Source organism: Arvicanthis niloticus, chromosome X (assembly GCF_011762505.2).
Source record: "Arvicanthis niloticus isolate mArvNil1 chromosome X, mArvNil1.pat.X, whole genome shotgun sequence".
Taxonomy (NCBI): domain Eukaryota; kingdom Metazoa; phylum Chordata; class Mammalia; order Rodentia; family Muridae; genus Arvicanthis; species Arvicanthis niloticus.
The window spans coordinates 57,454,916-57,576,811 of NC_047679.1; the positions used below are offsets into that span (position 1 = coordinate 57,454,916).

The window sequence follows — 121,896 nt, forward strand, 5'->3', positions numbered from 1 at the left end:
AAACGATAACAAAACTCAGCTAGGTAACATTATGACAGTTTCACCATACATTCAGTCACAAATATTTAAAACTTTTTTCAACAAGAACAACAAAACCAGAGGTGTTACAAGAATAATTTACAAGAAATTCTATAAAACAGCAAGAAGCTCACAAATGTTCATTTTCTTTTCACAAGATCACTACACTCTTTCACAACATAGTTTCTGTTACAAAATTCCCAACAAAAGTGTTTTTTTCTTTGTATTGTGGTTTCTAAAACCAGAAACTTTGAAGTAAATATCCTTTTATTAGCACATAGTGGTGCAGAAAAAGGAAAACTCTCACATACAGACACTTCACAGCACTTTTCTAAGAAAAATATACACTTACAAAATATGTTACAAATTGGCACACTTAAAAATATACAAGATTTTGTAGGCGTCTTCAGAGTGATCCTTAAGCTTTATACTTCAATTGACTCTACAGATTATTTATAAAGCTTAATTCTAAAAGAAAAAGGCAAATAATTTTCTAACTTTAAAGTTGCAGTGTCATGTGTCAAACAGAAACAGGTTACATTCATAAAAAGGGTCTCTAAATGTTTTTACTTTAAATTTTCTTAAATGCTTAAGGGGCTTGGCGAAGAAGAAAAATGGGGATAATCATTTTCTTTAGCACCATAAAGCATTTCACTTACTGAAGAGGTGCATTCAGTTCTATGGAAACTAAAGACTAGTAAGTACATTCAAAACTCTGTAGGCAGCAAACTCCAGTCAGTGCTACAGCTATCCCAGTGGAGACTCTGAAGCTCTCTACCTCCCTGGGAGTGAAAAACAAAAGGCCCCTTTTAGTTTTCATTCAAGCCTTTGTCCTTTGTGCTGTAAAACTAGGCATCTCTCAAAGAGGCAGAATGATTTTAGTATCTCCTTCCTCCCTTCATTCCTTCCTTCTTTTCCTTCCTCTGTCCATTCCTTTCTTCCTTCCTTTCCTCCCTTCCTTCCTTGGTTATTTCATTAGTTTATTTGTTCTTTCATTCGTTCCTTCCTCCCTTCCTTGGTTCTTTCGTTTCTTTGTTCATTCATTCATTTATTCCGTTCTTCCTTCCTCATCCTCCTTCTTTCTTTTATATTTTTATTTTCAGACTGGGCCTCACACTATAGACCAGACTGGTCTAGAACTCTCAACAATCCTGCCTAGGATTACAGGCATGAGCCACCATGCCTGGTTACCTTTCTTCATTTTCAGTGGGTTGTTCTTGAAACTCAGAGAGCCCTGAGCTTGTTGGATACACAGACATCCTTTTCATATCGTGTGGGTGAGTGTTTCTTTAGTGTATTTAGTATTGATTTACCCAAACACGGATTTTAAAAAGCCTCATTCATTCTCTAAAACTTTGTACTAAGCCACTCTCTTATGGTGTCCTTCCCCAGTGTTTTATCGTTTAGCTATGATTCTCGAACCAAGAGTGCACCTCAAGTATCATATAGCTGCAATGGGATCTCTGCATCATGACTGTAGCTACTGTTCAATGTTGAGTGAAAACTGTGTCTTAAAGGGTAGCCTGCATAGTCATCAAAATAATCCCATGCTGGCTGAGGACTCTCAAGCTGTGTTTCCCAAACTAAACATCCCAACCAATTTCTTTCCTTTACTTGGGTCTTTGAGAAATCTCTATAAAATCTCTGGCCTACATTATGTTGACAAGATCTCTATTTGTCATGAAAATGTTTGATTTTGGTACTAAGCCTTCTAAACATAATATTGGCTTAGTGAATTTTATGATTAGAAAACAAAACTTGCATTAGTTTTATTTTACAAAAGGAGATATTTCTGTTATGATTGGCAGCATTAAAAAACCCTAAATGAAAATGAAAACTCTTTAAATTTGACAGACTTTCAGTCAAACAGGAGAAAACAAACATTTCTAGTTCTAGCAACAGCTAGGACTAGCTAGTGTTCCATTTACCTCTTCTGCACAGAAGTGCAACTCTAACTCTCCTCATTTCTCAGAACTGTTCTGAGTGCATCTGTAAATTGTAGATCTCCAAAACACTAGTTCAGTTTGGTAAGAGCAAGGCAAAGAGGTCCTTGGATATGCTTTTCTCCTTCATACAGTAAACACTAATTCAAACCCACTAAAATGGAAATTTACTAGAACTGCAAGACCTCACGTGAAATAACACAGGATGAGCGCTGATTACAGCATTTGAAGCATCCTTTATGCTTCTCTCCTACACACACACACACACCCTCCGTTGTGGTCCCCACCCCCCAACGATTCTTCCCAGCAAAGAAAAGAGTCAGAGAAGGTGAAAATTTTTGTCACAAAAGCCCACCTAGCACCAAGGACTTCAGAGAGATGGCTAAAGAAGTGATGAACGAAGTAGTGCAGAAAGTTTGAAAAGATTTAGGAAAAGATAAGGCCTTAACACATAATTGCACAGAGCAGCAAGAACTCAGTAGGGAAAGCTGTGAGGGAGCAGCATATGTGAAGCAGCTGATATCTGAGACACTGGAGAGGCATCAAGGATGGCCACAGGCTCAAGCTAATTACTCTAGTCCCAACACAACCCTCAAAGTCTTGAAGACCCTTGGCTGGGGCCATTGTATCTGCACCCTGCTCCATGTAGTACAGCACCTGACCACATAAGAGATTGGACCTGTTATTACACATCTTCAAGAGAAAGCAGTTTCCATCTTTTCTCAATGGTGTGTTTGTGTGTGCATGTGCTCGTGCGTTTGTATTTTGAGTGAATAAGACTGGGAAGGTAGTCCTCTAAACTTCCAAAAGAGAGCCTCTAGCTGAAGTGTTTAGACTTTGACAGTTTGAGATATTGAATATAATACTATACAAGAAGAAAAATTCTAAGACTGATAAAAGTCAAGAAAGAAGAACAAGGGAGGCTAGAATTTCCAGGAAAGTAAAGATTAAATGAGATTCCAATGAGGAGGCATTGATAGGATGCAGCTTCTCAGAAAGGAGAGCTTAGAAGGGAGTAGTCAGAAATTTCAGACCAAGGAAAATCCAGGGTTTTTGAGTTGAAGAAATCAGTGATAGGGCAAAACACTATTTTCATACATTGGTCCTCATTCCACTAAGGCAGCTGGTTAAGTAAAAGATCTCCAGTAAGTTTGGCCTACTATGTTGTGACATAAAGAAAACTAATTCTGAGAGCAGAGGCAGGACCAACAGAATGCAAAGGGCTCAACAATGCAGAGCATAGTGTGCTAAGACAATAAGCATCTCTGCCTTGGTCTATTGCTCACTTCTCAAATCCACTTTCTTGTTATGTTTTAGTACAAAATGACTGGTTACAAGTCACTAGTTTATATGTTAAAAACATACAATGCATGGCAGGCCTATAAGAAGGTGCTTTAAAATGGCAGTTCTCTTTGGAGAAAGATATGAACCATGCCCTAAAATTGGCCCCTAGTGGGCTCCATAGGAGCAACTGAAAGAGTATTCACTCCAAAGGACTGATGATAAAGTTCTGACAATGAAACTGTTGGAAACAGTTTCAAGCTATCCTACCCCATTCTTACCCTATTCTCCAAAGCTGAACATCATGATGCTTTAAAAAAATCTGGGACAACTGCCCCCATATTTACTTTTATAAAAACACATCGTTATACTCATAGAACATTTTCTTTATTTCTTCTTTAATTTCCACTTTTTTGGTTACATAGAAAGCACTCCATTCCTAAAACCAAACAAGATGACTTTGAGGTCTGGAGTCTTGGGGATCACAGTACAGGCTGAGTTGGTGATTCTAAGCAAAAATTCAGCTGCAAAACAAGACAAACAAAATCCAAAACTGAACAAAGACCAGTTCCTAGGAAGTAACCTTCACATTTAAAACAAACAGCTAGCTATCAGAGTATCAAGAAAGAAAAGAAAGTGTTCTAGTTTGATTATTTTCTCTTTTGGATGGCCACTGTAGGGCAAGAGACTTGTTTCAGCTGGTGTCTTTCCACTAAAGAATTTTCCAGGGCTCACTGAACATAGTGTCAAAGCCTAGGAATATGCCCAAACTCTCCTCACAGACTTCTCCTCACCCATTCATTCCCACAGACAAAAGAGACTGATGCTGAGAACACACACAATCTAGATCATGGGCTTGTTCATTTTACTACCTAGCTGTAAGTAGTAGAGTAAGCTGGTGAAAGGAATCATGGACTGGGAAATGTGTATATTTATATACATGATAAGCTCCCTTCCATTTCTCTCTGACTACTTGAAAACATTGCATCTCTGTGAATATATTTAGGTGTCAATGACTAGGTAGGTTGCTCATATTTTATTCAAAAATGTCTTTTGAAACATCTTCCCTGTTTTGTTAAGTCCCCCTTTCTCCCACCCCCCTTATCCTCCTCCCTCCCACCCCAGCCTCTATATTCACAAGTTAATAGATTAGTAACAATATTAGTAAGAATAGTAACAACAACAACAACCAACAACATTAATAATATTAGTCCCCTATATTGGTATAGCACTTTATGATCTACAAAAGCGCTTTCACATCCACTATCTCATCTGTGCCACAATGCATCAGTCAGCAGGCACATAGGCCTTAACTGTGCAAGGAAAAGAGATCAAATGGTATAAGTGGTGAAGAAAGGGGAAGAAAAGGCTAGGAGTGAGGAATGCTGGAACTGTGAAGTTTTTTTTTTTGTTGTTTTTTTTTTGTTGTTTTTGTTTTTTTTTTTAAGTAGTGGAAGGGAAGGCTGAACCAAAAAATGAATTTAAAAAGTAATTAAAAATTGAGATTTATGTTTAGTGTGTGATATCAAAGAATGGCTATCTTCAGATTATATGTAGATAGCCTAAATTAGTTGTTTCTACACATTGGTTCAGTTTTACCTGGTATTATATATATTTAATCATTGGAAAAAAATTTCGTCAATCTGAGATACCATTTTTTAAAAACTGACATTGGCATTGCAAGTTCAACATTTAAAGAACACTAAAGCCATGTTGTGAGTGCACTTTTGACAAAACTGGAATAAAACATTTAGGAAACTACTTAAATAAAAGCAATCTATGTATTTCATTTATTATTAGTGTCAATTTTATAGCTATTTTATAATTTATCCCAGGCTATTATAAAATATATAAAACTGAGATATAAAGTATCAGCAATATAACTTTGCACTTTAAATTCTTTTCCGCTACAGATTTTGCTTTGGAAAACAAACTTTCAAAGCAGCTGTTTATTTCCTTGTACAAGGTTCTGTAAATGTGTATACTCTGTCCCTGATGGACTTAGCTGTTGTGACCTTCAAGCTTTTCCAACATTTTAATCCTTAGATGATGGAACAAACACATCTTTATTGTGCCTTGTTTAACTGTTCATATTTCCACACAGGATAGTAGAATTTAAAACATTAAAAGAATGTATGTATGGATGTGTGTATGTGTATATATATATTTAATAATCATGAATGAGCTTTAAACTGTGGGGTGAATCTGTGAGATGAAGTAAGAAAATTTGGCACAATTCAAACATTATCCTTTGTTTTGGTAAACTGTATAACACAACATATTTTTCCACTGTGATCTATAGGTGCTATCCACAAAAGTGGGGGTGGTTAATAGCAAGAATCACTGGAATGTTTCTAGTAAATTAACAGGGAAAAGTCCCCCAAATACTCACAACCAAATGTTGATATAGAAGTAAAACTATATACAGTACAGTTACGTATTTGTAGTTTGGCACAATGTTTGCCATTTTCTTCCTTGTGAGCAAACAGTGCATAAACTACCCGTGCAACTGTATGACTTTTAAAGTCTTTTACACAGAACATCAGATTAAAGTTTGATTTCAAAGACTTATTCCCACAATTTAAAATTCCTTTCCTCAAGCACTTACAGGTCAACATACATACCACAAAGCTTATTTTGAAAGAAAGAAAACACAAACATCAAATGTCTTTCTGGAAAATGTGAGTCTCTTCTTCAAATACAGGTAAAACCCCAAATGCTGTTTCTGCTTTTAGGAGATTGTAGTTGGAATCCCTGCAGAAAAATCAAAGAATTTATGCCATCATAGTAAGTTTTAGTGTATGTCCCACGAAGGGATCATACCCTGTAAATATAGTAACACCATACTAGATGTTGTATGATGCAGAAAGGTCGAGAAAGCACTCCTAATTGTCATGTGCTGACAACCAATGCTCTTTTGTTTAAATGATCTTGGCTTTTTGTCTACATGACTTTTTGAATATGTTGTTCAGAATCTGTCTTTATTGCAAAGCCCTTCCATTCCAAAAATCATTTAAGAGCATGTTTTAGTTCTATTTTCTTAATAAGCAAAAATTAACGCAGGATAGAAGAAAAATGTAGCCTTTGTTAGACCTTATCCCTTGCTAAGCCACAATAAAATTGACCAATATTTTGGGTGGCTTAAAGGTACAGGGATTTCCATGCATTTTTTCTTTTCTTTTTAATTTGAAAAAAGAGGAGAATGGGAAAGAGTCTCTCATGCAAAACTTCTGCTTTCAAGAGGGAAAAATGAGGACCTCTAGGCTCAGCAGGTAGTGGGAAAGCCAAGGGCGCATCTCAGCTCAGCCGTTTGGTGCAGTATTACCTCAGTTTTTCAAAAGTTGTCCCAGCCTCATCCTTGTGGACTTGTTCTCGTTCCACGCGCTTCCCCTTATATTTCTCATCTCGCAAGCCCTTGGAGCTGGATTTGTGACGATATAATTTTTTGTGTGTTGGTCCATTATTGCCTAAAGTGTTCATGTTACTGTACTTTTTATCGAAGAAGGCAGATCGGGAGTCCTCACTGGAACCAGGCATATCTGCATGACCAGGATCACCAACTGTTGCTTTCCCATTGCTTTTGCTCACAGCTTTGACTGACCTGTGATTCTTAGTAGCTCCTGAAGACCCATTATTAATCTTTTTCTTAGATTCTTGTGGTGTCCCAGCCAGTATTTTGAGGGTTTTTAATTTTAGGCTATTGGACTCAGGGGAGTAGAATGTGTTGGACTCCCCTTGGTGCTCCATGGGTTCCCAAAGGGGCTCCATGGAGGCCATCATGAATCTCTGCACATCTGCCATACCAGAGGCAATATTGGACAAGATATATGAAGGCTCTTGAAATTCTCGTTGGTCATCATCCAGAAGGTTGTTAGTATTAGTGACTACACTCATGTCATTCCAGCCTGGCTTGCTGTCTTTTCCCAAAGCCCAATCTCCAGAAAGTCCCTTCTGACACGGTATCTTCATAGGGGCAACAGGACCACCATGTTGAATACATTCAGTCAGTGTCTTTGCATTGGAGGATGTATTATTGGGCTGGCCCCCACTAAGGCTGATCCCAATTTGCATTTTCTCTCCATTGACAGCAGCCACATATTTCCCTTTCTTTGTTGATTTAGGAACCTGGCGGGAGGTTTTGCTAGGTGGCTTTTCAACCCCTTTGTTGCTGGCTTTTGGCGATTTTTTCCTGCTATTTTTCTGAGAACTTTGGCTTACAGCCCCACTCTTGCCAGGTGAAGTTTTCTTTCTTGATTTTGACACTTTGTTGTTGGTACTAATTTGCCCAGCTGACTCATCAAATGTTGACAGGCAAGGGTTTTTTTGGAGCAGGCCAACAGAGTCCTCATCATTGAACATATGGAACTGAAACTGATGGTTATTTAATGTAAAGCCATCATCTGCTTGAACCTGTTGTGCAAGGGTACTACAGTCCCACTTGATTTTTTCCATGCTGCTCAACGATCCCAGGACACCTTCTTGGAATCCTTTCATTGCTCCTAGTGTTTTGATACTCTCACATCTGGTACTCTGAGGAGAAAGACTGGGGGTGTCCGGTGGAGACATTTCTGAGAGGGAAGAGTGGCGAAACTTGTCAGGGGTGAAGTTGGATATGTCGAGGAGGTCAGTGGACTCCTTTAGTGGTGCTATCTCATCGATGCTCTGCTGGATCACCAGTTTGGGGCTGCAGTGGGCCAGGAAGTCATCATTGATATCATCATCACCATCCTTTTCACAGGATTTCAAGCTTAAGGAACAATAATTGCTTGAACTAACAGAAAGAGGAGTCATCGAATCAAAGGTAAAGAGCCGGCCATCATCATCTGTACTGAATGGGCACTGCTGGAAAGGAAAGCAGATCTCTCCATTATTAAAGTGACACAATTGATACAAATCATCAGGTGGGAGATGTGAGTCCTGCACAGAGGCATACAGAACCTTGTTGCAACCACTGCCACCACTATTGAGGCAGACAGGACTATATGTTATAGCTGTGAGGTTATTCTCCATGGAGACAACTGGGGAAGCGTCAAAGTCACTAGATTGGTTTGTGGCTATCTCCCTTGAGACTTCAGTCATGAACTCCTGGGAGCCAGATGTATCCTTTTCAGGCCACAAACTTCCATAGTTGCTTGTTTCCATTTTGAAGTTTTGAGATGATTGTTGCAGCTGAGAATCAGAAGACGAGGATAGCACACAGTCCTGAGCAGACTGGAGAGGTACAAATGCTTTTTCCGTTTGAGCGAGGCTGCCTTCATTTTGTTCTGCAGAATGGTTGGTGAAATATGAGATACTAGTATTATTTGACAAGTCAGAAGCATCTAACAGTGTTTGCAGATACCCTCCAGGAATAACAGGTATATTAGTGGCAACATTAGCAGATGATAGAGGCATTTCAGAAGAGCAGGTGGTTGGTAAGAAAGTGGAATTCTTAACAACTTTTGTCTCGTGAAATTCAGACATATGGGAACTGTTTGAGGTTCCAGGAGTGACTTCATTTTTTAAATTAGCCTTGGAGGATGGGTCTTCTGAGACAGGGCTCATTTGAACAATTGGTTTGTTTTCTTGTCCAGTTTTGATTTTTTTGGATTTTAACCTAGCTTCACTTTTAAATTTAATTTTGTTAAGCACTTTCCTCTCTGGCCCCTTGAACTCTGTATCTTGAGCTTTGACTTTCACTGAGTCGGGGACTATGAGGCTACGTAAATGTGATCCATTGGCACAGCTTGGAGCAGCAAGAGGTGCTGATTTCGGTGTACCTTTTAAACCTCCTTCTTCTTTGCGATTACTAGCTTGTTTCTGATCACTGCAGAATGAAGCCTGCTTACTATTTGCTGAAGTTTCCATGGATTGGATCCTTTGAATCCTGTGTCTATTGCCAAGCTTAGATTTTCGTTTACGCGCAGGAGGCAGGAATGACACCTCAAAGCTACCTGGTTCAAAGCTTTGCTTTTGGCATAAGGGTGTTTTGACGGAGTCTGTGTTGCTGTTTTTCTGCTTTTTCTTCTTTTGCCAGAATCCCTTCAAAGGTGATAACTTGGCATACTTATTGAGCTGATTCTCACTCAGATTTACTGTTGTCTCACTGGCATCTACCTTACTTAGCTTCACCAACATGTTCTTCTCACCTTTAAAGCGATTGATAATGATATATTTAATAATAACAGGGGGCTCCTTACGTGTTACCTTTCTTCTCTTTTTGGGACACCATTCATCATCATCTTCTTCTTTGGAACCACCTGGAGACCATTCCTTTCTCTCATTTACTTTTTCCCCCTCTAGTGAGTCAACATCATATAGATAATCTTCACTGTATCTGACTTTTCTCTTGGCTCGCAGCCCATAGTTCTGCTGGGAGGATGAGCTTCCAGAGTTAGTGTCCCGAGCCATATAGCGGCTACAGTCTTTGATCTCCCCCATGGCATCATAGGAGACCTCAATGAAGGAACTGTCATCACTGAAATTCCCTGATGTCTCCAGGGAATTAGTAAGATGGTCGGGCTTTAGGTTCTTAAATTGCTCTACCTCAAGACTACTACATGGTTTATTGTTCAATGCAGGCTTTTCTCCATTATCTTTTTCATCTTTTTTTCTCTATACTTTTGTCTTCATGTACTTCCTCTTTGTCTTTCTTCTTGTCCAAGTTTTTATCTTCTTCTCCCCAGATGATGCTCACATCAGGAACTTTGAATTGAGAAAGATCACTGCTCTGCTTGAGGAGTCCACTCTTAGATTCCCGCTTGGGACACGTAGTAAAGACACTGGGAAAAAAATTGAATTGGGCATCTTCCTGCATCAGAAGAGTGGTCTTGTCTCGAACGTTGTCCTGAAAGGACTCATATCGAATTTTGAGGGAGCAGACATCACTTCCCAGGGTTGACTCATCGTCATCAAACATATAGTTCTCCACATCTTCTTCAGAGAAAAGGTTAACTGATAGTTCATTCTTGGAACAGAGGTCAAGTAGCTCAATCTTACTCTCACTAATAAAAGTCTCAAAGTAACCCCAATCCTGATTGGAATTTGCCAGCAAAGCTTCTTCTGTATTGCACTTATCTAATAGTAATGCCTCATAATAACTTTTCTGAGTTGGATCTTCCAAGTCGATGTCAGGTTTCTCAGATTCTCGTCTATCTCCTGCCCTTGATTTATGCAGGGGGAAGCCTAACAGCTGGTCTGAAAGCAGCTGCTCTCCATATTTGATGTTTTCCCCAGCATTAATGCATTGAATCCCTATGTCAGAGACTGCACAGGTTTCATAATCTCGATTTAGATCACTGACTTTCAGACTGATCCCTGGTTCAGGATCTACTGCTTCTTTTGATTCCATAAAGCAACCTAAGCAAGTCCGGCTTGGTTGCATGAGGCAGTCTCCATTCAGTGCTGACATGCCTGCAGGTTCCATTATGGCAAATGGAGCTTTCTCACACTCATTGGGCAGTGACCATGTGTTCAGGCCCTTTGCAGCTCCAGATGTGAGGGAGATGGCATTCACAGAAGCACTATTAGCAGAATGATCAGGTGCTTCAATCAGGGCCAAAGGAGATGGAGGGCTCTGCATACACGGCTTCTTAGATGGCAGAGGAAGAAGACCCCTGGGAAACATTGGGGGGTCTTTTTGTACCACTGGTATAGGCTGGATTGGAGTAGTAGCTTCTAGAGCTATGAATGACTTCATTGCCACATCCTGGTCCTCTGAGTCTAGAGAAAAAGGGGTAAAAAGGCAAGAATAAGGTTAAGGCTCTTAGATGATATTCAAGTCTCTTTTCCTTGATTAGTTTCTAATATGTGGGCATCATAAATAAACTAAGCCTCTGTCTCTCTAGCTTTATGAATTACCAACTAAACATTAGAAAAATAATTACAATTTAATACTGAACATTTATATATGTGAAAAATAATAATTATTTTTTCAGCCCAGGAAAAGGTAGAGCAGAGCCCCCATCAGAAATGAGGAAAGAACTGGACTGATTGGTCAATTGTTAGTCAGAGTTTTCAGAGGGGAAAATGCACAGGGGGCCATTCATGATCTGCACTATGAGACACATACCCATACTTGAAAACTTATATTAGAGAAGTTCCTAGTGAAACTACAAATGTCTCACATCAGAACATACTTATAATTGACTAGTAATTTTGATGAATTTCATTTAACAAATGAATATGACAGAGCAAGGGACTTTATCTGAGATCTTTCAGAGATTCTTCTAGTTCGGTTTAAAGATCTGGTAGAATAAAGTTTAGATTTACATCAACTTCAGATACATTTTGGATTCAACCTGTCTCAGGCTTCTGTATACTCAAAATCTACATTAATAAGAAAAGACTACCAGAAAAGAGAATGTATATTATCATTAAACTCTCTTACCATTTTCTTTGACCCCATTAATCAGACTGTTTTCTCCATTGGCTGAGGCAGCAATAACTTTATCTTGTTGGTTATCCATGAATGTAGCCTCTTACTGTTTCATTCCAATTCAAATGTTGTCCAACCTGTACATTTCAAATATATAGTGTCAGTCATTCAGTTTGTCTTATTTTGTATTTTACATGTTATTTCAGCTATAGGGTTTGTAAAATGCTCACTGGGATCTGGTTTCTAGTCTGGCTCCATTACTTCTGTTTTTGTTTAATATTTTATACCTACTACATAAGGGACTTATTTCCTATTAACATCCATATTATACAAAACTGAAGCAGGATAAAGCAAAAAATGTACAAAATTAGCCTAATTATAGTTGCTCAATTAGGAAAAATGCAAATAAAGTCTAGGATAATTTTAAATAATGTGTGTATATGTGGAAATTAATTTTGTTTACTTTGTTTCTACTTTACATGTCCAGATGTTTTTTTTAAGACAAAGCAATTCATCATGCCCCACCCTGCTTTACTGCCTCTCTAATTCCCAGCCTCATTTAAAATATATGTGTATCTATATTTGTATCTGTACCTATATCCATATCTATAATTATATATCACATTTATTTTCTCTTTGTCTTAAATTTTGATTTCTAAAGTTGAAAGAGGTAGAAGACACCTTAATTTCTTGACTTACATGACTTCAATAGAATTTTAACAAACATTTCTCTTAAAACACATCAAGATTTTTAAAATGTGACCATAAGTAAGATCTAGGTTTTATAAAAAGAAACGCTTAATTTTTTCCCACTTGCTTAGATATTAGGTATATTGAAAATGATGGATGAGTCCATTTGAATGACTACCATGTGCCACTATCACATCCAGAAATCCCTATTAATTTTAGCTAACTTCTATCCCTAACCACTAGTCCTAGTCAAGTTTGTATCCTTTGTTTAAAAGCACACACTAAGGCTATGTGCCATCACATATCTGTAATCTCAGCACTCAGGAAGCAGAGGTTAAGTGCAAGGTTAGTCTGGTCTACATAGTAAGACCCTGACTCAAAAGCAAAGCAAAAGAAAATGGCCTGTACCACTTCTCTGGGACATTCCTTTCATGAGATACCAGGTATACCCATTACTTCCAATCTCACAGGCCTGCCTGGCTGACTCTGGGACTTCCTTTTCTGGTGCCCACCAGGTAGAACCACCCATTCCCATCCTATATACCTGTCTTGTTCCTCCAGGACTTCTTTTACCCTTGTAGTTAGGTAGGCCTATTCTTCCCCACTTCATAAGATATATGGCTTCTCTGGGAGCACCCTTTTCTGTATCATCAGTTGAATCTGCTTCTTTCAATCCTATAGCTTCAACTAGCTCATCTGGAATATTCTTTCCCTGTCTTGCTAGGTGGTACCTGCTCCTTTGTGAGCTGCCCAACATGATTGCAGGAAATGGAATTCTGGTACTCTGTAGGAGCAGCTAGTGCTCTTAACTACTGTGCTAGCTATCTAGTCCATACATAATAGTTTAAGTACAATAAATATACTTAAATTATCAATCATACAATCTTTAAAATATTAATAATGAAAGCATAAAAATGATCAGAAAGAGACTTGAAAGCAGTGGTTCCCAAATTGTAGATTGCTACCCTTTTATGGGGGATCCAATGACCCTTGCACAGGGTTCACCTAAGACCATCAGAATATACAGATATTTATAATTCATAACAGTAGAATTATATTATGAAGTAGCAACAAAAATAATTTTATGGTTGGCGGGTGTCACCAGAACATGAGGTATTAAGGGTTGCAGCATTATGAGGGTTGAGAACCACCAAATCTCCTTTTTAAAAAATCCACTTATTTTTACTTTTTTCTTTTAGTTTGAGATTCTAATGTAATTACATCATTTTCCCCTTCCATTTCCTCCTTCCAAACACTTCCATACTCCCTTCCTTGTTCTTTTTTAAAATTCATGGTCTCTTTTTTTTCATTAATTGTTATATGTGTATATATATATTCCTAAATATGCTCAGTCTGTATAATGTTATTTATTTATATATGTTTTCAGGGCTGAATATTTAGTATTGGCATGAAAGCAGAAGGGAGTATGGGGGTCGGTGTTGAGACCCTCATGGGAGCTTTCAGGTGTGCAGACAGAGCACCAGATCTGTTCAAATCCCTGGAAGAAGAGCTGGTTGTTGGTGAGATCCAGTGTAGGTGGTGTCTGCTTAGCTTCATTCTTCTTCACCTAGTTCTGGTAAGTCTTTTATGCTGCCTTGAGGCCCCATTGTGGGCAATATTCTCCTTGAAAGTGTGCCGTGCATTCATGGGTACCCAATTCATAATGTATTGCTGCACCATGTATACTTGGTCTAATACTCGAAGGCTTTCATGAATGAATTCTTTCACCAGGAAGAAATCTTCCACCACTGGAGATTCCCATCCTTGTTACATTCTTGGCTTTGATTGTCAAAACCATGAGTCAGCTTGTGGCCCAGGATGATACCAATGCCAACAAAGTGCAAGGCATTGGGTGAAGAGTGGGTACAGAATAGTGCCTACAGAATTCTGACTGAAAACACAATCTTGTTTTTTTGTGGGTGGAGTCATACTCCACTGTTGGGGACTTTACTGAGGTGGTTGGCTGTGACTCTTCTTAAGAAGTTATAAAAGCACAGTATTCTCAAAGTGTAGCCATGGAACTATGGTGCAATCACCAAACACTTTGTCAAGCTCCTTAGGGTCCATGATGAAGTTGGGATAGTCTATAATGTAGTAGATGGCATTTGCCTTCTTCTTGGCCAAATTATAGATGTCTTTATCCATTTATTTTAGGGTGCTCAGGCTCTCTTCAAATGCTTTTTTGATCTCTAAGATCACCTCACTGGCTACGTATTTGCTGTCTTCAGTGAAGTTCACTTTCACAAACATGGAGCCCAGGGCAAAGCCCAAGTCGTTTTCTGTGTCACAGAAAGCTTCTATCGAGGGAGGTAGGTCTTCTCTGACCTATATGTGACCTCCATGAACTCATCATCATCCTGAGAGCACCAATCCAAGAAGGAGCTTGTTTTCTGTACCAGCTTCCACATCACGTAGTTGTTCAGCAGGCATCTGTTGGTGTTGTTGATAAGGGTAGAGACTTGTCCCAGGTATTCTTTGCTGTTGACTACTATGGGCTCAGATTCATTGATCTCTACCAGGTTAAAAATTGGTGTTGAGAAAGGGTAACCAGTTGACAGGAGGTGCCAACATCTGCAGCTCAGCTGCTGTGACTTTCCTGGCATGTCTCCTGGGGGATATCGTTATTGGCTAGCACTTGTTTCAAAGTCTAGGATCTGCTGCATCTGGGTTTACATGCAGTCCTCATTCCCACTGCTCAGCAGCTTTCCTGATGGACCATATAGTTCAGATATATTATCAGCATCTTCTTATTTTCCATTTGTTCAGGCCTGTAAGAGGACAAGGCCAGGCTGGACTGGTTTACTTGGATTTGCTGTTGGATTTCTTGGAGTTCACACTGACATAGATAGAAAAGAGTGAAGTTTGGTAGTGGTGTGTGATCACCTGCAGCATGTCCTTGAAATTGTTCCAAGCCTAGGGCCTGGTATTCCATCTCCAAGCTTTTTAATAAGTTCCATTGAACTTGGCCTGGAGTAACTCAATTCTCATTTTATTCTTATGTCTATGGTAGTACACTTGAGCCTTTCTCTCTGCCTCCCTCATGCTGGCAGTGGAACATTTGAGCAGGTGCTTTATGATGATTTGGTTGTATTTGCAGAGGTTGCTAAAGGTCCTCCAATGTGAGTGGTCATCAGGTACAGGATTGGCTTTAATGCAGGACCCACAGACATAGCTGAAGAAGTCCTAGCAGGGATTTACAGTAGGATCCATGGAGTTTAAGATGGAACTGATCACTGAGATGTAGGCCTTGCTCAGACATACTGGCATCATTTGTCCAGCACTGGATGTCTAGGGCTGGCAGTCAGGCCATTAGCTCTGCTGCCAGGAAGGACATCAGAATCACCAGCTGTTTCTCCACTGGGATCTGTGCCACCTAGCACTTCTGGTTGCACTGGGAACTGTGGAAGTTCACCTGCAAGGCATGTCACCCTTAGAAAGTGAGTCCATCAGGTCCTCCTTGTCCAGTGTGGACTGCTTGTCAGTTAACACCATAGCTTATAGGCTCTGCACCAAGACTCTGGCTGTACATCTCTTTGAGCCCAGGCTCTGACTACATTACACTGCTGGAGCCTGGGCTCCCAACTCAGAGCAGATGCTGCCACAGCATTCCTACTGCTTTTTTCCTTCCATTTGTCTGTAAAATCCCCTGTGGTAGTATGGGTACTGGACTCATTTAAATGGGTAGGCACCATCTTATGATTGTATCAACAAAAAAAAGAAACCTTTTCTTTCTTTGAGGCATCACAAGGTAATTTAAGAGCTGACAGGCTCCCTCAAGCTCAAGGCCTTTTATCTTTATATTTAACTTTCCTCTTCCTACTCCTCCTCTTCCTCCTCCCCCTTCTCCAATCTTCTACCTTCTCTGTCTGTTTTGGAGTATACTGTCCAGGTTTATGAGAATGTTGAATTACATATTCACGTTGTAGGTCTAAGCAATCTCGTATATCAAATTTCATAGTGCAGACCCATGAATGGGAAACTGACTTGGCCCTTGTAGGTGACATTTTATCTTTAAACCGTTACCTATACCCTCCCAGGTCTTTAAACTTAAAGTCTTCTAGTCTGACTCTTTTTTTTACACTTTTAAAATATTTATCACAGAAGTACTTGCTCTTGGTGATTTCTCCCATTGCCCCACAGTTGGGCACCACTTGACCTGAACAAGGGTCTCATCATTCCTTAGTTGCCTGTAATTCTTTGTGTAAGGTCTAGGCCTCATGGGTTTTCCCAGTCCAATTTGGCATATTTATTGTTATTTTTTTTATTCAGCTCATGTTTAGCCAGTCATGTAAGTGAGATTTTTATGGGTATAGATTGTGACATTCCTAGGAGACACAATCTCACAGAAAATTTCCTGATCCTCTGGCTATTACAATCTTTCCACACCCTATTCTCCAATAATCCATGAGCCTTAGATGTGGGAGTGTTTTTAGATATATGTATTGGGCTTGGGGGTCCACAACTCTGAATTTTGATTGGTTGTAGTTTTCTGTAATGTTCTCCCTCTGTTGAAATAATTTTTCTTGACAAGAGGTGAAGACTACCCTTCTCTGTGAATATAAGGACAAATGTTTATAGATTGTTGTTAAGAATTTTATGCTGCTTTAGTAAAGTAATGGTTGTAGGTCCTCTTCTTAGGTATTCCTCCAAGATTCATGATTTCACTATCACTGAGCAGTTGGCTAGGATTCCAGTACCAGGCTTTGAGTTAAATTAGAGAGTGGTTGGTTACCGTCAATATATGTGTGCCACTAATATACCTGTAGGTATATTAGTTATCATGCCATGCTGATTGTTGTAATTCAGAGGCTGGTAGGACTGCTGGTTGCTTCCCTTCTTTGGATGCTTACATTGTGCCTTCTGATACCATGCAAACCATAAAAAGGGGACATTCAAGTCAATTCCAGATCAGGGGCTCCTGGGCCCAGTTTCTGATATATATGGTATCTTCAGCAATAGGATTTACCTTCCATGTATGGGGTTGACCAATGGCAACAGCCATAGGGTATTTTTTTGTGAGTCTCTTGGACAGTCCTGTCCAAAAACTCAAAAGAAGGCTTTTTACCTTTGGTATTGGGGTTTTTGTTAGGTGGTCTTTGGCTCTTAGAGAGAGTCTGTCAGCCCAGATGAGAAATGTTTATTTAAACTATATGCTATATATGTATATTTTATATAGAATTACATGAATTATAGGTTTTTAGATGCATAGTAAATAGCATGATGCCTTATGACTTTTTCAGACATCCTTGGTGTTTATTTAATCCTCCCTCCTCTCCTTCTTTTGCATTTACTTCCATTTTCCCCTCCTGGTTTCTATATATCTCAAAAAATCAAGCAGTAGCATGTTATCTCACAATAAATATTTCAAAATTTTAAGATGCAACCAAAGCCTATATAAAAGAAGTGATACTCTATGATAAATGGAATACAATTTATGATTATCTAAGTAACATTAGACAAGCTCCTTCCGCTCTCTGGTCTTATGAGCTACAAAAAAGAGAAAATGAGTTAAAGTATATCTAAGAGTTGATCTAGCTCTAAATAATTCACATTCACTTTTAAAAATGGGTGCATGTGAAGAAATTTTCATTTGTACTTGGTGTGATATTGAGATGAGACAGGTATATATACCTCAGGGAATTCTTTATTCTCTTCCATTGTATGTCTTTGTCTACATCCCTTTAATTTTTATAATTCACACATTCATTCTGCTAAATATAGCATGTAGAGTGCTATTCCTGGTAACAGGGCTTAGAATATTCTACCCACCTCCATTTTGGGCAACTATCAGTCAAGTTGGGCTGGAGAGGCTCTTTGAAGAGGATCCTGATAAAAAATGATGGTGCTTACATTTTGTCCTAGCTCAACATGTGAGCCTTCTTCTTCTTTTTTTTTTTTTGGCTTTTCGAGACAGGGTTTCTCTGTGTAGCCCTGGCTGTCCTGGAACTCACTCTGTAGACCAGGCTGGCCTCGAACTCAGAAATCCACCTGCCTCTGCCTTCCAAGTGCTGGGATTAAAGGCATGCGCCACCACTGCCCGGCAACATGTGAGCCTTCTAACTTTATCATGTCCTTTCTCCTCTAGACCTATCTGCACCATCTTTGTGACATTAAAAAGTAGACCACATTTGTAAGACCAGAAATCAATATGAAAGTAGATAAAAATGAATTGCCTATGTTAAAAGGCTATACAAAGGCTAGAGAGTAAAATATTCACTAAGATCTGAATAAGAAATAGAAGGAACAGGAGAACTTATGGGAATCAGTATAGGAAGTAGTTTTTACTTCTAGATGTTTATATTGTATGTAGCTAAACTTTACTGGGATAGCCTAGAGTTTTATTTTCTCTCAGGTTCAAAAAATGATATGGTCCAATCATGGTTTGTCAGATGGTTCTTTCTGAAAAGAATCCCTTCTTGACTGTAGACCCACCCATACAGGTAGTATAATAGCACATTGAAACAAACCAACGTGTGTGTGTGTGTGTGTGTGTGTGTAAGTTGGTGTGTCCCTGGAAGGACCTCATCATTGAGTATGGTACTTTATGGGAATGAGTTTATATAAGATACAATCAGAGTGACTCTGTTGCCAGGCAGCACTAAGGTACATTTAAAGCCTGAGTTCAATACCTTTAGGGTGAATTTTTTAAAAAACTCTTTTTTTTTTCTCCATATGGTTTCTAATCTCTTTTTATAATACTGATATTTCTTGTTAATAACATTTTTAAATTCTTTTCAGAAGGATCTTGAAAGATAATTTAATCCCAAATTACCCACTTTACAGTTGGAAGCTGACTGGAGCCAGGGATTCATTTAATCTCAAAGTGCTAAAATGAAGCCAACTATTTAGTAAAACCAAGTTGAAACATCATTGGAAAAATTTTGGAGTGAGAAGAAGGACTAAAGACAACATTACAAGTACAAAATGTTGTGGGTTTTCAGTGATTGTTGGAACACAGTCCAAGAATGAAGTTGTGTGAGATTTCTAAGTGCTTGTGAGACAACTCCAAGAACTTAAGACAAGAGATTTGTGACCTCAGTTTCTTTTAACACAGGGTGTTTTGGTGTGTGCACGGCTTGCCTGCCACATGAGGCAACAGTTAGTTATGTAAGACTCTACCCAGTTCTATCATCCAAGTTCATAGTAAGGTAGAATAATGAGGGACCAGGCTTGTAGAAGGTCACTTATTAATGAGAAAAATAGCTTTGGAGGAATATAAAGGCAATCACATTCTCCCTGGTTTTCTTATATTCCTTTACTATCTTCTCATCTATCAATAGAGCCAAGTATTTTAATGATCTCATATTTTTTTTTAAAAAATCTGTAACATCCATTTACTTTTTTGGAACATCTAGATTTTACCTTTTGATATTGTGGCTAGTAGTCAGCTGTAAATTTAAATTTAAATATGATTAGATTAAAACTAGTTCAGCAACCTTTCTAGTCGCATTTCAGATGTTCAGTAATGACATGTGGCCAGTGTAGCCAATATTGAACATTTTCATTATCATAGAAATGTAAACAACTCAGCACCGTTGTTCTTACTTGTTAATCACCTAGTCATTTTCTCTGTTTGTACATGCTTACATGATTTTGATTATTTTGTTGGTCTCAATAAACCAAGCAAAAATTTCCTCTTGTATACCACTCAGTTGGTCTTGCTTATTCCTATTCTCTTTTACAGGTAACCCTTCTAATGTGCTAAATGTGAATGTCTACATACCCATTTAAAGGAGTACTGTTTTACGTTCATACTTCAAATTCACATGTGAATGGTGTCATGTTATAGATCTTATCATTTAAGTTTTTTTTTCCTCCTCAAGATAAGGTTTCACTACTTAGTGCTGGCCAGCCTGGAACTCACTAAGTAGGCCAGGCTGGCCTCAAAGTTGCAGTGGTTCTTCTACAAGTGCTGTATTACAGGACTGCATCACCTCATTATTTTAATTGTTATATAACACATTTGTAAGATTTGTTCACACTTCTGTACAAATATTTCACGTTTAAAATTTTTATCTGCTATAGAATGCTCTATGGTATATACTTACCTCACTTTGTACTTCTACTTTCATTTTTGATAGATATTCAGAATACACAGCCTAGCATTGTATGGAAACTCTTGGTTTCACACACACACACACACACACACACACACACACACACACAAAGTCTTTAAGAGACTCATAAGTGAAAGCATTTGGCTATGTGATCTCAATTTTAACTGAAGGTATTCTAACACCTGCCCTGTCCTTTATTATTTTAATTTACTAGTATTATTTATTGACTGTTGCTGTCATTGTCAATTTTTGTTTGTCTCAAATGGGGTTTATTCCCCAATCTTAATTTCAAATAATGGGTTTTCATTGGTCTTTGCCTCTGAGTCCTGGGACTCAGATTATAAACTTATGAAGTATCTCATATCTTTTGTTTATTTTAGACTTTTCTATGTCTTGTTTCCTTGGTCTTGCTGCCATTCAGCATTCACTCTGACAGGTAGCTTACCGGCTAAGGTTTTTATGGAACAGCAGGGGTTAGGAACCTAATGGAGACAGGGTTACTACACTGACAGCCAGAGATGTCCAAAGCCTAATGGGAAGTTTCATGTTGTCTGTTAACTTGATGCACTAGGGAAATAACCTTTTAATCCAGCGCAGCATATTTTATTTATTGTAGCATTATCCAGTTCAAAGATGTTATGAAAAACATCCCCAGAGAGATTTAAGATTTCAAAAACATCCTGAGTTTGAACTTAATTCAACCACTCTGGAAGGCTAAAACAGTGGAAGATGACCTTTCAGGTACTTCATATGCCAGGCACTGTTAGGCCAGATAATGTCATGCCAAATTAGAATGTTTGTCTCTTGAGGGAGGGAGGATGGGTAGGAAGAAGGTGTTGATGGCAAGTGTTTTAACTAAAATCATTTGTCAGTGCTGATGATCTAACATTAAAAATATTAACAATCTTAAATAATACATCAGAAATTAGGACAGGAGTAGTGACGCATGCCTTTAATTCTGTCTCTCAGGAGAAAGAGGCAGATGGGTCACTATGAGTTCAAGGTCAGCCTGATCAATATAGAAAGTTCCAGGCAAATCAAGGTTATGTACTAAGATTCTGTCACAAACAAACAAAAATTAATAAATACATTTACATAAATATAAATAAGTAATTGAACAAGGAACACAGGTTGTCATTAAGTTGGCAGAAAGGAAATGAATGTATGTTCTAATTAGCTTTGATGAGCAATGCAGGCAAAGTAAAAACAATTAAGAAGGTAAAGTCTGGAACAAGAACACTCAAAATTATAATTTAGTTTAGGGGTAAATTCAAGAAATGTGATTTCTATCTTTAAATATATCTATCACACAGGTTGACGTTGTTAGACCTTTGTTAAAAGGAATTAACTCAAGGGAGAAAGATTAGCTCAGAATACTAAGAGAACCGTCTAAAGATGAAATGAATGCTAAGGGAGAAGTATGAGGAAAAAGTGAGCTTTCTGTCACTAGCTGGGTAACAATTTGACAACATTAAAGAACAGATTTAAGTAATGGATGGAGAAAACAGACTGGAAGGCTTTATGTAACATCAAGAGAATCAGTTGCACAAATCTAAAATAAATGTGGTCAATTTCTAAGAAGATATACAAGAAAACACAGCAAATCCAATCAAATTAAGCCCTACTCAAGTTGCTCAGCCATGCATGAGAAAGGGAATAACAGAAGCTATTTCCATATTATGCCATATTTGTGTTACATTATTATAAAGGACAGGGAGATTCTGTCAAAGACAAGAAATTGGGCAGTGGAAGAGTGTGGTAGGTTACAAACCTCTTAAACACCCAATCCATAGGTTTTTTTTTTTTTTCTCTGCTGAAGTCATGGAGACTTTTCATTTAAAAGATGTGTAAACTGGCCAAGGTAGATGAGCATTCTCTGTGTTTGGCATCTTGGTTCTATATTTTCTCCATCTTAAAAAAGGCATGTCTTTTCAAAAATGCATGGCCACATTATTCCAAGTGTCTGCACAGAGTTTGAAAGCCAAATGAAATGACACTTCACTCCACATGGCTGGATATTATTGCCTGTGGCACTCTACAATTTCCCTTCTAACCTAGGCTAGAGTACAATCAAGGCTTGTGGAAAGCAAACAACATGCAGTCAACCTGCCACAGCACTAATTAAGTGCAAACATACCATTAAAATGAAAATGAAAATCAAATGCCAACTCTATGAAAAGAAACTACGAGCTTCTTCAGATATGAAAAAATAATTAAAAAATAAAGGCAGAAAAAAACAGAACCTTCTTTTATACTTAGCGATGTACCCTTAACTTTGTAAGATTCTATCATCTGCCACATCTGCATATGCTATACTTTTAGCACACTGTTTATGTTTCAACACATTTATAATAAAGATGTCTTAACAGGGATTTCACAAATTTTATTTGGTGGCACATGACTTTTAGGTTTCCAAGACAACAAATATATTTTGCCATACCTATCCAGAAAATTATGTCCAGAAGCTTCAGATCTTGTGTTGACAGGACTAGAGGCACTTCATGGCCCAGGGAATGGCTCCAACATAAAGGATACCTAATTAGAATTGACTGGTTTTTAATTCTTGATTTCACAACCCTATTAAGTCTGGGCTGTAGAAACAAAGATTCCCAAATCAACCTTAGGGGGCTATGGTCCAACAACAGCTACTTGTTACTGTTATATATCCCTTTAGTGCTAAGCATAGAACTTAGTAAATACATCTAGTTTTTTTTTCTTCCTGACCCAACTAGTTCATAAAGCTAGTGATACATGATATAACAATGGTGATACATGATATAAAAATACTGATGGTAATAGATAATACTTAAGTAGTATTTTTTATATGTAGATAAAAGCAAGAGTATGGCTTCTGAGTCTTAGTAACACAGGTGAATGGGTTATATATACAATGACTCCTCTTTTACCTCTGTACATGTTTGTGTATTGAGTGTGTGTGTGTATGGGCATGCGCATGATACAGCTTCTATTTGGAGGTCAGAGAAAAACATTGGACAAGAGTCTTCAGTTTCCACTTTGTTTGAGACAGTCTTGTTTGCTTCTGTGTACACCAAGCTAGGTTGCCTGAGAGCTGGGAATATTCTTGTCTCTGCTTCCCTGTGAGAGCACTGGTATTACAGACCTGCCTATCGCTAAGCAGCAGTAATGGAAGCGAAGCTGTAGATTGTGGAGGGGCATGGTTTAGGAGAAATTGAAAACCTTTGCCCTCTCAGTGGAGCTTCTTCATGAATGTAGCCTTAATGCTTTCACATAGTCCTATCTGATCCCCAGAGCTACCCCAAAGACCACATTTGGTCCCTGTCCTCAGAGCTTTATAACCCTATGCTATCAAATTTCAAATCCTAAGGTAGAATCTAGAATCGAAAGTTTTTAGGTGGAACCAATAGTTTCTGTCCCAGGAATCTGCCTTGTTCTCCGGCTCCTCCTTGAGAAAAGAGAAATGCTTCTAACTCCACGGACACTCCTATCATCCTCTTGTACTCAATCATAGCTTCTTTCTGGGCTATTAACTCACCCAGCTATGCAAACATGGAAAAAATAAAGTTTTAATGTGCTGTCTCTACAGTTATCTGTTCCTCATGGGCATTAAAGAAACAGAACTTTTCAGGAAAGAAGGCATTAGTCATTAAAGTTTTTACTCTCAAGTCCTCTTCAGGTATCCACTTATTGTCATGTCTTTCAAATATTTACACATTGTCCTATTTAGGCTTTTGAAAAGGGAGCTTTTCTTTGGAGGATGGCTGAAATATGTGTATAGGGAGGGAAAAAAATCAAGCAACAATTACACTTTTTATCCAGAAAAAAGTAAATCAGATGGTGATGAAATCCAAAGAGAAAACACAGATTAAAGTCTGCACTTTCTAAATCTGTTACTTAACTAAACACAGCTGCTAAAGATGGAGTATTTACTTGCTTGTATATCTATAATAATGCTGCCATTAGTATTCAGATAGGATGCTAGAAACCCTCTCCATTCTTAAGATATGTTCTCAGAAGGTCTTTCTATAAGAGTGGGGATGTATTCTACAGTGATAGATCCACAAACTCACCTGGTTATACTTTACATTCACAGCGCAGTAAAGGAAGATTAACATGTATTGAGTGACTTTACTAAGCACTTTAAATATATTTATTACTTTATGCAAACAGCAGCCTTGTGAAACAGATGTTATTTCTTTTAATAAATATGGGGAAAATCTCAGAAAAAGTTAACTCATTGAAATCCATCTAACTAACAGGAAAGAAATCAGGTTTTAGATCCAGCACTAAATTATTCCTGGTAAAGCTCATGGTCCTATCTCATATTAAGATACCAGGGCTGAGGGCAAAGGCTCTTTGAAGGTGCCATACACAGATTCAGTGGATCATTTATTCTACTACCATTTATGATACACTAATGCATTGCCACATCAATGTGAAACATTCTCAGTAAGAAAATAAAACAATTCTTTCTATCTCTCCCCCTCTCTCTGAAAATAGAAAGGGTACTTCAAGAGGTGAGGAAGAAAAGGGGTAGGAAGAACAAGATTAGGTATGTGCCATGAAATAGAAAGTGGTACTATTTGAGTGGAGAGAGAATCAGCAAGGACAGGGAAAGAAAGTGGTAGGCAAAAATAACAAAATATACTGGATATTTCCCAACAAAACTCATTTCTTTGTGTGATAACCTAAAGATTAGTAGCAAACATATGGACTGACTATAAGAACTAAATGCCAATCTTGAATTCATTAACATGCTGCTGTAGTAAAACAATCCCATTGAACTCTTCATATATAAAATATCTACTTACGGGAAACTAATAGAAAAGTAGAAGAGACTGAAGTCAGTTCTCAGCTTGCAGAACACCTGAAATCAAGAGTTAGCATTATAATCAATATATTTTTGTCATATAAAACGTAATCAAAAGAAATACAGTAAGAAGGATCCCCCCAAACATTCTGGTGTGTTTTGTTTGTTTTGTTAGTTTTGAGGGAGGGCCTCAGTCTGCTTTTCCAGTGTCACTCTCAGTTAAATTTAAGGAATAAATAAATAAATAATTACAGATGGCTTTACAATTTAACAAAATGGTCATATGCATTCTTACACTTGAATATCACCATACCATGAATCAGTAACATAGCTGTCATCTTGGTTTGTTGATGAGAAAAAGCAAGGGCCATGGAAACAATAGCATGAAGTTGTTGCCATGGGGCTGCTTGGGCCCTGAGGACTTTGAATTTTATAGTTTATCCAATACAGTTTTTGGTAGAAAAGAAAAGTGTTCAAAGTGGCACATTAGGTTAGTCAACTTACTATGAATCACAAGAGTTTATAGTGAGAGACAAGAGGAATGCTGGACTAGCAGCCAGGGCTCAAGTTTAAATATTGGCTTTATTTTATTATTGGTATGCAGTTTTGTAAAATGAAGACAATTATTTCTTTTTATACTTAAAAGGTTGGCTGTCACCTCCTGAACCGACCAGCAGACAGAAGACAACGGACACAGGATCTTCTTCTCAACACAGTTTATTCAGGAACCTTGAAGTACCGTAAAAAGCCCCACCCCCCGAGCTCTCGCTCCCAGCCCTTAAATCTCTGTGTCCTCTCCAATCAGAACCTGCCACAAAGTCATTCTCGATTGGTGCTGAGCACATACGTCACATGGCCCGATCTTACGTAATGATGAACAAGCAGAATGCATGCACAGTAAAGCCTAGCCTACGTGCTACCCAGGCTTCCTGAAATGGTGAACCAACACGCCAGGGACATCTGGCACCCAGCCAGGTGCCATCTTGAGTTCCGCTCCCCACAGTTGGCAACTCAGATAAGACAAACAATGGATTCATGAATGCATAGGTTCAATTCCCAGCACCTCAAGAAAATAAATAAATTAAAGATACTTTGGCCTGAGAGTATAGTCATTTTGACTAACATGCATGACATGCTTGGTTTAATCCCCAATTAAACACACACACACACACACACACACACACACACACACACACCCCATGATTGGCTTTCTTAAAAATAAACTTTTATTATGTAGTTATGAATTTAAAAAAAATAGTCAATGGATCATCCATTCTATTGTCATTTATGATAATAAGTATATTGACCTGTAACATTCTCAATGAAAATATAAAATAGTTGTTCACCATACAATCATACAATATGCTTTGTAACTAAGGTAGGTTCTATGCTTAAATTAGAAGGGAAGATGAATGTGGTGACATTAGACTTTTCTTATTACATAACCCATTTCCTTTGTACTCCTGAGACCATTAGGGCCCAATGATTCAGCCTCATTTAAAACTAAGATACCAGTAAGATAGCAGGAATATAGGTTATGAGTCATAGCAGAGAGAGCTGTAGCAAAATGTCTCCCAACATCTTCCATTATGGATTAAAAAAAAAATCTACATTTTGGCCTTTTTTTTCAGTGTAGAAGACAGCCTAATTAGCTCTTATTATATACCTAGATAAAAATTTTACTAGATCAAATGAATCTACTATATGAGACAACCTGTGGATTACAGACAAGTTATTTTGACACATTTTAAAAGATATTATTCTGGCTCAAGTTATTTTTTTATTGGATATTATATTTACATTTCAGATTTTATCCCCTTACCCCATTCCCCCCACCACCCAGGAACCCCATCCTATCCCTCCTCCTCCTGCTTCTATGAGGATGTGGCCCCACCTACCCCCACTCCCACCTCCCCACCCTCGAATTCCCCCACACTAGGTGTTCAGCCTTCATGGGACCAAGGATCTCCTCTCCCACCTATGCCCAACAAGGCCATTCTCCCCTACATATACAGATGGAGTCATGGGTCCATCCCTATGTGCTCCTAGGCTGGTGGTTTAGACCCTAGGGAGCTCTGGCTGGTTGGTATTGTTGCTCTCCTCATGGGGCCACCAACCCTTTCTGCTCCTTCAGTCTTCTCTCTAACTTCTCCATTGGGAACCCCTTGATCAGATCAATGGTTATCTGTGAGCATTGGCCTCTGAATATGTCAGACTCTGGCAGACCTCTAAGGAGACAGCTATATCAGGCTCCTGTCAGCATGCACTTCCTAACATCCACATCAGTGTCTACCTTTGGTGACTGCACATGGGATGGATACCCAGGTGGAATGGTCTCCAGATGGCCCCTCCTTCAGTTTCTGTCCCACACTTTGTCTCCATATTTGCTCCCTTGAGTATTTTGTTACTTCTAAATAGGACCGAGGCATCCACACTTGGTCTTCCTTTTCATGAGCTTCATGTGGCCAAGTTAGTTTTGTTCACTCTTCCTTCTCCATCTTTTATTGCCCTCTTTTCATTTTTGCTTCAATTTTTCTAGTTTTCTCAATTAGTTTTGTGCTATCACTCACCTCTTTTGTTCCAGTATATTTAAACAGTTCTGGAGAAATTGTACCATATTCAGGCAAGGTATTCCTATCTCTATCCTAACCACAATATGTATAATTGGTATGCTTTTTTTTCAAGATGCTAGATCTTGAAAAGGTAAAAAGCTAGTATTATAAAGATAGTGCTGTAAATAGGAGCCTGTAATTAAAGATCCATAGCCCCCTACAGAGACTATTTAATAAAAGGTACCTTGTTATTTGCAAACGCATCACAAAACCAGTTGGTAATTTTGCTAATGCTGGCAAGTACTGAACTTACTTGCCAGAGAAACAATCTTATGGCTTATTTTTTATATGAAGAAATGAGACCAAGGAGCTGGTTTTTCTCATAAATAGGTACAGAGTGCAGAAATCTATAAAATTTTTAGGTGAGTTAACATAACAAAATTGACTGATAAGTTTTGCTCACAATATTAGCCGGAATATAAGGAAGGGTTCAGTCCTGCCATGCCAGGTCACAGCTATAGCTGCTGACACTAAAATCTTTGTGGTCATTCAAATAGTTGTCACCAAGATGCTATGGAATGACAAGGAAATGCAAGGTACCATAGAAATTTGATACCGTTATAGTGGAATAGCCAAGATAGGCTAATTTTACTAGATCAAATGAATCTACTATATGAGACAACCTGTGGATTATAGACAAGTTATTTTGACACATATTAAAAGATATTATTATTACATTTTATCACTTGCTAAATTACTGTAGAGAATATTGTGGCATCTTAAATCCAATGATCCAAAAATACCTAATAGTAGCTATAGTCTTAATTATTTTTGTATAATTTATTTTGCTTAAAAAGAATTATTTGTCTACATAGCCATAAAAGTGAGCAAAGGTAAAGGAACATGATGTACACATAACCTAACCTGGAAAAGTCCCAATAGTATTTGTATTTCTTTAGATTAAATCCAAGTCTTGCTGAACAAAGAAAGTAATTCATCCAAGAACCCAAGCATAACCAAAATTATAAGCATGGCATCACATGTACTGTACATCAATGGACAGTATCCTCATGCCTGGTATGTACCAACAGGCTCCACAGACAGCATATGCAGGCGAATGGCAAGAAATAGCTCTTATTTTCAGTGATTCCCATATGGTAGCTTTCATTATTTCTTACGTTCTCTCAAATGAAGCTGCATCATAATCAAACTCTATGAGAAAATGCATATTTTGTACCAGTTAGATTAAAGTCACATTACCCTTAGGAATAGGCTTATTTTATTCACAGAAAATATGATTACAAAAAGTAAGGGTAAAGATATAGTATTTCACCAAGACAAGTTACATACTGGATTTATTAGCTGACCACTCATCCGACATAACCTCTACTCAACTGTAGCTGGTTAAATATACTAAAAGCCAGTTTCTATTTAAGCAGCTGCTATCAAACTAGGTTAAATTCTACCCATTAGCCACCACTTAAACAGCAAGCTGAGAGAAATGTTTGCTCTTTACAAATGAATTTAAGTTTAAGAATCGATAATAAGCTGACCAGTCTTCTCTTAATGTCTAATAATTATACTAAGTTTACCAAATTCATGCTATGTTCTAGAAGTTTTATATTGAATTGTTATTTAACCTTTATGCAAAATCCTCTGAAGTAGAAAAGAATTAGCATTACTATTTCACAAATGAGAAACCCAAGGTTTCTTAGAGGTTTTAGAAACCTTCTCAAAGTCACACAGCCTTATTATTTTAGTTCAGTATGTTCAGGTTGCATATAAGTATTTTAGGGGAGGGAAGAGATGCATATGCTTGTGTATGTTTATGTGTGTCAAAGTGAACATTTTCCCAAGTAACTAAAAACAGCTTGCTACTTAAATGACTTTTCTCTTGTTTTCCATTTAACTTCTTTGTTTATAGTCTTTTGGTGCTGGGTTTGTTCAATTTTTCTTTGGAATTTCTTTCTTTTCAGACAATAGAGGTCATTTTGACCCAGTCACACACATTAACACAAATGTTGAGTCCATATGCTTTGAGAAAGTCTGAAGAGGAAAGACTGTCGCACATTTTGGCTCCTGGAAGTTGGTGAGATCCAGAAGCCATTCACTGATTTAGCTCTGGGAAGGTATTGAATTTCAGGCTCATCTATAACATATCTAAAACTCCTATTATACCAGACTTCTGACTGATTCATAAGAATTTTCTATAGGTTGGGGATTTAGCTCAGTGGTAGAGTGCTTGTCTAGCAAATGCAAGGCCCCGGGTTTGGTCCTCAGCTCTGGAAAAAAAAAAAAAAGACAAAGGAATTTTCTGATTCCCAATGTTCTTATTGTTCTCTATTTTTGATCTTGCTTTCATTAAATACAATCTTCTTCACACCTACTACTTCATCACACAATGAAAGCTAACAAGTGAGTTTTGAAAGTAAGTGATTATGTCTACAATAATATGCTCTGTGCACTTCTTAACACATTATTTTCTCTTCAGCTTTATGACTAAGGAATTCACAAAGGGTCACCACTGCCTACCATATACAATTTAGTCTCCTCTGTCAGAATTTCAAGAACTGTCTGTCAATAGTCTGTCTCTGACATATCTCAAGAGCCTTATCTGGAATCATGCACAGTACTTGACATAATCCTTTTATTTGGAAGACATTCTTACTCTTTCTGTTCGAACATACACAAAAATCTCCTTGCTGTCTTTCTGTTAGTCTTTTGAAATCTATTCTGGCCTACACAGATATTCACCTTTCCAGAATGCCTTCTGTTTCACACCATTTAATACCTGATGCTACATTACCTTAGACTTTTACATATACTATCACACTAAGCCCCTACATAGTGATCTGAATATATGTTGTAGAATGTGGTACTCCAAAGAAAACAGCTTCTATGTTCATTGGATGAGCTGTACATGCTTGCAGGAGACCATAAATACATCAAGATTGGCTTTTTGACTGTTGGTGTTCTCTCAGAGAAGGTGGGAATAGGGACAGTCACTGAACTCTCATTGAAAATCCCAGTTATGAGTGTTCATGTGATTGGGTTTAATGCCTTGCTTTTTCTTTGACTATTTGTATTTATTGTCTGGCTTGTTCCTTGACTATTTGCATCTATTGCTAGACCCTCAACCTAGAACTGACCTTAATATATGCATGTAATCAAAATGGTATAAAAGCATAAAGGAGGAGGGGGTATAGGATAGGGGGTTCTAGGGAGGGGAAATGGGGAAAGGGGATGACATCTGTATTGTAAATAAATAAATATCCAATAAAAAAGAGAAAATTCCAGTTCTTTCCTTCACTTACCAGTCATTTGTGTGAAATTCTACCTTAACTGTATGTGCCCTTAGGGTTTGGGATTATACAGACTGGGAGTAAATGAAGTATAATGTGAGGGTCCTCCATCTATGTATCTCTGAAGAGTTCATCATCTCTGTTGGGTGAGATGCTGAAGTCACCTATTCTCTGTAAGTAAGCCCAATATCCTCAGTGGTTGGTCTAAGTTAGACTTTGATGCAATAATACTTTGGTTTGTCCTGGGACTGTTAAGAGGAAGGTAATCCTTTGCTTACATCTCCCCAGGGAAGGAATTCTAACAATGGTATGCAGTGAAGGATTATGTAATACTTTCTTGTCACCTCCTTAAAGATATTTCTACATATTGGGAGATTTAGAACATAGATTTATGTTTCATACTTTGAAGTAGCTAGGGGAATGTAAATTCAGTTTTCATCTAATTTTCTTACATTTTACTAATTACCTATAAAATATTTCCTCTGTTAAAGGAAGACTGTTTTAATCATTCTTGAGCATTCATTGGGGATTTCACTAAGATACCAACTGAAAAATATCAAACTATATCTGTGTGATACAATTGCTACTGGCCTTTGTATTAATCAGAAAAAGATTAGATTGTTTTCTTTAATGTTAAATTTACTCAAGGTATCCAAGTGAAATGAACTTAAGCAAATCTGGGTCTATAAATAGGCTTGGAACAATATACCACATAATCTAGTGAAAAATCATGGTTCACAGATGTGATAAAAATTTGTGCCTTTTGGCATTTCTTGACTAACATGATAAAACTACCTTATATTTTCACAGTATTTTATAGGCTATAAAGATGTCACATCTGTTATTTTATTTGGTCTGTGCAATAGAATTATAAATTGGACACTATGTTTCATGGAAGGAGAAATTATCTTAAGAGCCATTTCTTAGTGACAAATCCTAAAAGCTAGGAAGTCATAGAAATAAGATCTGATTCCAGTATGGAAGGAGGGAAAGAGGGAGAGATGACTGAGATAGGGGGTATTTAGTGGGTGCAAGCCTAGTGCAGTGGAAAATTTCTGAAACCTATGAGGGTGACCCTAATGAGAACTCATAGTAATAGAGGATATACAGAGTCTTAACTGATCATCTTCTGTTAGCTAAGCAAGGCTTTTTTTTAAATTTATTTTTTATATTTAAAGAATATCTTTAATTTTAATTATAGGTAGAACATCATGTCTTATTACTAGAACGAATCTAAAATAATTTACCTAAATATATATACAAAATTATATATTTATTTATTTGCATGGATATGAGAATAATTTAGTTAGCATTATTATTGGTGACATATTTCTTTAATTTCATATTTTTAACTGACCTTAATACATGCATGTAATTAAAATGGTATAAAAGCAAAAAGGAGGAGGGGGATGGGATAGGGGGTTCTAGGGAGGGGAAATGGGGAAAGGGGATGGCATTTGTATTATAAATAAATAAAATACTTAATTAAAAAAATAAGCATGCTGATGAGGATATGGAGAAAGAGGAACACTCCTCCATTGTTAGTGGGATTGTAAGCTGGTACAACCACTGTGGAAATCAGTCTGGTGGTTCCTCAGAAAATTGGACATAGCATTACCTAAGGACCCAGCTACACCACTCCTGGGTATATACTCAGAAGATGCTCTAACATATAACAAGGACCTATGCTCCACTATGTTCATAGCAGCCTTATTTATAATAGCCAGAAGCTGAAAAAAAACCCAGATGTCCTTCAACAGAGGAATGGATACAAAAAATGTGGTACATTTACACAATGGAGTATTACTCAGCTATTAAAAACAATTAATTCAAGAAATTCTTAGGTAAATGGATGGAACTAGAAAATATTATTCTGAGTGAGGTAACCCAATCACAAAAGAACACACATACTATTTACTCACTGATAGGTGGATATTAGCCCAGAAGCTTGAAATACCCAAGATTCAACTCACAAACCACATGAAGCTCATGAAGAAGGAAGACCAAGTGTGGGTGCTTTGGTCCTTCTCAGAAGGAGTAACAAAATACTCAAGGGAGCAAATATGGAGACAAAGTGTAGGACAGAAACTGAAGGAAGGGCTGTCTGGAGACCATTCCACCTGGGTATCCATCCCATGTGCAGTCACCAAAGTAGACACTGATGTGGATGTTAGGAAGTGCATGCTGACAAGAGCCTGATATAGCTGTCTCCTTAGAGGTCTGCCAGAGTCTGACATATTCAGAGGCAGATGCTCACAGCTAACCATTGATTTGATCAAGGGGTTCCCAATGGAAGAGTTAGAGAGAAGACTGAAGGAGCAGAAAGGGTTGGTGGCCCCATGAGGAGAGCAACAATACCAACCAACCAGAGCTCCCTAGGGTCTAAACCACCAGCCTAGGAGCACATAGGGATGGACCCATGACTCCAGGTGTATATGTAGGGGAGGATGGCCTTGTTGGGCATAGGTGGGAGAGGAGATCCTTGGTCCCATGAAGGCTGAACACCTAGTGTGGGGGAATTCAAGGGTGGGGAGGTGGGAGTGTGGAGGTAGGTGGGAACACATCCTCATAGAAGCAGAAGGAGTGGGTATGGGATAGGGGTTTCCTGGGCAGGGGGGATATGGGGTAAGGGGATAAAATCTGAAATGTAAATATAATATCCAATAAAAAAAACAAGCAAGGCTTTCAATAGTGGGACTGGCACATCAATCTAGTCACAAAATCTTCAACCTACACCTGTCCTGCCTGCAAGATGTGCTGGCTCAAAGCTTGTGAGAATGGTCCACAAATGGCTGCTCTAACTTGAGGCTGAAGCCACAAGAAGGAGCCCATGGCGGGCACTGCCTGGATGGCCGGGAACTAAAAGCTGGATGGTGTAGAGACCTAGGGTAGAACTAAACAGGACTCACCAAAAAAAAAAAAAAATCAATAGAATGACTCCTGATATTCTGATACACTCATAGATTGGTGCCTAGCTCAGTCATCATCAGAGAAGCTTCCTTTGGCAGCTGATAGGAGCAGATGCTGAGACTTACACCCAAACATTAGCCTGAGCTCAGGGAATTCTGTTTAATAAGACATACTTCATATTCTGAGTTGATCAAGGCAGAAGGCAGGAGACTCAGCAACTGAGTACAAGAGCAGCCAGTGCACTTGCTGAGCTATCTCTCTAGCCCCTTCCCTCACTCCCTCTTAGAAGGTCTTTAACACGGGCCTTATTTCCTACCACTAACTGTTCCCAGACTTCTGCATGATTTTCCAAGATATGCTCCAAATGTCTCTGGTTGTTAGACATGGCCTTGTCACTCTACAAACCATGTCCTCTTACCTTCCTTATGAGTGTTCCCTGGTTGGTTTGTTCAGAACATCATGCTCTATACATTTCGTTTTGTTTTGAGACAAAGTCTCTTAGAACAGGTAGTCCCCAGACCTGTATGTAGCCAAGGATGACCCTGGGCTTTGATCTTCTTCCCTCCACTTCTCCAGTGTTGGGTTACAGGTGTATACTAGGTTTATGTAAAGTTAGGATCAAACCTAGAGCCTCAGCCTGCTAGGAAAGCACTTTACCAATTAAGCTGCATACCTTACAACAATCCTACACACTTTAGTCAATTTATACCAATCTCTCATGGTCTACCACTTCTTTAAATCATCTCTATTTTTGTGATGAGTAAGTGTATTATAGGAAACAGCGTGTTGGAAGATTTTAAATTTTATGTCTGTCAGTAATTAAATGATTATCAATGTTATCTAAGCTTTAAATATTTGTTTTCTACTCTATTTCTTTTCCATTATTCATTATTTGCTCACTATGTCTGTTGTGAGTAAATCTTATCTAGATCACACCACTGACCATTTTTAATCTAATGAATGAAATATATACATATATGAATAACTATAATTTAAAATAGAAAAAATGTGACTAAATAAGAGAAAGCATTCCATACAATTCTTCAAGATATCACAGGAAGTTAAATTCAATGTTTGTACAGATAATACATTTGAGTTTGGTCTTGGTGCATCAACAAAAATGGTGCAAGGATCCAATAGTATATAAGAAAGCATTAGTATAAAAATTATGCAAATGCTATTTTAACTGCTAGAAAGGGGTAAAAGAAGCAGTTCTAAGGCAAGATGCAGTAAAGACAAAGAATGAGTCAGTTCCTTATTTCTTTATCCACACACTCCAAATACTTAACTTCAAACGAAGTTATTAGTTCTCTAGATTTCAGGGTCTCCATACCTTATCTCTGTCTTCTTCTTCCAGCACTTGAAAGAGACCATATTATATTATATATGAAAACTTTACAGGGCTACTAAGGTCTGGCAGCATAAGGCCAGTCAAAGGAGAATCACTGACATTGCTGTGAAATTAATGTATCAGCTAAACAAATGAGCCAATTCAAGCTCATATACAAACTAAAGAGAACTGTCTCAGGACCCACTTTTGGAATGGGGCTTAAAGCAGAGGAAGAGCTTGAAGGGAGATAAAATATATTTGACACACTTTCCTAACAAAGTTCCATTAGGATGCTAGTGATCCCTTTGGGAGTGGTTTAACAATCTTGTTTGTCATTACTACTTGGGTTCAGACAGAAAACAGACTATCCTTTGGCATGTCTTGGGTAAGGATACAGGCATTATAATCTTCACTTGTATTCATGGATCTTCTTTTTATGCTCATTTTCTTCATCCTTAGAGCACACTCTACCTTCACTCCCCGCCCCCTCACACTTCTGCCCTTTGGAAGAAGCATTAAGGCTGGGCTGGAAATAAAGTCCAGTACTTAGCTCAAAAACAGTACACTTCAGTCATATTCAGGGTCACATGAATTCATTTCCATTCTTCTTCAAATTTACTACAGGTACTAGTCACTGAAGTAAAAGTCTTCACAGAGACTTTCCTAAGATTTGCTGGGAAGAATTTGGCTATGATCTTCTCCAGTGTTTCAGTTCTGTATTTTCTTTGAGAGGTCTAGATCTTTGCCAACCCCCCTGGGTTGTTGATCAATGTAGCTTGTATAAAACATAATTGGAACAAACAAAACAACAACCCTACAATACAATCCACCAGGAAATATACAGCTACTGTTAAGAAAGTGCAATGTGAAACTGCTAAGGAACATAATAGTGCTGTTGATGAAATTATTTCTAATCACAGAGAAAGTCCTCATTAGAATTTTTAAAACAGTTTTTCAATTGTCTAGGCAACTTCCCATGCAATTTTATATTCCTGCTATACTTAATAACATCCTAGACCATTTCTAGCTCTTATTAAAGTTATAATAATTTCTCACATTTTATACACTGCATTATTAACACACACAATACACACACACATTTTTTTAAACATCTTCAAACCTATCTGTAAGAAAAAACATTGGCCAAGCAGACCTGATTTTTCTCAAATTGTGTATATTCCCCAAAGTGCTCACCTATGTGAGTAGACCTCAGCTGGCTCTTAGAAACTGGGGGCTTAGGTTGACATCTGTGCTACAAACTGACAAGAACATTGTGAATGCCTAAAGTTTTGAACTATTCAATAAAAACTTATTTAAATGGGGTTTATAAAAATGTAATTTATTGCCCTTTCTTTCTGTGGGATCTGAGTTTTGGGTAATTACACTCACTTACTAAAGTCTAGGCTTCCATTTTATAGTATTCTTGAAAAAATATTTTACCTGTTTCTGTAGTTCATTGCTTAGGGATTAAGCATATCCTATGTGAGTCTATTACTGAGAAGACTTTGGAAATGTATACCTAGAACATGTTTCCAAAGGCTTTTTCTAATGCACACTTTTTTCTATTATAAGTCTGGATTTCTATCTTTTTTTGTTATAACAAATAAGTGTTCTAGTTATAATGACTTCTGGGTCCTTTTAGCAAACTGTCAAAAGTGGGACTGGAATTGGGTTTACTATATTACAATGTCATTATGGATTATCACCTCTACTTTATGCTAAAGGAAACCAAGTTTCAAGAAAATCAAATGACTTGAGTTGAAAGTAGAATTAAATTCTTTACAAATCTTATGTTTTTTTCTACTGCACTAAAATACTCATCATATGGTCTTGAACTCACTGGCACAGGAGACAACTTTTTGAACAGAACACCAACAGCTCAAGCAGTAATATTAACAATTAATAAATGGTACCTTATGAAACTGAAAAGCTTCTGTAAGGCAAAAGACATTATCAAAAAGACACAACAGCAGTCTACAGACTCGGAAAAGATCTTTGCTAACCCTACATCTGACAGAAAGATGATATCCAAAATATATAAAGAACTCAAACCAGACATCAACAAACCAAATAACTCAATTAAAAATTGGGTACAGACCAAAACAGAGAATTCTCAACAGAGGAATATGAGAAGCACTTAAAAAGAAATGTTCAGTGGTCTTAGTCATCAGGGAAATGCAAATCAAAATGACTCTGAGATTCTATCTTACACCCATCAGAATGGTGGAGCTAGGGGAACACTGATCCATTGCTTGTAGGAGTGCAAACTTGTATACCTGCTTTAGAACTCAATCTGGCAGTTCCTCAGAAAATTGGGAATAGTTCTACCTCAAGACTCAGCTATGGTGTTCCTAGCCACATTCCCAAAAGATGCCACACTTGCATCTTACCACAGGGACACTTGCGTGACTATTTTCACAGCAGATTTATTTGTAATAGCTAGAAACTGGAAACAACCTAAATGTCCTTCAGTTGAAGAATGGATAAAGAAAATGTGGGACATTTACATAATGGAATACTGATCAGCCATTAAAAACTAAGACATCATGAAAATGGATGGAACTAAAAAATATCGCCCTGAGTAAGGTACACCAGACCCAGAAAATACTCACTTTTTAGTGGACAGTAGCCATAAAGTACAGAATAACTATGCTACAATCCACAGATCCAAAGAAGCTAAGTAACAAGGAGGGTCTAAGGGAGGTTTCTTGAATCTCACTTAGAAGGGGAAATAAAATAGACATTGGAGATGGATAGAGGGAGGGAAGTTGATGGAGGTGGGTGAATGGGAGAGGGGGTAAGAAGGGAAAGTGGGGTAGGATCAGGTGTGGGGAGAGGAGAGGGTATAGAGAGGACAGGGGAGGCCCCCAGAAGTCTATGGGGATGACCCTAGCTGAGACTCCAAGCAGTGGGAGACATGGAACCTGAAGTGGCCACCTCTTGTAGCCAGGTGAGAGGGAGGAGGACACCAAACCATCCCCAAAACCTTTGACTCCAAATTTGTCCTGTCTACAAGATATGCAGCAAGAAAGGTGGTGTAGAGATTAAGGGAATGGCCAATGACTGGCCCAACTTGAGACCCATATCATGCACAAGAACCAATTCCTAACACTATTAATGATACTCTGTTATGCTTGCAGACAGGAGCCTAGCATAAAGGTCTTCTGAGAGGCTTCATCCAGTAGTCGATGGAAACAGGTACCCAAAGCCAAACATTAGGAGGAGCTGAGGGAGTCTTGTTGAAGAGTGGGGAAAAGGATTGAGGGAACCAGAGGGGTCAAGGACACCACAGGAAGAGCCATAGAGTCAACTAACCTGAGCCCGCAGAGAATGAACCACCAACCAAAGAGCATGCGTGGACTGGCTCTAGGCCCTCTACACATTTGTAGCAGATGTGCAGGCTGGCCTTAATGTGGGTCTCATAACAATTGGAGCAGAGACTGTCTCTGCTTTTAGACCCCTTTCCTCTAGCTTGGCTGCCTTGTCTAGCCTCAGTGGGAGAGGACAGACCTAGTTCTGTTATGACTTGATGTGCTATGGTGGGTTGATACCCATAGGGGGTCTCTCCTCTGAGGAAGAGGGAAGAGGGAAGGAGGAATAGGAGTTTTGAGGCTGGAACCAGGAGAAGAGAAAGAGGTAGGTAGGGGAAACTGCAGTAGGAATGCAATAAATGAGAGAATAATAAAAGAAAATCTTGCTGGGCATGGTGGCTTACACCTCTAATCTCAGCACTTAGGAGGCTTAGGAAGGATTCTAAGATCAGTCTGGGATACAAACTGAGGTAAATGCCAACCTGGGCTACAAAGTGAGACTTTGTTTCATTAACCAACCAACCAACCAACCAACCAACCAACCAACCAAACAGGCAAACCACTCCAGTTTTAGAGCTGAGGGGTAGTGTTACACACCTATAATCTCAGCACTTGGGAGGTAGAGACAGGTAGGTCTCTGAGTTCAAAGCAGGTGTTCAAAGTTAGCACGAGCTTTAAAGCAAGTTTGAGGATAACCTACAATATATGAAACTCTGTTTTAAACATACATACACACAGATGACTACACACACAAACAAATAAAAGTTCTAGTTTTGATAAATTAGTATTCTGAGTTTAGCACATGCCCTCCACCAACATCCATACATACCTAGACATATGAATATATAACATTCCCAAACTAAGGGCATTCTTCAATCCAATCTCTATTTACCAACTCACAAAAAAGAAAGAACAAGAATTTACTAATTTTTTCAGGAAAAGGAGAAAGAGTACTCAGAATTTAGAAGAAAAGCAAAAGTAGGTAATCTAAGACTATGTTGTACATATACTCACACACCCTTCCAATTCTGAACAGTGAATCATCAGTAGTTTTCAGTTCAGATAGATCTTTTTCACTGGATGATGATAAAGATTAAAGCCACAAGGATTACAGAAGTGATTCCTTTTCTATTTGACTAACAACAATACTGGCTTCTGTTAAAATTCATGTAACGTGATCAGTCACAAAGAGAAATTTAGCTTTATCGTTACCCTCAAGAGGTGAAAGGTAAGTCACTATTTCTGAAGACACCATCCACTTCATTAACAGGGCACAGAGGCCCCTGAGCTAGAACTGAACTAAATGACTACTCCCTAAGGACAAACCTTCTATGTACCAGGAAGCAGCTGCAAACTTCCAAAGGAGGGAGATGACCAACTGTCCCACCAGGCTATGACACTTTTCAACCACATCAATGACTAGCATACCATGATAACCCTATGGGGTTAATAGTGACATACTTACCTTGTCAGTAACCAACAGCTCACTAGCTGGATTTAATGTGCTCTCAACAAGAGGGAGACCATGCCTGGTACTGGAAACCTAGCCAACTACTCAGTGCTAATGAAATCATGGATCTTGGAGGGGAACCTATAAACACTAATTTACTAAACCAGCATAACTTAATAACAATCTATAAACATTTGCCCTTATAATCATAGACAAATGTAATCCTCACACTTCATCAAGGAAACAACTCATTGCAAGAGATACAGAGCACTACAGAAAATCACAACCAATCAGAATGCAGAATTGTGGAGCTCTTTCCCAATGGATAGATCTACAAAATATTTCCACACTTAAGGCTCAGAAAATATTGTGCAAGAGGGGACAGAAGTATTGTAAGAGTCAGAGGATCAGGGATTCGGGTGTGGGATTTTTGTCTCCTAGTAACATCAGAAGCTATACCCATAAATTACACTCCACCAACATGACCACCAAATGTGAGCTGAACAAGGATGAAATCAACGAATTTGCCAAACTGGATGGGAAAAGCCCAGGAGGCTTCAACCCTACACAAAGATCTACACAGGCAACTTAGTAAAGCTGGGAGTGTGCGAGGTGGTTCTTCCGAAGCAAGAGCATACCAATTGGTTGTCCAGTGCCAATCAGCCCTGAAAACATATATATATATATGCTATATATATATATATATATATATATATATATATATATATATATGCTTTATATATATAACATTATATGAACTCAATAGGTTATATTTAGGAATATATATGTATATACTAATTCATCTATGCATGCAATAACAATTACTTTTAAAAAGAGCCCATGGATTGGAAGAAGAGAGGGGAAGGTATATGGGAGATTTTGAAAGGAGGAAGGAGAAGGGAGAAATGTTGTAATTAAGTTATTATCTCCAAAACAAACAAGAAATCTTATCTACCTTCTAACTTAGTTTTGGGTTAGATACATTTATATAGCAGGATACTTACAAACACAAAACCCAAGCCTACCTTCCAGTTTCAGTAGCAAGGGGCATGCTAGGAGCCTGAAGTTCTGTTTTCTATTTCCAGGTTTTGGCTAAAATGACCAAGATTTTGTGATTAGAGGCGAGGGGGGGAGAGGATTGGAGGTTTTCTGAGGGGAAACTGGGAGGGGGATAACAATTGAAATATAAATAATAAAATAACCAATAAAAAACCTGTATTGGATATTTAAACTTTGCAGGACATATTATTACATGTTATTTTTTTGGTGTATGTGTTGGAACACATGTTCATGTGGGTGCACATGTGTGGGGGGATGTGCATGTGTGTGGAGGCCTGTCAGTCCTCAGTAGTCCTCCATATCACTTTGTGAGACAAACTCTCATTGGCCTAGGACTCACTGATTAGGATGGGCCAACTGGTCAGCATGCCCTAAGGATCTGCCAGTTTCTGCCTCTCTGGCACGAGGATTGCAAGCATTTTACCAACTAAAATACCTCTCCAGACACTTGTTTTATTATTTTTATTTGTAATTACCTCACAAATTAGCAGGTTTCCTTATAGCATTTTGGTACACAGTTAGTTTTGGTTGGCCCTATATACTCCTTTCCCCGATCTCCTTATCTTTCACATGCCCTGCTGCCCATATCACTCCTTACACTTTCATATTACATGTATTCTGATACTCTCCTCATCCTTCTCCCTTATAGCTCCCTCTTCCAGTTTCATGGGCCCCTTTCTAGGTTTCTGGTGTTTATACACACTCATTCTCACATAGCTAGGAATCTACCAAAATAAATTAGAAATGAATATTTAACACAAACCCCTACAAGTACATGTTTACAGTAATTTCCCAAAGTTAGAAACACTAAAAATGACTTTTAACAAAATATTGGATAATTATTCCTACAATGGATTACTACTCAGTAATAAAACAAATTATTTGGTGAGATTGGGCATATTTGAAATCATATGGACAAAGAGAAAAGGGACCATTTAAAATGCAGTACCAATTCACACAATATGAATTGTACCTTAAATTAAACTTTGCTGAGAAACTGTACCAAATAGGTTACATATTATATTGTTATATTAATATGCCATTCTGTAAAATAGATTGGAATATAGTGATGGAAACCCATCAGTAATTTCTGGATGTTAGGAGGAGTCCTGGTTGGTAACAAAGGGAATTCACAGAACTTTAAAAATGATAGAACACTTCTCGATGATGCTGGGGGTAAAGAGTATATAACACTCTGTCAAAAAAATTATGCACCTCCTATTCACAAAGAGTTAGCCTTGATATATGTAAATTTAAAAATCAACCAAGATGTTAGCAGATCATAAGATGGAATGAAAACTGTGATAATGAATTTAAATATATTAAACATATATGATATAAGTGTACTGAGGGATATGAAGCATATTTAAGTTGAGAAAATTGAGTTTTGACAAAAATTGTAAGGATAAATAACTGACCATAAACATTATTCTTGTCAATCAATTTGGTTCTCATAGGGAAAATAGGTCAGTTCTGAAACTAGTTTATATGTGTTGGGATTGAAGAAATAAGCAAATGGATAGTGGGTAGTAGAACACAGTTTTCTCACTGTTAGAGAAAAAAATTTATAGGTAAACAGGAACAGAAGACTAGATAGTACTGGATTCGTTCTTGGCATTGATATGAGCTTATATTTAGTTAATATATATAAAATGGATTGATATATAATTGTAGATGCATATGTGTGTATAGATTAGTTCATGGTTGTTTGTATATTACTTAAGGTGTCCATTGAGAAAGTATAGAAACAATGATACTTTGGTAAGAATGGCTACTCTCAGATCTTGGTTTCCAAAATATAGTCCCCAACAAAAATGATTAAGATTCCTTGGAGAAACTGCTGGTTCTAGGTCTAGGGAAGGTAAAATACAATGTGAGTCTGGAGTATTTCAAAGATATATTACCAGAAAATTATCAATCTAAGAAGATAACATTTGAGCTGCATGTCAAAAGGATACAGAAGCTAATCTGAAAGAATCACTAATGGTAAAAGAAAGAACATTTTGAGCATCAAAACAGAAAAGGTAGTACTGGCTTACACTAAAGCACTTACACTAAAGCACTTCTAAGTTCATGCACATTTAAGTAAATTATCAAACAAGCAGTTAACAAAAGATGATATTCTTAAAAAGAACTCCAAATTATGTATCTATTTTTATAAATTGCATTAGATGAAGGTGGGTGTAGTGGTGCACACTTTTAATCCCAGCACTTGGGATGGAGAGGCAGGTGGATCTCTGTGAGTTTGGGGCCACCCTGGTCTACACAGTGAGTTCCAGGACAGTCACAACTATACAGTTTGTCTTAGAAAAATGAATTATATTTCTACATATGTAAATATATACAAGTATTCTTTGTTACGAGGAGGTTGAACTTAGGTGTGGGAGAATGCTGAAGCATAGAGAACAGAAAAAAGAAAAGTCCTGTAACTTTCTATTGTGTGAACATGGCAAATCAAATTATCAAAGTTAACTATTGATAATTCTTATTAACATTGTATAACACTTTATAGATACTGTGATGGTAATGACAATCTCTGTGGTATGTTTTTCCCCCAAAACTCATAACCCTTGGGCAACCACAAGAAAACTACCAGACTCACAAATTGAGGGACATTGTACAAAATATCTTACAGGTAAACCTAAGAAACTGTCACAGACTGGAGAAGACTAAGGAAATATGAAGATCAAATGTTTTGAGTTATCATGATTCTGATTTTCTAGATGCTAGTATAGAAAATTGATTAAATCTGGGGTTTTATTTTGAAACTATACCACAGCAATATAAGAGAAAAAAGTACATGATTATGAATTTTTGTATATTACAAATTTTGTAAATATAAAACTATCCCAATCATTAAAAATTAATACTATAATGGCTACATGAAAAACTTATACTCACAGAGTTCATAGTTTAAACAGCATCTGTTAGATTCCTCCTTTGCATAGTAGGGAAGAATAGTCTCGCCTGAAGCCAAAAATTCATTATGTGACTGTGACCTTGAACAAGTTTCTTTATTCAGTTCTAGGCTTGAATTTTCAATATGAACCATGAGGGATTGAGCAAAAATGTCTCAAAGGCCCATTCAGCTCTATCCAGTCTGGGATTCTTTTTGGCTGTGTTGGAAGCCGGAACAGAGACTCAAATCTTCCCTAGGGCGTTGTTTAACAAAACCATCTGCTTTACTAATATAAGATCAAAGTAGAATGTTCAATTTGCCTTCCAGCCACCAGGAATCCTATAGAAATGATTTCAGTTAAGAAACAGAATGAAACTATATATGGTGTAAGTCTCCTATCTGGGTAGTGTTTTGTGTTCTCTAGGAAATGAGGGCAAAGTGAAAGCCAATATATAAGTGTGGTTTAAGAAAGGAAAATGGGCCTAATCTAAATTTGTATCTTGATGTTTAAGATGTATATTGTTTTATGCCAAAGAATGGTTGCCCAACCATGCTAATAAAATAAAATGGTCTTAAAATGCCATTCCTTTTACTTATTAGATACAAGGAGGTAATATTTGAGAACAAGTAATGTGTATGCTCTAGAAGAGAGTTGAACTCAGTCAAAGAAACTGCATTATTAATACTTCTTACTCTTGCAGGCTTTTGGTCAAGGCTGGAGAGATGGCTCAGTAAGTGCGTGCTGCACAGGCATGAGGACCTAAGCTTGGGCCTTCAGCATGTATATAAGCAAAAAGTCAGGCATGGCTGTGAGAAAGTCAGAAACCATAGTTGGGTAGAGACAGGAGGATCATGGGGTTTTCTGACTCTCATCCTGACTCTATGGTTCTGTAAGAGACCTTACAAAAAGGGAACAAGGCAGAGAGTGATAGGATAGGCCATTTGATGCTCTCCTTTGGCCTCTGTACACAAATACACATACATAAATACACATACACAAACACACACTAACAACAACAACAACAATAATAACAATTTAAAAAATGAAGGTCTTTCTCTGCTCAAGCTAAACTCAGTTTACCCCAAGGAAAAACTCTTGACCTTCTAGAACCAGAATGTTCTAGCTCCAGATGTTGGCATTACTTTAATGACTTAATAAAAGATGGCTGAGAAAGATGTGCACCCTTACTTTCGAAGATGGTGACTGTGTGTGATAAACATGTACACTCACACACAGTACACCAACCTCAAAACTAAAGGGCTAGATCACCATCTTGAACATTTAAAACACTGTAAGTTTTCTAGTACACTCTAGCTGCCTATAGATTAAAGAAGGAAATAAACCTAAAATTCAGCAGAGATGTCCAAATCTTAGCCTGCAAGAGAATTAAAGAGGCTTTTATATAGAGTGGCATGGAGAACTACTGTAATTCTAGCACTCAGGATGGAGGAAGTGAGTTGAAGATAGAGTGGGCAACACAATGAGTTACAGGCCAGCATAGGCTGCATGGTGAGGGATGGGAAAGGAAGGGGAGGGAAGGGGAAGGAGGGGAGGGGAGGGGAGGGGAGGGGAGGGGAGGAGAGGGGAGGGGAGGGAGTGGAAAGCCAGAAAAGGGACATAAATATTACTAACACATTAAACTTAGTAACGCTTAGACTAAATAGGTACAGTTATATTTAATCTTATCCTCATTCAGAACTTTTAACAGTTCTCTAAGTGTGACAGTCAACCACAGACACTCTGAATTTCACCTAGACTTCATGAATTTGAAACTAAAGAGTCTTTCTGCAAAGGTTGCTTAAAATGTAAATATAATATCCAATAAAAAATTATGAAAATAAAGGTTTCTTATACCGAGGGAGAAAAGACACTCTTGTGTACATCTTTTTAAAAAGATTTATTTATTTATTTATTTCATTTATATGAGTATACTGTAGCTGTCTTCAGACACACCAGAAAAGGGCATCAGATCCCATTACAGATGGTTGTGAGCCATTATGTGGGTGCTGGGAACTGAACTCAGGACCTCTGGTAGAGAAGTCAGTGCTCCTAACCTCTGAGCCATCTCTCCAGCCCTGTGTACATCTTTATATTTATATAACTGTAATAAAGAGCAAGGAGAACATTTAGGTCCAGTTACTATAATTTCTTTCACAATATATTTTTGTTTACTTTCTTCCAATATATCTTCTTTCAGCACAGAAGCTTCAATTATATAATATGCTGGTTAATTCTTGTGAACTTAACACAAATTAGAGTTATCTCAAAGAGGGAACCTCAACTGAGAAATGCCTCCTTCAGAATGGCCTTTAGGTAAGTCTGTGGGGGCATTTTCTTGATTAATGATTGATATAGGAGGGCCCGGGACATGGTCATTGGTGCTATCCCTGGGTAAGTGGTTCTGGGTTGTATAAGAAAGCAGGCTGAATAAGCCAGTAAATTATACCCCTCCATGGCCTCTGCTTTAGTTTTTGCCCTGATTTTCTTAGATGATTGACTACAAGCTATAAGCCAAAAAGTAGCTTGGTCATGCTACTTAAAAATAAAATGTGATTGTTTATTTTACTAATAAATTCATAATTATAATAACAAAATATTTAGTTTCAATGTTAGTTTGCAACAATCACAGGCCCATGTAAAAGGAGAAATCAGGGAAAGATGCATGGAAGGAAAGTATAAAGAAAAGGGGAGAGAAAATGGGGAAAAGGAAAACTGGTCAGAAAAAGGAAAATAAAATAGAAATAAAACAGTAGAAAATGAGGTAAAAATTACCAAGATACATTATGTTTATATATGAACTTGCCAAATAATAATAATTTCAAACGAGGGGTGTGAAGAGATGGCTATACTGGGAAATTTTTTGCCACGTAAGTATGTGGACCAGATTTCAGATTTTTAGAACTCCTGGAAATACTTAGTGTGTGGTCATAATCGCTAGCAAACTGGCTAGTGAGGGTAGCCATATCCTTGACCTTTGGATTTGATTCAGAGACCTTGACTTGAGTTATGGTGAAAAAACATTGAAGATAGCTCCTTACATTGAGCTTGGATCTCCATATACATGTGTGCACATGTGGACCTGTACCTATACTCACACATGCATGTATACTCACACAAGCTGCATGCAGATACACATGCATACAATGTACACACATGAAAATGGAAAATAAAAAAGAAACAAAAAAGAAAGACAATAATAAACTAAGAAGGGGCAGTGAAGAGACTGGTGGTACATGTAGTTTTGAGTTGCCTGATGTGAGTGCTTGGGACCCAACTTCAGCTTTTGCAGCAGCAGCAGCAAGTTTTCTATTCTTAATCTCAGAGCCATCTCTCTAGGATCTCTAAATTCCTTCTTTCACTTATTTATTTATTCATTGTTTTGAGACAGAATCTTCCTATGTAGCCCTGGCTGTCCTGGAACTCATAGAGATCTGCCTGTGTCTGCCTCCCAGGTGCTGGGATTAAAGGTGTGAGCTACTATGTCAGGGATTTTATATGTTAAAACATTTGTAATTCTTTGAGAATTTTATATATTTATACAATATATTTTGATCATATTCATTCCCACTTGTTCCCCTAAAGTCTTCCAGATCCACCAGCCCATCCCCTCCCAACTTCATATAATGTTAAAAAAACACTCTAAATTCAATTTGTAAGGCTCTCTGAAGTACGCACACTCCTAAATTCTACAGTTTAATGTTAGCTTAATCTAACAGCTTTGACACAAGGATCCACTTTTGTACAACTTCACTGTCCTAAAATTTCCCTGTGCACTATTTATTTCTTCCCCACAAACCCTGCAATTACGATAATTTTTATTGACACCACAGTTTCAGTTTTCAAGCATATTGTATTAGTTGTAATTATACAGTATAAAGACTTTTCAGACTAAATTATTTTACGCAGCAATATGTATTTAAGATTTCTTTGTGTCATTTTGGCTTGAAAGTTGATTTCTTTTAAAGGCTGAATATTCCATTATGTGTATCCAACACATTATGTTTGCTTATCCACTGACCCACTGAAGGACATCTTAATGAACTGAATAGGATAAGAATTAATGTGTAGATTTAAGTTTTCAAAAACTCATTTGGATAAGTACAAATAGCATGATAACTGGGTCATTTAGTGTGAGCACACACAATGTTATGAAGAAACTCTCTTCTAAAATGGCTATACTGATTTTTCATCTCCAGCAACGAACAAGAATTCCTATTATTTGATAACTTCATCCGAATTTGGTCCTGTCATTGTTTTTGGATTTTGCTCTTCTAATAGATGTACAATATTTTTATGAAGCTTTAACAAAATACCTTGGGTAATTTGTGAATAACAGTTTATTTCTCATAGACCCGGGGGTTAAAAACAATCAAGGTACTAAAGTAGACTTATTGTGTGGTGAAGGCTATCTTTTGTTCAATAGATGATAGCTTGTTCTTTCTTTCTGACATGATAGAACAAAAGGGATCAAAGGATGAACTCACTGTTTAAAGTCATTTTAATAATTAGTTTTTTATTACAATATATTAATTATACACAATAATGGGTTTCAGTATGTCATTCTATACATGTATAAATATATTTTGTTGCTGGGTGGTATAGTCCTTAAGTGGCCCAGGGCACTACAAAAGTAGTCAAAGCGATTGCTGGCCCCTCCTTCCCAGTCAGCTTAAGGCTGTGGTGAGATGCCCCCACAGGAGCTGTCAAAATGGTGACACCAGGACATCTCAGCCTGCAGGAGTCACAGGAGCTGTTTTTAGTGATGCGCCTAAGCAGGAGATGTCCCCCAGGAACTGTTCACAGTGGCAACACCTTTCCTGCCTCAGCCTACTGCAGTCATGAAAAGCTGTCTGTGCAACAATACCTTTTTTCCTGCTTCACCCCTACAGTCTTAGTGAAACTGCAGGAGCTGTCCCACAGGAGCTATCCACAGTGGCAGCACCTCCTCTCCAACCTCCCTGGAGCAGCCCCACATAGATGGCACCTCAGCAAAAGCTGGTTGCAGCAGAGGAGGACTTCCCATTCTAACCCATGAGCCCGATGCAGGGAAAAGGGGGTGAAAAAGCCACAATCCATGAACAGGAAAATCCTCCAATCTGCAAGCTCCCCAAGCTTAGAACTTGAAATTCCACCAGTCCTTAATCTGGAAATCTCTTCCCTGAGAAGCTCTGCTCCCTCAGAAATCCTGTATAGCCAGTGCCCCTTTGTCCAATTCCCTGCCCTCTGCATAGGGCATCCATCCCTGGATTTGTTCTTCCATACTCTGGACCCTTCATCTCTTTCATGAGATTATTTTGCCTGGTGTGACTCTCATTGGAAGAAGCTGAAAGAAAAGGAGCGAGGAAGAGAAGAAGCTGGGCTGAGGGTCTCCTCTCAAAGCTGTGTGGTTCCTGAGCTCCCATGTCTCAGGATGCCCTTCCATTGGGGCACTGTCCCACTTCAGAGCTGTATGGTTCCTGGGCTTCCAAGACCCAGGATAACCATTCATCTGAGCCGAAACACAGGTGATGTGGCACATACACACTTAATCCTAGCACTCAGGAGGCAGGCGCAGGTGATCTCTGCGAGCCCAGCCTGGTGTACAATGAGTTCCAGGACATCTAGGGATACAGAAAAACCCTGTCTTAAAAACCAAATATATGTATGTGTGTGTGTGTGTGTGTGTGTGTGTGTGTGTGTGTGTGTGTGTATGTGTGTGTGTATCATGTGACTGGATCCCCCTTTTGAAGCTGCATACTAGTTCATTACTGCATACACTACGTTTTATTTATCTACCACACAACAATGAACATTTGGGTTGCTTATACCTCCTTTAAAATACATGTTTTTATTGCTAATCACTGATGTTTATATGATATATGATATATATCAAGATTTTATATTAGAAGCAGACCAAATTTTTAAACTTTTCCCTGCTACAAATCAGAACAGTCAGAAAATAGCTTCTTCAGAAAGTGAGGGAGGGAAAGTACTAAAGTTCATTATGAGACAGACACAGACTTGGAGAAATCCAGAGCCTCTGGCTATTGGAACAGAAGGTGAAAAGGTTGCATCCTCACTGAGCCTGTAGTGACTTGGCAGCATGTCAGAGGTACTATCAGAAAAGGAGAAAGATTTAGTGGGCAAAACTTGCACAGAAACAGATGCAGAGGAGAAAGTCTGAACTTAGCTGCTGGGAGATACATAGCATGCTGGTGCTTGGGAAATGCTCCACATTTCACATCTTTAAAAGGTCATGTTCAAGCTGCTTGCTTTGAGAAATATGTCCCAGCAGTTTCCTTCCCTATAGAACTCATGGTGAAATTTTCTACTCTGTCCCTGGCAGCATCTAGTGTAGCCCAAGCAGAATGCTGCTAAGGAAAGCTCATTGAAAAATATATGTAGCACATTCAAGTGGGTGATGTGGAAAGGACTATAGCTCCCTTTCCCTTTCAGATAGGCAGTGAAGTAGTCAGATGAAGATGCTCAGTGACCGAGAAAGCACATATGATTGAATGTAGACTGGGACTCAAAAAACTATAGCTGTGAGTAAGGAAAACATGAGATTCGCTATATGACTCTACCTTGTATAGTTTGTTGCTCCATCCTTTATGTGGGCTTCCTTGGGAAGCCAATGATCCAAACATACAGTGGATTTCAGGGTCAGGCAGGCCCTGGCTGAGGGTGCAGAAAGTACGTTTAACTAATATATTTGGAGTAAAGCCTGACTGAGGGAACTTTGGTTCATACCACCTTATACTAGAAAGCATGGAACAAAGATATTCCAACATTTGTAGTCCTAAAACACTCACACTTTCAGATTGGCTGACAACAGAAAAGGAAAGTTGAAAGTTGACTATCACCTGCATTTGCTTTCACCAATAAGCTTATAGTTCTAGACATATGGACATAGAAGTGTCAATTGGTAAACATAATGAATACCCACTATTGTTCACATGACTACCCAGAGGACATAACATTTTAATTTCTAAAACTTTTTTTTTTGAGACAAAGTCTTAACTAGATAGCTCAAGTTGGCTTAGAAATCACTTTGTAGGCCACACTGGTCCTCAAACTGGTGATCCTCTTAGTTCTACCTTTACAGTTCTGGTTTTACAATGGTGTGCTACTGTGACCTTTCCCCCTAATAATGATGAATAGCTTATAATACTCACATATGTGCATGTCTATAAATACATACATTCATTTTGTATTTGTAATAATTTTCTTTTATTATTTTGTGCTGTTATGATTTCTCTCCCTTCATTCTCTAATAGTCTTTTTTTTTTATTCTCTCTCTTAACGATGTCCATCACTTTTCTCCTTTGCCCATTTTGACTTTTAGACTATTTTTTGGTCTTTTGTAGAGTAACTACGAAAATCACAGACTCCAATTTAAAATACACTCCTAACAGATCAATTGGTTATGAAAAAATTTTTAATATTCATAGAATCAAATTAAAATAAAACTATAATTTATCAGAACCTTTGTGATACTGCAAAGGCAGTTCCTATAGGGAAATTTGTAAGTATGAGTGTCTACTCTAAGAATTCAGAGAGAACTCATAATTTCATGATATACATCAAGGTCAGAAAAATAAGAACAAGCTAAACCAAACTTGGTAGGAAGCAAGAAATGAAGATCATTACAGAAATGTAGAGTAAATGAATAATAAAGTCAACAAAGTAAAGAGTTTTTTAAAAGACAAGTAAGAGTTATAAATTTTTAACCAGTTAAATAACAACCAAAGGAAAAAAGGGAGAGGGAGGAAGAGGGAGATGGGGAAGGAAGGAAGGAGGAGGGAGAAAAAGGAAGCCCCAAATTAGAAATGAAAATGAGAATATTATAAGAGATAATCAACGAAATCCAGGGGGATTGTTATAGAGTACAAGGGAAATTTGTATTCCAATATATTGGAAAATCTGGAAGAAATGAATACATTTCTAGAAACATATGGCCTTCCAAAATTATACCAAGAGGATATAAACAACTTAAACAGATCTATATAAGCAATACGTATGGAGCACTGAGCAAACAGAAGCCTAGAACCAGATGGATACTCTGCTGAATACTATCAGTCTTATAAAAAAAAAAAAGAATGAACACAAATACTCATCCAAATATTGCATTAAATAGAAGAAATGGGCTAGAATTTTGTGGTGCCTGCTTGTGATCCCAGGACTTCAAATCCTAGGGAAAAGAATTATCATATCAGTTTGAGACCAATTTTGAGCTAGATAGTGAATTTGAGGCTAGCCTCAGCTATAGAGTTACACTCAATACTCAAATCTTAAAACACTAAAAAAGAAGTTTTAGGTAAGATGGTAGACTAGATGCTATCTCAGGGAGAAAAGAACATTCAGACTATGAAAAAAATGTACTTTCAGGTAAGATGGTAGACTAAGAGGTTTCAGAGCAATGACAGCTGTTAAGTAGAGTCACAAAAGGAATAAAAGAGAATATTCCAAAGTGAAAGACTGAGGAAGAGCTTCACTAAAGGCATATACATAAGAGGCCTTGTGATTTTGGAAAGGCTATAAAGGAGGGGTGGGGAGTATGAGGCAAAAGACAGGTGGCAAATAATGTAATTATATTTTAATTAAAAATTAAAATAAACATATTATTTTATAAACACTGAATAAACCAGTTGTATTTATGTATTTATATGTATATACTTATAATAGTAATAATTAAAGAAAGGGGAGATAGGGGATTGATCTGGAAGTTAAGGGGAGGAGTAGGTTACAAGGTGGATATGATCAAAATACATTGTATGAAATTATCAAAGAATTAATATAAATATTACATTTCTTTAAAAGTGAAAGAATATCTAAACAAAGAAAGACAAACACACACAACCCACAAGGTTGCACTAATCCTTCTGACCAAACAGAAGAAATGCCACTGGCTTGGTGTCCAAGAGCCAGCTCTATGTATGACCCTAGAGAAAATGCTGTAATGGCTCCAGCACTCCATATCATGCAGAGAACACACATCTTAACCTAGAGGAACAAACAATGGCATTGCAGACTATGACAGGACTGCTACTGGGGATAAGAGCTCCAAAGGAATTGAGCACACCCTACAGACTGTTTCCAGCAAAGATGAATATCTCAGCAAACCACACAAATGCAGTAAAAGGGAGGTATGTAGGCAAAATGGGGACTGTGTTTCTGCATCTAGATATAAGCTATAGGCCCCAAACCACATAGTCTTAGGAACTAGCAGAAGGGTGGTAAGGGAGTCTGAGCTGAGAGATCACCAATATTTCCCACTCATGTCATAGCAGAAAGGATTCAAACCAATAGACCAAGGTTATGACTGTACCAGTGCAGTGTCCTGATAGATAGACCACATTTAAACACAGAAGACAGGCTCTCCGTGAACCAGGATGAAGCAGTAACTGAGCATATGCAATCTATTTCCATTTACTGTTCATTTATGCTTATACATTGTTTTCAAACTTTTTTAGTCTTGAAATTTTCTTGTATTTATTTGTGTGTGTGGGGGGCACACACATGTGGACATCAAAGAGCAACTTGAGAGACTTGAGTCTCTCCTACCATTTGGGTGAATCTTGTATGTTCTGGGTTTACTGGCTAGTTGGTCTAACAGAAATGGCAAACTCTAGGTTTGGTGAGAAGTTCAGTGTCTCAAAAAATAAGGTGTAGAGTGATAGAGGAAGAAAATTAACTTCAAGTTTTGTTCTACACACACACACACACACACACATTTTTGTGATAAAATTGAATGAAATTAAATTTTGTGATTAAAAATTAATGAAATTAAAAATCAAAGAAAATTTCAACAAGGAAATAACTACACTGAAAAACAACCAAACAGAAATTTTGGAAATGAAAGGATCAATTTGTCAAATGGTTAAATTATCTATTAATGATACAGCATAAATTCATTAATAGATAAGACACAGCAGAGGAATGAATATCAAAGATGGAGGACAAGGTTGGGACAATAATGCACACAGACATATAGAAATAAAAATACAGACAGACAGACAGACAGACAGACAGACAGACTTGGGCTTCTGATACCTCAAAGCCTACTACCAGTGACACACTTCCTCCAACAAGGCAACACATCCTAATTCTTTTCAAATAGTACCACTCCCTGATGTCCAAGCATTAAAATATACAACTCTATTTTATTCAAACCACCATATATAGTAAAGATGTTAAAAATACAAAACAAAGAAACAATACTAAAAATGATAAAGGAAAGATTCCAACTAACATTTAGAGGCAGAAACATCAGAATATCACGTCTGTTTCCAACATCCCTAAAAGCCTGGAAAACATGGAAAGATAGATTTCAAGCCTTGATAGGAAGTAATTAAAACAAAGATTACTATACCTAGCAAAATGATCTATCAAACACACAGGTAACATTATATGGACTAAAAGGTTATATTTAGAATATATATGTATTATACACACACATATGCATGCAATAACAATTAGTAAAAATGAGGTCATGAATTTAAAGGAGAGAAGGTGGGACATATGAAAGGGTTTGAAGGAAGGAAAGGAAGGGAGAAATGTTGTAATTATATTATAATCTCAAAAATAGGTTGAAAAGAATATTTCAAGGCAAACACAAATTAAGGTAATTCATGACAACTAAGCCAGTAGTGAAGAAAATTCTTTAGACACGGGAAGAAAAAATGAAATAAAATATTACAAGATGAGAATATCTTCCATGTTCTAGATTTTCAGAATAAATATTATGAAGATGGCTATACTATTGAAAGTAATCTATAAATTCAATGAAACTCTATTAAAATTCTATATTATTTTTTCAAGACTTAGAAAAAAAATAATTCTAAAATGTGTATAGAAACACAAAAGACCACAGCTAGAGAAAGCATTTCTAAGTAGAAAGAACATGTCTGAGGGTATCATGTTGCCTTACCTCAAATACCACTACAATGCCATAGTGACAAATTAGGATTGTGTTAGTATAAAAACAGCTATATAGACCAACGGGACATTATGAAGGCCCAGAGATTAATTTACATAGGTATTGTCATCTAATTATTGACAAAGATATCAAGGTATATGTTACTGGAAAAATGATAGCCTTTTCAATAAATGGGATTGACAAATCTGGATATGTACCAAGAGAAGGATAGAATTCAATCTGTATCTCCCACTAGTCATGAAAATAATTTCAAATTGGATCAAAGATGTTAATTTAAAATAAGAAATGCTGAAACTGCTAAAAAAAAAAAAGATGCTAAAATTACAAAAGGGAGACATAGGAAAACCACATCAGGCTATAGGTATATAGGCAACACATTTCTGAATACAACCCTAACAACAGGACATAGCCCCTAAAATTGAAAAAAACAGGATTACATGACATGAAAAAGCTTCTTCTGCACAGCAAAAGGAACCACCAACAGAGTGGAAAGGAAGCCTACAGAATGGGGAAAAGTCTTTGCCAGTCATGCTTCAAACAAGGGGTGAATAAGAATTGTAAAAATCAAGACCCCCCACAAACACAAAAATGACAAGACATAAATGGACCAATGAACTGAACAGAGAGTTCTAAAAAGAAGAAATACAAATATTCAAAAAAAGTGCTTAGCTTTTCTAGTCACCAGAGAAACATAAATTAAATTACATTGAGGGTCTACTTACTCACTTCAGTCAGTATGGCCACCATCAAAGACCAACTGATTATAAATGGTGACAAATATGTGAAGAATGTGAAATATGTATCCACTGTTGGTTAAGTGTACAGCCACTGTGGAAATCAGTCCAGAGAGAGTGCTCATAGAACTAAAACTAGGACAATAGGACCACTGATACCATTGGATGTTTTTATTTTTTTATCTTATTACAGAGATGCTTTTATATCTATGCTTATCACTGCTCTTTTCATAAAAGAAGTGGAATTAGCCTAGATATATAACAATAGGTGAATGGATAATGGAAATGTGGTACAAAAGTACCATGGATTTTATTTAGCAATAGAGAAAATTGAAATTATTAAGTTTTCAGGAAAATGAACAGAACTGGAAAGCATTATATTAAGCATGGAAAGGCACAAAAAACAAACATCATATGCTCTTTCTCATACACAGATCCTAGATTCTACTAGTTAAATACATGTAGGTGGGAATGAATGTAGGCAGAGGACAAGAAACTAAAAGGGAGTCCATGAGAAGGGAAACTGCTTTAAGGAAGGTAAGTAAGAAAGACAAAATAATGACATAGTAAAGCAGACAAGAAAACATTAGGGAGTGAAAAGGACCAGAGGAGACAGAGATAAGAAGATGTTGGGGGAGAAATGAAGAGGGACTCAACAAAAATAAAGTATGTATGCAAATGCAGTAGGAAATCCTTTCCCTTTGCCAGCTAATTTTGAAATAAAAAATTAAAAAATATTATTCCCTCTCAAAAAAAAAAAAGGTAAGAAAAAAGTAGACTCTATTTCAAAGACATAAAAGTAAGGAAGAACTTATGAAATTCACAAAGGTAGTGATAATACCTGAAAATCTGTTATAAAAAAGACAGTTGAGATATGAAAAAGAAGCCAAGCCAAAGCTTTGGCTGAGTGGTTCCCTGTCAGGAGTGAGCAGGATTAAAGGTATGCACAATGCTGTGCATGTTTTAGTTTTTAATGAGTGAAGCTCAATTTGTATCCTTTTCTCAGGGAGGCAGAAGCTGATGGATCTCTATGAGTTTGAGGTCAAACTAGTCGAAGATGTTTCAAGACAGTCAGGGCTGTATATTGAGATCTTGTCTACAAAAAAAAAAATCCATCTAAAATTTCACACCATATAACTGTCTCATACTCAAAATTTTAAAAAAAGATCATGTATTTTGTATCCCAAGTTAAAAACCAAAGGAAAAAATAACATAAAATGATCTTCAGGCTGTGTGTATAGGTGTATATAAAACAGAAATAAGTTGTGTGTGTAGACTCGGCATTCCCTCACCTCAGTAGATATTACATATTGTGTGTACTCCGCAAATCTGAAAGAAGTCTTCAATTCAGAATACACAGATGGGGGGGGGGAGGGACAGACGGAGGGGGAGAGAGAAAGAGGGAGAGGAAGAGAGAATAAGAAACAATATGCACCTTTAAAAAGCCTCTTCTAATGTTTTGAAAATTGAGAAGTAGTTTTGCAGTGTGCACATTCCTCATGTGGGTAGAACGGAAAAGCATTCCTGTGATGGACAGCCTGTAAAGATGACACTCAGACTCTACTTCATGGCTGGTACTTGTTTTATTCTCTACATGTCAGCTTCAGTGCTTCCTATGTAGTTCTTTCAGTATCCACGACAACAGAGATTGCTCCCCCCAACAGCTCACACAGTAATTCTCACATGTTCCATCTAGATTTTCAAATAATGCAGTTCTGTAGCATTTATCCTTACAGGACCCTCCCATCTCACTGTGCCCATGTCTGTGCTAGCACTATGACCTTGTTGTGTCCTCAAGCCAGGAAGGTAAAACAGGCTTCCTGGCATGCGCCATATGCTTAGATCCCCATGTTTAAGGTAGTGAGGCTCATGGTGCCATCATTGAGAAGAACTGGGATTGATTTAGCAATGTCCACTGTGACAGCCACTAGGTAGACTAAGGGGCAGGGTACATGTCATTTGCTTAGAAAGAGAGGATATCTGTGTTCCATCCTTTCCTCATGTGGCTGGCAGTTCCATGATTTAGGCTGTGGTGGTCCCATGGCCAAGTGGCTGAGATCACAGTAGGTCCAGCCTCCTGTGGTGGCTGGAGGGATTTCATATGCAAAAGCTTCCTTTACTGGGTTTGTCATGTGCAGCAAGTAAAGACAGTCACAGGCCTCCAAGTGTGAGATGTAACGGGTGTGGCCTTCATCCTGAAATAACTTCTCAACAAATCCAAATGGAAAGGGGTACTACCTAGAAAGCAGGACCCACTGAAAAGACAGTGTGATTTTAATGAAATTCCAGGAGGAGGGAGTTTCACAAATGTGGTCTAAGCAGAGGCACCAGGCAAGTGAGGACTTTCTAGGAAACAGGGAGCAACACATCCACTTGGCCTCCTGCTTCCTTTACTACCACCCCAGACGAACAGCAACTTGGTCCAGCTGATTTGTGGCTATTGCAGTGCTTTGTGAATGTGTCCAGCTGAGGCTTGAAGTCCTCCATTCCTTTACTCTCTACTCTGATTGTTGGTTTTGGATGCCTTCTTTAGAATTGTTTCCATTCATTGCTTCTCCAGCAACTTCTTTAAGGCTTCCTGAACCTTCCTGAGAGACTACTGGAAATTAATGGTTGCTGGAGAAGAGAGTGTCATTTTTTTCAGTGGCATGCCAACTGAAACACAGCCATGATCCAGTATCTCCTACCTATGCTCATGTAAGCAACCTTAATTAAACTCAGTAAGGCATACACAAAACAGCACGAAAGCAGAAAATGACTTCTTTAGAAGGAGAATGGTTTCAGTGGAAGAGGAAAGGAGAATGGGAGTAAAAAAATAAAATTCACTATAAAAGACACAAACTGGCACAAACAAAACAAAAACAGAGCAAAGAAACAATACCAAAAGCTGTAAAAAAAAACTTGCCAACTAATCAACAAAGGCAAACACATCAGAATAGCATCACATCTCTAATCAGCATCCCTAAAACCAGGAAATCAGAACAGTATTATTTTAAGCCCTGAAAGAAATAACTTCTAACAAAGATTGCTATATCCACCAAAAGTATCCTTTTAAAATTGGCAGAGAAATAGGAACATTTCACCACAAGCATAAACTAAGACAGTTTACAACCACTAAGGCAGCACAGCAGAAGACAGTTAAAGGAATACACAGATTGAGGAAGAGTCTCAAATGCAAGAGCATAGGAAATGAATACATTTCAGGAGATCAGATGAATACCTGCACAAAGGAGAGCTAGGAACAAATCTATTTTGTTCAACACATTGAACCAGGAAATCCCAAGTACTAACAGAGAAAAAGAAGAATCATTAATCCAACCAACCAGAGAAACAACAAATAGGATTACAAGAATTAATAAACATATCTTTAAAATGTTAACTGAAATGTCTGGGCTAGTCAATAATGATATATAGAGACTCATCAATAAAGAGACTGGATTAAAATATGAAACCCAACAATACATTATCCTAAAGAAACACATCTTATTGTGTAGAAAGCCACAGACTAATAGTCAAAGGATGGAAATTAACCTATCAAGTGAGTGAAAGTAAAAGCAGCTGGCATAGTTATCCTGGTAGACACCAAACTACATATTAACAAAGGAAACAATTTAGCAAAATAATATATTAACTGTGAATTTATAGACAGTGAGTTTTGGAAATCCCCAATTTCATAAAGCAAACACTAAAAAGCATAAAATATCTTTTAGTTCTAGATATAATGATATTGAGTGAATGATATCAATTCTTTACCTTCATCCTTAGATGGGTCATTCAAACTAAAAACCAATAAAGATATGTCAGAATTAAATTACACATAGATCAAATGGACCTAATGGATATCTATACAAAATATTCCACTCAACAGAAATAGAACATACATTCTTCTCAGCAGTCCACAGAACATTGTCTAAAATAAACCATTTTCTAGATCACAAAACAAGCCTTTTGTGATATAGATTATAATTATGATCAAAATTATTTCTTGTTATCATAACTTATAGTGGAATACAACTGGAAACTAATAGTAAGAGGAACTACAAAAAGTAATACATATTTGGAGGCTGAATAATTTATTTTCAAATGACTACTGAGTCACTGAAATAATTAGGGAGGAAATTAAAAAATATCCAGAATCAATTGAAAAATGAAAAACCTTCTAGGACCTTTGGGATACAGCCTAGGCAGGCAGTTTTTATTTTCTTTAAGATAGGGTCTTATGTATCCCAGATTAGTCTTTAACCAGCTGTGTAGCTTGGAATGACCTTACAGTTCAGATCCTCCTAAGATTACAGGCATACCAACTACTGTGCTTAGTTTATGTAGAACTAGGGATTGAACTCAGGACTTTGTGCATACTAGATATCTTAGTTACTGTTCTATTACTGTGACAAAACACTATGACCAAGATAACTTATAAAAGAAAACATTTAATTGGAGGCTTGCTTACATATTTAGAGGGTTAGTCCATGATCTCATGGTGGGGAATTTGGTGGCAAGCAGGCATGGTACTGGAGCAGTAGCTACAAGCCTATATATAAGCTCTGTTTCTTTAGAGAAGCCTGACTAATACATACCTCCCCCAACAAGGCCACCCTTCCTAATTCTTCCTAAACCATCCACCAACTGGGACACAAACTTCCAAATATATGAGCCTTTTTTCTTAATTAATTTATTTATTCATTTTATATACTTACTGTAGACCCCTCCTCCTCCCGGTTCCCCCTCACATAGTCCCTCCCCGATTGTCCCTCCTCCTTTCTTCTCTGAGAAGAGGGAGGCCCATGGAGCCATTCTTATTCAAACCACCACATTCCATTTCCTACCTCATAGGCTTATGGCCATATCATAATTCAAAATGCACTCAATCAAACTTCAAAAATCCCCATAATCTTTCAGTCTCAGGACTGTTTCAAAATGAAAAGTTCAAAGTTTCTTCTGAGACTCAAGGGAATCTCTTAACAGTAACACCCTGTAACATCAAAAAGCTAATTTCATACTTCCAACATACAATGGCACAGAATATACATTATAAATGGAAAGAAAGGAAATACTGGATGAAAGCAACTCAGAAACCCAGCAGGGCTAACTCTAAATTCTGATTTAGATGGCTCTTCCTATCTTCTGCTCCTTCCAGCTTTGTTGACTGTAACACTTCTTTCTCTTGGACTGGTTCCACATCCTTTCTGCAGCTCTCATCAGCATGGTTCTGCCATTTCCCATATCTTGAGGTCTCCAACATAATCCAGGTTTTACCTTCACAGTTTCATGCAATGGCCTCCAGGCAGGGACTACCCTGTCACTTGTCTGGTCTTTGTGACTTTCCTTTTGCATGGAGGAAGATTACACAATCCATTTCCTGTATCCTTCTTGACTCTAAATCCAGAACCATGTCGCCAAATTCTGCTGCCTGCTACAGTGGAACTTAGCCCCCCTTTTGAATTACATTTGTATAAACTTTGGATTGCTGTTGTTTAGGCCAAGGAAATCCCTTGGACATTTTCCTTTCTCAGATTACGGGATTAGCTGGTAGTCTTGCCTTGAGAGTGTCATTCCTTTATTACAATTAGCACCAGGCCTTTGTTTAAACATCATAGCTCTTTGAGCTGATCATATTACCCTTTTCTCCTCAAAATGCACATTTCCTATTTCTTTTTGCCTTCTTTGCTCTTTTTCCTTGTAGATCTGCATAAGAGTGATCATGACTAATAACCATGTGACAGACAATGTTATGTTGTGTTGAAATCTCATCTGCCTACAATACTGGTCCAAAACTCTTCAATTCAGTTTCTTGCAGAGTTTTGACCAAGGGCAGAAAAGAGCCACATTCATTGCTGAAATATCACAAGAATCACCTCTAATATTATTCTCCTCTGAAACCTCTTGAGCTGGGCCTCAATAGTCTACATTACTTTCAGCACTAACATATTCATGCTCCTGCTAGGATGTCCCATTAATCCCCACTTAAAGCATTAAACTGCCTTTTAGTCCAAAGTCCCAAAGTCTTCCACATTTCTCCAAAGGATAGCATGCCCAGCCCTGTCACAGCAATACTTGGGTCCCAAGTACCAACTTCTGTCTTAGTGTTTTGTTGCATCACAAACCAAGACAACTTATTAAAAATCCATTCAATTAGGGGCTTGCTTAAAGTTTCAGAGGGTTAGTTCCTGATCATCATGGCACAGAGTGTGGCAACAGGCAGGCAGCCACGGTGGTACATCATTAGCTAGGAGCTTATATCTTCATCTACAGGCAGTAGGCAGAAAAAGAGCAAGACTGAGCTTGGGGTGGGGTTATGAAACCTCAAAGCCTCCCCTCAGTGACACACCTCCTCCAACAAGGTCATACTTTCTAATCTTCCCTAAACTGTCCACCAACTGGGAACCAAACATTCAAATATATGATGAACCTTTGGAGACAATTCTTATTCAAGCCACCACATTAAGTAAGAACTTTATCAACTGAGATATATACCCAGATGATAAGGCAGTTCTAAGAAAAAGTTGACAGTTGTGGGCACATGCATTAGAAAATCAGAGAGACTGCATATAAATTACCTAATGATGTTCCCAAGGTCTTAGAAAAATATGAAGAAATCAAAAACATAGGCAAGAAATTTCAAGAGTCATCACAGAAATTACTGAAAGACTTAAAAATACTTATGTATATTTTTGAGACCCTTGTCCTCATGCTGGGTTTCCTCATTCAGCTTTAATATGAGGGGAGGTACATAATTGCAACCTGATATGCCATGTTTGTTTGATATCTCTGGAGGGTCTTCTCTTTCCAGAAGGAAAATGGGAGAAGGAAGAGTAGATGGGGAAGGAGGAAGTAGGAGGGACTGAGATGAGAGGAGGGGGGAGTCTGTGATCAGGATGTAACAGATGAGAGAATAAATTAATAAAAAATATCAAAAAAGAACCATTTACCGAATTAATAAAATTAAAATGCAATTGTTTGGAAGGGTAAGGAAATTAGCAAGACCATATAGTCAAACTAACTAAAAGCAAAACAGAAAAACTCAAGTTAATAAAATTTAGAAGTGAAAGAGAGGATGTTTCAATATTTGTTGATGGCATTCGGGGACTTCTAGGGGAATACTTTGAAAATTTATGTTTCAAAATACCTGGTAAATATAAAAGAAATTGGCAGAGTCCTAGGCATATCCCACCTGGTAGAACTAAATAAAGAATATACAAATAGCCTATACAGATCCTAACAAGCAAATTCAAGTAGTAATTAAAGTCTTCCCCCAAATGAAAAGCCCAGGATTTGACAGTTTTATTGCTGAATTCTACCAAATCTTTAATAGAGAGTTATCAGTAATATTCTTCAAAGATCTCCACAAAACAGAATAAGGAACACTATCAAACTTACTCTGATTGACAGCATTACTACCAGCAAGAGTGCCAGATGTGGCCCTCTCTGATCTTTCAATTCTAGAGAACTTTATAACTTAAGAAAAACTATGTACCAATTTACTTGGAAAGCAGAAATGCAAAATTTTGCAATAAAAAATATTGCAAATTGAATTCAAGAACATACTAAGACCACACACCATGAAGAAGACGGTTTCCTCACAGGGATGCAGTATTGATTTGAAATATGCAAATCAATAAATGTAATACAACACAGAAATATTAAGGACCAAATTAAAGAATCATCTTAATAGATGCAGAAAAGGCCCTTGGCAAAGTTCAAAATCCCTTACTGATAAAGGTCCTGAAGAAACTAGGAATAGATAAAACATATCTTGGCATAAAAGGCTACCTGCAGCCAACATTTTACAAAGTGGGGAAAACATGAAAGCATTTGTTATAAAATCAGAATCGAGGCTAAAGTGTGAATTGCCACTGTTCTTATCCAATATAATGCCCAAAAGTCTTAGCTTCAGCAATAAGAAATAAAATGGATTCAAATAGGAAAGGAAGAAATCAAAGTACTCCTATTTGCAGATGACACAATCCTATATTTAAATAATCCTAATGGCTCCACCATAAAACTTGAAGGGTCCAAAATCAGTATATGAAAACCAGTAGCCCATGGAGAAGCCCATTATTTTGTATACTAATCTGAAGTCTCTCCTTAATAGAAAAGGTGTGTGGGGGGTCAGGTGCCTTTCTATATACTAATAGAACTTGCTCAGAAAGAAATCAAGAAAAGAAAATCACTTTCACAATAGTTTCAAATAAAACCCCTAGTATTTAACAGAGGAGACAAAAAAAAAAAAAAAAAAACCAAAAAACAACAAAAAAAAAAAACAAAAAACAAAAAAAAAACAAAACAAAACAAAAAACCCCAAAAAAACCAAAAAATAAAAAACACCTTTTACAGTGAAAACTTTAAAATAAAGGAAAAATTTTAGAATTGGCCACCTTGCAAATTTCACCTTAAAAGTTCAATGCATCCAACTAAGAATTGTAGAGAAACTTTGTTCCACAAATACAAAGATTAGAAACTAGTTGAGTTTTAGTGGCCTCTCTTAACAGAGGGAGGAAACTGAGTTATAAGACATGCTTAAGCATGAACCCAGATTTTCTATGCTAAATTCAGGGTTTTTCCTAACTAACCATAAAACGCTGCTTTTTGAAGCACCCCCTCCAAACACACACAGTGAAGATTAATTTTGATTGTCATCTTAATAGGATTTAAAAGTCACCTATGAATGAGGCACATCTGTGAGAGTTTCCAGAGAAGTTTAACAGAGATGGGAAGAGCCACCCTGAATGTAGGTTGTACAGCATTGCATAGGTTGCTACCCTGGACTGAGTAAAAAGAAATCAAGTAGGGAACACTATTGTTCATCCTTCTGTACTTTCTGAGTGTAGACACAATGTGACCAGTTGTTTCAAGCTCCCGATGTCACACATCCCACACCATGATGCACTCTACCCTTAAATTTTGGAGCCAAGGTAAACCTTCTCTCCCTTAAGCTGCCTTCTGTCACAGCAACAAGAGTAACTACTACCCACTCCAGTCCCCATAGCCATGGCATTCTGGTGTCCGTTATGCTTGTATCTTGTGTGATATTTAACACCAGGTAGTATTTATAAGTTACACTGAAGAAAAATAACATAGCTAAATAATAAACCGTGGAACCCTGAAAACTCAAATTCCATGGCTGGTACACTAACTCTTAAACAAGATCATAAAAATAATTCTAACAGATGGATCTGACAAGAGGAAGAAAATATATCAATATGGATTTACTATTTTTTGAAAAGAGGTAACTTTCAATATGTTTTCTCCTCTAGACAGAGTAAGATAGTGATTGCAAGTTATAAACTGAACCAACTTTCTATTGCCTTTTAAAATCTTTTTATTTTCTGTACAAAAGTCTATCAAGAGGATAGTCAAGAAATAAAACATTAAAGGGCTAGGGTGATATCTCAGTAGATCATTCCAAATCTGAGGATCTGAATTTGGTCCCTAGTTGGTATTGGACCCTGGGACAAGAGATTGCAGTACATATTTTACATATCAAAGCAGACCTGACCTCCAGGTTCTCCCAGGATCCCTAAGTCCCTGCTTAAATGCTACACCCCCCCCCCCACTTTAAAGTTTCTGTGCATCTTTATTTTATTTTACCATTGGACATTTGTATTCTTCAACATACTCTTTATTTCTCTCTTTCTCTTCTGTTTTCTTTTTTATTAATCATGTTATTTGTTTACATTTCAAATGATATCCCCTCTTTCTGGTTACCCATCCACAACCCCCCCATCCTATCCCCCCTGTCCTCCCTCCCTTTTGCCTCTATGAGGGTGCTCTTCCACCCACTCACCCACTCCCGCATCACCACTCTAGCATCCTCCTATACTGGGGCACCAAACCCCCACAGGACCAAGGGCCTCCCCTCCCATTGATGTCACATAAAGCCATCCTCTGCTACATAAGTATCTGGAGTCATGGATCCCTCTATGTGTACTCTTTGGTTGGTGGTTTAGTCTCTGGGAGCTCTGGGGGCCAGAACATCCAGTTAGTTGATATTTTTCTTCCTATGGTGTTGTAATTCCCATCAGCTCCTTCAGTCCTTACCCTAGTTCTTCCATTGGGGTTCCCGGGCTCAATCCAATGGTTGGCTGTGAGTATCGGCATCTGCATTGGTCAGGCGCTGGTAGAACCTCTCAGTAAACAGCCATACCAGCCTCCTGTCAGTAAACACTTCTTGGCATCAACAATAGTATCGGGGTTTGGTGTCTGCAGGTGGAATGGATCTCTAGGTGTGGTAGTCTCTGAATGGCCTTTCCTTCAGTCTCTTTTCCATTTTTGTCCTTGTCTTTCCTTTGGACAGGAACATTTCTGGGTTAACAGTTTTGAGATGGGTGGATGGCCCCATCCTTCAACTTGGGAGGCTGTGCCTATCTACTGGAGGTCCCTTCTAATCAGGATGTTTAAAAAGAAAATTACAAAAACTTGTCTCAAGAACAAGAGGTATTTTGTTCACTTAATTTTTTAATAAATACTATAACTCAAGGATATGACAGGGAGAGATACAGGTGTAGGAACTTTACATACAATGCTGGATTGGTAATACATCTGTAACAACCTTGTTCCATTCAAGAATCTTTACTTATTCATTTGTGTACTTATTTACTTATTTATCCATTATTTTGGGACAGGGTCTCACTCTCTAGCCCAGGCTGACCTCAAATCCACAGCAGTAGCCTTACCTTATTTTCCTGGATACTGGAAGTTGCCGCCTTGAACTACCATGCCTAAGTAGCTTTAACTTAAAAAAAAAAAAAAAACACCCAATACAATTTACCAAAAGTTTGTCAGAAGCAAATCAAAGTAAAATTAATATAAACTCCGTTTGGGGAATATTGTATAATAAAAAGAATTCTGAATCGAGCTTTAAGTGATCTGGATTCTATTCCTAGCTCTAACATTATTTTGTAACTAGAAAAACCCTCAGCCTAGGCCTGTTTTCCCTAGTGTAATAGTACTAATGAATTCCATAGGTTAACATGAAAATAAAATAATATAATATATGAAGGTTAGCAAACTGTTCTACATATTGAAAAATATACAGCAATTTTCATATTCATTAACAATTATCACTATCAAGCTAGACTCAAAGGGATTATTTATAACATTTATTTATTGAGTAGCCAGGCACTCAATTGTATAAACATCATTTCACTTTATATTTATAACATTTAAGACTGAAAATTATGTAAGACAATTACTATTATCCATGCTGTAGAAAGGAAAAAAGTGAGGCATGCAAAAGGAGCCACAGGTAAGGTCTAACAGTAAGCATTAGGGAAAGAAATTTAAACTCATGTTTGTTTAAATTCTAAACCTGTATTGTTCTGCCCTTTTCATCCAGACCATAAGGCTTTCTCTAGTTGTATTATACATAATAAGGTTTCAATCAACTCAGTCCAGCATTGAAGATCGTCCAAGATAAGGTTTATTACTATCTTTCCAATTATCATTTCCAAATATATTTTCCTTTTTCATTTTCTCTTCTTTCCCATATGCTTTCTATAGGTCTTCCTCATTCTTTCCCAAAAGAAACACACAGAAAAGTATTCTACTCAAGTCTGTCTTATTTAAAAGTCTTACTGATTATGCCATTTTCCCCTAAGCCAAGTGTTAAAACTACAATTCATATTTTTAGCACAATCAATGGACAAACAAAAATCCTCTATTAGCTTAAGGTATTCTCTTGCATCTATATTCCTCAGCTAGCAGTAGTTATCACTTAGCCTAGACCAAAAAGACTAGTAAATAGGAGTTAAGAATATTCATTTGTTCTTAGTAAATCTCACCTATTCCTTTAAACAAAATGATGTCACTTAACCATTTCTCTGAACCTTTAGGCATAGGCTAGTTAGGATTCTTCTAATCCACACTCTCCTAACGTGAAGAATAAACCAGCTGCTTTACACAGCCAGCTTCCTACTTTATTTGCTTTCTTTGGTACAGTCACTGGATTCTTTTCTTCCTCATAGAACTCTAGGATGCTACATTCTTGGGTGATGTGGTAAGATAGCTTTTGCACTCTCTATCTTTGATTTCCAAGCATGGAGAAAAAACAGTGCGGGGTGCATATAAAAGAAGAAAAAAAATCTAGCTTCAAGGAGAGCATTTACATGATTCAAGTATGCTTTCCTCTCCCAGATTGTCTAAATCATAATTTGCTGAAAAACATGCTGTTATGATTTAGTGAAGATTAGATAGAAGGCAGAATTAGATCCTGGGAGTAATTAGTGAGAGTTTCATTTTATCAGTATTTCTACTATTCAGCCTCAGTAAATAGTAACTAGCACATCTCAGAAGCAATCTTACTCACTATTAATCACAAGCAACAACTCATTTAGTATACACAATTAAGACATCCAATCCAAACACTGCCCAAACTTAACTACACACACACACACACACACACACACACACACACACACCTTCATACCAAATTAACATGTAATTTTCATGGCTTGATAGCCTCTTCATTAAAAATAATTTAAATGAAGTTCTTTGTTAGCTATTTAGGATTTTAATTGTCAATGTATTTAGTACTTGATATTCTTCTAATAAGTAATAAATTAAGTTATAGTATAATAGAGGCTGGAGAGATGGCTCAGCGATTAAGAACCTCTTTCAGAGGTCCTGAGTTCAATGTCCAGGAAGCACATGGTGGCTCACAACCTTCTGTAATGGGAGCCAGTGCCTTCTTCCGGTATATCTGAAGATGGCATATTACACTCGCTTTCTCTTACTTCAAGAAGAATGCAGGAAATTACATAGGACAGTGTAAGACTGAAATAAATATGAGATTGGTCCAAGATGATAAAAGTCAGTACTGCAAGAGAATGGACATCTCCGAAGGAAAAGGAATAAAAGCTGAGATTAAAAATTGTGGAGAAAAGAAGATAAGATGGGCAAAGACTTCCAAAGAATAGGGAAATATGAGAATCTTAAGAAAAGCTATCTTTTATCTAGTTTTATAGAAACCTAGAGGGCTTAAATGCTTGTTCAAGGTCATGAAAGAAATAGACTAAGGATCAAAGAAAAAGTCTTCTGACTCCAAGTTCAGAACAAATGTAGCTTTTTCTAACGTGATGGCTGGCTGAACTGACAAAATTTTGGGAGAGTGAATAAGGTCCAAGTCCAAGAGGAACACTCACTATTTTAAATTACAAAGAATAAAGGCTTAACTATTTACTCTCTTTATACATTAGTTTCTCCTGCAATCAAATAGCAATAATACTAATAGGCCCAATATTCCGAGGGAGGATGTGAGCATAAGAAAAGAGGTGGGAAAACATTAGAAAGAAAGCATCCTTTCAGTGAGGGATCCTTATATAGAATTACAGGAAGTAGATGACATAGCCTTGATTAAACACACAGAAAGCAAACGACTCAGAGACTCCACATTACTTTGTATTAAATTCAAAATTTAAACAAAACAAAAATCAAAACTAACATGCTGAAAAGGGGTAAATAATTTTCTTGGGTCTCTCCTTGATATAAAGTGATTTTTTAAGAGACACCAGCAGGTGCTACCAAACAGAGACCACAGAAAATCTGTGTATTCTAAATGAGCTTTAAGAATGAGTCGAGTTTAACTATAATTTATTTGCAACAATATATGCCCCATGAAAGCATCTAGGTAAGAACATATGCAAATAGAAACACACACACACACACACACACACACACACACACACACTTTTCTCTCCTTTTTTTGGTTTTGTTTTCAGAAATTGTTTATTTATTTCTTTACATCCCAATATTAGCTCCTCTCTCCTCCCAGTACCCTCTCATACAGATAGATTCTCCCCCTATTCTCCCTTTCCCTTTTCTGAGAAGGGGAGCTCCCTCTGAGTATCACCATTACACACACACACACCACCCACCACTGCAACACCCCCATCAGCACACATTTTTTTTTTAATGTTACATTAGTAGCTACATCAGGACTAGAATTCAGGTTGCTTCACTTAGAGTTCAGAATTCAATCCACCAAAATGTAAGCGCCATGAAGACAAGAACCTTCACCTGTATGTATCTCTGATATATCATTGCTAGCACTTGGTGGTCTTATTGAGCACACATTATTTATCTAGCTGCTAGAATATATGCTGAATTCTAGCATATATTAGAAGCTCAATAAATAAATATTTCTATACTTTTATTTCTAGTTTGAGGTTCAAATGAGGTAAGTGTGAAAGCATTTTTATCATAAATATCAATACACATGAAAATGATTATGGATGTTATAATTAGAGCATTTTAGAACTTGACAGTAACGAGACTCATCAGTTCATGGCTGCTACTACACAAAAACATAACTTTTTAATGGATTTGTCAGAAAGAGTGTCATCTCTCTAGCATATCCCCTCTCAAACAGACAACGGGTTACCTATCCTTTCAAGGAATTGGTACTGTGAGGATATTTACATATAATTTTATTTTATCATCACAGCAGTTATCAATGTATGAATTATTGTCTCATTTTTCATATAGGAAACTCTAAGGTCAGAAAATTTTATTGGAAGACTTAAATGGAAAAGCCAAGAATAATCTATTAACCAGTCTGACCTCAATTTGCAGGTAATTATTTGTTTTTACTTTATGGTTTGAATCTTGAATTATAGCATTCTAACAATATTTCTGGAAAATATATTAGGAATATAACATCATGTTCTGGATTTAAGTCAACATTCACAGTACTATCGTGCAATCTAAGGTATTATAGAGGCCCACAATAATACAATGGATCCAGACTCAAATATCCAGAAATATCTTATTTTGGTCGTAAGTGTTTCATGATATTTACTGGTGGGACTAAAAAGGTAAGTATACTCTCAGTCCTGGGAAGGCTTCTGATTATCTTAAGGATGCTATGTCTGGTGCACATGAAACAACTAGACAAGAATATAAGGAAGACACAAACTAATTAGCTAACAACATACAACTAAATATGTAATTGACACAAACAGTTACAAACTATGTAAGACTGGAACCAGTAAGATGGTTAAGAGAGTAACAGCACTTGCTGATATCTATGTATATATGATATATGTATAAGTATAATGTATATGTATGTGTATGTATATACATATATCAGCTTTTTAGTATGTCCCATTGATTCATGTGCTTGTTTTGTGCCACAACCATGGTGGTTTTGTTATTACATCCCAACCTGAAATTATGTGTGGTGATATTTATCCTGTAGTGTAGAGTATCTATCCATGTATAGATATTCTGCTTAAACAAAATGTAAAACAATGTACAGTATCTAATGTCTATAAGAATCAAAACTAGTGCTGAAGAGATGGTTCAGTGGTGAAGAGCACGTGTTGCTCTTGCATAGGACCCAGGTGGGTTCAATACCCACCTGGGTACTTTACATGTTGGCTTGAAGCCATCTGTAACTCCAGTTTCAGGGGACCTGATGCCCTATTCTGACTTCCTCTGGCACAGAGCATGCACATGCTTCACATAATACACTCAGGCAAAATACTTTTTAAAGAACAAAAAATAGAGGTGAATGAACTGTGGTTTAAATAAAGAGGTCATTTGAGCTATAGTAGTTGGAAAAACTCTTTGAAAATGATAGGACTTGAATAGGCTAGCCAAAGAAAACTTGTAAAATTAAATTCCATCTGTGGTTAAGGAATGGAGTTAAGACAGAAATACAGACATATGGGGCAACAGTTAATGGAACAGTTTGTTAGAAGACAGAAATTCCTCTGAAGAAATAGCGATAGAGGATGTTCAAATGTACTAGAGTTGGATGATCACAAAGTTCCTTAATGATAGTGGTCATTAATGCTAGTGGGAATCACTGGTACTTTTTTAGTGAGAAATAAGGGCATGTGCAAAGAGAATATATTCTAAAAGGATGTTCTGTTAGCAGTGGAGGAAATGACTTAGAGGCAAGGAAAGATATGAAGCAACTACTTTAAACTAACCATGAGTTGGGAGATTCACAGATAGTATTGATAGTGTTGAAATTGATTACAGTGGTTAGTACAACTATAGTTATAGCATAATAAATGTCATAAGGATTGCTCCAAGACAATTATACTTGATGTTCTGAAATCATCATGCTTTTACAAACTACGAGCGAGGTTTTAATTCTAGATCTTTTCTAGTGATCCTGAAAACATTTATTAGCTTTGGACTTGGTTTTTATATAATTATTTATTTTAATACACAAAATAAAAATTTTATTATCTATTTCATGATGAAGCTGAAGATTTAAAACTGTGAAGTAGAAATCACTATTTTCTTCATGTACTCACATATCTTCTAACCATTAAACCCACCTGTCTGAATTGTTGAGAGTACTTATTAGCGGCATCTCAAACAAGCAGATATTCTTTATAGAATATTGATTAAATAGGCTCTTCCTGATTAGTGATTTAATTCGATGGGATTTAAATGTTTTGGGGATCTGTATGGAAGATTGAAGCACGTCATTGACTAGAATAAGGACTGAAATATTGGTAAGTCAATCCCAGTGCTCAGGGCACGTTGTTTAGAAAGCAAAGCCAATGGAAAGTTTATTGGAGTTCCATGACAATAAAAAAATTGAAACCACGAGGAGTTAACATGCAAGAAATTAACTATATATTCAGTCTCACATTTTTCTTTTTAGCATATTATTATTATTGTTGTTATTGTCATTTGTGTGTGTATGTGTGTGAGTGTGTGTGAGTGTGTGTGTGTGTGTGTGTGTGTGTGTGTGTGTGTGTGTGTGTGTGTAAGTCAGAGGACAATGTTCAAGAGCTGAACTTTTCTCTCCTTCTGGGAGTCATGCTCAGGACAAAATTACACATCAGAGAAAGGACAGCCTTTTCCAGGACCTGTGCTGAGAAAACTGAATACCTACATCTAGAAAAACAAAACTGGGTCCTGTCTCTCACCCTTCACAATAACAAATTCCAAATTAATCTGAAATTGAGGAAAAAGTATGGAAAATACTTCAAGATACGGGCATAGGCAAGAACATTGTATTTATTTATTTATTTATTTATTTATTTATTTATTTATAAAATTTCCTACATGAGTACTGTATTTACATCATTTCTACCCCACTTTCACCCCACTCCAACTGTTCCCTTATTCCCACTCCCCCCTTTCATATCCATTGTCCCTGGAGAAGACTGATTCTCCCTCTTTTAGCAATCTTTAGTTTCCTCTTCATCTAGGGGTGAGACCTTGTAAGAGTTCCTTCATTAATGTTGGCATAACAACTAGTGTTGTCATTATGCAGGTCTTGTTTAGGTGATCATATTGCTAAGATTTTATGGGTACAACCCCCTGTCATACATAGAACACACTATCTCACAACAAACACCCTGGTCCCCTGACTCTTATAATCTTTCTGCACCCTGTTCTGTGATGTTTCCTGAGCCCTAGATGTAAGGGTTGTGTTGTAAATATATGAGTTGATGTTGGACACCACAGTCAGTTGTTCTGTTTCTTGACCAGTTCTAGGTTTCTGTAATTGTCCCCTGCTTTGACAACTTTGTTTTTATACAAAAATAATGATGAACAGAACTGGAAAAGGGTTTGGGTTACTTATATCTTTGAAGGCAGAGAACAGATGATTTTGGAGTAGGGAAAGTAGATAGATTAGTAGATAGAAAAGTATTTAATTGGAAAGTTTTTAAACTTACTGTACTATTTACTTTGCTATTGTTGAAACAAAATACCATGTCCAAGGCAGCTTATAAAAGAAAGCACTTAATGAGATTTATGCTTCCAATGGGTTAGAGTTTATAATGGTGAAGCAAAAGCATGGTGTCAGGAATAGCTGAGAGCTCACATTTCAAACAGCAAGCAGGAGACAGAAGCTAACTCAAAACTGTACAAGTCTTTGGAAACCTCAAAGTCCCCTCCCCCTGCTGACATATTGACTCCAGCAATACCACTTTTCCTAATCATTCCTAACAGCCACCAATACTAGAGGTTAACTATCCAAATACCCAAGACTACAACATTGCACTCTCTAGCCCCCAGATTCTCATGGCCATATCATAATGTAAAAGGCATTTAGTTCAACTTCAAAAGTCTCCATATTCTTTCAGTCTCAACACTATTTGAATTTTAAAAAATCCAAAGTTCAAAATCTCATCTGAGACCCAAGCCAATCTACTTTCTGTAACATACTTCCAACATACAAAGGCTCAGAATATATATATATATATATATATATATATATATATATATATATATATGCATTACCATTCCAAAAGGGAGGAATCAGGTAAAGTGAGGAAATAATAGACTTAAACAAGCACCAGCAGGGCAAACTCCAAATCCTGTAGTTTCATGTCTATGTTAGAAGGCATAGACAGCCCTGCCTTTCCAGCTTTGTTGCCAGCAACATATATACATCCCTGTCTCTCTCTCTCTCTCTCTCTCTCTGGCTGTTGGCACTCCCTGTATATTTGCCTTGGCAGATGTCTCAGGGCTGTGGCACCTCTAAAACCTTGGGGTCTCTATTACAATCCAGGGTTCACTTTCACAGTTTACACAATGTTCTCTCAGGGATTCTATGTAGGGATTCCTCAGCCACTACTTGGCCAAGGCAGCAATCAATAAAATGTAGAAGAGTCGACAAACCCTTTACTCATGTAAAACCCAGGTGAATGACACTGCCAATTTTAGTTGCCTGCTTGTAGTGAATCCTTGCCATCTTAGATCATAGTTATAGAAACTTTTATTAATTCTTTAGGCATTTTCCTTTTACAAGTTTAGCTGGGTGGGGTCTTGTCCTGAGGGTACCCTTACTCCAATGAAAATTTGGCCTCTCCTTAATCTTCTTTCTTTCAGCACAAACTTTTTTTCTCTTCAAACTGTTCATTTTTGCATTTCTTTCTGTACTATTTTTTTCTTTTTCACTGTAGACCTGCATATGAGTAATTATTAATAATCACTTGTTAGAGTCAATATTAGGCTACCTTGAAATCTCTTCCACCAAATACTTTAGTCCATTACTTTTAAATTTTGTTTTAGATAAGTTATTAGGACAAGGATATAAAGCAGCCACATTCTTTGCCAAAATATTACAAGAATAATCTCTACCCTAGTTGCTAACATGTTCCTCTGGAATGTCTTAAGCTGGGCCTCCACAGTTTGTGTAACTCTCAGCACTACAATCTTCTAAGGCCATACTAAGATAGTCCATTAACCTCTGCTTGCACTATTTAACTATTTTCTAGTCCAAAGTCCTAAAGGCTTTCATATGCTTAACAATCAAACAAACAAAACAAAACACCACACAAATATGGCAATGCCTATCAAAGAAACATTCCACTCTATGGCACCAACTTCTGTTTTAGTTACTTTTATATTGCTATGATATATAACCATGAGCAAGGCAATTTATTTTTTAAAAAAAAAAAACATTTAATTGAGCTTACAGCTCCATAGAGTTAATGTCCATGATGGCAGAACAGAAGCACGGCAGCAGGAACATCTAGAGCTCATGTTTCCAACCACAAACAGAAAACAACGAACACACTGGGAATGGCACAGACTTGTTGAAACCTAAAAGAATGATCCCAGTGACACATCTCCTCCAAGAAGATTCCATTTCCTATTCCCTCCCAAACTGATTGGCCAACTGGGAATGAAGTGTTCAAACATAGGAGATTATGTGGGTCGTTCCCATTCAAACAACCACACTGATTTTAGGGTGAGGAGGTGAGGGTGAAGGACAAGATGGATAAGGGAAGAAGAAAAGGAAGAAGAGAGATGATAGACAATAATCTCCAATGAGGACAGAAAAAAAACAATACCTAAAAACTACAGTAGAACAGATCAGGATTATTTTGTCACACAAGGTGACAGAAGAGCTGTAGAAATATATACAATATATAGTTCCAAGTAATATAAGACTTCAAAAATCCCAATTCTCTTGCTCTGCTGCAGGTATCTAGTAATTCATGATAATTGTAGATCAATCTACTACAGACTTTCAAAAACAGTAATGGAAGTGAAAGTCTAGATTGATGCTGACATATAATGGATGAGCGTGCTCTTTAATTTCAAGTCACTTCTTTACTGCTTAATATATTGTTTCTTAGAAACAGTAGACGTCAAATACAGCAATGTCCCTTTCCCTCACAAATAAACTAACTTATGATTTGTTCTGGGTTTAGCAGTCTTTGTGTGTAGCAAGCACCTATGAGACAATATGTAGAAGAGGGAACTTTCTGAGAACAGGGTTACTCTGCCATTTTCATCCTCCCAGCGCTCAAAAAGGAACATAAAATCTTCATGTTCACTACATGTCCTAAATCTTATTCTAATTAATTTTTTATACTATGGGTCATCAGCTAACAATCAACCTTAAGGACCATACTTTTCTCCTATGTATCTAAACTAAAGCACTCACTATAGACAATATCTTAAAAAGGTAATAGATAATAGCACAAGACAGGACAGAAATTGGCATACCCAATTTGTTCTATACATTCTAATAGTTCTATGTACCAGCAAACATAAGAAATGTAATTTTCTTTCTCCTTGGACAGACCAGATACTATAATCTTTTTGTTTTTGCTTTTGACATAGTCTACAGTTCGGTTGCCCGAACAGGTAGATTATAAAAGAGCAATATCTTTACTGCTTTATCTTGTCTTCCTACTCTTTATGCATTTTCAAGGTATTTTTTTATTTACAAAGGCAGAACTGTAAATACCACAGACAAACTAAGCAGACTACTGTGAAGAAAAGAAAGTCAGAACAATGGTGCAGGTCTGAAACGGAAAAGGTGAAACCATCAGACAGCAGTGCCAGGAGACAAAGATTGTATATAACTACCAGATCAAGTTCTTATGAGAGTAAGGAATAAATCCAACATTGAACAGAAAAAATAATCCTCGAGTTAACGGAAAAGACACAACAATTTCCCATTTAAAGGGAATAGTGCAGTTGTCTGTCTATAAATTAGTATGTGATTATGCGCATATGTGTGTGGGGATGTGAGTTTTCCAGTAAGTGGTGAAAAAGAACAGAAGAGAGTCATGCTGTATATGGGAGAAGTAATCTAAACAGACCTCAAATAGCAAATCTCATGGTTTTAGGCCTTAGACCTAAGAAAAAACTACTTTCAGTTCAGAGTAACCTTGAATCTAAATATAAATATTAGTTCAAAGAATATGAAATGGAATTCATGTCTTTTTTCCTTTTGGAGTACAGTACAGATATTGAACCCATGGCCTTGTACATTCCAGCTAAATCCTATCACTGAGCTATATATCCAATGCAGAAATTCATAAAATCTTGATATGCTGATGTGGTTGTATATGTATACAAAGTATGCTAAGCCTATATATAGATGAACTTGATCCAAATAACCTATGTGGTAATTTTAATCATTTTGAACACAGGGAAGGATAAGGCTTCTAGAATTTCAAGTTTCAATTTATGAACATTTTAAGTGGCATTTTAGAAAGGAAAAATTTCTATGCAATAATGTATTAAGTTAAATGGAAATTTAGTTTAAAATAACTGAAGTGTGATGATTTTTACACTGATTTTCCTTTTCAAATGAGATTTTTAAAACATGCAGAAATATAATTTTTGTATATTGTCTGTTGATTTAAATAGGGTCTTGTTATATATAGTCCAAAGTCAGTCCTCCTGCCTTTGTCTCCCAAAGCTGGGATTGCAGGCATGCGTTGCTATGAATTATCATGACTAATAATTCATAATGTTCTCAATGGAGATTTTTATATATTTGAGTTTGCTAGGTCCCTTCAGCCAGTTTGCCATATGGTACTATTACATTTTTGACACATGTTAACAATACATTGGTATCCTTTGAAAACATTAGTGGACAAAGATTTTACTCTGCTCTAGTACTCCTTTTGGGTTAAACTGTTAGGGTTTAAGGCTTTGACCTAGGTGATAAATCACAGTTAAAGTAAAGAACTACCCACCCCCATGTAATTGTATCCCACATATCCAGTTATAAAGAAAAAAGAATTCTTATATGCAATTTGGTATCATCATTTATCATTATATGCAGAGAATATGGCATGCCCCAAACTAATGGAAACTGAAATAAGCTTAAACACATATACTCCTACAATTTAAGTCCTTTGTGAATTTTGTGGCAAAACTCTAGCAACCTGCTCAGTCCTTAGTTATGATATAATTATCTTTCTTAGTGGTGTGTTGTCTATTATCACTATAAACTAAGTTCCGTTGCCATAAAAATAACTGTCCTGGAAAAATACACATGTTCTCCCTATTCTGTGACAATTACATTCATTTAATCATTATCAATCACTCTTACTGCTGCTTACTTCTTTGTATCACTTCAACCAGTTAATGTGTGACTTTCATTGTGCTTTATTCCTTTTCACATAGTAAAACTGGTATACAGAAAGCACTTGGAATCCTGCTCATCTTGTGAAATTACAGTAAAACCCAGTCTGACATGATTTTTTAATTTAAAATATGAGCCAGATCTTGTCTTACTCATCTCTGCATTTACCATAGAGCCTTATATCTAGTAGCTATTCAGTGTCTAGTTAAGAATAGACATTTGGCTGCTCTCCTAGTGATTCTAGAGAAATATCCTCAACCTCATATTCTTTCTTTGTTGGATGACTGGGGAGTCTTCTAATATTACAGTTGTATAACATATATTGCATATATTGGGATTTTAAATTATAATTTTTATTTTTCAATTTTAAGTTACCATTAATCATTAAACTCTCCCAAACTAAGCAAAGACTAGCAGCACATAACTACAACTTCAGCACAAGACAAAGGAAGGAAACACATCCTTTCTATACTGTGGCTATAACTATATCATAGATATAAAACATATTGGAAGGGGTGCTAATAATGATTTAGCAGTCCTTGAGACCTCTGATTTTATTCATTAATTCCACAGTTTTAGACTTCTCATGTACACTGTAAGATACAGTGCAACATAAGCATTAGAGAACTGGAACAGCTCTGTAATAATATCTAGCAATAAATTCAAAACTAGTTTTTAGTGAAACCAGCTGGACATTCACTTTTCAAATGAGTCAGAGTTTTCGTTGATTGGTTACTGTTCACATTTTTTTGCAGTGACTATAGCTAAATAATTGTTTTACTAAACAAACTCAGAGCAGCTCTTTGTATGGAGAATTAATGGTATATACATATGTCATCTGTTAGCTAATAGATGCTCCCTGACTTTAGGAAATAAAAACCCTAAAATTTGAACATTTTGAAAATGAGTGTCCACTATACACACCTCAGTAATCAGTACTGAAGAAAAGGAGAACTATTTAAAAATAGAAGCTATGATGAATGAAAATAATCGAATAACATTTTCACTATGGTATGAAAAAAGAATCTACCTTTTTTCCTTTTTGTTTCTCTTTCAGAAAATTGACAATCTACTATAAAGATATACATAGCTGAAAAATAGACAAAAGTAAAGGTGTGGTTTTTAAACTAAACAGATGTCTCAATTGAGATGTCATTGAAACAACTCACACACTATGACTTGGATTTAGATGGTGGCTAGAAACTCCATGGGATTCAAGAATTTCATTAGCTGATAGGCCAAGATTTCAAGGTATATTTGATCAGAAAAACGAGGGAAAGGTGAGCAAGAGAAGAAGCCAGAGGGAAGATGCTTACTTTTATTGGGCCTATATGATCAATCAAACAACAAATGAACTGCAATCTACTATTGTCAATACATATAGAAGTATTCTAATACCATCCAGACACATTGTTGTTATTGTTTGATGTTTTTGAGACAGGATCTCACTATATAGCTCTGGTTGACCAAGACCTAATGAGGTTGCTCTCAAACTCATAAAGATCTGCCTGCCTGTCTTCTAAGTACTTGGATTAAAGGTATAAGTCATCACACTCAGCCCATTTTGTGTTATAACTCAAGAATACAAGTGGATAATATACATGGTGAGTTTTTGGCAACTGATATTCCTCCAAGTGAGTCACTTAAAAAAAACCCCCTAAAACCTCAAAGGAAAAAAAGCTACAAGTCACAACTCCAGAACACTAATTATAACCTTTTCTCTTAAAACATTTTCAATTATCAGCTCCCAAGAAGAGCATAATAGAAGAGGAGGTACCAAGCTCATTTCCTTATGCAACAAAGTCTTTCCACACTAGTAGTAAAGAAGTTTCTTTACTGGCAGTGATTTACTTACCCACCTAACTTAACGTGTTTCAGAAAAACCACTATAAGAATTTTCAAATAGAAACAATTAGCATCCACAGTAATTAGTATCCTTTTTTTCCCCCAAAAGCAAGAGGATCTACTCTGGCAGAAACTCTGGCTCTCCTCATAGCCATCCTCAGCCCCTATAGCTGCTACAACAGCTAGTTAAAGAATGAAACCATCTTCAAGCTTATTTACTTACAGCTACCTCCCCTCTTAAAAAAAAACCTCTCTTGTTTTAAAGGCAGATAGAGCCAATAATAAATATATTCATCATTGCACCCTTTCAAGCCCTTTAAGCACATATAAAGGATGCATTCAAGTCCCTTTTCAATCTATCTGAATTCTACTTATATTTTAAGGCCCAGATAGATATATTTTACCCTCATCACAAAATCTTTTCAAGATCATTGTGCCATATGGATATCTGGTCTGTGAACTCTAACAAGCTTTTGGTACTATTCCTTTCTCCCTTAAAAATACATTATCAATAAATCCTGACATGTGAGGATGACAAAAGGATCTGATTGTGTTGATCTTGGAGGAGGAATGTTTTAATGACTATAACATTTTTAATATAAATAAAGCTTTGTGATCTAGATGAAAAAGTAGCAATTCACTTTTGTTATAGAATGGGGTAGAATTAGAAACTAGTTCCATTTTAAGCTACATACACAGGTAATAAATATTTATCATATTGGTAATGTCCACATTTTATCTCATTTAGCTATAGAGGACTGTCTAAGAATATAACTGGTTACTAGTGGATTAGTTGTGTCTTCAGAAACTAATTGGCTCTTTAGATTGTCTTTTGTTTTGTTATTTTAAATGAATACATTTGGGAGTGGTTTCTTATGCAACAAAGACTAAATGAAACAAAAATTTCTGTCTAGGAGTACAGTGTTGCTATAACAAAAAAAAATGAGCCGAGTCAAACTAATTTATAGAATTAGGCAGGAGACAGAGCTGGAAAAGTGACAAGAAGATGTTATTATATGTAGATGAGGTCTTGCAAACATTACTCCTCAGAAACAATTCTTCTGATCCAGGAACTTTTGCCTAAACATGCAAAATATGTGACCCATACACATACCTGATATACAATGGTGTGATGCCAGCAAGTACTTTAATTTAAAAGTAAAGAGATTAGGAAACACACAGAAGATATTGATCCATAGCAATTTCTAATCAACTCTTCTCATCAGAAATTGGAAGTAAGGAACCCATGTATCACCGGTGAGGTAAATGCAATAGAAAAGTCTAGATGTCCTATTTCTTTTCTTTTTCTCTAAGATTTATTTATTTTATGTATGTAAGTACACTGCAACTGTCAGACACACCAGAAGAGGACATCAGATCCCATTACAGATGGATGTGAGCCACCCTGTGGTTGCTGGGAATTGAACTCAGGATCTCTGGAAGAGTAGTCAGTGCTCTTAACCTCTGAGCCATCTATATGTACTATTCTGAGCCTTAGATGTACTATTTCAATACTGATAAAATATGTTCATAAAGTAATAAAACAAACTTGTCTTTAGAAAACAAATCTGAGTTTTTGCACACATGTGGCCTACCTTAAAGAGGTCAATTTAGAAAAGAACAAGTAGGTTCCAAGTGACATAGCTTTTATGCATAAAGTTCTGAGCAACACACTGCAGTATCTGAAGAAAATATTACCAGACAATTCCAAAACACTTTTAAGTAATGTCAACTTTGTGAGACTAATGTATACATTTCCTAAAGTGACCAATTTAGAAGTCAATATTCATTTTAATATATAAGTGCTGATTTATAAAAGCATATATTCATTATTTCAAAATGACAGTTCACAGGCCTTGTCTCACTCCCTCAACTACAAGTGCCTTTTGAGAAATACAATTTTAAATGTGCATACCCTGTATCACCCTCTTCTGGCCTCCACAGGTACACACACACACACACACACACACACACACACACACAATTCTTTCAAGTCTATAGAAGGCTATACATTATTTACAGTAGCAGTATATAATAGAATAATATTAATGTGAATTAAAAATTTGAGTACACACTACATGTCAGACACTTGGTGAGATAAAGTTCACTTTACTCACGTCATCAAAGGACCCTTTAATCAACGAACATAAAACTGACCAAAATCAATTTGGGAAAAAAGGTTTATTTCATTGGACAGTTTACCATCAATCTCTGAGAGAAGTTAGGACAAGAATTCAAGCCAGGAACCTGGAGGCAGGAACTGAGATAGAAACAATGCTGCTAACTGGCTTGCTTTCTGTGGCTGACTCTTAGGATCATCTGCACAGGAGTGGAACCACCCACTTTTAGTGTTCTGGGCCCTCCTATACCAATCATTGATCAAGAAAATGCCCTAAAGACTTGCCTACAGGTAATCTAATGGAAGCATTTTCTCAACTGAGGTTCCTAGACAACTCTAGTTTGTATAAGTTGACAAAAAGGAGACAATTAACAAGAAAAGCTTCTTAGATGCATAGTTCAAATTTTCAAGGTTTAGTGTATACAGTGTCAAGGTATTCTTTAGTGGCATAAATCAAAACATCTTCGTCTTCTCAAGATATACACTTGGTTAAGTAATATAAGAATGGGGAAGATTTGAATATGCAGAAATAGAAGGCAAGTAGTCCATAAGTTGGAGAGAATAGAATGGGCATGGAGTCAATAAGCAGAAAATGGAAAGGAATGATCAAAAGATCAAATTATCCAAAAGAAGAAATAGCATTTAGAAATGTTCTTGAATTTAGTTGAAATGTTTTGATTTCGACTAAAGCATATAATTCCTTAGATTTTTGAAGTATAGAAAACACAATACCAAGAAATATTTAAGTTAAAAGTAAACAATTCTGTTAACAAATTTGTACTGTTCAACCAAAATTATGTAAAAGAAAAAATAATCTTAAAAGACACTTTAACACAAAATAGACTAATGTTAAGTAATGTTTACCAGTTGAAATCCATTAAGGAACTAACAGGTTTTGGTTATATGGATAAGTAGATAATAGGCTCCTGGACCAAGAAAGTTATTGGTTTAGGACACAAAAATGTGTGCATGTGTGTGTGTGAATAAAGGTAGAAACAACATTTAGAGAACTAGGTTATTCAGCATAGGAAAGGGGTCTACTATAGTATCCACTAGAAAATAACCATTTCAAATATATTTTAAGTGTGAATGCATTTCAGTGACAGAGCACTTGCCTAGTATATATGAGGTTCTAGTTTTAATTACATACACACACAAAATAAGTATTTGTTGTAGACTATTCAAAAAGAGAATTTGAAAGGCAACAAAGTGAAGGCAAAAATCTTTCTCTTTTTGTTAAGGTGTAGACTTTATCATTGTGACAATTTTTTAAAGGGAAACTATTTCATAATCATAATGCTAATTGATTTTCACAGAAAAGCCCATAGTCAAGGTCTCTCTGGGAAATTCTTACAACTTTTGGCTTGGAAAAAAAGATGTTTCTGGTGAGTCTTTATATAAAATTTAATTAACAGGGTCTTTCCTGCAAGGAAAGCTCTTCGTGGTCCCCAGCTATCCTGTGATGCTTCTCACTTAGATGTACTTTGACACATTAAACCCAAACAATTCATATCTGCCACATGTTAGGTACCAAAGGGATACTACTCAGAAGAAAAAGGAGACAGGTTTGAGACATTCATTAAAGGAGACAATCAAAAGAATGCCAGTATTGGGAAGGAGTCTGAGAATATAACTGAATTCAGAGGGCTACATAGTTTTCCCTTTTAACTAACCTGATAATTTGTTTTTGACAAATTGAAATGAAGGAGAAATGGAATCCATTTCCTAGCCACCATTTAAGTTGATTTGTTCTTTTAGTGCTAGTGATCTAATCAAGGGTCTATTATATATACCAAGAAAGTAATCTACAGAGGACCTGGTGCAGACCTGTGCAGGCCCTGTACATGCTGCCTCAGTCTCTATGAGTTCATATGAGCTTTGATCATGTTGATTTAGAAGGCCTTGTTTTCTTGGTGTCCTCCATCCCATCTGACTCTTACATTCTTTCTACCTCCTTGTGGTGGTTTGAATAGTTATTACCTGCATAGATTCATCTTTTTGAATGACTGGCCATAGGGAGTGGCACTATTAGGAAGTATGGCCTTATTGGAGGAGGTGTGGCCTTGTTAGAGGCAGTGTGCCACTGTGGAGGCCAGGCTTTAAGGTTATATATGCTCAAGTCTAGACAATGTCACATAGTCCCCTTCTGCTGTCTGTGGATCAAGATGTAGAACTCTCAGATCCTTCTCCAGAACCCTGTCTGCCTTGAAGCTGCTACACTTCCACCCAATAATGAACTAAACCTCTGAAAATGTAAGCCAGGCCCAATTAAATGTTTTCCTTTTTAAGAGTTCCCTTGGTCAAGATGTCTGTCTTTTCACAGTAATGGAAATCTTAAGTAAAACACTCCTCTTTTGTGGGCTTCCCTGAGCCCTGAGAGGAGTGATTTGATAGAGACATTCTGTTTTAGGCCGAGTGTTCTAATGTCTCTTATTTTCTGCATTATGTCTGGCTGTGGGTCTCTGTATTTGTTCCCATCTGCTGCAGTAGGAAGCTTCTCTGGATCACTGAGCAAGACACTGACCTGTAAGTATAGTAGAATGTCATTAGGGGCCATTTTGTTGCTGCACTTTTTTTTTTTTTTAGAATGGTAGTATTTGGCATTACCGAGTTATAGGTCCTTAGGCTATATAGTCTCTGGTTCTTGACCACCCATGCAGTGTTTGGGATAGGTTCCATTTCATGGAGTGGGTCTTAAGCCAAATCAGATATTGATTTGTTACTTCCACAAGCTTTGTGTTATCATTGCTCTAGCATATATTGCAGGTAGGTCACCACTGTAAATCAAAGGGTTTATAGTTGGCTTGATATTTATATTTCTCTTTTTGTAGAAAAATACATTTTTAATACTGAAGTATTTAAGGTTATGTAAGTATAATAAGTATATATAGATATAAAACATCATCATTATATATAAAAATTACATATAACCTATATCTTCATATTATATATAAGATATATAATTTATTTGCAAATAGTTTGGGAAAAATAAGAAAAATTATAAATCAAATGAGGCAAAATATTAATAATAGGTAAATATAAGTGAAGTTGTTTAAAAATATTCAGTATAGTTGCTTATTTTCTATTAATTTGAAATTATTTCCAAATGAAAAGTTTTAAATGAGTCCTGGAGAGATGACTCAGTGATTAAGAACACTTGATGCCCAGCTTAAGAGCACACCTGAAAGCTCCAGAACAAAAAGAAGCAAATATACCCAAGAGGAGTAGACAGAAGGAAATAATGAAACTCAGGGCTCAAATCAACCAAGTAGAAACAAAGAGAACTATACAAAGAATCAACAAAACCGGGAGCTGGTTCTTTGAGAAAATCTTCCTTCCTTCCTTCCTTCCTTCCTTCCTTCCTTCCTTCCTTCCTTCTCTCTCTCTTTCTTTTGTTCTTTGTTTTTTTAATCAAATATAGTCTAACAGGAGTCAAACTGAAAAAGGAAACTTCAGTTGAGAAAATGTCTCCATCAGATTGTCTAGAAGGCAAAAGATCATTGAGGATTTTCTTGACTAATGATTTACTATTGAAAATGCCATTCCTGAACAGCTGGAATAAGAAATCAGTCTGCACTAGATAGTAACTTTATTCCTTCATGACCTCTTCTTCTGTGCCTGCCTCCAAGTTCATGTTTGATTTCCTGTCCTGACTACCATTCATAATGTACTGCAAGATATAAGATGAAATAACTGTTTCCTCTCCAAAAATAAATAAATAAATAAATAAATAAATAAATAAATGATAGACCCAGGGATAGGGGCACTCAAAACTCATCTTGTGTCAATGAAATGGTCTTTTAATTATCAGTGTCTTTTGTTCTTCCCATAAGAACTCATAGTACAGCATTTATCTTAGCAGCCCCATTTGCACAGATTTTCAGTGACTGAGAATGCTCTACTGCCTTTTCTTTGAGAAAGGGTTGAGATACATTCCTAGTGTGCCTCCTCCTTATCCCAAAACTCCTGCCTGTGTTTGTGTGGATCTCAACTCCAGCACCACACTGTTGAGATGAACACAGTGAACCCCCCCACCCCCCGGGTAACTGTTAAAGTCATGATGCAAACTTCAGGTTGTTTTGTATAAAATGAAAAACAATAAATGATTTATTAACAAAAAAATTTAAAAGAAGAACACTTGCTGCCACTGCAGAAGACCCGGGTTCAATTCCCAGCATTTATACTGGGAAGCTCATACATGACTGTAACTCCAACTCCAGGAGTTTTGATGCCCTTTTCTGGTCCTTGTCAGCACTGAATGCATGTGGTACATATATAGACAATCAGGCACATAAATGTGGACATAAATAAAAATGTATTTAAACTTTCAAAGCAAAAATTGTTCCAACATGTCCAACTCTTCACCATACTAATATCAAGAAATCAAATTAAATATCTAGGAGTTCAGAATGACATCAGAAGGACAGAATAATGATCTCAAAAAATTTTGCCCTTTAATATTTAAGAACACTGACAGACATTGTCAAAATTGATGTTTTTGAACTCTGGCAATTAACCAAAGACAAAGCCATTCACAGAGAATTTATGCAAAACAATGACTCTTCCAGCAAGAAGAGTAAGCTTTGGGGGTGTTTTGCTTTTCCTTATTCACATTCCACACGTCCTCCTCATTATAATCTCTGCTATAGCTTTGAAAATCAAAAGTCCACAATGGCACTGAAAATCAGCAGTAGAACACAATGAAGCTAGCAGTCATTGGAGAGGAAAAATGGGTGTGGAGGTCTTACAATAACCCATTTCAGAGAACTGCCATTATTTGACTTGTCTGGTGATTTCCTGGAATATCTTATTCACAAAACTTGTCTTTATTTGACATGACTGGGAGCTATCCCAGTGTGAATGGCCTCTTCCTTGGGCCATTTGTTGAGAATAACCAATGGCAATTGTTTAACATCATGACTGTATTATGGAATGAGTTAACAGAAGGTAAAATAACAGGCTAAGAAAAGGACCTAAAAGAAAAAGTTGGAGAATGAAATGTTTCTAAGGGGGATTTGAGAAACTCTCACATATTCCTGGATATCTCTGTAGGCATGTATATGTATAAATCTGTGCTTATGTTCAGGGTTGTGTGCATGCTTAGGTAACACTTGAAAAGGGTCCAAGTTCTCATTTTATTTATTTGAGATAGTCTCACAAATCCCAGGCTAGCTTTGAATTTGTAGCTAATGATGAACTTGAATTTCTAAACCTTCAAACTCTACCTTCTGGGTGCTGAAATTACAGGCCACTGTGTCACCATGGCCAGTTTAGACAGTGTTGGGCATTGAATCCAGTGATTTATTCATACTAGGCAAGTACTCCATCAATTGAGCTGTATCTCTAGCTACTACAAATCTTTTATCCTGAGGCTCTGCACAAGCACAACATGATAACATACAAAGTTTAGAGTTAAAAGTACACCCTTAAAAATTTATAAAGCTCTCCTGTAAAGACTAGAAGATTATTGATTGTAGACATTTAAGGGAATCTCTATCCAGTCGTTGCTCGCTACTAAGGTAACCAAGCAGACTTCGTTGGCCACATGTGACACAAAAATAGAATTTAATTAATTATTGAAAGGGACTAGACAATAACAATCAATAACCCATGGAAGGAGGACAATGAAGTAGTTTCTAGATAGAATCCTGTATTATTATTTAAAATATTCATATTATTTAAGCTCTATAGTTTTCAATCAAATAAAACAAACAGATACATGAAGAAATCCAAAGGAAGTATGGCCTGTACATGGAATAAAAGCAACTAACAGAAACTACTCTTATGGAAGCTCAGATGTTGAAATTACTGGGAAAACAAACTAATTTTAATTATATTGCAAAACTAAAGGAAATTATATTTGAAGAGCTAGAGGGAAGTGTAGGAACAATGTCTCCATAAACAGAGACTATAAATAAAGATATGGAAATTATAAAAATGATCTGAATAGATCTGGGGTCAAAGGGCATAAAATGAAAGATTTGGTAAAAGGCAAAAATGAACAACTGAACAAGCAGAATGAGTCAAAGACTTTCCAGATAAGCTAGCTGAGTTTAGCCAGTCTGAGGAACATAAAAACATGAAGAAAAATAAACAATACCTCAGAGACCTGCTGAAATTATCACATACACTAACATGCATATTGGGATTTCTGGATTAAAAAGAAGAAAAATAAATAATTGAAGAAATAATGACCAATGTACTTGCAAACTTAATAGAAATAGTAATGTACATATGCAAGCTCAACAAACTCCAAGTATAAACTCAAAGACATCCACACCAAGATACATGATATGTCTGACAAATTCATCTGGAATTACTTTACTTGGATGATGGTATGAGACTAGGAGGGAAGAGGCTAGTTACAGCAAAGTGAAGAGCAACAGAAAAGTAGGAAAAGGAAAATAGTTATTTATCACTTAAAAATCAAGACTACAATATTCACCATATAAAAATACCTGAAAATTAATTTCAGAAAAATTATACAAAGCATATAAAATAAAAAGGCACTATCATTTCAAGAATAAACAGAGTAGTGATAAAATATTAGGTAACTACTGAATATTGATCATAACATTTGTAGATGACATATTTGAACTACCTATGTTAATTTAGAATTATTTTCCTTTATAGATTATCTGCTATGATTATTTAATATTTTTATTTGCATGTACATGTGGATATGTTCATATGTTTGCATGTATGTAAGGGGTGTCTTAGTTACTTACTATTGCTGTAAAGAGTTACTGTAACCAAAGCCTCTAATAAAAGAAAGCATTTAATTGAAGTTTTGATTAGAGTTTCAGAGGTTGCATCTATGACCATTATAGCAGGGAGCAAGGCTGTAGGCATGCAGGCATGGTGCTGGGGCAGCAGCTTAGAGGTTACAGCTTATCTGAAATTTGGAGACAGACAGAAAGACTGGAATAGTGTGAGTTTTTGAAACCTCAAAGCCTACCTTCAGTGACCCACCTTCTCCAATAAGGCCACACTTCCTAATTCATACCAAACAGTTCCACCAATTAGGGATCAAACATTCAAAAATATGAGCTCATGGGAGCCATTCTCATTCAAACTACTACATTCCACTCACTAGCCACCATAGGCTTATAGCTATCAACATAATTCAAAATAAACTTAATCCAATTTCAAAGAAGTACCCATATAGACTTTCAGTCTCATAACAATCCAAAGTCTCTTTTGATACTCAAGACAATCTCTTAACTGTAACCCTCTGTAGAATCAAAAGCAAATTACATAGTTTCAACATACAGTGTCATAGAATAAAGTCTAAAAAGGAGGAACGGGGACTTAGTGAAAAAAGTCCTATATCTCTATGTCCAAAGTCAAGGGGCTTTTCAGATCTCCCACTTCTGCCAGCTTTGAATATTGCAATACATTCCTCTCTCTTGAGCTGGATCTACTCCCTGTTTGCAGTGTTCCTCAGCAGATATCCCACAGCTCTGGCATCTCCAACATATTGGGGTCTGCCACATAATCCACAATCCTGGCTTTACTTCTGCAGCTTCATGCAATTGCCTCTTTGAGCCTCTATGCAGGGACTCCCGTGTCACATGCCTAGCCTCAGAAGCTTTACCTAACTGCAGAAGAGATTTCACTATCCCTGTACTCTTGTATGCAGAGGAGATTTTACTCTTCTATGCTTCATGACTCCAAAGTTATGCAGCCATTGCTGCCTGACTGGGATGGAGCCTAGCCCCCTCCTTGAATTACTGTTGCACATGTTTTCCTTTGATGTTTTGTTAGAGGAACAGATAATTCCTAAGTCCTTTCCTACTTGGTGCAGTATTAATTGAGTGGGAGTTTGTCCTGAGGGCATGACTCCCTTTATTCCATTTTTCTTCAGGCATCTCATTGCTTTCAGCACAAGCCTTGCCTCAAACATTATATTCCTTGGGGTTCTTTTTTTCCTCATATTGTACATTTTGTATTTCTATCCTGCTTTCTCTTTTTAACTGTAGATCTACAACATGAGAGTGATCACTAATAATCATAAAACACAGTCAATAGTGGGCTGCCTTGAAGTCACCTCTGCCAATTAGTCAAAAACTTTTCAAAATCTTTAGCCTCCAACAGATTTTTCTGACAAGGGCAGGACTTAGCCACATTATTTGCCAAAATAATTTGCAATCACAAGAATTGTCTCTGGCTCAGTTACAAATTCTGAAACCACTTGAGCCAGGCTTCCATAGACCACATTGTTTTAAAGTATCACTGTCTTCCAAGATCCTACAAGGATGGGTCATTAAACCTTACTTTTAGCATTCAATCACTTTTCTAGCCCTAAGTCTCAAAAGTTTTCCACATTTTAAAAATGCATGGTCAGGCATGTCACAGAAATACAACACTCCCTGGTACTGATGTCTGTATTAGTTACTTTTCTAGCACTGTGAAGAGGCACTATGACCAAAGAAAAGATTTAACTGGAGGCTTGCTTACAATTTCAGGGTATGAATTCATGGCCATCCTGGTAGGAAGCATGGCAGCAGGCAGGCAAGCATGGTGCTGAATCAGTGGCTGAGAGCTTCCATTCTATCCACAAATTGGAAGGAGAGAGAGAGAGAGAGAGAGAGAGAGAGAGAGAGAGAGAGAGAGAGAGAGAATATGGACTTTTGAAATATCAAAGTCCACTCTCAGTGACATACCTCCTCCAATAAGGCCACACTTCCTCTAGAAAAGCCATACCTCCTAATCCTTGCCAAACAGTTTTACCAACTGGGGACTAAGCATTCAAATATATGAGCCTATAGGTGTCATTCTTGTTCAAACCATCACATAGGACATGTGTGCATGTGTGTGCATGTAGAGGCCACATCAGTACATTAGTAAAGTATAAATAAATTCCATTTATTATCTATAATGCCAAAATTGAAAATTTTAATCATCACTTAGTCAAGAGAAATTAGGAGTGGAAAGAAATTATTATACAAATGAAAGACACTGAGTTGAAGTCCAAATTCAAAAGATCAAACATACCTGGATGCTCACCAAATGTCTGCACCTCTTCCTCTCATGTACATGGCTTTCTCTTTAGATTCTTCCACATTGAAAGCTGTAGTGGCTGAATTTGTTAAAATATTTTCTTACATATAAGATAATTGAGAAAAAACCCAGACAACAATCACTGAAACTATCTCCTCAGCACTTCTCTCAGCTCAACTTGTTTAAGTGCAAGAACTCAATCAATCTGCATTCAGAGAGCTTAAATACAATCCCACTAGATTTATAGCTCAAAGCTGACCACAACCCCTTCTGCCCACTCCAAAGTAGTAGCTGAAGCCTATGAAGTTTGGGAATTACTGGAAAATCAAGAACAAGATAAGAAGCACTGTCATAGTTTTTGTCACCTGGACACCAACCAGGGAACCTCGATTGAGAATTGACTTCATTACATTGATCTGTGGGTGTTTCTGTGAGGCATTTTCTTGACTAATGATTGATGTAGAAGTGGTGCCTAGCCTATAGTGGGCTGTGCCACCTCTGGCAGGTTGTTCAGGGTTGTTTAAGCCTAGCAAGCCACAGGAAGCAAGGCAGTAAGCAATACTCTATCATGGCCTCTGTTTCAGTTCCTGCCTCTAGGATCCTGCTTGAGTTCTAGCCCTGAATTCCCTCAGTGATGAACTGGGAAGGGGAGTGCAAGAGGAAATAGCTTTCCTCCCAAGTTGTTTTTGGTTACTATTTTTATCACAGTGATGAAAAACCATACTAGAGAAAACATCCACATGAGTGTTAGCAGGTGATCCTGTGTCCTCCTGTATATGTGATAAACCTGAAATCCCACATGAACCTAATACTCCAAGTAAATATCAAGTCCACTTTCACTCACAATTATTTCTTTGGAACACAGTACTATTCTTCAAATTATCTGAGGGCTATTATTAGATGAATAAACTTTTTAAAAAATGGATATTTAAGAAAAATATCCATACATGTACACACATAGTGCAGGTACTGGGGGAGAAAGTAGAGAACAAACTAATTTTGTAAAGACAGGCCCAGGCCAGAATTTCTCAGTTTTGGGTTGGATTAGTTTTTGTTGTATGTGTAAGGTAGTGATGGATTGTAGGTAATCTCTGCCCATTAGATGTCAGTAGCAACCAAGTTCTTAGTAAAAATGTCTCTAAACATTGCCAGATGTCCAAAATAGCAAACTTTCCCAAATTGAGAATGTATGTCTTGTGCCAAAATGATTTCTGTAGCCTGTCTCCAATAAGCATGTTAGAAAAACATATGCAGGACTAACTAGTTGTTACCCTTATCAGTCCTTCCAGGGAGGGGGTCATGGGTTTTCATGATTAAGTAGACCTTTGTAGCAAGAGGAAAGAATCCTAGAAATCTAATAATGATTCTTCTTTGTAATGGCTGTGTCAAGGATTGTGTTGGTATCCTTCTTTTCATCATAACTTCCCATGACACACTGAAGCACCAAGTGACCCAGCTGAGGAACTCATAGTGAATTAAATGTAGTAAAACTTATTTATCAATAAACATTATTGTCCCTACCTTTAGTCGGCTGCATGGCCTTGAGCTAGAATGGAATAATCACTCACTGATTACCTACTGTGGGTGGTCTCATGGATCCCATGAGACGATGGCTGTAAAAGTGCTTAAAAACTAGAAATCTCAGCAAGGTTATATAGAGTTTATTATACCCACTAAGGTTTAAGCCTGCCAAGCAAAGAAAGAACTGCTCTGTGAGGATCAGAATGGCATATGTGAATTTGCACAGCTAAAGCAGAAAGGTAGCAAAGAAAGGAATAGAATATGAAAGCAACTTGTTGGGCTTTGAAAATGAAAACCAGTAACATGGAAGGAAGCCAAGTACTGACATCAGGATAAAAAAGTTTCCTTTTGTTTAAGCACAGACGTGGCAAATGGCAAATATCACAAGAATCATAATTACAAATAAAAGGTTATATGTCCTAAAATATCCAAGTTCTATAAATTTTAATGATAGTCCCAATCTACATACCTTGAAACAAATATTCTCAAAATATTACTAAAGATGTTTTCAGTGAATTTAGTTGAGTAACTTTGTATCAGAATTGCAATATGCATACCAGAAAGACTATTTCAAGATGTATAGTAAGACATTATTTTATCTTGTGTATTTCATTATTTCCTAAATTTATCTAAACATAGAGATTTGTTTATTTTAAAATTAAGGCATGGTGGATACACACTTTCATTCCCACTGAGGCAGAAAAAATGCAAGTTAAAAGTTGTCCTAGGTCACTGGCCAGTTTTAGGTCACAAGGCTGAGTTGCAAATAGAAGATCCTGTTTATCAGAAAAAGGGAAATAAACCTCAGATTAAGAGATGTGCCTGTAATTACTTCTTTGTTCTAGCCTAGGATTTAGATTTCTGCCTAAAGTTACTTCTTTGTTCTAGCCTAATGTCAGATTCCTGCCTGAAGCCCATTTCCTTGTCCTTGGCTAATGTCAGATTCCTGTCAGGCAGTCCCAAATGCTCTCCACATCTCCCCCTTTTTATTGCATAAACCAGACTGAGCCTGTCTTAGATTGTACTGACAAGAATGCCTTCCTTACCCATCGTGGAATATACATTATCAAAAGCAATGTACTTCTGTCTTAGGTTGGTAAGGCTCTGCAGAATCTTACCCGTCTTTGGCTTGCCAGCCTATTAAATTAATAGCCCTGTCTAGTGGTCCATTTTCAGTTTCAAGTCATGTACTTTGGCTGCCAACATGATGATGTAGTTAGAGACTGAAAGCAGTGAAGACACAGCATCAGAGGCTTATCAATTTACTCTTTCCCCCGCCCCTCTTCTAATATCTCTTTAACAGGATGGGCAGGAATAAAAGTATTCCCAGGACAAAAGGGGCTAGCCTGATTAAGCTATATATATCATTCCTGAGGTTTGACCAAAATGGAAATACTGACCTCAAGCCATGGATAATTTTATCAGCATTATCTGCAGCATCAAAGCTCAACAGAGCTAGAACAAAGAAATAATTATAGGCAGGAATCTAGATCTTAAGCTAGAACAAAAAAGTAGGCTTCAGGCATGAAAATGACTTTTGGCTAGGACAAGGAAGTAGGCTCAGATAGTTTGGTCATCCTGATAAGCCCTTAGAAATAGTGATCACAGGAGTGATCACAGGACTCTGTTTATTGTCCTGTGTGTTCTTTGACTATCTGGGTTTATTGTCTTGCTTGTTCCTTGACTATTTGCATCTATTGTATTGCTAGTTCCTCAACCTAGAACTGACCTTAATACTTGCATGTAATTTAAACAGTATAAAAGCAAAAAAGGAGGAGGAGGGATGGGGAAAGGGGATAACATCTGAAATGTAAATAAATAAAATATCAAATAAAAAATTTAAATTAAAAAAAGAGAGATGTAACACTGAAAGAATTTTAGGATCACAAAGAATAATGAAGAATGTGGGTCTTTAAAATGTCTGCTAGGTATGTATGTGGTTTAATGGTAAATTCATCTTCCAAGGGCACATCTCATTTTCCCCCTGAAATGGTACATCTAGTTCTGAGATTTGAAAAGATATCAACAAGAAAGAGCCAATAAAGACCATAAAAGTGATAAAATTTTATTAAAGTAATGAATGAAATGATTGATGCTGTATAGAGCACCTGTGCATTGAAATATATAATGTGCACATCTCAGAAATAAGAAACAAGAAGCAGTAAGTATTGTCTGGTGATAACCATAACTAAGTATACAGTGTTTTTCAGCCTGCTTTAGTTGTCTTCCTTCTAGGTCAGCAGTTCTCAATCTGTGAGTTGCAACACCTTTGGGGGTCACATATCAGATATCTTGCATATTTGATTCATAACAGTAGCAAAAAAGTAAATTACAGTTTTCAAGTAGCAATAAAATAATGTTATGGTTGGGGGTTACCATAGCAAGAGGAACTAAATTAAAGATTGCACCATTTGGAAAGTTGAGAAACACTGTTCTAGGTCCTTCCTACCCTATAACTACTTCCCCTCATCCTAAGCAGGTACCTACTTCCTCTTGGAAGCTCACCATCATCATATGTATTCTTATTCTTCTCCCAACTTGGGTGCATATCCAGTGACCTCAATCATGTTCTAATATTCATGTCTCTCTTCACCAGCTGGAGAGGTATATATCACATGTAGGAAAGTAATACACGAATGTGCACAGGAGGGTTTTCATGGAATGTATTAAAGCCAAATGACCATCTACCATTATTAAGTATGTACAAATTAATTTAATTTTCTTTCTTTCTTTCTTTCTTTTTTTGTTTTTTTTTTTTGTTTTTGTTTTTGTTTTTTGAGACAGGGTTTCTCTGTGTAGTCCTGGCCGTCCTGGAACTCACTCTGTAGACCAGGCTAGCCTCGAACTCAGAAATCCGCCTGCCTCTGCCTCCCGAGTACTGAGATCAAAGGCTTGCGCCACCACCGCCCAGCTCAATTTAATTTTTATAACCAAGGACATACTAGAAAAAAAACAAAAACAAAACAAGGGCCAGAAAAGACCAAGATAATGCCAACGCTCTGGTTTAGATCAGTTGACAACTGACAACTGACTTGAAAATTATTAGGGGATTTTGGTACAGGCACTCTAAAGACAAAAATTAAAATTTAAAGATGAAAAAATTTAAAATTTAAAGGGGAAACTTGAATTTAACTCATGTAATTGTATTTTAAAATGCATTATTTGAATTATGTATTTGTTTTCAAACGCATCCTTATTCCTTATGTTAAAAACATGTTCTAAAATATTTTTAGAAATGTAATATGCATTACCCTTTGCTCCAAAAGGAAAGAAATTAAAAAATAAATTTACGCTAAAAAAAAAAAACCATGTTCTATTCCTTTTCCAAAAGTTCCCAACAGACTCTGTGTCCATGAGGGTAAACCCACTATACACAGTCACACTTGAGCATTACTAAAGTCAGAAACTAAATCTCCAGCTCTCTCAAGCCATATAGCAGAGGGTTAGTGATTGAACACTGAATGAGCACATTGGAAACCACAAGACACATTAAAAGTGAACACACTGATCACTTAGAGCTTGGGCTCTGCTTACCCAACCAGAGAGTAGCACAGAAGAGACGGGAATGAGCAGAACACTGGCACGATGCCACATGGTGACTATACTCATCAGTAGATCTGTTGCTGCTGCTGCTGCTGCTGCTGCTGCTGCTGCTGCTGCTACCAAGTAAATGTGGGGAGGAAAAAAAAATCTCTTTCTCAAAACAGACCTACAGTGGGTGTATAGCTTCAATTGCATAGTCTCATTTCATTTCAGTGCTGTTACAAAGGGAAGGACGAAGAAAAGGAGAGAGAGAGAGAGAGAGAGGAGGAGGTGAGAGAAAAAACACAGCCATCTTTTCCTAATTACATTTCAGAATCTTCTCAGTATGCAGTTTTAATCCATTGAAATTTTTTTCTTTCCAGTCCCCCTTCCTTGAAACTCTTGCTCTACTCACTTCTGTGAGAACACACACACACACACACACACACACACACACACACACACACACACACACAGCATTATCCTTGATAGGAATCAAATCAGGTAGAGCAGTTCTGTCTCAGTACTTGCCTTTGTCACCATGCATGTCAACAATATTCAGGAGGTTTTTAGCCTTGAGAATAGTTCAACAATAATGGTTGCCATTTTTTTTTTTTTTTTTTTTTTTTTTGGAAAAGCTCGAAGGAAACTAAAAGACTTAATAGGTACAAATACTGTGCTCCTGCTACAATCAATAAATAATGCCGAAGTGGAAGAATAGCAGTACATGGCAACTCACTGAATGATGCTGCTTCTGGTAATCCTCCAGTGAGAGCTTTTGTGAAGTTTTATGCTACTAATCACATTAAATTGACCTCTGAGGGCCAGGACAAAATGTTCTCTTATTATCCTTGTATTTGTTTGTTTTGCTATTTAATGGCTTTCATTTTTAAATTTAACTTAAATTAGGAAATGGTGAAGAAAATAATTCTAAGCAACTCAAGGTTTGCCTTGCTGAATCCATCCAGGAAAGAATATGAGGTTTGCACACAGATGCTTAGGCCTCTAGCCAAGAAGAAATTCCTGCTGTGGAGCATGAGACTGGGGAGGCTAGTCCTTCAGTTTTAAATTAATCAAGTAGTGTTCTCTAGACATTTGATTCAATCTATTCTACTTTTCAGAAAATGGCCACTATCATCCTCATCTCTTCACAGGTTAACCCAGTGTGATGTAATAAAGAACACAGTATAGAAGAGTGTGTTTGTGAGAGTTGTTCCCAATCTAGTCTACTACAAAATATTTCCACTGGGTCAGCAACACTTCAATTTTCAAGGAGACATCTCAAAGGAAGTTTTAAAAGTATAATTTTTTCCCTCTCAGAAATTCTACAAAGCAAAATTAGTTGACTTGGCCACAAGCCATAAATACTAATTAGGTCTGTAAGATTGTTTAATGTTTAAGCCTAAATATCAGCGGGCAGTCCTACAGACTAAAAGAGGGTTTCTCAAGTCTAAGCCTGAATACAGAAGGACAAAAGTTAAACACCAGCCATAAAGGAATCAATTTCTCTTTAACCTGGGCACCAGAAGAAAACCTGATTAGGAAAGAAAAAAATATTACAGGGCTTCCAGGACTTGGCAGGGCTCAAAGGAATTACCCGAAGATCTTACACAGGGCTCAGAAGATAGCCACGTTTTTCCTTCTGAGTATACTGGCTACTTTGCACGGCTTTTTTTTTTCTCACATTTTCCTCTCAGCTTGGAAAGCAGAATCTTCATCCCCCAACCCTAATATAGTCTTTAAAGCTTTTTCCTCATGTCAGGGGTTTTCTATTGAGTCATAGGTACATAGATACATACTACATAGGCAGGCTTGAAGTGTTGCCTCCCATTCAACCCCTTCACCAACGTTCAGATCCACAGAACAATGATCAACTTTGCATTCATTTTCCAATATCAGCCACCTCATTTGAATGACACTATTTTAATGACAATAAATGTTGCATGGGCACCATGAAGAGAGAAACATCTCCCCTGAATTAATACCTCATCTGCCTGCCATCTCTCTAAGATCCTGAGGCATGTTTCAAAGCAAGCATAGGAGAATTTACACCTAATTAAAACCACGGGGGCAATGGAATATCAAAGACTGAATTTAGTTTCTTAGAATTAGAGCATTTTTGAGCTGTCAGTCGGTCCATAATATTAGCAAAGGTGTAAAGGAGAAACAAAGAGGAGAGAATATTTATGGATAGGAGCGAGGGTAGGAAAGGAGGGAGAGCCAGACAGTTGTTTGTTTTTTTTTTTTTTTAAATAAAGATGCTGACTTAGAATTTAAATGTCAGAAATGGACTGATTGGTTTTTAACCCCCCTACACACCTAAGAACAATGACTATATGCTTTGTTAGATGTGACACTGAACAGTTGGGGAGTGAAGATAGAAGATTCTAAATAATCCAAAAAGAAAATTTCTGGTAATAGAAAAAGTGAAAGTGTTTTATTTCATCATTAGAGAAGATAAAATAGACATAGTTCTTAGGCCTCTTGGTGCAAAACAAATAGAAGACTAAAAATGCAGGCATTTTGTCTTTTGCCCTCATGTGTATAGACATAAAAGATACATCTGATCAGAGGTTTAAGACTTGTATGTACTACCACATGTCTAGGTGTAAAGTCACAGCTAGGCAAGCCAAGTCAATAAAATTATTAAAATTAAAACTACTATACTTAATTTCATCCATTCAACACATATGAGCCTGGATGATGAGATCAGAAAAAGAACAGGAAGAGATTTCATCCAAGAGGAAGATATGAAAACTGGAATCAGACAAGTTGGAAGAATTTTTAACTATTCAGCATATGTCTACACAAAATTTGATAGCATCTACAAGTAGTGTGGAAGCTTCCCCCTCAAAATCTCATCTTGGGCTCATCGGACATTTTGTAAAGATTCTAGTCTCCTCTATGTAAAGCTGCCTAAACACAAGATCATCCAGATACATTTGAATTTATACTCACAGCTGACCTGGCTGTGCCATTAACACTTAGGAAGGAAGCTGACCTGGCTGTGCCTTCCTAATTTAGGGGAAAACCATATTAACCATATTTCCAAAACCAAATAATTTGGGGGTACAACATTTATGTCCAAAGGACTTAGTTTTTCTCCAGTAAAATGGTCCATATTGGTAAACACAGAGTGCTCACAGGTTTTGATAAGCAAAAATCAGCCTCATTTTTCCCTTCCTCACTAGGAGACTCAATTATATCATCACAATTCTCAAGTTCTCTGTCTTAGAGACCCATAACACATTAAAGCTAAAACTTAATATAAATTAGGCGCTCCCAATTGTCAACATGCTTCACTCTCCAAGCGGGGATAGTGTCCATATTTACCTGTTTCTTCCTACCGTTTGTCACTGAAGTTGAAAAGTCTAGCTCTTTCCCCCTACTTCTAGCACGGACTGGAAATTTAGTCTTTCCACTTTGCTATCTTCTCCATCCTATTCTGGCCAGTAGGTGGCGCCACAGATAGATGGCTATTTCTTTTCAGCACAAGACAAGTTGTGCCTCAGGTTCTTTTGGGCATGGCAATCTTTTATCTCTCGAGGTGCTGTGATTTGAAATATTTTGTACATACCACAATTTATACTTTGTTCAAATATTAAAATTTATGGAGTGGCCAGGTAGTAAAGGAGAAAACTTTTCTCTATATTTTTGTTCTTCCCAGACCACTAGAGCACATATAAAGGAAATATGACAAGACAATTACAAATTTCTTACCCTGTGTGTGAATGAACACAGACAGCCCAGCAATAAAAGTTGACCCCATTTGCCAAATCTCTCAGTGCAGTCTCCAAATCTTCTAAAATAGAACAGCAGGGATGGGGCACTGGGGTGTGGATGTATGACAGGATATTACAATAAAAATTATTTGGGGATTATACACTGTTTGGGATTAGCGACACCTCAGCACCTTTCCATTAGTATTTGATAAGTGGTTTTTAAAAAGACACAGAGCTAGCTGCCTAATATCTGCAGCAGGCAAGGACAATTAGAAAACATTAATTTTTGTTGTGTTCACACTTCTATTCCCACAGCTAACCACACACATTCTAATCAATCATTATCTACTATCATACAAAAAAATGAGGTTTTATTTTAATGCTTGATTTCAGACTTACTTTTTCACATATGTTATGTCTCATGTGATATTCAACCCATAAATATTTCCTATTAAAGCCGAAGGCCTATACAGTTGAAGTTTAAACAAAGTGTAAAGGTTCACAGACTAGGTTAGGAGAACCCAGTTCTGTATAACTCATATGACAACTTTGGATAAAACACTGACTCTGGGCTTTAGTTTTCCATACCATGACCTACCCTATAGGACCGTGTAAAGCAGCCTGGTTTCTGGTTGAGTACAGGCTAGAAACTGCCAGAGACCCAGGTGATCCTGAGGGTCCCCAAGTGGGGCCACAGGGAACCCTGAGGGAAGGCAGGCGTGAATAAGCTTAGAGTCTAGGGGCTTATTCACTTCATGAAGAAGTGAGGAGAGTAAAGAGATTTTTAAAGTAGCCTTGAAAACTATTAAACTCTTCACAAAATAAGTACATATTTTCCTTCAAATTCCTAGGGTTTAGCAAAGGATCATTTACTTATTCGCTGACATACATATCCTGGATACTAGGTATCATCACATAACAGTTTCGAGGAGAAGAAATGTCTTTGATTTCTCTTAAGTTTTATGATTATGTCTAGGATGAGAAGAGTAAGTGGTAGTAAGTCAAGTAAATACAAAATGAATTGTTTTTAGAAGTAAGCAACTAAGATGGTAAGAGGTCAGTAAATCTATCATAAGAGGGACACTGATGGAATGGGTGGGACATGCTTAGTCTGGACAGAACTGGAGGTATAATAATAGATGTTTTCAGAAATCTGATGGCCTATCAAATGCAAGATATGTGTCTTTTTAAAAAAAATGGAAGAAGGTAGTAGGCCAAAAACCAAGCTCAAAGGAAAAAATGAACTTTGTATACCAAAAAAATAGCTCAAAAGAACATGGGAGCCAACTAAAAATGTTCCCCAAGACTAAAGCTGAAATAATTTGAGATACAAGGTAAATAAAGTAGTATTGGACCATAACCCAAAGTTGAAATAAATACACATGAGCTACTATTGATAGAAACAATGATTGAACACATTAGTAGATAAACGAGAATAGACACATTTCTACTGCACAAAAATTTCAACTAATTCATGTAGACATTCTAACCTTGAGGTAGCCTGAATCTCTCCCTCTTTGAAGTGTAGGCTATCAGCATGTATTCATTTTGAAAAGTACATTATGAAAATAGGGAAGGTGTGGTTTTACTCAGGAGCACAAAGTACTGTGACCAGCAGGTGATCACAATCAATATCAAGTGTTATGTTGGTAGCATGTTTCATTAAATGCTACCCTTGTTCTTCATCAAAATATGTGATCCCAGTCTAATCATGAAAAAAGTGCCTGGAAAAAAAAGTCCCAAGATAAGAATACCTGAACAGCAATATTGAAAATTGTAAAGGTCATCAAAAACAAAGGCAGTCTGAGAAATTGTCACATACAGAAAGAGTATAGGGAAATGTGATGATTAAATGTAATGTGGTATACTGAATAGGATCCTGGTATAAAAATGAATAAAGTACAGAAATTGATTAATTGTATAATTATTGGTTTATTGACTGTACAAAATGTATCACATGAGCTCATGCATGTGTGTGTATGTATAATGCCTATGTTTAAGGAAAATATGCAATATTTGTCTTTCTGTCTGACATATTTCAGTTAATAAAATGATACCTAGCTCCATCCATTTTCCTGAAAATGATATTGCTCATTCTTCATTAAAAGCTAGATAAAATTCCACATTTTATTTACCCACTTATCTGTTGATGGACATCTAGACTAGTTTCATACCTTGGCTATTATAAATATTACAGCAATGAAAATGGATCAGCAAGTATCTCTATGGTATGCTGACTCAAAATTTTTAGGACATACATTCAATAGTGGTATAGCTTCAATACATGGCAGTTACACATATTTTTACACATATTTTGTGATGGTTTGAATAAGAAAGTCCTCCATAGGCTCATGTATTTGAACACTTGGCACTCAGTTGGTGGCATTGTTTAAGGAAGTGGAAGAGGTATAAACTTGCTGGAGGAAGTATATAGCCTCACACTATTTCCAGTGTTTGCTTTCTGTTTTGTGCTTGTGGTTCAAGATGTAAGCCCTTAGCTTGCTGTTATAATACCTGCTGCTTGCTGTCATGCTTTCCCATCATGATAGTTATCCCACTGGAACCATGAGCCCATATAAACTCTTCCCTCTATAAGCTGCCTTGGTCAAAAGTAACTAATACATCTCCATATAAATTGTCATAGTGGCTACATCTGTTTATACTCCTGCCATTAGTATATAAAGGTTCTTCTTTCTCCACACCCTCACTAGTATCTGTTATTTGTTTTCTTAGTGACAGCTATTTTGACTGTAGATAGAATCTCAGTGTAGTTTTCATTGATGGATAAAGATAATAATTTTTCAAATATGTATTATCCCTTGTGTTTCCTTTAAGACATGTGTGTAGTTCAGTCTTCATGTGGGACTCCTAGCAGTGGGAACAGAGGTTGTCTCTAACTCTTTTGCCTACCTCTGAAACCTTTCCTCCTACTGGGCTGCCTCATTTAGCCTCAATAGGAGAGGATGCACCTAGTCTTACTGCAACTTGATATGCCAAGGCTGGCTGATATCCATGAGACACTTCCTCTTTTCTGAAGAGAAAGGGAGGAGGAGTGGGAGGGAGAAAAACTGGGAGGAGAGGAGGGAGGGGAAACTGCAGTCATAATGTAAAGTTAATCAATCAATCAATCAATTAAGTAATTTAAAAGTCTGTTCTCATAGCCCACTTATCAGTTGATCTGAGTTTTGACACCTATTTTTGAATTCCTTATATATTCTAGATATTAATCTCCTCTCTGACACTGTCTTAGCTATGGCTTCTACTGCTGTGATAAATACCAAAACTAAAGACAACTTGGAGTGGAAAGGGTTTGTTTGGCTTATACCTCCATATCATAGTCAGAATCTGAAGGCAGGAACATAGAAGCAGGAACTGAAGCAGGGGCTATGAAGGAACATTGCTTACTGGTTTGCTCCTCATGGCTTGCTCAGCCTGCTTTCTGAAAAAACCCACAAACCAACTGCCCTGGGGTGTATCACCCACAATGGGGTGGGCCTTCTCACATCAGTAATTTTTAAAATGCACTATAGACTTTACTACAGGCTATCTGATGGAAGCATTTTCTCAATTGATTTTAGCTTGTGCCAAGGTGATTACAAAAAACAAACAAAAAAAGGACAGGCATATAGTTAGTAAAGATTTTCTTTCTGTGGACTGTCTCTTCACTTAGCTGTTTAATAAAAGCTGTTTGCTTTTAATGAAGTTTTCACCTATGTCTGTATCTTCAAGTGTTTTACTTATGTTTTCCTTTAGAAGTTTCAGTGTTTCATTCTTTTATTAAGGTCTTTTATGCAGTTTAAATTGGTTATTGTGCAGGATAAGAGATATGTATTTAACCCCATTCTTCAACATGCAAATGTTTTCTCAGCATCGTTTGTTGAAGAAGCTGTCTTTTTTTTCTGATGTATATTTTTAACACCTTTGTCAAAAAGCAGGTGGCTGTAGCTATGTGGTTTTAGAAAGGTATATTTAAACAAAAAACTTTTTAAATAGGGAATATTATTCTGTATAAAGGAGTATGTTTATTTTTATTTAAAATCAGAATGTGGATGAAAATGTGTGAGAGAATAACTAAAAATAAATAATAAATTATATTAAAAAATAAAAGCGTGATGTTCCCAATCCTGGAATTCTCACTGATTCACAGCAGTAAATGAACACCATCCCCTTCCAAACACAAACCATTATTGGACAAATTTGAGGTCAAAATGTAGCTATGAACTAGCATGATGAGAACTGAAAAATTAAAATTGGCAAGGCTTCATAAAAATTGCTGTGAGTTGACATTTGGCCAAAATAAAGACAGCAAGGGCAAAGCAGCTCCAAATTAAATTGATTAAAGTACAACCATGGGTGAGCTTTAGTAGGCTAAGATGCAGCTTTACAAGACCCAAGACCTGGGATGTGAACTGGCAAGATGGCTAGTTTATTGGGTAAAGGTGCTTGTTGCCAAACCTGAGTTCCATACCCTCATATGGTGGAAGAGAGAACTAACTCCTAAAAGTTGTCCTCTGGTCTCAACATACTCACTGTGGCACATATGTTCCCTCACATAGACATAACATAAGATAGATAAGTAGACAGACAAATAGAAATATAAGAAGAATAATGCACTTTCATTTTTATTTTAATTATGGTTTTTAATAAATTATGTGTATGTGTGTATGCCTGAGTGTGGATTTGTGCCCATGGAGGCAAAAAGAGGGCATCAGATCCCCTGAAATTGGAGTTACAAGCAGATGTGAGTCACCTGAAATGAGTACTGGGAACCAAACGCCAATTCTCTACACTCTTAACCACTGAGCTATTCTCTGTAGCCCCACTTATTTTATTTTTAATACCAGCATCATACCTTTTTGCTGTGTGATACTCACCTGGCTCAGTCTTTCCATGCTTTGTTGTCTCAATATGTTGAATTGCCTAAAACAAAAATCTATGACCAGGTGTGAGTAGATGGCTCAGTAAGGCCTGGATTATCCCAGAACTCATGTAAAAGTCAAGTGGGTATGATTATACCAGTCTGTGTATAATCCCAGCAGGTGAGAGCATGGTGGCTTTTCTGTAATGCCAGTACACAGAAGGTGGAACAAATAAGGAACAGATAATCCTTAGAGTTAAAAGATGACCCAAAATAGCCTAAATAGTGAGCTCTGGATTCAGCAAGACCTCAATATATAAGGTCAAACATGATTGAGGAAGACATCTGATATAAACTTTGGGTGTCCATATGCACACATGTACCACCACCATACATACATGAACATTCATGCACACATGCATGTACATAACACACAGACACACAAAACAAAAATCAACTAAATAAACTACCACTCTCCTTTCTTCCAGAAATTCCTGACAGTCGAACACACTTTGCATGTATTACAACTAAATGATAAAAAACAAAATTGTAAACAACTTTAATTGTGTGTATATGCAGGCATACAAGTTGTCTAGACATGCACCTCTCCTCTCTTAGTAAAAGATAAAGACATTTTAATGATTTTCACCCTGTTTATTCTCCAGCTATAGAGAAATCAAGCATCCCAGCCCAGTTAATGAACCAGAATAAATCACTACTATTTATTCCCCAAGGAAAGCTTCCATGGGACCAGCAACTCTAGAAGTAACTCCCTTTGTGCTCCAAGACGTGCTTATTTTAGAGGTGAACTGATCTATTTCTATGTCATTGGTCAGACCTCAAGCACTCCAGAGGGCTATTTAATTGTCCTGAATGAATTTTTCAAGAATCTAAGGTTTGATGTCAGTTTTTAAGAAACCACATCTTGGGGTTACAGTGATGGCTCAGTGGATTAAGCATGCTTGTTACTCTTCTTTTGAAAATTACCCCCTTCCCTTTCCTCCCTCCAGTCCCTATCTCTACCTCCTTGTGTCCCTTCAAGTTTGTGACCTTTTTATACAACTTTCTGGATCCATTTAGTGTTGTTTGTGTGTATATGATTTCAGGATTGACTACTTGGTATTTGGTAACCAACTAGACAGCTCATCTGCGGGGTGACTAAGTCTCCGTCTCTTGACAGTCCTTAGTTATCTATAGTTCTTTGTCTACGGATTCGGACCCATGAGTTTGGCCTCTTCCATGATAGCATGCCTATTGGTATTGTCTTTGTTCAGATCTTGTTCAGGCAGCAGTGTTGCTGATGTATCATGAGTGAACCTTCCCTGCTGTTTCCAGTAGACACAATCTCATAGATTCCCTGGTCCCCTAGCTCTTACAATCTTTCTGCTCCTTTCATTACCAATGTTTCCTGAGCCTTAGGTGCAGGAGTTGTTTTGTAGATGTATTTACTGGAAGTGGGCACCCCAGAGATCAGTTGTTAACTGCATTTTGATTGAATGTGGTTTTCTGTAATGGTCTCTGTCCATTGCAAGAGAGAAGTTTCTTTGATGAAGGGTGAAAGCTGGACTTATCTGTGGACATAGAGATAAGTGTTTAGAATGCAGTTAGGAGTTATTCTGGTTTAGTAAAGTAGTTGTAGGAGGTTCTCCTCTAAGATCCACAACTTCACTAGCCCCAGGGAGTTGGCTAAGTTTACAGTATCAGCTGTGATTTCCCTCCTGTTGAGCAAGTCTCAAGTCCAACTACACAGCAGTTAGTTACTGCCAAGATATGAGTGGCACTGTTTCACCCTTAGCAATATCTTATCATGGCACAGCCACTCTGGAAATCAGTATCGAGACCTCTCAAAAAGCTAAAAATAAACCTACCATATGACCCAGCTATATCACTCTTTGGCATATGCCCAAAGGACTCAGCATCTTACTCCACAGATGTTCATCCACATTCACTGCCACTCTAGTAATAACAGCGAGGAAATGAAAACAACCTAAATATCCTTCAATTGAATGAATAATGAAAATGTGGTACCTATATAAAATTGAATACTATTCAACCGCAAAAAATTAAAATAAAATAATAAAAATTTCAGGTAAAGAGATGAAACTAGGAAATATTATACTGACTGGGTAATTTAGACCTAGAAACACAAACATCACATTTTTCTCTCATCTGCAGTTCCTAGTTGCAAAAGCCATGGAAGTAAAATGGTACCATGGGTTGTGCTGGAGGGGAACGGCAGGATACAAGTGATGTGAAGGGGTATATGAGAAAAATTGGGGGCTTTAATTGGGGCAGGATAGGAGAGAAATATAGAAGGAGAGAGAGGAAAGACAAAATTAACACTAAGAATGTTTGAAAAAGCCAGAAAGACTCAAAACTTTTGTTTACCCCAAATTATATATAATATATACAAGTTACATGTATACTAATACAAATATAGTTTAAATAAAGTTACATCAGTTGGCCTGACAATGATTCTCCCTGCCCTAAGAGCCACAGACCACCTAACAGAAATCTCAATACCAGGCACTAAAAACCTCCTTTTGAATTGTTGGTCAGAGAAGTCCAAGAGACTACCAAACAATACAGGCGGTTGCTGTAGCTCTTGGCTGCGTCCCAGAGGTAAAGCTCTTATTGCTGAAAACATTATGTACTTTGGACACATCTTACCTGAAAGCCCTGACGACTAACTTTCACAGTACCAGAAGGTGCTATGCAAGCTTCCAAAACAAACAAACAAACATATTAAAGCATATATATGTTTACTATTGCATATATATATGTATATATATGAAAAAAAAAACACTTGCTCTTTTTGCAGAGTTTCTGGGTTCATTTCTTGGCACCTTCCTAGTGGCTCCCAATCATCTATAATTTCAGTTCCAGAGAATCTGACAGCCTCTTCTAATTCCTAAGGATACTAGACACATGTGGTGCATATTCATAGATGTAAGCAACCATTTATACACATAGAATAAATAAGCATAATTAAAAACACACATACAGATAAATTATAATTAAAAATTAAAATAATCATATCTGCCCAAAGAACAGGAATAAACAATAGTGCAGATAAGTATGGTCAGGTAGTTACTGTCTATATCACTGCAATAGCTAAGTAGTAAACAAATACTCTAAAAATATTTGCTGACAAGATTTCAATGCACAAAACCTATGCTTTCTGAAATTATAATCCTTTAAACTATTCCATTTAAGACATATATTAATTAATAAGTATAACCTATATCCATTTAAGAAAAAAATTAGCAATTGTAGAAACATGGAAACTGTATAGGGAAAGAAATAAAAACGCTAAAATATAGGAAGTTCTTGATTTCACTTTTCTGCTTCTGCATTCCTCATATTTTATCAAAATAAATCATTTTATAATTAAAATTGTAGTTTTAGGTTTCTTTTTATATCTATACTGTTTGTTTGTTTGTCTGTTTGTTTTTGGAAAAGTTTCAAGTATAAAACAGGGAACCAGGGATGTCAAGTATAATAATGGATGGATGTTCTTGTTAACTTCCTTTTCCTTCTTTTTGGTCTGTTTGTTCCTTCATAAATGTGTTAGGAAACTGGCAAGGAGGTTTCTCTCAGGACCCTCCTCATTTTGCTCTTCAGTATTTTATTGCAAGAACCACTGGGATAAATGAGCTGCCTAGAATCTTTGCAAGTTGAATTGGTCGATTGGTTGAATTTTTCAATTTTTGTATAACATGATTGTACGTATTTTTTGCAATGAAAAAATAATGTACATGCACCATTGACTCTAAGGTACAAAGAAGAAATAGAACGTTTTAAAAAATAATCTTCAAATAAATGGCTGAATAGAAAAAAAGAACAGCAAATGGCACATAATTTAGGATTTTGCTTACAAAAAATTAAAAATACTGAACAGTTTTGTATATTATTTATGGTTATAACTACACATACAAAAACAAAATAGAAAATACACATCAAATTTATCTTTGTGTCTGTCCCTGGAAACCAAGGGAAATAAGATTAGGTTTGGGGACAGAATTTAACTCATCTGCTATGTTTCATTTTCTCTTTCTGATAGAAATTGAAAGCAAACTTACATTCAAAGTATTGAAGTTTGTCAAGCTGAGGATATATTCAGGTTTGTTTGTCATGTTATTGATTCTTGGTGCTTTGCAATACTTCTGATTATTCAAAACAAAATTATACATAAGTTTAAAAGAAAAATGTTGGAAATTTTCTACATACTTCAGTAATATTAATGGATTTCTTTTGCAGTGCTAGTATCAAATCTAGGACCTTGAATGCATTCTACTACTGAGCTACACTCCTACCCTTCAAGGATTTATTTTGATAAATGACAAATGAACTTAACCTTAAAGCCAGAGAACTTGAAAAGAAGAGAAAAAAATAACAAGAGAAAGAAAAATAAAGACACGGTCAGTGAGATAAGATAGAGGCCCCAGAGCCTTGATATATCGAAGTCACCAAAGAAATTCAACAGATTTTGCTCTGACCTATAAGCCAGATTTTTGAACAAGCATCTCTTTCAGGATTAGGGCTCCTGGATGTCCCCGATTTACTGTCTTATGACTTTTAAATCCCTCTGTTTAACTGAGTTTTCTAGACAGAGGTTATCTCCACTTACCTTTTCATGGTATCTGTTACACACCCAGATTTATTCTGTCATTACTTTATGAACCAACGTCATAATGGTTTCCAGGAATCATATAGGGAATATAGTTTTCTGAATTTACTTTCTCACATTAACTTAAATTTTGACATTTTAAAAAACTTTGTCTTATTATGAAAGTTGAACCTAAAGAGAAGGTGTTCATTTCCCTCCCAAGTCATTACCATAGTCAAAAAAGAATCTTTATTATCTCAGCTTGGAAGAAATATCTATAATCTTGGCTTCTTTGTTGCATATTTATTGGTCATTGAATCCATTTACTTTTATCAATTCAGTGTCTTCTGATTTCCTGTCCTGGCCCCTTTTGTAATTCCTTTTCGCTAATCTCTCAGCTATAAACTCCAAACTCTCTTTGCTTTTTGAGGGTACCTTATAATATAATGGTTGTTTTTAATGCTTCTTCCCTTTCTGACCCCTTTTCACACAAAGGAGCTCAAGCCTCTCTTGTCTAATGTACCTGAAGTACTGGATCCAGGCTGTACTCTTTCAGGGCAGCAATGACCTTGCTCCAGCCACATAATAAACCAGGAAAACAGCTGCAGTCAAGCAACATACAGATCCTAGGCAACATCAAAGGGAAAGTTAAAGGCTCTATTGATAACTGAGAAGGAGTAGGTTGGGAAGTGAGTCAGGTGAAGCTGAGTATTAAATGCAATGGATAAAAACAGGCTTCATGCATTTGGAAGTAAGACTTTCCATTATCTCCTGTTTAAAGAGACCATTGCTAGGAAAACCCAAAGAGAAAAGATCAAGGCCTGGCCTATAATCATCACTATGGCTCAAACTGATGTGTAGTGTGGTTCTCAGAAACTCACTTGAACGTTTCTGAAACCCGATTCTTCAAAATGGAAAATGTTCCCATTATGCAAACTTCAACTTTACAACTCAAAAAGTCAGTGAAGAGGAAGCTGCTTCCCTTACATGGTCATCAATATACACATGGTGCACATACAGACAGCAAAATACCTGTACATGTAAAATAAAAAGAAATAAAAACAACAAAATTAATTGTTTATCAAGCTCAGTAATCTTAGCACTCATGAGGTCAATGCCGGAGGACTGTGGTGAGTCCAAGGCCAGTTTGAGTTTCACAGTGAGTCCCACACTAACCTAGACTACAGTACGGAATGCTGCCTTAAGAACAAAACAAAACAATCAAATAAGGAAAGGCATCTCTCCCTCATACTAAAAAACAAGAAGGTCTCACAGTGAATGAAAACTGATGTTCAAACTAAAATATTAGAATTACCTGGGAGTAGGGGTGGGAGGAGAAACTGCAGCTGGGGTGTATTGAAAACAAAAAATGAAAAACAAACAAAAATAAGAAAATAAAACTAAAACAAATAGAATCACCAAAGACTGTAAAGCTACTGTGACAAAAAATGGTTCAATTAGCAATTATAAGTACTTTTGGAACAAAGAGAAAAATACAAAGTATAAAAACAGAGCATATATAGAAAAACAGCAGAATTTTTGGAAATAAGATACAATAATACAAAAAACCTCTATAACAAAATGAAAAGAACTGAGAAATGAATCAGTTAACATGATAGAACGATAGGAATTATTTGATCCAAGTTAAAAAAGAACGACTAGACTAAGGAAAATGTCCAGAGCCTCTGGGAATCATAGAACTAAAGCAAAAAGTTTCCTGGCATCAGAGGAAGCCAGAGGAGGTGGGTCAGGAATTTAAAATGACATTTCTTTTCTTTTCTTGTAAGTCTTGAAATTGGCAAAACATGTAACCTTCTTACTCAAAAACTTAACTATATTTCAAAGTAGGCTAATTAAAAAAAAAACCTCCATTCCAAGGCACATCATGGATCATGGTCAAACTTCTTTAAATAATAATAATAATAATAATAATAATAATAATAATAATACCTTGAAAGCAGTAAAGAGAGAAATGGAACCTTACCTACAAGGGAAAATAGTTACAATGACAGCAGATTTCTCCTCAGAATCCATGGAAGCTAGAATGGAATGACATATTTCTCAAGAACATTTATAACAGAACTGTCAACCTTGAACCTCAGCTCCCATGAAAATACACTTTGCAGAAAATATACTATTGTGGAAGAGCAATAAAGAAATTTTCAAAGGGAAGAAGGTATTTCTTGCTCGTAAACCTGCCTTGAAATAATTGTTAAATGATGTTCTCTAAACAGAAAGAAAAATGCAAAAACACGATCTTGGAACCTCAAGAAAAAAAGAACAGAAAGGGCAAGGGTAACCTTTCTCAATTATGTTTTACAGCTGAAGCAAAAATTATAATATCTCATATAGCTATAAATACATAAAGAAGAAATATTTAAAACCATTAGGTTATAAATAGGGAAGGGTAAAGTAAGAAAGGCACGGTTTCTAAAATTTACTAAAGCAAGCAAAATGTCAATCTTCCTAAGCTTTAATAAGTTATAGACCGGCACTCTATAAAATGGTTTCTGTCTCTCCTCTACATTTCTTGCCCCTCTCTGAACCAGTGTTTCCCTATGTAGCCCAGCCTAGACTTAAATTTACTATGTAACTCATGTTCCCTAACTCAAGATCCTCCTACCTCGGGCTCTCTAGTGTTGAGATTATAGCCATGTGCCACCATGCCCAACCTGGGATAGTTTGTTCAAAACTAGTTTTTATTTTAAGAAACTAAACATGTACTTACCATACAAACCAGTAATCATACCTGAAATTCGTCACAGGAAAATGAAAATTCATTCTCTAAAAAACTGTACATTAAGGTTCATAGCAGCTTTGTGTGTTGATAGACTGAAATGTAGATAAGTCTCTCAGCAGGTGAAAAGCTAAACTTATATAGTCATACATAGTATATAAACTATTATATAGTCATATATATGACTATATAAACTTTATATAGTCTTACTGTATAAAACTTTTGAATCACAAGAAGGAATGAACTATTTACACACAAAACAAATTGGATGACTGGACCTACTGATGCACACCTCTGATCTCAGCACTCAGGAGACGGAGAAAGGCAGATCTCTGAGTTTGAGGCCAGCCTGGTCTACATAGTGAGTTCTGGCTAGCCAGAGTTACATAGTCCAATCCTTTCTTAAACAAACAAACAAACAAACAAACAGAAAATAACAAAACAAAACCTTTGATGAAGCCGGGGCATTATGCTGTGTGAAAAGAGCCAATGAAAAGCTCATGACACTTATGAATCTAGATTCATGTAAACGTTCTTAGAATGAGGCAACTATAGACATGGAAAACTATAGACATGGAATAGAGATACGAAAATTTGGTATGGACTGAGTAAAAGTGCAAAAACTACAATGGGTAAAGCACAAGCAAACCTCTTGTGAGGATTAATATTTTTCTTGATCGTGTTGGTAGTTATACAAATACGCATATATGATACGATGGGATGGAATTGTACACAGTCACTATGACAAAGGAAAATTCATGGTTTTGATATTATACATGGTTATGCAGGATGGAACAACTGGAAGAACTGGCTGAGTAGTACACAAGGCCCCTTTGTCTTAACATTCTGTCAACCTATTAATTTATTAATTACTGCAAAAATGTCCACATGCTACTCTCAGAACCTATGAATACTTTAGGTTATATGGCATAAGAGTGGCAAATCAACTACCTCTGAGTTGGGGAGACTCAGGCAAGTGCAATTCAATTATAGGAGTATTCATAAGTGGAAAGGAGAGGAAGAAGAGTAAAAATCAGAGATGCAGATAGAAACAAGATTGGCGTGATGAGATGTGGGGAATTAATCCTCCACCGGAAGGTTTGAATAGGGAAAGTCTTTACAAAATGTGAAATATAAGTAGCATCCAGAAGCTAAACAATGGTTGAAAATAGAGTTTCCCCTTACAGTTTCCAAAAGAAAAACAGCTATTTTCTTTTTTATTAGATATTTTCTTTATTTACATTTCAAATGTTATCCCCTTTCCAGGTCTGTCCTTCAGAAACCCCCTATTATATCCCCGGTCCCGCTGCTTCTATGAGGGTACTCCCCCCCATACCCACTCCCACCTCCCCACCTTGGCATTCCCCTACACCGGGGCATCAAGCCTTCACAGGACCAAGGGCTTCTCCTCCTGTTCATGCCTAACAAGGCCATTCTCGGCTACATATGCAGCTGGAGCCATGGGTCCCTCCATGTGTACTCTTTGGTTAGTGGGTTAGTCCTTGGGAGTTCTGGGGGATCTGGTTGGTTGATATTGTTGTTCTTCCTATGGGGTTGCAAACTCCTTCAGCTTCTTCAGTCCTTTAACTCCTCCATTGAGGACCCCTTGCTCAGTCCAATAGTTGGCTGCGAGCATCTGCCTCTGTGTTTGTCAGGCTCTGGCAGAACCTCTCAAGAGACAGCTATATCAGGCTCCTGTCAGCAAGCACTTCTTGGCATCCTCAACAGTGTCTGGGTTTGGTGACTATATATGGGATGAATTCCCAGGTGGGGCAGTCTCTGGCTGACCTTTCCTTCAGTCTATGTTATTTTAAACCACTAAGTTTTGGGAAAGTTTTTTTTTTTTTTTAATAGCAGCCATAGTAGAAAACCAACACATCCTCCAGCCACATGGTTTAAAAATTAACTCTGTCAAAGATAGGCAACTGGGGCACTGGGGCACTGGGGCACTGGGGCACTGGAGCACTGGGGCATTGGAGCACTCAGTAAAGCGCTTAGTGCACAATCATGAGGACATGAGTTCGTATCTTCAGCATCCTCATAAAAAATCAGGCACAGTAAAACCAGCACTAAAGAAGAGGTGACATAAGCATCCCAGAGAGTAGCTGGCAAGACCATTTAGTTATTTGGCAAGCTCCAGATTCAGTAAGACACCCTGTTTCAAAATATAAGGTGCACAAAAGGGAAAGATGTGAAAAAGGGACTTGTAGAGAGGGCGTGGCAAAGATAGGAGGGAAAAAAAATAGAGGATGGAGGATGAGCGTAACCAGAATGCAGTATATATCTATGAAGTTGTAAAGAATAAATTTAATTTTAAAACTTAAACCTAACAAGGTGGAGAAGGGTTTATGAAGACACTCAATGTCCATCTCTGAGCTTCTCATACCCGCATACTCACATGCATCCTTATCTGCATACACCAACATGTATAAATTGTACTCTCAGGGCAATCATCGATATATAGTGATGAATGCTATTTTTGCAATTCCACATCACCAATGAAATAAAAGATAGCATATCTTTCTCAGAACTTCAAGGAAAAGAAACATGTTGCTCTTGATTAAATGGAGCCTAAGAACCAAAGAAAGTTTAAGAACAGAGGCGTTCTTGCCACAGAAGCTGGAACTCTTGTCTCAGTCCAGTCTGTGATCTATTTGCTGAAGAATTTTCTGCTATGTTAAAAAAAAAAACTACTTATTTTCCAAAGACATAGAATACAGAGACAGTAGAAAAAGTGCACTAAATTAAAAAAAAAAAAACAAAAAAAAACTAAGCAAAAGACCCAATCACCTAATTTCGTATGACAGGATAATTCATTTATTTATTTTTATTCTTTTTTTCTCTTGCTATTCCCAATATCCCAATGCTTAACACACAGTAGATGCTTAAAAACATTTGATGAATTGTACTGTAAATGATAACTAATAGATCCATTCAGCATTAGATTCTACTAACCCTCATAATCTGTAATAGTCCAAACTGCTAAGACAAAAATGCCATAAGCATTTATTCATAAATAGGATTCCACATATTACCATTCCTACTGCAAAGCACAGATGTGGCATATGTTTATTTTTGCAGCACTTACAGAGATTGACATTTAATATATGATATTAGAGTTCCAGGATGAAATCTTTTAACTCATTCCAGGATGACTAATAGTCCAAAAGGTCCATGAATCCCAAGGGTCTCATGAACATACCTGTCATTTCTGTCTCTGACCCTATCACCGTACCTAACAATTGGTTCCGAGAAGAGTTTTCTATTTTTCTCAACCCCTTGGCCCAGCAAAACACAAAGAGATACGGGTAGGAGAAAAGTGAGCAAGGTAGGGTTTTTATAGAATATAATGTGTTAACTAATACATTGATAATTAAGTTATTGTGGTGAGAGCTGAACAAGTGTATTTTGTTTCCATTTTTTGAGATTAAAATATAATTCCATTATTTTTCTCAGCCTTTCCTTCCTCCAAACCCTCATACACTCCTGCTTCCTCCTTCACTTTCATAGCTTCTTTTTTATTGTTATTATATGTATGTATATTAAAAAGCATTTTTAAGAAGCCAAGAGTTGACAAGTCTAGAATTTGTTAAAATGAAGCAACTTATTTATAGTAAGGACAGCAATGTTCAAGTGAGTATTAAGTGGCTCTTTTTCATAATAAAAATGCCTATAAAAGTTAATCAGAGAAATATTTGGAGCAGTAGCTGAGGGATACAGACCAGGAGTCTATAACAACATTTTGTGAATCCTTTCCATGGCTTTCATTTCAAGTTACTGTGACCATGACAGGCATGCAACAGGATCTCTGTAACAACTGGGGGAAAGGCTTTTTGTTTTGGGGTTGGTTTTTTTTTTTGTTCCATTTGTTTTTCGAAACAGGGTTTCTCTGTGTATCCAGAACTGGCTCTGTAAACCAGGCTGGCCTTGAACTCAGAGATCCACCTGCCTCTCTGCCTCCCTCAAATGCTGGTATTAAAGGGATGTAATGTCACCTCCTGGTTATGCAGAGGCTTTTTAACTCACAATGCACGACTGGAGTTCCTGAAATGTATTTATATGGCATATGTGTACGTAAACATGCAGTTCTCTGAAGAGGCTACACTCGATAGCCATCAAATTTTCATACCAGTTCATGCCACAGTTAGAGTTCACTGGTTAGGGACCACTGAGCTAAATTGTATTGGTCCTTTTTCTACTCTTCTACTTATTAAGGCAGTGTATCTTCTGGGTGTGCTTCATTTATTTAACAAGCAAAGAGAAAGTGAGTTTCTGCTTATATAAATCATCAAGACCAGCTTCTGGGCTAATAAATCACGTGTGCCCAGAAGAACATTGAGAAAGGAGTTGGAAAGAACTTAGTAGTCCCACAAAATTTAGGTTACTGCAGAGGAGAGAAAGGTGATAATTAATGATACATTGACAGAAACAAACATCCACTTACAATTTTTGCTGTTTAGGTAATCCCCTGTCACTCTTCTTGGTTTTTGACAATCTCTCATGCTCTAGACATTAGCTCAGGTGTTAACAATGGATCTGGTAAAGTTCAACTAAGTAATAGAAGCTTGAAAATATTTACAATTTATTTATTTATTTATCACTCTTCTAACTGGCTTCATTTTTTCCTTCTTGGTTACATTATTATTCCATGATATACCAGATTTAGATGGGGAACCACCATTTCGTTCACTCCTGCCGCCAATTAATGAAGTCCATCACAGAGACTTAGGACTGGGAAGCAGACAACTTAAAAGCTCATCTTGTCTCTTATCATACTTCCCTTAGTGCCTCAGTTTTTCTTCATGAATATGGTGGTCAGGATGTACTTTCTAATCCTAAGGTTTTCCTGATAAATGTAAAGCTTACTGTATTTCAAAAAATTTAAGATTATTTTAATTCATGTGTGTGGTGTTCTGTTTACATGTATGTCTGTGTACTATGTACGTGGCTAGTGCCTTAGGAGGCCAGAAGTGTGTATCAGAGCCCTTGAAACTAGAGTTACAGATGGCCATGAACTGCCATACGGCTTCTATCTAGTTAAGGATGACCTTAAAGTTCTTGTCTTCCTACCTTTTCTCCTCGAATGCTGGGATCATACCTCTATGCCCAGTTTAGGTAGTACTAAGGATTGAACATGGAGTTTTATGCAGCCCGTCCTTTTAAACAGCAAGACAGGGTCTCACTACATATCCCAACATCTCCTTGAACTCATTGCTTCCAAGGCTTGCCTCAAACTCAGGATCTTCTTGCCTCCTAGCCTCTTGTGTGAGGGATTATACCATATCTAGGTTTATGATTGTTCTTGATGGAGAATGGGTCAAAATTACTATGTTTAGGTCCAGTGTACAATTCTTGTTCTCAAGCCTTTAGATAATCTCCAGATAAACATCAGAAGAAGCTTCTTTCTCAAGTTAGTTTGTGTGACACTTGAAAAAAGCAATGAGAGAATAAAAAGGATTTGGGGATACGTGAGACAATGGTACATAATTGCTTAAATCAATGTCATCTTACTGGGGAGAAATCAGATGATCTATAGACATGCCATTTTGGAAAAAAGTGTGTGCCTTGTGGCTGGTCTCAAGAATTCAGCCAGGTGTTTTTGGAACATGTATGTAATGCCAGTACTCGGGAGGTGGAGGTAGGAGGAGCACAGATCCCAAAGTAACCTGAGCTACAAACAAGGCCCTGTCTTAAAATGAAAACCAAAATCACTAATGGCTGGAAATGTAGCTCAGAGGGAGAGTGCTTCTCTTCTCTAGCATGTCCAAGGCCGTGTGTTCCATCTTCAGTTCAGGAAAAATGGGGGAAATCGTGAAATAGAACACAATAGAAACAACAAAAACACTAGAAATCCTTTCCGCTAGAGAACAAGAAAAGACATTAGATCATAGCACATACAAGCAAAAAGGAGCACATTCCATAGGCAAAGTCTGTGGATCACTGTTCATAAAAGAGGGAAGAGACAAAAGATCCTTATATCTACCTGGAACGGGCCTCAAAAAGGCAGCTTCCCCTAAGTGCCCCTTTCCCTAAGTTGTGATACGCTTACTGCTGCATGAGGCCGATGCTGTTTGATATGATGGGCATTTTCATCTCTGCCTGAAAATGTGTTTTCTGGATAGTAGTAAAGGTATGAACTTAAAGGTCGCCTGAAGTTGTGCTCTTGTCATGGATCTTTGTTTTGTTTTCAAAGCGTCCTGGACAGGCAGCTAAGTTCTTTATGTCCAACCTTATGACCTTGGATTTGAAAGGGCGCTCTGGTGAGGAACTATTAACTAGGGAGCTCAACTCTTCAGAGGAAATAAAAGAATAAAATAAAATATAAAGTTTAAATCTGAAACCCTCCAACGTGGGAAAACAATGAAGCCAAAAATGACCTGCTTCTTACTGAATCATTGTCTTCCTGCATCACTCGTTTGATCCTTCTCTCTTTTGCTTACTGCCAGCAGGAACATTTTAACCACAGGTACGCCAACAGATAAAAAGTTTACCTATAACAGTCAAAGGCCAGCTAGAATCTTCTCTTACTACAAAGAAGGGGCTTGCAGAAGAAAAAATCTCTAGTACTGGATTTAGGAATAGAGAAACTGCAATCAATGCTTCTTTGGTTAAGACAGTCCTTTTCCTAAGCAAATACTTCAGTGAGCCTAGAACCTCCACAGTGATTGTGCTAGTCCTACATGAGCACCCTTTGAATGTTTTAAATCCCGAGCTTTTTCTTTCTCTCTTCTACCTCCGTAAACACAAGCAAAGAGGAGTGACAGCACAGGTTTAGTTCGCTTCGCTCTCCGGGTAGCTTACAGGTAATCAGATTGTGGAAAAAAAAAAAGAAAGAAAAGAAAAGGACAGTGAGTAAAACAGTAAGCAGCAGTGTTCTGCATTTGTTTGACTTTGGTAACAGGGATATTACAGGTTTGCACATGTATGTCTGCATGTGTGTGTTAAAAACATTGATGCATCGAAGATTTATTGAATAGGCTGATTTATTTATTTATTTATTTATTTAATTCTGCCTTGTGCTTATATAATTGTTACTCATTTATCAGAGCTGTAATTCAGGCAAATATTTGTTTTAAAAGTATTTTCTTTTAAATGGCTTGCTCTGGCCTGCTGCACAATCCATCAGTGGATCTTTTAAATTATGTTAACAATAGCTATTTGGTTGGAGTCTGTGAAATCTAATCTATCCCCCAAACTCTTTTCAGTTTTTTTCAAGTAATTACTTTCAAGTTTAAAATCATACCACAGGAAGAATTTAAATATACATGATATGCTATGTTTTGATATTTTGAACGTTAGGTCTTCAAAAAAGTCAGTTTCTTGACATATTGTTCATAATCGCAGATCTGGTACTATTAAAGTAACAAAATGGGTAAAGGGACAAGAGTGTGCTATTTCTCAGCCCACTTCTGTGGGCACAGGGGTTTGGAGACAGGAAGGAAAGCTGGGGGCTGTGCTCTGCAAATAATTAAGTAGAAAAGACAAAGTAAATGAAATCAAATTTCAAGTCTCACAAATTTTCTTGAATCACCCCACCCTATTTGAATACATGTGCACACACAAAAAATTATGTCTTTTCAACTCAAATACATGCAATCTATCTAGGTTCTATGGGAAGCAAAATTTTGCAAAGTATTTCCAAGAAACAACATCAAAAAAAAAAAAATCTAATCACTAGCTGCCACAGGGGCTTTGAATTCCCCTATTGTAAATATGTTGCTTGCAAAAAAAGCACAAGGTTTACTTGGACCTCCGTGGTCAAGGAGTATGGAGACTTCATAAGACATAAGGGTGGGGATAGAGGGAACCCCCCACCACCACACAAGTACATTTCTGACCTAGTAAGCAAACATGCTTTTATTGTTAGTGCTGGGTAAAATGTACAAGTCTTCCAGAAATTAGAGACTGTAATAAAAATGTACCAGCCCAAATTTAAATTGCTCACTAGACAGATGGTTAATTATATTCACAGCCACATATTTCACTGGGATAGAGTTTCAGACACTCAGCCAGTTTTATTTGATTAGCCGGTTTTCTAGTTAATATGTAAAATGACAGTTTCTTAGGGCTTTTTTGTTCCTTTCTAAAAATATATTTTCAATACGTGTAAATTCTCCTCAGCCATGAGAACATCACTGCTGTAAATAAAATGTTTGGTCATTCTATCCATGTGTAAAGATGTGCGATTCACCCCGCAAACCCCAAATGGTCTCTTGCAGTTCAGAGGAAACCATTGGAGCACCTTTTACTCAGCAAGCAAAATATTCCAGGAGCTGTAAGTGTACTCTGCTTCCCCAACTAAAACAGTTTTTTTTTTTAATCCCAGCGCTAAAGTATTTTATAAAGATGTTTTTTTAAAAAAAAGTCTTGCCAACCCCACACACTATTGTGCATTCTCAGACAAGTCTAGAAAATGGAACGTTATAAAAGGCCACACAGCTAAGCGTGCTTTTGCGCCTAGAATTTAAGGACGTGTTGGGAGCCAAAGCCCAGAAGCAAAATATGAGACTCGGTCATTCCCCAAATGCTACCAGAAGCTAGACAAAAATCTGAAGTGCTAGTGTCAAAATGGGAATGTCAACTGTTTTTTGTTTTTTTTTTTTTTTTTAACTTTAGAAAAAGACTAAAAGCCTTGCGCCAGTGGTTCGGTCTCTCACTAATGAGACAGGAGCAGTCATGCTGAAACCACTGGATTCCTCAGCTGAACCGCGCGGTCTGCAACACTTTCGGGGAGCGGGGCCGCCCCACGGCTTCTGCGCCCGCAGGGCTGGACAAGATCGAGCCGCCGCAGCAGCGAGCCTGCAGGCGTGACAGCGAGGAGCTCCAGGAGTCCCGAAGGAAAGCTTCAATCTGCCCGCAGGGGAGAGCGGGAAGGGGCAGCGGTCCAATTTCCTGCAGAGGTGACAAGCCTGGGCGAGGCTCTCTCCGGGCCCCTAACTTCTCGTCGGTCGCCACCAGCGGCAGCGGCTCGCGAGCGAGTGCTGCGAGCCGCTAGAGCCACCGCGGGGTGGCCAGAGGCGCCCGAGACGCGCGGGGAGCCGCGGGCGGGGGAGGCGTCGGGAACGGCGGCGCCTTCGCACCTCTGCAGCTTCGGCCGGGACGCCAGCCTGGGACCCGCCGCGTGCCTACGTTTTCCCGCTCCCTCGGAAGCGTGCCTCGGGCTGTGCCACGTTCCCCCGGACGCCGGAGGCTCCCCCGGGGGTCACCGAGCCGATGGGAGGTGGCAGGCGGCGAGCGGCCGCTGCCCTGCGGCGGCAGGCGTGTACGAGCGGCGGCGGCGGCGGCGGCGGCTCCGGCCGGCTCCCTTCCCCTCCCCCTCCCCCGGCGGCGGCACACAGGCCTTTCCTAGATTGCAGCGCCCGCTTGGCGGCGGCGGCGGCGGCGGTGGCAGCGGCGGCGGGCGAGCCGGGCTCCCTCGCCCGGGCGGCCTCGCTGCCTCCCGCACACAGACAGCACCCCGCACGCCATTCGCACACTCTCACACTCACACACACTCACACTCACACGCGCGCGCACACACACACACTCACACATACACACACGCGCTCTCCCCGCCGGCTCCCCTTGCTCGGCTCTCGCCCTCGGTTCCTCGCAGCCGCCACCCCCCACCCCCAGCTGCCGCCCGCCGGCTCAAGCCGGCCCGGGGAGCCAGCGACAAGGCCCGGGGGGAGGGGGTGGCTGCACGGCAGCGCTCAGACTCACCTCGCAGGCCGCCTCCCGAGGCGCACGTCGCTGGTGGGTAGCTGCTGCCGGCGTCCCGAGCTGGGACGGACGCAGTCAAGCTTGGGCTGCCGCCTGCTGCCGCTGTCGCCGTCGCCCAGAGCTGCTCGAGCTGCTGCCGCCGCCGCTGCTCCCGCTCACTGCTGCTGTTGCCGCCGCCTCTGCCTCTGCTCCATGCGCCGGGCCCGCCAGGTGGACGCGCCTCGCTCCGCTCGCTCACTCGCTCGCTCGGGCTCCGCTGCCGCGGCCGCACGAGGTGGAGGCAGAGCTGTCGGCTCGGGCGCCGAAACTCAGAGGCTCCACCACCTCCCGGCCGCCGGCTCCCAGG

The 121,896-nt window shown here is 37.4% G+C and overlaps 1 protein-coding gene across 1 annotated transcript; it reads right to left on the bottom strand.

The window, feature by feature from the left end:
* Positions 1-4,371: 4,371 nt before the first annotated feature.
* Positions 4,372-121,584, bottom strand: Nexmif (neurite extension and migration factor). The gene is given in 6 exon segments (XM_076918233.1): positions 4,372-5,996; positions 6,568-9,833; positions 9,835-10,943; positions 11,611-11,735; positions 25,136-25,191; positions 121,551-121,584. Coding segments are annotated over 4 exon segments (4,548 nt in total). The 5' UTR covers positions 11,690-11,735; positions 25,136-25,191; positions 121,551-121,584; the 3' UTR covers positions 4,372-5,902.
* Between the last annotated feature and the right edge of the window lie 312 nt (positions 121,585-121,896).